Consider the following 125,000-nt stretch of genomic DNA (forward strand, 5'->3'; position numbering starts at 1 on the left):
GATCTTCCAACAAAAAAAAATATTTTTCTGCTTCGTTTTAAACATTTGGTATAAGTGCTGGAATTCTTTCGCTGTAGCTAAAAGCAAAAATGAACTTTAAGCTAGTATGCAAACAAAAGCACTTAAAGTTTGGTTGATTTAGAAAAAAAAAGTGAACAGGTACTCAAAACTATGTCTAACCAATTAATATTAATGAAGGAAAAATTTATTAAACTTAAGAATACGTCCTAAAACATTTTCTTTTTTTTTTTGCTTATTATGTTACTTTCTGCTTTATAGATGATGAAAATTTAATAAGAAATAATTTTCAAGGCAAGCTACATAATTTTTTTACCTAGGGATAACTGATAATAATAACTGAGCAGGTATGCAAAAGTACTATCTGAAAACATGGACTTGTCCGGCATTCTTATAATCACTTCCAATTTTCTTTTGTTTGTTCAAGAGTCATAACTAACTGAAGTGACGTCAAAACAAAGATTTATGATTAGCTGAAAGTGAAAATACACCACAGGAAGCACTTATGAAATTTCTTCCCTAGACTTAGGATGGACAGTTTTGCTAAGATATCTTTCCAGTTCAATGTTAGAATAATGGCATTAAATGTTATTTTATTTCTTTTGGAGTTAATCTGAACTATTCAAAGTAATTACTAAATGCACATTTTAAACATACTATTTTTTGCAAAAAATTTAGTTTCAAAAGCTACGGTATCTATTTTTAACTTTTTTGCATTTAGATTCTACTTTTCTCCGTTCAAAATAAAATAATAAGTTAATTTCATAACAAAACATTAGTTTCCAACTCAAGAATTTATAGGTTGAAAAAAATATGTGAATGGAACACACAATGTTATATTAATATAGCAGTTAAATCAGCTAACTAGATAATGGCTTAGTTTTCATATTTCTTGGCAATACATGTGTTCATTTTTTATTTCTGAAAAAAGTTCACTCTGAAAAAAGTATTTATAATTGAAACTGATATTTCTGATTTTTTTTTAGTTTTTGAAATATTATTTATAGGTTACATTTATAATGTTTTTGTGTTGGTTAAGTTTTAACTTAAGCACTTGCACCGCGGCAATGATGCATCCCACCCTCTGCACTTAGAGTTCTCACTGCAGCACTAAAATTGAAATAAAATGCATATTCCATGAAAATTTTATTATTTTACTTTAATAAATAATATTATATTATAATATTTAGTTGCAATCAATAACCATATTCACTAATTCAACACTGGAGCACAGCGATTATTCTCAGAAGACAAGTTATCTTGTCTGTCGCAATGAAAGAGTTAAAACTTAATGATACTATTTCTGAAAAAGGCATTTCAAAGTCTTATAATATAATTCAAGATTCCTCAAGAATATATTTATAACATATGTCTCATTAACAAATATTTTTGGTTTTAGAATGACAGTTAAAGTTATAACAAAAAGTATATTATCAGTTAACAGGTTAATAATCGAAAGCAGGGGTTTCCAACTGGCGGCACGGGGACCGCATCCGGCCCGTTTTTTGTGACCCACAAACTAAAATATATTAGTTGTCATTTTTTTGCGGACAATTATCGTAAAAATTTATATGAGTTTAAATTACTTTTCTCGATAATAGAAACCTAATTTCTTCGTTTCTGCAAAATTTAACATACCAACGGTGCAAAAAAATTTCTTTCTCGGGTTTTGCATCCAAGAAAATATTTAATCAAATACCAAAATAATCCTGTATGTTGCTCTTTTTTATTTCATTCTTTTGTATTTTGTGAATATATTTCAATGTGTGTATCATAAATTTTAGAAACCACTAATTTTGGATGAAAATATTTACACTCATATTTGTAAATTTTAAATGTAAATATCTATTCTCTGGTGGTGACAGCAGACAAACCTCAATTTTCTCATGGAACATTTTGTGTGGTACTATGTAAATTTTAATATCAACCTTTTTAAAGTTTTATATCTTAACAATTAGATATCTGTTGCACATTAATTGTTTAATACATAGGTGCACATTAATGTTATTGTAGCCCGAATTTTTATTATTTATTTAATATTTTTAAAAATATTATTAGTAACAATTAAGTATTTTTAAAAATCTACTTCTTATTTTAATTTGTAATTTAATACTTTCTACTAATGTTCCTTCAAACATAAAAGAGTCCTACATAAAATTTTGATAAAGTTGCGGCCTGCCATTTGATTTGTGTTTATAATTGTGACCTCCGGCCTCATGTAAGTTGGAAACCCCTGACCTAAAGGATAATGAAATAATCTTTACAGTACTAAGACATTAAAATACCTCTTCACTCAAATCTATTTCTTTATTTTCAACAGTTGGACCTCCATCTAATACATTTGTATCGAGACATCCTTTTCGAATATTTCTTCTTCAATTTGTATGGGCTCCTCATTTCTAGATAAAAGCATAACATTAATTTTGAGATGTAATTATTATTGAATTTGAGTGATATTAATTAAGATTTGAACTATAATATTCAAAATATTTTTGGTAGAAAAAGTTCCATTTCAAAATATTTAGTCTTATTAAAAGATACTTTTATTAAATTTCTAATAAGTGTGGATTTCTTTCTTTCACATAAAAAAACTACTATGAGTTCTATCAGTTCAATTCTTTGATTTAATTGGACTTAAAATAAAAAAGAAATACATAAAAAACACTCAATTATGGATTACAGGTCCATATGTAGATAATTAAATCGTGGTGACATTGTTACAGAACAATACGGAGTTCTTGCAAAAAGATTTTTCCGTTAGGAAGTAAATAATTTTGGTTTTCTTCTCAGCAGAAATTTTCATTCTATTATTTTTTTTATTTCGCTATTAATTTTGATTTCACATAGTTTTTAAACTCCTATATTATTAATTTGATATTATTTATTGTAGCAACTGAATCTCGAAATGAAAACAGGCATTTAGTAATCCTTTTTCGAAGAAACCGATTCACTTGATTTCGCCTTCAATCTTTTTTTCCTGATAGTTACTGCTATGGATTTCACAACTTTTTTATTATTTTCATTCAATGTGATGATGATTAACAAAATTTCTTAAAAGGAAATTATTAGTGTATTTTTCACAGACAAAATGCGAGAATATCTGCCATAATATTAGATTTTAAAAAAAAAAAAATTTTTAGTTGACATTTCAGTTACTAACAAGTATATTTTTTATATTTAAAAGAATCCTGCAGAAAGATACTTGTACTAGAGAGGCATGTCGCAGAAAGCCCGAAAAAAATTCTGCCACAGGTTTTTTTTTCCACCTAAATTAAAATCATTATAAAAGAATAATTAAAATTTTTGCTGTTTTATAAGACGAAACAAAAGCAGTGATGGAGCAAATTTTAAGATACTAAAAAATTTAGATCTCAAACATTTTTCAAATGAAAAAAACTGTGGATTATTTTCAGAAAGAAATTTTGTGCCACCGGAACTAAGATGAACAAAACTTAAAAGTTTTGAATAGCTTTTGCAAACCGACAATTAAAAAAATACCATATTATTTGCAAATGTAATTTCATACAATGAAAGGACTTTTGAAAAATAGCCTAAAACAGGATCTAAGATTACCTTAACCATGTAATTTGATTTACTTACATAAAAAGTTAATTAAGGACTGCCAACTAATATTAGCAAAATACTTAGATCAATAGTAAACAAGGCCAAAAGGCCATCTAGTATTGACTCCCAGTAGGAATGTTATAAACTATTTCTTTAATTGTAAATGCATTACTTGATACTTTAAATTTCTTTGTCAAGATCAGACTTACTTCAATGAAGTTGCGTTTAAATTTTTACAATTATCATTCGAACTGCACTAATACTTTGAATAACTAACTATATTAGAAGCAAAAAGGCTAACTTTTAGGAATTTTTCCCTTTTTATATACAATTGAACCTGTTTATCTCGAATCTCACGGGAGAAGCGAAAAAGTTGAGGTAAAGAGGTTTCGAGTTATACAGGTACATTAAAAACTTAAATTTAATTAAGAAATTCTATTAAAAGTGCTTTAATTGCTTTCAGTAGAAAAAAATAGGCATTTGTTTAAATTAATTGTACCACATACATCTATTTACATAAAAAAAAAAATTTAACATACATTTAACACTGAAAATGACTTTTCAAACATTTTTGATGTATAACCTTATTTGTTTTGATTATTCTTTTAAGGTTAGAAAGAGTGCAAATTCCTCATAGCCAACATTTTCCTGTGATTCAAGGAAAGTTTAAAAGAATTCTACCTCTTTTGCATTCACTTTTGGTTCATCAATATGATCTTCAGCTTCTTCCTCTTCATCTGATATTCCTTTGACATTATCTATGATTTCCACATTTGTCAATATTCCGCATGTTACCAGGCAGTTGTCCACTTGTGAAAATCTTCAAAATCAATGTCAACATTAAATTCAGATTTTATAGCATTCCATTCTGGCAAATCTGGCATTGCATTTTCTGTGTCAACAGTTTCTTCTTCTTTACTGATGCCTTCGCCCTTTTGTTCATCATCTTCAAAGCTATTCTTAGAACCAGCTTTTTTAAAATCATTTTGGATAGTTTTTAGACACATTTCTCCGGGCAAACGAGTAATTCTGATAGCATCTAACATCTTTATTTTTGGAAGAGAACTTTTTTCATTGATGGCATCTACAAGTAAGCATACCAACTATTTTCTATAGTTCACTTTAAAACTCTTAACTATCCTTTGATCCATTCCATTGGTTACAATTTTAAGGTGAAAATGAATTTCTATTTTTAGCTTTCTTATCTATATTGAAAAGCTAACCGCCGGTGGTCACAACTCATTAACCCCTCACTTACTGCCAGAATCATTGTATTCCTTTCTAGTGAAGGAAGTGCAGGGAAAGTGAATGAAATTCCAAGAAACACCCCCAACGTGTTCATCCCTACTTCCTGCGGGTTCATTTTTGTGGGAATTTTAGAAATTTTGAGATATAGAGGTTTTCGAGATAAAGAGGTTCGAGATAAACAGGTTCAACTGTATATATTTTTCTTCGTTTTTAGTAGAAAAACTAAATTTTAAATTTATTTTTATCTTCTTTTTTACTTTTAGTCAGTATTATTTTAATATATCATTCAATCATAAAATTAAAACTTATCTGCAATGTCCAGCAACACTGAAATGAAATGACAATTGCAGTTAACAAAACAATCAAATCAAAAGTAGAAGAATATGTTTTGAAATGATAAGTATCAATAACTGACTATAGATAAAATTTGAATATGAAATGCTCAGCTATGATAGATTTTAAGCAATTAACAGAAGAAGTTCAAAATAAATCCTTAATACACATTTTATGCATAAAAAATTGATAGTATTAATTTCTTCACAACTTACAACAATAAAAATAAATCTAGCATAAAACATTGTCATTTTTTTTTAAAAATTACATTATTATAATTAAAATTGTATTTACCTACTGAGCCTTTGATCTTTTCTTCTGAAACAAATAAAAGAATCATTCATGCACGTAATGCTACATATACAATTTTAAATACGTTGAGCAGCTATCAACTAAGACAGATCTAATAACTCATGAAAATATTAAGTGAGTTACATACCCTTTTAATATGTTGGAAAATTTTAGAACTGATTATGGAAGCACGTTACGGCAAGGGGAGATTGTTTTGAAGTTCATTAAAAGGGTATAAAATTGACTTAATATTTTTAGGATCAAGTCATTAAAATAAATAGCTGCACCTTGTAATAAAATTTTATTAATGGATAAAATAAATTTTACTGAATTTCATATTAAAATGGAAACAAAATGCTTCTTTTCATTGCAAAAACAGCATTTTTAACCATAAAATTAGATAAGTTTCACAGGTTACAAGATTCGGTTAAAAAAATGCTATTGCATCATAAAATAGAAGTCAACTGATTTCTTTCTAATTAGTGTTTTTTTTTTTATCAACCACATTAATAATAACATATTTTACAATTCCTCTTAGTTTAAGTTGTGTTTTTCTGCTTGTCTTTTTCACAATATCAAGTAAAAGATCTGCCATATTAGAGTTGTTTAAGCTATGAAAACGACAGTGTGAAATCACTTGTTTAAGCTGCAGGGTAGTCACTCAAATAAGGAAAAAAATTCCCTGCTTTCCCTGTACATGTTATACACAATATATTAACAACAATTACTGTGGTCTTGTGTGAGGTATATTTATTAGTTTTAATTGCTGGAAAAACAGCTGAACATACTTAAATAATGCTATAGTGAATGAAATAGTTTAGTATAGCTGAAATATCAAGGCTAAATATCCCACAGATTACGCTTTGAGTGGTCATCATTTTTTAAAAGACAAAAATAAGAAACAAATTTCCCTGTGTTTTCCCAGTTATTTTAGGTGATTTTTAAATTCCCTGTATTTTCCAGGTTTTCCCTGTGGAGTGGCAACCCTGAATTAATAAGGAATAAAATAAAAAAAATTTGTAAGAAATCAGCTCTGAAGAAACCAATTCCATAATTGTGTGCAAAAACTTTTCCATTCACATAAGAAATTCTCAAAACACTCCAAACTGAGCAAAAAGTAAAATTAACATTAAAAGTTCCAAATCAATAAATTTTCACCCCGGATGCCCCCGCTAGTGGGCGGGACGGGGCTGAGCTTTGAATTAAAAGTTCCAAAATTTTAACTGCTTTCCTGACCATTATTCCCAGATAACAACTAGCCCCAATATTTTGAGGGCAAAGTAAAAATTTGCCAAAAAAAGGTAAGTTTATTCAGAGAAAGTATGTGTGGTCTGGTTTTGTAACTAAAAAATCATCTACATTAATTAATTAACATATCTGATGTCACTTCCTTGAACAATTAACAGTTTGGAGTTGACTGTCACATACACAAGCAGAAATGAAACCCTCTCATTTTCCAGCCGACACACTGGCATGCACTTTCTCGTTAACTCCCGACCATCCCATATTTGTGACAGTGCTTTGGAATGTTTTGAAAACTATAATTTTAGGCACAGAATAGAATTGCATCTTCATAGGATTTGAAATACAAGTAGATTTAAACTTCTCCCATTGGGAAAAGATTGAGTTTTAGTATGTGAAAATCCAATCATTACATCTAAAGTAATTTAGAATGTTTCATTTATTTTTTGTCATTAGTTTTGAACACAAATAAGCTCACTATATTTGATAAATAATTTCAAGAAAACTATAGCAAAAAATACTTTTAAAAACAATATTTTCATTTTCTTTATTATTGAAATCGATAAAAAGTCAACATACTCAGAACAATTCAACATATTTATTCTGAAGACAAAAATACTTTTTAATAAAATTATTATTTGAAATTCTCTTAAGCAACATTTTACGTAATTTCAATCCATATAATTATTATGTCAAAATTTTTGAAAGTTAATCAAATAGTAATTAAAGAATAACAATTTAAAAATGTATTATTTTAAATTAAAATGATTATTTATATTACCCAAATCTTTTAAAAAAGCTGGACTTGCCCTCCCTCAGCACTACTTTCTTTTGTGTCAAACACCTGTAACATTTTAATTTGGTGCACAATCAGATGTCAATATTTTAAAACTAACATTCATACTAACATTCTAAAACTAACATTTATGATTATACTTTTTTTAGCTTGGCCACTTTTAGGAGCCTTGAACCTGCATAGATTAAGGGGGCTTGCTTGAATAATTAAAAAAAAAATAGTTCTGAATAGTTTTTAAAAAGTGTTTTACTACAATAATAACTACAAATATATTACAATATTTTTGTTTGGTTTTTATAAATGAATAACTTTAAAACATTTACAAAATTTTAATATTTTTTAAAAACAAATTGTATTTTTTTTAAAATTGCATCAAAATTTTAATTAAGATCCTTCTTTTTAACTCCCTGAATAAAATTGAGTTTCACCAAACATAAAATTGTACTTTTAAGCTTCTTTTGTTCCAATTTTTTAAATATAGTGTACATAAATCAATGTTATTTTAGAATTTAGATGTCAAAAGTCTACTATTTTTAATTCATCATTGATAAATAAAATTACAAAATTGAAGTTTTTATGCATAAAGTTAAAATTTAAAATAAAATTTACACGAAGATGACAGTTCTATAATTTTGTATTCACTCTTTAAAAAGTCATTTATTGTTTTTTGTTTAAGAGAAATTCATCCTTCATATTTTTTAATACGTATTTTATAATGATTTGCTATACATTTAAGAACATGGTCTAAAACTTTTTTTACAAAAGGAAGTACTAGTTTAAATGTCAATAAAACCAAAATAAGAATACTTTGTTTTTAATATTTACTACTATAGTTAAAAACCAATTATCTGGAAATTCCAAGATTGTGTCTATGCTAGACTTCTAAATAAAGCAGTGCTAATTGACTGTTTATAAAACCTCAAAGCAATCAGGTTGAGTGATCCATTTATAGCTCACTATTAGATTTGAAGGTAACTTTAAAACTATATAGACCTAAATTTAAATGAAAATTAGCTCAATCCATATTTTTCTTTTACCAAAAATTATTTAAAAATTTCCTTTCTTCATAAAGATTTGTTTTGAATGCTTTAGTACTAAAAATAAAAGCACACTAGCTTATTTTTCAGTAAATGTGGCATGGAATGAAAAAAAAAATTTAAATAATGAAACGAAAAATCTGTTTTATAATTTAAAAAAATAAAAATAGGTTCCCAAATAAAAAAAAATACATGCAATTCACAAGAATGAGGTCATACACGTTGATTACTTCCTTAGCTTACTACATTCCCCCCTTTTTTTATGATTTCTGCATGTTAAGAATAACAACAGCTTGGTCATTTTTATAATATTACTATATTAGGTACAATATTATTTTACAATATTACTGCACTAAGTCATAATCTATTTTGGAGAATTTAGTTCTTCCCTTCCCTTCTAAGTTTTCTAAAATAATATCGTCATGTAATATTTAGTGAATGTATACATTATTTCTTTTAACTTCATTTTTTTCATCTTAAAAGGAAATATTTGTCCCCTTCTTTCATTTCCCTACAAATATACAACTTTTAGGAATTCAGGTGTCAATACTTTTAGAAATAAAATTTCAATACTTTCATTTTTAAGGGCAACTTCCTTCATTATTTGCATCATAGAGCAAATTAATAAGAAATAACCAGTATGATACATTTAAGCAACATTATATAAAACTTTTTTTTTACCTCATCAATGAAAAATGAGCTTAAAAAATAAACATTTTCAAAAAAGCTTACGCCTCCTGTCTCATAGGATTATGATGTATGCAGTTTAAAATAAAAGGTTAAAATTCATTCTAAAAATAAATTTAAAAATGATATATAAATACTAAAAAAATGGATTTTTTTTAAGAAAAAACAGTAACATATAATGCTTATCAAACTTAAAAAGTAACATAATATGTTAACTAAATGTTGATCACATGAAAAACAGTTGATCAGTAGTTGAAAAAGTAGTTAGTGCTTACAAAACCAGATTTCCTGCAACAATAAATAAAGTTATTTAGGTTACCCTTTAAAAATTAATAACCCAACAATAGAAAATTTTTACAAAAAGGCTATATCAGTAAAAATTTTACATCTACTTTTATGAAGTTTAATCTTTCTTTTTAAAAAATGAGTAACAAACAATTTTTTAAAAAAATAATTTGTGGTTAAAATTAGTACTTTCACATTATTTATTTAAATTTTTACCTGAAAAATTTATGTATATGAATAATGATAAGTCTAAAAGCTACTTAAAGATCACAGTACAGAAAATGAATACAATTTTCAACACACCAAAATCATAAATCCATTTGTTTAAAAGAGAAATATTAAGAATACATACTTTACAACCAAAAGTTAAATCAATCCAGTGATGAAGTGGCTCAGATACATGAGAACTTTCTAAAGCATTTCTATGCTTTGCCACAAAATCTTCTGGACTATCACACCACCATGCAAAGATTATTTAAGTCTGAGTGAATAGAATTAAAAATCAGTGGAACTGAAAAAAATTCCAGAACACATTCACCTGGTGTCCATTCCTGTGAAAGAATAAAAAGTTTGAATGAAAAAATTTATTGCAGTGGAAAGTTAACAGTGACTATAAACATGTAATGACTATAATCATATAATTTTTCTTTAATCCCATAATCCAGAAGATTAATTCTTAATGATACATTTAGTTAGAGTGTCTACCAAGAGGTCAGTAAGTCAACATTTAAAATTTCCTAAACTGTAATAAGCATCAAGGGTTTATTCACTCATAAAATAATCTAAATATATAACTGAACACATATTTATTACATCATAACTATCAATATATGTGTTTTTATCTCAGTTTTCTGGCACAATGTTTTTTATTAATTTTTGTACCTTGTATCTAAATGAGAAAAAAGGGTGTCCACAATAAAAAACAAAAGAAAAGGTTCTTTAAAAGGTCATTTTTAGACAGAAATAAAAATTCACTTTCTTCTACTGCCTTTTCTTTATCAATGATTACTACATTCAAAGGGTTTCGACTACCCACTTATCATTATTTTGTCTTATCTTCCAACCTGATTTAAGTAATTAAATAAAAAACAGAATTCACAGTATTGTTGCTTCATAATTATTACAAAATGAGAAAAACACAGGAGGGTGCTATTTTAAAAATTACTAAAAAAAGAGAGGTTGATTCTATAAAACAGAGTAATTCGATGCTGTAAATCTGATTATCAAAAAATTATTTTATAAAACATATTTTAAAGTAAAAAAAATCATTGAAAAAAGTGGATTATTTGTTTTTAGAATTTTACTTTTTCTTTATAAAATTTATATAACTTCAAAATCTTTATTTCTTTAAAAACATTATNATTTTGTGTTTTATACAGCATTTGCTATTTAATCTTCATAAAAATGGTTTCGATATTTTATTTTGCTGGGTTCCAAGTCACGTTGGAATCCCTGGCAATGATTTAGCCGATACAGCAGCGCGATCTGCTACTACTACTTTAAATTTATCTATACCATTCTCAGATGTAAAAATACATATTAAAAAGTATATAAAATCTTTATGGCAGCAGCAGTGGGATAACCAAGTGAATAATAAGTTGCACGCTCATAAGTCAAATTTGGAACCCTTCCCTGTGTTGCGACTACGTAGTGCAGATGTTAAGCTTACCCGTCTGCGAATCGGACACACCAGACTGACCCATCTACATTTGTTGTTTGGTGAACCACCTCCTCAATGCAACACTTGTGATGTTTTACTTTCGATTCACCATATTTTAATTACATGCCCGTATTTTAACAGACATCGTCTTGCCTTTTTTGGCAGTTCCATTTTATCTATGGGAGATTTGTTAGGTGACTCTCATCATCCGAACATTTTTGCATTTTTACGTGCTATGGGCATTTTAAATTGTATATAAGTTTATTCTGTTCATGAATTTATTCATTTTTAGAAGGATATTCTTACCTTTATACTATTTTACTGTGTTTTAACTTTGACGTGATTTTATTCCAATACTACCGTTGATTGTTTGTATATGATTTTATCAATTTTTAATTATATTTAGGAAAATAAGTATGCACTTCAATTTTGACATGTATAAACATATTGTTTGGCGCAGCATGTCCACATTTGGATTTTGTGCCATTAAACTCTACATTCAATCAATCTATGACCTATAAACAACATTCCCTCTCATTTTCATCTAGCAACATGGATAATATTTCATTGGGAGCGAGCAAATAAAAATAAGCTAGCAATTTGCGTTTAAAAAACAAATGACAAAAGTTCCTTCAATTAAAATTTAAAATATTTAACTTAAATTATGGTTACACATAAATAAAATTTGTCACCCAGTTTTATTCATTTTTTTCTTCATTTATTTAATAAAGTTGAGATATCAAACAAAAACTCAAAGTTTGATGCACCATTGTTTAAATTTTTAAAATAACGGCTACAAGAAAAGTAGTTTACATTTTATGTTTACTCTCAATGAAATAAATTATTGGAAAATAAATTATTGAAATAACTTTTGAGTGATAAATGATTTGTAACTAAAAACCTGAAAATGCTGTATGTTATAGAAATGTCTAAGCTATGAGGCAAAAATAGATGAATTGTCCACCAATCAATTATTGGTGTTTTTAAGGTTGCTAATGGCAAGAATGTATTTCTTCCTTTAGTTCAATGAAGATCTATTGATCATTTAAAAGGTCTATAGCCTGATTTAAATTTTATGAAACTACAGACTTTTAGTTTAGATTAAAGTAATAATTTGATTGCTTCGGGCAATCATTTGATTAATTGAAGCAAGGTTTAAAAACAGGTAAGATGAGAAACGTTCAAGTATTGGGTTGTTCAGAAAGTAATTTTTCAATTAGTCACATTAAGAAATTTTACAGCTGAATCATTGGTTAATGAATGAAGTGACTACAAATTAATATTTTACTAGTTAAAGTTGGTTGCTTTGATTTTGTATATAAAAATTATTACAGTTAAAAAAAATCTTGATTTTCAGAATTCATAAATAAATGTAGATTATTAAAATTATGCACCCATATAATTTTAATGTTTCAATTATCTGACAGCTAACTGTACAGCTATCTGCAATAAAGAAATATATCAAACATTTGCTAAAGGGTTCTTTTGAACCATTGACATTGAAATTGTAACCACTACCTATCAGTTTTGTTTCATTGAAACAAAATTATTTTTTCATCATATTACTGCCAGCAAGTATGCATTTTTTTTAAAATAAAATTATTCTTCTTTACTTATGATTTATGACACTTAGTGTAAACTTCCAACAAAAACAATTCAATTTTAAACACTACTCCAGGTTCTAAAATGTCTATAAATACTTTTTCAATTAAACATTTAAAAGTTGCATTGACTGAATTAGGTAAAAATAAATAAATAAATAAAATGCTTGGTACAAATTGAAACAACGAAATTTTCAGATTTTTCAGCATATCTAATTAATAAGCGCATGCTTTATCATTTTCTCTTAGAAAATGAAAATGAGTAAATATATTTTGAGGGAAGAAGGCTAATGAGATAAAATCAGAAAAGATGGAGAGAAAAAAACCCGCACCTTTAGCAAATGCAAGGATCTTCTAAACTGTCTAAAAAATTTTATAGACTCAATTCAGAAAATAAATATGGCAAAATATAACATAACCAGATTAAAATTGCACATATTGACCTCAGATTAACTTAATTTTATAGCAGTTTTAATTTGTGAAAAGGTAACGTTGAAGTAAAGATAAAAGAAAAGCATTTTTTAAATTACAGAAAATGTTACATAATTTAGTTCTACACTATTTTTTATGTCTTATATTTTACTTTATTCAGTTCTCATATCTACCATGAAAATGGAATTAAATATCACTGCAATTAATTGTGCTCTTTAAAGCTAGAACTTTAATTATCAGTGACTCAAACCACTTATCATTGTTTTTCAGTGATAATCATGATTATTTTTAGTAGCTTTATAATAAATATATATTTTGACAAATCTGATACCTTCTTTAAAATATTGCTCAATGATATACACTAGAAAAAAAGACATAAAAATAGGAGTTTTAAATTTTCATTTTGTATTTAAAATAATTTGAAACGAAGATTCAGTTACCAGAACAATCTACTCAAATGACAAAGTTAGGAAAAGTACAAATAACCAATATTTCTCATTTCTTTGAACTGATAAGGCATAGATATTCTTATTGATATGAGTCTTTAAGTTTCTGACAGCATTTTCATTTGTTACATAATGAATGTTTATTCCTACATATTCTTAGAAATGAATAATATATAACCTCTATTTAATAATGTACAACAACTAATAATTACACCATTTCAATAATGTGAAATGTTTTTTTCTAAAATCAGCAAACAAATTTTAAAATAATTAAAAATTCACAAAATAAAAATAAACACAGCACAAAATTAGCAAAATAAAACACTTAAAATATACTTTTGAGTTTTTCTTCTGTAGATAGAAAATCTATTTGTGAGTTTGCAACTTAGCAAAAGGATACAACGCACAGACTACATTTGACTAAATAGCTTGAAGTAACCTGTTAATTCTTTCAAAGCGAAGGAAAGAATGGCAATAAGAATTAATGTGCTTGCATGGCTCATTTATGTTTTTTTATTGTGGAAAAGTGTATTAGAAGTGTTTTACATATTTTTCTAAATTAAGATTTCTTTTAATTAGAAGGAATAAAAAAAACTTATTATTATCATTTTTATCATTTTAAAATCATTCAGTATCAGTAAAAAAATTACAAAAATTAGTTTATAGTACGAGGTAAGATAGCATTATGGAGAATACATAGTAATTGGTCCATTATATGTAAAAAATAGAGAGGAAACAGTCACATAGTTGATCCACCAAGTATGTGAGGACTGAAATATCATTTAAAGAACAGTTGATTTGTACACATAACAGAGGAGCATAATTAGCACTACACAAAAGGCTTGAAAAAAATTAGCTAAAAAAAGTTTGTTGCAAAAAGTTGCTACAAATTTATTTTGTTTTACTTTTTTGCACTCTTCTTATACATTTATACAACTGCAGTTACGAATGTATGATGTATCATAAAAATAAATTGCATCACACAGTTGAAATAAACTATAATAACAGTTATGATCTAAAATCTGTGATACATTGGACCTTTGAAATAACAAGATTATGATGATATGAAAAAAGTCATCAAAATCATTACTACAAAAAGCAAATATGACTATATTAGTTTCATGAAAGTAAGAGCTATCAGGTATACACTCAATTTAATTTCAATGCATAAATATATTCCAGACACATTAGTAAATTAACAATACAAATAGTAAATTAATAGAGTTTAAAAATTTAATTTTGTAAGCACTTTGTAGATAAAACACGAAAATATTAACAATCAGTTCACTTAAAATTAAGATACATTACAGCTCAACAGTTTGGGAACAAAATTACAATTTTAAAAGATTAGTAATTTGTATGCAAGAAAATATTTTAAGTGTAAGAATAATTTTTAAACAATTTATTAAGAAAGTTTTGGATTTATTATCAGAGATTGCCAAGTGCGTGGCTTAAAGAAGCCCAAGGCACCATAAACAAAGAAGATTGACAAAATGTGCTTATCTACTACATAAAAAATTATATGTACACAAAAAATCTAAATGGATATTTTTCATGTACTTTTAGATAGGATTTTTGGATTTCTTCTTATAAAAAAAACTTCTTTCATAACTATACTTTCTTTACTTGTGGTTAATATACAGGGAGATTCCAAGTAGTTGCAGCTGTTAAATAAAATTCTGCTTATGGTATTTATGTCTCATTTACTTGTTCTCATCAACGTCACCTTCAAGAGAAATACAATAATTTCTATTTATCCTTTTGAAACATGCAAACCCAAGTTTCTATCTTAAGTTCCCTTAAGAAAACCTTTTAGTGGTTGACTTTTAATTATTCTCTAAAAATAAATAGTTTCATGGAAATATCAATATACTACACACTTGGACATAAGAAAGGGCTTTTTGTTTTTACCAGATGTTTTCATACTCATCATCACTGAATATATATTTATAATAGTTTCTAACAGTTCTTCTTGTCATCAAACCTACAATTTCAAAATATCTTCAAATAATTTTTTCATCGTCTGAATTAAGAGCAAGAATGCTGAAATGGCTATTGAATCTGATCCTCTAGATTAACATTACTTTTATCAATGATAATTCAAAAATTTTAAGAAATTCGACTTTCAATAATATAAAAGGAAGTATGTCCTGTTCTTGACTGATCAACAGTTAGTTAACAATAAATTGCATCATATTTGATGTAAGATAGAACAAAAAGCTGTCCCTATCAGTAGAAACTTGACTTATTATCTATTAGTTATAAGGCAATTACAGTTTCTGGCCTAACATAGCTTATTTCAATTATATTTGAAAGCATTTTAAAGTTTTCAACCCTTCATTTTATGCAGTTGTAAATTTATAACAATCTGTTCATTATATATCCTGTTTGAATCAATCCTCTTGAATTTGAAAATGTTCATCTAGTGTCCTATCTATGACCCTCGGGTCTCAATTAGGAATTTTAAATGTGAGTTTTACCTCACAAAGAATAAGAGCTGTTTCCATAGTTTTCAAGCAAATTGAATTCCACAGAATATGTTTAGCATACTCATGATGTTGTAAATGTGCAATATACTATATATTTGTTATTAAATAATAATAAAGAGTTTCTGCAATTATAGAACTATTTATTTTAAATCCTATAATTAAAATTTCAAATAAGGAATTTTCATGAAAAATTATAAATTTATAAAATGAATGGTTAAAAGTTTTTGCTAAAACTTAAATGCTTTTAAATCTCAACAATAGAGTTAAGGTCATTTCAAAAGTGGTTCATGATAAACATATTTCATAATTAAGCCATAAACATGGATGATGAACCTTTTTCTTACCAATGAAACTATGATTTTGGTTTGTTATTTTTAAGTGTCCAGTATACCACAAATTGTATTTCATTCTGAAACTCATATTTAAACCCTTACTGTGATTTTAAACTATCAAATTATGTTTTATTACTGAATTTTCTGTTTTAGGATTAACTTGTATCAGATATAAGTTGAATAAATGTTTTTGAAAATATTTCAATTTAATATTAAGATTTTTAAATTGCACTGAAGAACACCGTTGTAAGTGAAAAAAATAGTTAATGTTAAAAGTTTTTAATTTTTTATAGCATGGAAAATTAAATGCATCAATACAACAGAAAATATTATTTTAATCTGCCATTATTTTCTTTCAGTTTCTAAAAAAATTTTGTTCAATTTAAGATGCCTTCTTAATGCACCTATTACTTTTCAAATTGTGTTTATATTACATTATAAATAAATATATAATATCACATTAAAAACAAGTATTAAAATATTCAATTTCCTAAGGATTAAATTACCTGATTTTTTGTGTTCAATTCTTCAAATCTGTATTCTTAAGTTCTTCTAATGCTTTACCAAGATCATTCTGTCAGTTTCCTTTCCGAAATATCAAACCACTAAAAAAAGTTACATTTTATGATCATTCATTTCAGCAAAGGGAGATCTTAAAACAAAACTTTCATGTTTTCTAAAATTTACAAAATAGAGAAGATAGCGTTGATAATATTTCATCTGAATTTTGTAACATACAAACAGCTCTTAAAAATATTTTTCTGCCTTTAGAAGATAAATCAGCGAAACTCGCTATTCCTTTAAGGAATATATATCAAGTTTGCACTTCAGGGATCTCAAGCAATATATTTTCAGTTTAAACTTTTCTTTGCAATTCCTAATGATAGTGCTGCATATGTAAAAAAAAACATGAAATCACGCAGTGAAATTGAACCCATAAATTAATTAAATTCTTTTTTTGGTATAAAAAATCAAATTTCATCTAAAAGTTCCTCAAATTTGAGAAGAATTTGTACACAACATAAAAATGTTGTCCTATTGAGATTCTATTTCCTGTAATAACTCAGAGAACTTGTGATTTTTTAAAGCACATTCAGATATAAATATTAAGAATTCTAGTTAAAATAGGCAAAAGATCATAAAATAACTGCATGTTAACTTCTGCACACAATGGTGCTCGTTTCTGAATCTACCTTTGCTGTTGTCAGTCTTAGAGATTTTTTTAAAACGCTTTGCAGTAAATGTAAGCAAATAAAGTCATTTATAGTATGTGTGCCACTATAACATCTGAACACCTAGTGGCACGAGTACTGTAGGTTTGCCATTTTTGTTTCATAGATTATAGAATGAGAACAAGTAGTCATCACAAAAGATCATACATAAGTGATCTTGTGATGTTACATTTCAATGACTTAATTTGTAAATTTATCCACAAAATACAACCTAAATAGAGAATTATAATTTTATGAAAAAAAATATACATGGCAGTGAGATATTATTAAATTATAAAAGTTTATTAAAAAAAGGATAATTAAAAAAATAATACTTAAATTTAGTTCAATATCATAGTCTTTCATTTTCAGATATTGGGAAAAGTGGGTAAAGATCGTTTAGCTAAGATTTAAAGGGTGTTGGAGCTGATCTGCTCAACATAGAAACTTTCAGATATCCATTGTTTAGTTTTATACAAGACAACAGTCATGAAAAGTCACACATGTACAACTTTTGTTATAAATGATTTTCTTCTAGAAAAAGTCGAATCACCCAGCCTTACCCCATTAGTGGGGTAAGACCAGGAATAAATGCTAACTCTATGGGAAATTTAGAAATACTTGAATTTCAAGAAAAAAGTAGCAGACATTTCCATTTTATAAGGAAATTTAGGAAAATTATGCAAGCAATTTACATGTAATGCAGTCAGTCAAGACTGTACTCAAGGGAGGGGGACAAAACATCTGGGGGCCTGACCAAAATTCATTACGAAAACTATAGCATTTTTTTAAAAGAAAACTGCAGAGAATTTTTTATATCAAAGTATATACTACAATTCTGCTGTCTTCAAAAACTACACAAAATATGAAAATAAGGTTTTTGTACTTGGAAGAAGCAATAAACTTTGTTCCATGAAACTTTTGTTCAATCTTAAATGCAGTTATTTTCTTCCTTCAGTGTTTGGTAGCTTTAGTGGGCTCAGCGTAGACACACATCAAGGAGAAAGATTGGGTGTTATCCTGTCTAACCCCAAGAGTAGAGGTTATACTGAACAGTGATACTAATGAACCTTATTGTTTGTTATGAATCATTGGTAAACATATATTAAGCTGAACTAAAAATAATTTTATAATTGTAATAAGGCTAGATTTAAAAACAAAAGAACATTAAAGTTGATACGGAAAAACAAGCTTATCTACACAGATGCATTGAATTAATCCCCAACAATATGATAGGTGCATCTTTTTGACTAGTGAAGTGTAATTCAGAGTTCGCCCACTGAAAAATAGAATTAATTTTGACACAATCAAGTTACCTAATTTCCCCCTACTCTCCCTTTATAATATTTAAAATAATAAAAGAATTAATACCTTTGTTAACTGGATTAGAATGAACAATTATGTTGTTTTCTTTTCTTCTTTCATTTAGCTTAAACAAATGTTTCCAAAAATCACACAAAGCTTCAGAATAAGCCTGTAAAAAATTCATACTAACAATTTAATAACAATTTAGTAAAGGAATATACTAGCATAAAGACTATGGAGAATGCACGAAAAGAACACTGTGAATAATTGTTAATCTGGTGAACAGATTTTCACATACTAAGGTGCAATATTAATTGGTTTGAGAATATTGATATAGTATCAAATCAAGCATATTAGCATAAAAAAGTATCATTGCCACAAATACCATAAAACAAAGTTTAAATTGGAACATAAGATTTCGTAAAGATATTCATAAAAATTTTCCAGAAAGTTAGTTACAACTTCCTGTTGAAATTAATTTAGAACAAATTGGCATATTATTAAAACCGTTATTAATGTAACAATTTAATGATTAAAAATATTATTGAACTTTAAAGTAAAAACGACAATTTGACTATGTGTGATGTCTTACGTTAAATATTTTAACTCTAGGAAATTTTAGGTGATTTTTATTTTACTTTTTAAAATACAAACTATAATTTTTAGCAAATAATTGTGAATTCTTTCGCTTTTTATTCATCATGACATTTTTATTCATCACTCATAGTACAAAATTGTTAATCTAGAAGAAACAGTGTTGGGAGTTGTATAAAATGTGTGCATGGATCCACATATTAATGCACTTAGATAAGAAAAAAAAAAAGACTTAATACCCAAATCCTGAAAGCTAGTAGTCTGAGAAAATATCATGCAGTTTTTTAGGTAACTGAATATAAGAAAAACGTTTACAAAAAATAAATAAAAAACTGAATAACTTCAGATTTAATGATTGATTTTTCGCACACAAATAAGGAGATGGCACCGCCTGTAGATTAAAATCTTAATATCAATCAAAATTTTATTACATTATGTGGCACTGAATTTAAATGTGCTATTTAGTTTGAGGCCACTGAAAGGTTTTCTTGGTCATTCACACAAGTTTTGTGCTGGTTAACAAAAAGAAAGAGAGTGGGGGCCATTATGATGTTCTGGTGGCTTTGTGTGTGCATAATATATGAAAAATAAAATCTTTTTAATAATAATGATATGCATTATGAATATCAAAAAAAGAAAAACTAAAATTAAATAAATAAAATTAAAATGCCAAGTATAAGTTTTACAATTAAGTGTATGTTTCATAAGGATCGAAATAGAAAAATAAATTTAAGAAAAACTTAAGAAAAATAGTATATCTAATTGATTAGAAAAGAAAGGTTTCCCCTTACATACGAGAAAATTAAAGTTGTGAAAAATTGCGTCAAATATGTATAATAAAAGAAAGCTACAATATCTTTTTTATTATTTCATAATATTAAAAGGGAAAAAAACTGAAACAAACTCAGTTATATATTAAAAATGAAATGACATTATAGATCACATTAAGAAATAACTAATAAGTACTAAAAAGCTAAAATAAAGTTTTATGAAAAATACTGTTTGACTTTTAAAAAAATTTCTTAGTATTTTTTATAAAAATATACTAATTTAAACACATAAAAAATTTTATTTGAAGTAAGAAAAATATAGGTAAATAGATAAAGTAAAATAAACATTTAATTTAAAAGTTATAAATAAATTTATTAAAAATTGTGAAATAAATATTTGCGTGAAATAAATACTATTTGTTGACATATATTGAACAAATATTGTCTTCCTTTGCATACTATATTAAAAAGAAAATATAAAAAGTATTTAGGGTCTTTTCCTTTGACAATGAGATAGATTTGTTAAAATCAAATATATTTACAAAACATAAAAACTATACAAAATGTTAGAAATGTTTTATATTTAAGAGTTGATTTTAGTAATTTAATTGCTTTTGTTGTTTTACCTATAAAGATGATTTACTTCTAAAATTAACTTTTTATATTTCAAAATAAAAAAACTCCAACCTGCATATGATGTTATCATGATATAAATAGAAAAATCTCAGAACTGAACAACAATAGTTTTGGAGCAGTCTAAGGAGTTCTAATAAATAGCTGGATTTTAAAAATTTGTTTTCTTTCTCACAACATTTTAATTTCATGAGCATACTTCTTAAACAATGACTGTTTGGAAAATACATGTCAAAAATTTTAAATTATTATATCTGTAAGCCTTTTTTTCTGAAACTTGGAATATTATATTAAGGATTTTATTGTGCTACACCTTAAAATCCTTTGCTTTTAATTTTTATGATCATCAGTAATGGTACAATTTTCATAAAAGATTTTTAGCTTTTTCCTTTCTTTTCTTTTTTGAGAAAAGTATAAGGTAAAGAAAGCTATTTAAACTCTCAGAAATATCTTGTTTACACAATCTGATGTTTTCACTTATGAGAGTTGCTTAAAAAATGTGTTCGCAAACTTACATCTGGTTATATATGTCTTTTACATATTTTAGGTAAGTAAAATTATTGAAATTTATTTTGAATTTATATGGTGGATTTGCCAAAAATTTTTTAGAAATTAAGTAATTAAATGCCCAAAAATTGCTATGCTATTGCAGTTAAACATATAAAATGATTAGTGGTAGTTTAATTCTCTGTTGAGACCATTTAAGTCTCAGGGTCAAATCTGCCGACCCCATAAAAGTGTGAGACATATCTCTCTAACACACATTCTTTTATAGAAATTTTTAAAAAAAATAAACAAACTATGTTTAATTTTAGTAGCATCATCTAAGAAGTAAGTATTATTGGCATATTATATAAATAAATATAAATTAGTCATATTTCACAAAAATAAAAAAACTTCAATTATTTAACTCTGCAAACAAAACTTAAAGAATTGAAAATTTGTCTCTTACAACCAAAATAAAGTTAGCTGAATAAACTTTTATTTGCAAGAATTTTTGATTGAGAACAATTTAATCAATTACATAGCTGTTAGTAGTATACAAGATGTGACAAAACTAATGGTTTCAACTATAAAGGGTAAAAGAATTTACCAAAGCAAAAAACTTTCAGCATACAATGTGGGCTCAATAAACCAAAGGGCAAGAAAAAAGAGGGTCTTTCTTGATAAAAAGGGAAAATATAGTAAACAATTTTGTATTCTCGATTGTCAAGAAATCTTGGTTTTATATTAGTTAGGAATATTTACTGGAAAAAATTTATTTTTTCCAGGTCATTGAAAATAAAAAAGAATAAAATCGAAACAAAGTAAATGAAATGGGTGATACTAAAAATAGCCAAATAGAATTGTTTAGCAATTCGTTCCTACCTAAACATATTTGAATTTAAATAATTTACAATTTAATATAATAACAGAAAATGTAATTTTTTTATATTTCTTTTTTTAAATAACTATGTATTCAGGGGTCTGTCCAGGGCGAATTTACTACCGTTTAGCGGTACCTTCGCAAATTCAATTTTAGGTAAAACGGTAGTTTCACAAAATGCTTTTTCTTAAAATTTTATTTTTTTATCCCTTAAGAAACGATAAATCTATATTTTTAGTTTATAAATCTACGTTTTTGTATTGATTTTTTAATATAATTTTTAATTTTTTACAAATTATGTCTAAATTTTCAGAAAATAGGTATCTTACAGAAAAACCTAGACAGACTCCTGGTATTATTAAAGTTTCATACAAAATTATAAAACCTATATAATATCGAATTTAAGAGTTGGTTTGAGTACTATTCATACTTCACAGTTTTTCAATATAAAAATTACTATTCTATTTACGATATCAAAATACGATTTGTAGTAGAAAATACAATAAGCACGGTATACCACTAAAAGATTAAATTAGTTCCATGACTAATTTAAGCATTTAGTGGGTGGAAATAAAACTAACCAAGCATATAGCTTCATCAAGAGCATACTGCTTAATGTTCTTTAAAGGAATTCCCAAGAGACGAAGGATTTCTTAAATGAGGTCCATTCTTCACAGTCTATTAAAAATAGAAAATTTTAATCTCATTTATCGAAGCTCATTGAAAAAAAAAAAAAAAAAATTAAATTTTCTGCCAAATTTGTATTCTGTTTATTTTGATTACGACGTTTCTGACCTGCTATTTCTGTTACATGAGTTCTTTAATCTTACATCATATGATCAGCCTACCCTAAAGCAACTAGCTCACCCGTTGCTAAACCTCAAGGGATATTCTCACTGTTTAAGAAAAATTCGCGAATGGGAGACAGAGATTTGAAGCATAACCTGAAATATGAAATGTTTTAGCGGGAAAAACTAAAACAAGCACTTGAGTATAGTTGTAGTTCATTTACGTCGCACTAAAGCTGCAACATGGGCTTTTGACAACGGAATGGGAAACATCCCTGAGGATAATCCGAAAACATACTATCACAATTTTGATCCTCTGCAGAGGGGATGGCACCTCTGCTTCGGTAGCTCCATGACCTACACGCGAAGTCGAGCAATTTACGGTAGAACACTTTAACGAGGACCAATAACGCAAATCCTCGGTCCCTACGCAGACTAATCCAAATGGTCAAATTCCCGCACAATGACCGCAGCCAGTGATGCTTGACTTCGGTGTTCTGCTGGGAACATTGTCTTAACGATCAGTCAACAGTGGGACCACTTGGATATAGAGAAGTACTAAAAAAGTCAACGAAAATATGTATCAAAAAATTTTCAGACTTGCCATCACAGTTTGTCACAACGTGCATCTTTCTTTGTTAAAGAACGCATATTGGAATAATAATAAATAAAAAAAAAGGCAGAGTGGTGTTAGAATTTCAAAGCCGTCTAACTTCCTTTAATATTATGTTATAATTTAGAAACTCGGACCCTAAGTAGGAGACTACGGTCCAAACACGTCTATTTAAGGAAATTTTTATAGGTGAATTAGGGGGATCAGGGGGCTCTCAAAAGTCTATTGCATAGCTGACTGTGAGAGGACTTTTGAAGCGAAATTGTGGCAGGCTTCTCGTGTCCGAGTGGTATGGTGGTCAAGACACCGGACTAGTAACTGACGGCAGGGGCGAGGGGGCACAGGTACGAATCCCAACTTCAGCAACTTTTCAAAAAAATTTCTTTTTTTCTTCCCCTTATTTTGCATTATATTACTTTTTCAATGCGTTTTTCTATATTTTAGAGGGTGCTACATGGAGGAATCAATTTTTTAAATAGGGAAAATGGCGAATAATTAGTAAAAACTGGAAAAATCCAGGAAACTTGGTTTATTTCCATTGTTTTAATTTATTTTTACAACATATTCGACAGTTTATCATACGTAAGGTGTTCTATGAGTGGAAACGTGCATCTTTCTTTGTTAAAGAACGCATATTGGAATAATAATAAAAAATATAAAAAAAATGGCAGGGTGGTGTTAGAATTTCAAAGCCGTCTAACTCCCTTTAATATTAAGTTATAATTTTGAAACTCGGACGCTAAGTAGGGGACAACGGTCCAAACACGTCTATTTAAGGAAATTTTTATAGGTGAATTAGGGGGATCAGGGGGCCCTCAAAGGTCTATTGCATAGCTGACTGTGAGAGGACTTTTGAAGCGAAATTGCGGCAGGCTTCTCGTGGTTTAGTGGTATGGTGGTCAAGACACCGGACTAGTAACTGACGGCTGGGGCGAGGGGGCGTAGGTTCGAATCCCAGTTTCAGCAACTTTTCAAAAAAATTTCTTTTTTTCTTCCCCTTATTTTGCATTATATTATTTTTTCAATGCGTTTTTCTATATTTTAGAGGGTGCTACATGTAGGAATCAATTTTTTTAAATAGGGAAAATGGCGAATAATTAGTAAAAACTGGAAAAATCCAGGAAAATTGGTTTATTTCAATTGTTTTAATTTATTTTTACAATATATTCGACAGTTTAACATGCGTCAGGTGTTCTATGAGTGGAAACGTGCATCTTTCTTTGTTAAAGAACGCATATTGGAATAATAATAAAAAAATAAAATAAAATGGCAGGGTGGTGTTAGAATTTCAAAAACGTCTAACTCCCTTTAATATTAAGTTATAATTTTGAAACTCGGACCCTAAGTAGGGGACTACGGTCCAAACACGTCTATTTAAGGAATTTTTTATAGGTGAATTAGGGGGATCAGGGAGCCCTCAAAGGTCTATTGCATAGCTGACTGTGAGAGGACATTTGAAGCGAAATTGTGGCAGGCTTCTCGTGTTCGAGTGGTATGGTGGTCGAGACACCGGACTAGTAACTGACGGCTGGGGCGAGGGGGCGCAGGCTCGAATCCTAGCTTCAGCAACTTTTAAAAAAAATTTCTTTTTTTTTCTTCCGCTTATTTTGCATTACATTATTATTTCAATGCGTTTTTCTATATTTTAGAGGATCCAACATGTAGGAAATAATTTTTTTAAATTGGGAAAATGGCGAATATAAAGTAAAAACTGGAAAAATCCAGGAAAATTGGTTTATTTCCATTCTTTCAAATTATTTTTACAATATATTCGACAGTTTATCATGCGTAAGGTGTTCTATGAGTGGAAACGTGCATCTTTCTTTGTTAAAGAACGCATATTGGAATAATAATAAAAAAATAAAATAAAATAACAGGGTGGTGTTAGAATTTCAAAGTCGTCTAACTCCCTTTATTAAGTTATAATTTTGAAACTCGGACCCTAAGTAGGGGACTACGGTCCAAACACGTCTATTTAAGGAATTTTTTATAGGTGAATTAGGGGGATCAGGGAGCCCTCAAAGGTCTATTGCATAGCTGACTGTGAGAGGACATTTGAAGCGAAATTGTGGCAGGCTTCTCGTGTTCGAGTGGTATGGTGGTCAAGACTCCGGACTAGTAATTGACGTCTAGGGCGAGGGGGCCCAGGTTCGAATCCCAGTTTCAGCAACTTTTCAAAAATATTTCTTTTTTTCTTCCCCTTATTTTGCATTATATTATTTTTTCAATGCGTTTTTCTATATTTTAGAGGGTGCTACATGTAGGAATCAATTTTTTTAAAGAGGGAAAATGGCGAATAATTAGTAAAAACTGGAAAAATCCAGGAAAATTGGTTTATTTCCATTGTTTTAATTTATTTTTACAATATATTCGACAGTTTATCATGCGTAAGGTGTTCTATGAGTGGAAACGTGAATCTTTCTTTGTTAAAGAACGCATATTGGAATAATACTAAAAAAATAAAATAAAATTTCAGAGTGGTGTTAGAATTTCAAAACCGGCTAACTCCCTTTAATATTAAGTTATAATTTTGAAACTCGGACCCTAAGTAGGGGACCACGGTCCAAACACGTCTATTTAAGGAATTTTTTATAGGTGAATTAGGGGGATCAGGGAGCCCTCAAAGGTCTATTGCATAGCTGACTGTGAGAGGACATTTGAAGCGAAATTGTGGCAGGCTTCTCGTGTTCGAGTGGTATGGTGGTCAAGACACCGGACTAGTAACTGACGGCTTGGGCGAGGGGGCGCAGGTTCGAATCCGAGCTTCAGCAACTTTTCAAAAAAATTTCTTTTTTTTTCTTCCGCTTATTATGCATTATATTATTTTTTCAATGCGTTTTTCTATATTTTAGAACGTCCTACATGCAGGAAATAATTTTTTTAAATTGGAAAAATGGCGAATAATGGGTAAAAACTGGAAAAATCCAGGAAAATTGGTTTATTTCCATTGCTTCAATTTATTTTTACAATATATTCGAAAGTTTATCATGAGTAAGGTGTTCTATGAGTAGAAACGTGCATCTTTCTTTGTCGTAGAACGCATAATGGAATAATAATATAAAATGGCGGAGTGGTGTTTGAATTTCGAAGCCGTCTAACTCCCTTTAATATTAAGTTATAATTGTGGAACTTGGACCCTGAGGAGGGGTGCTGGGTTCGAATCCCAGGGACGGACGCTTTTTTCAAAAAATTTTCTTTTTTTTCTTCCATTGTTTATTTTAAATTATATTATCTTTTTCATTATTTTTTCGATATTCTGGAGTGTCCTGCATGTAGGATATAATTTTTTTTTACTGAGAAAATGGGAAAAAACTAGAATAATCCAGGAGAATCAGTTTACTTGCTCTTTTTCGACTCCTTTTGCGACATTTTGGATATTCTAGCATGCATGGGGTGTTCTGTGTGTGAAATCTAGCAAAGAAAGCGTAATGGAATAATAAGAAATTAAAATGGCACGAGTAAGGTTCAAACTTCGAGACCCCTAGCTCAGTGGCGTAGTGAGGGGTTGGCAAGGGAGGGCATCATGCCCCGGGCGCTACTCACAAAGGGGCGCCAAATGGTCCGCAAAGCAAAAAATTGCTGTATAATTTTTATTTTTATTATAATTGATTTCTGGAAAACATATTGTAAATAAAAAGGAATATTAATAGTCTAAATCAAACTGTAATAATATATTCATAATAGAAATGGCACGTCTTTCCTTCTGGCAGGGCTGACTCAACCTGTGTCTATCAGCACTTTCTTATGGCATCTACGCTGTGTAGTAACATAAATTATCTCCTTTCTTGATTTGTCTGATAAAATAATATGTAATAATAAATATTTGAAGTGTACAAAGTTCAAACATTCTTTCTTTCAGGACAATATATATTTTTATTTCCATAAACGCAATGTAGCTTACGCTTGTTAAAACGATAACAATAACATTCGAATGTACTTATATGTACAGTTTCATGTACTTATATGCACACGGAAAAAAGTAGCCGAAAAATAACAACTAAAGGATCGAAAAGAGACACACAACAAATACATCGTTTTGCCGTTTCTAGAAAAGGACACAAACGCCGTATTTGTTGTGTGCCTGAGAAATATCAGTATTAAAAAATAAACGATTCCTTTTTTGTTACCTTCCGGATACTTTTTTTCGTGATTGTACGTATCTTAGACACTTACGACAGGTTGTGGAAGTCGGCAACAAATTAGGGAAATACCCGAAATATTAACGTTTAAGTCATTTTGTTCGTGTATTTTTCAGTTTTGCATCCTTGTCATCGCGCTCTGCTGAGAATAAAAATGAAATGTTATTAAATATTATATTTTATAAGTTTAATGTTAGCATAAATTCTAATGTATATTTCACTGTGTTACTACCTTTCAAGTTCAAGGCATTCTTGGTAAGTAATAAAACAAATAATGAAGCCATGTTTAAAAACTAGCACTTCAAGTTGGTACAAAAGTAGGAAACCTATTATCTTTACTTAGACTTGTAGCTCAGTTTGATCCGCTACTAGCAAATCATCTTAAACATGCCATAGAAACTCTAAAAACTGTCTCATATTTGTCAACACAGNCTAAGTAGGGGACTACGGTCCAAACACGTCTATTTAAGGAATTTTTTATAGGTGAATTAGGGGGATCAGGGAGCCCTCAAAGGTCTATTGCATAGCTGACTGTGAGAGGACATTTGAAGCGAAATTGTGGCAGGCTTCTCGTGTTCGAGTGGTATGGTGGTCAAGACACCGGACTAGTAACTGACGGCTGGGGCTAGGGGGCGCAGGTTCGAATCCCAGTTTCAGCAACTTTTCAAAAAAAATTTCTTTTTTTCTTCCTCTTATTTTGCATTATATTATTTTTTCAATGCGTTTTTCTATATTTTAGAACTTCCTACATGCAGGAAATAAATTTTTTAAATTGGAAAAATGGCGAATAATTTGTAAAAACTGCAAAAATCCAGGAAAATTGGTTTAGTTCCATTCTTTTAATTTATTTTTACAATATATTCGACAGTTTATCATGCGTAAGGTGTTCTATGAGTGGAAACGTCCATCTTTCTTTGTTAAAAAACCCATATTGGAATAATAATATAAAATGGCGGAGTGGTGTTCGAATTTCGAAGCCGTCTAACTCCCTTTAATATTAAGTTATAATTGTGAAACTTGGACCCTGAGGAGGGGTGCTGGGTTCGAATCCCAGGGACGGACGCTTTTTTCAAAAAATTTTCTTTTTTTTCTTCCATTGTTTATTTTAAATTATATTATCTTTTTCATTATTTTTTCGATATTCTGGAGTGTCCTGCATGTAGGATATAATTTTTTTTTACTGAGAAAATGGGAGAAAACTAGAATAATCCAGGAGAATCAGCTTACTTGCTCTTTTTCGACTTCTTTTGCGACATTTTGGATATTCTAGCATGCATGGGGTGTTCTGTGTGTTAAATCTAGCAACGAAAGCGTAATGGAATAATAAGAAAATAAAATGGCACGAGTAAGGTTCAAACTTCGAGACCCCTAGCTCCCTTTAATATCAAGGTATAATTTTCAAACTCGGACCTTAAGTAGGGGTCTATGGTCCAAACATGGCTGCCGGGGGAAATTTTTGTAGGCCTATTAGGGGGTCTGAGTGGGCCCCTAAATGTATATTGCGAAGCTGAGGTGGAGAGAGCTTTTGAAGCGAAGCTGTGGCTGGCTTCACGTATCACCGTGGACTGGGTGGTAGGACCACGGACAAGTAAGTTCGCTGCTGGAGGGAGCGGTCCTGGGTTCGATTCCCAGGGACGGACGCTTTTTCAAAAAATTTTTTTTTTCTTTTTCATTACATCTTTTAATGTGTTTTTCGATATTCTGGAGGGTCCTGCATGTAGGAAATAGTTTTTTTATTGGGAAAAAACTGGAAAAATCAGTTTATTTGCTCTTTTTTTACTCGTTTTGCATTATTTTGGATATTCTAGCATGCATGGGATGTTCTGTGTGTGAAATCCATAAGCTCCAGTAGCCTAAAGCATGAAAATAATACTCGTCTAAAATTACGACAAAGGTTGCCCTAAAAAAACAAAACTTTTTCAATATAACTAAAATTTTATTAAATGACTTCATTGTAATATGCCATGATTCATTTAGTCAAGTTGACGGCCAATATGATAACTTTTAAATAAACGTTAGTGCTCTAGCTCTAAATTTTTATATATAAAAAAAAACACTCTTTCTATTAATTTTCCCTTTGGTCAATAATTGATTTAGCATATATATACACTGGTTATCATAAATTAAGGAAAAATCACAANTAAGTTTCATAAAATTCCATGTGTAATTTCTTGAGTTATCGCGATTTTTGTGAATTTTCCTTAAATTATGATAACCAGTGTATATAAATATTGAAAAAGTGATTGCTAAAATTCGAAATTCAAGCATCATAGTATCGTATAAAAAATTGGGTTTTTAAAATCATGCAGTTTCGTAGCAATAACTGTTGAAAAAGAAACAAAATAGATTCTCAATGGAATCTGTGCAAATTGAGCGCATTAAAAAGTGCTGACTCAAGTTTGCTATTCAATATTTTTTCGAAGAAAAAAAAAGAAGCTCAGAAGCTAGTGCAGGCCGCAGGTTATCAACCCAATTTATGCTAAAAAAATATTGCTAGGAGCACAGAAAAGTCTCCTTTTCCTGAAAATAGTTGTTTTTATAGCCTTTTCAGGCAAAAAAAGTAGCCATAGTTGCCTTAGGTCGAAAATAGTCGCATTTTAGTCACCTGTGGGCCCCCTGCAATAAAATCTCGACTGTCATCTAATTTAATGCAGAACCTACAGTTTGCCGATCAGCCCTCCCCTTTTCTAGGAACCTTCATCATTAAAAGGTACCTCGAAATCGAATCAAGTTAGCATGCTTTACATACTAGAGAATTGATGCTTAATAATCGTAGTGGTAGTTAAGCCACAATACTCCCCTCATAAATTTTTTAGGGATAGAATTCGATGAACGGATACCACTAGTTGCCGTATTCGCGAAAGACCGAGAGCTGTGTTAAGTTTACGTTGAGCGCTTGTGGTGAGAGCTGTATTAAGTTTACCGAGTTTTGAGCGTTTGTCGCGTGAGAGCTCACGGTTGTGTGTGTGGCCTCTCCTGTGTTGCTATTGGCAGTAGATGATGTGCAGGTTTCCCATTGTGTAAATGAGATTGAGAAGCAACAACGAAAGGACGGTGATGCAAACCCAAACAACAAGCCAACTTTTCAATGTGCAATCCATCCAAGTGGGAGTTACTTTCGATGTGGGGAATTATCACGCCCGGGTCACCAATGTGGCAGTTTGTTATCAACTATGCCAACCTTCTGATATCAAAAGGTACCTCGAGATTGATCTGATCTTGTTTTATAAGCTGGGTGCCAGGGTCACACAACAGCCCCTATCCCATCCATCTTGTATTATTTATCGTTGTGTTCATTTACGTTGATGTTGTAGTTCATTGACGTCGCACTAGAGCTGCACAATGGGCTATTGGCGACGGTCTGGGAAACAACCCTGACGATCTACCCCGCTTCGGTAGCCCAACGACCTGCACGCGAAGTTCAGCACTTTACGGTAGAACAGTTTAATAAGGACCAATAACGCACACCCTCGGTCCCTATGCAGAAAGATCCAAGTGGTCACCCACCCGCGCACTTACAGCAGCCAGTGATGCTTAACTTCCGTGATCTTCTGGGAACCGTGTCTTAACGATAAGTCCACTGCGGAACGTGTAAGTTCTTTGAGATCAGTAGACTATGTGTTAGCTGTCAACGTGATTCAAGTACTTTGCTTGAATATCGAGATTTGAATCGATTTTGAGAGACTTATATACTAGTCTAATTGATGATTAATAATCGTAGTGGTAGTTACGCCACAACTTGATCATAATTTACAAAAATATATGTATCGAAAAAAAATTCAATAAAACAAGATATGTTTTTGACACTAACATTTTATTACAAAATCATGTACAGCAGCAGATTTGTGCTTTGTGCAACTTGCATTACAGTTATACACTGAGTTTAATACTAGAAACAAATGGTATAATTAATATGTACATATTTTGCAGAATAAAAATCACTCACAATCAGACACACTCAACACTTGCTAAAAAGATTATTACATGACCACTTAATGATAATGTACGTACACAACTGCTATAAATAAATGAAAATACATTCACTCGTCATTAAATACGCTTTTCAAGGACTGGAAACAACACAATTTTAATTAGAATACACACAAAAGAAACATTTTATTGTTATCACTTCCTTAAAAATTATGTTCTCCATTATAACAAAAACTGATAAATGCTAACTCCATTTTTTTCACTCATTGTGATTGCATTTATACGAATTTTTAGCCGACATTAAATAGATATTACATTTATAGTTTGTCTATGGTAAGAACTCCCCTCGCCACAATGTCTGAGGATGTCTGCTGCCTCGGAAACAAAAATAGTGCATTTCAAGGAGAGCAGCTTCGCTCCACACTAGGGCTAGACAGAAGAAAAAGATTCCTTTTCACTCGCCAACTCGAGTCACCGCCACGGGCGCAGACAAATGGCTAGGGGAGTTCTTACATTAGACATACTATACTATAAGTCATAATTAGTGTAAACAATGTTACAAATGTATTTTAGATAATTTTTCCTTGATTTCCTTTTAAATAAACAATTTTCTACTCCTGGTGAAAAAAAAGCATTTATTAATGATGAACTAAAAAATCATTTTTCAATCCTGGTATAAACAATATCGTCATTAAACAAATTTTTTTTTAAAATTTCTGATGAAAACAATGATTTAATGAACTCTCTTCTTATTTCCTGTAGAGAACAATGTCTTTAACAATGACCAACACAAAAAGTGGATTTTATTCCTGATAAAGACTATATCTTTATTTACCTGATATTACTTTTTTCCTGATGAAAATATTCTTTATCAATAATGAATGTAAAAATAACTCGTATTCTTGATGAAAACAATGTCTTTATTAACTTTAAATTTATTTTTTCGATTCCCCGGTTAAATTAGTCTTCATTAGATAATTTTTAAAAAAAATTATAATTACATTTTTTAATTAAGTCTGTAATTAAAATTCGTTTCGCAATCTTATGAAAACAATGTCTTTATCTAAGAATTTTAAAATAAAATGACTGGCACATGGTAAAAAACAAAAATATTTCATTCATTATTAATTTACATTTTAACAAGGTATCTGCTACATTTTAGATTTTCAAATCAATGACTTTTCAGACTTTCCATCCAAGAATTTTTCATGCCTTTACATGAAGTTACTTTTGTCTCCACAAAAACACAACAATAAATTTAAAAAAGCATTATAATAACATTAATTGAAATGAGAGGTATAACCAAAACTGTTATAATCTGCATCTTCACATTTACTTATTTTAAACTTAAAAAATTGAGTAAAGAAAGAGTTGAAGCAATAAAATAGCTGAAAGAAAATACAAAAGCAAATAACTATATACAGTCAAGATATATGTAGTTATTTAAAGCTGTTTTATTTCTTCTTTAAAGTAAGTGTAATATAAAAAGCCTAAACTAGAATTTTAAATTGATAAAAAAAATAAAATGAAATCGCAGAAGTTTAAAAGATAATTTGCTCTAGAAATGATGTTCTTTCTTTCATTTTTTGAAAGAAAACCATAATTTTTACAGAACAATGATAAAAACATTTTATATTTCAATAAAATAAGACTGTGAGAGGGGATTTTGTTAGAAGTTCAGATATTCGGAACACCATGAAATTTGGAGGGGGGGGGGTAAATTCTATTTAAAAAATTAGATTTCTCGACGACCTAAATCCATGCCTTTCAAGGATTTTTTTTTTTTAAAAAAAGTTAAAATCATGACAAAATTTGTTCAATACTGAAATCCACGACTTCCAGATGCGCAGATACCATGTTTTAATCACAAAAGATAGAAACTAATGTAAACTCCAGAGGCGATTAACAGTATTTCTTCCCTAGCAGATGACATATCCAGTGAAAAGAATATCACACCAGTCCATTTAGTGCACATTCATCACCATATATTCACATTAAAATAAATATCTCTCATACAAATAAATAAATATTTACATATGCCATGCTACAAAAGGAATGATAAATTATATCGCATCATAAAGGGTAAAATGCAGCTAAATAAAAATTTATTATCTCAATTAAAGGGGATATACACAAAAGAAAAAATAAAGTTTAGAAAAAAAAATATTCTAAACATATAACATCTGAATAATATATTTTTAAATTTTAAAAGCAAATTATTTTCCTTAATGCATTTATGAGTTAGATAAGCACATATTGTAAAAGCTGAAGTACAGCCGGACGATAAATCACGACAGATTGACATTTTTTAAAATCATGGTAACGACATTTTACAAAGTATTCTAATGATAGAGGCACCAACTTTCCAAACTAGTGCAATTTTATGTTGTATATACTACTTAATTCTAAGTATATATACATAATGTTAACAAAGTTACGCTGGAATTTACTTTTAAATAAACATTTAAATAAAGGTACTAAATTAAAAATTTTATAATACTGAAAGTTCATTAAAAAATTGAAGTAATTACTATTAGTAAATGTTTTTGGTTTGGAATTGAACCGCTAAAAAATTTTTGCTCACATTTCTTTCAATTACAAAAGTTTTTTTTTTTCAATGGCAAAAACTATTCATCAAATTTTTATTTTTTTTTTAAATACAGTCAAACCTTGATCTATTCTTCCTGTACGTATAGTCTTGTTCTACCATTCCTGCCACAAATGCAATTCTTACAGTGACTATTTGAATTGTTATTGAAACTAAAAAATGTCTGCATCTATTGTTCTCATGTTTATGCATCAGTTGTATGACTGGTGTTGTGAAAAGGGTTGCAGCAACTGAAGCAGATAAAGACAATAAAACAGAACAACAACTGTCAATTTTGAAATAATGTGATAATTTTCTGTATTGACACAAAATTACAGTAAATAACAACAATTTCTAACAAATCTCAAAAATACAATGTTAAAACCAAAATTTCTTTACATTTGAAATGAATAAATGCGTTTAAATCAACCTTTCGTATTGTAAATATTTTTGCAGCAAGCATGTAATTTTTTCCAATTTAAGTTTTTATACTTATTTTAAATTAGTTAATTTTTAAGTCCATTACCACGTAATTATTTTTTGTACTTTTTTAAGTCAATAGATATTTCATGTTTTTGAGCATTCATTGTTCCTTCTTTGGTTTCATGAGAAACAATCCAGGTTTTACTGTAATTATACTTTTATGCGTCAAGACATAAATAAAAAATTCTTCATTTCTCAATTCAGCTAAATATCAACTTTTTGCTCTTAATGTTGGCAAAATTAAGAGGAAAAAAAAAAGCCCATTTTTGCTTAAAGACAAGAAACAAAACAGTTCAGCTGTTGGGTGGAAGGCTTTTTGCTCATAAAATTATAAAAATAAATACTATTTAAAGAAAAGGTTTGAGAGAAACGTAACTCGAGTTTCACAGGGTAATGATGTTGTCTAAATCCTAGATGCAGAAAGATATTTTACTTGTAACTTTATACTTGTAACTTTACTTGTAACTTTATACTTTGAGAATTTATACTTGTAACTTTAAGAATATATTCTTCAGATGTTGGGCTTTTAAAGTTGGAGAAAAAAATTAAACTTTAATGCTCTTAAAAATGGAAACTATTGTTATGCAGTTCTTTATAGTAATTTACACGTTTTTTGCATTATCTAAGACACACTCGGTATAAATTTATAAAAAAATGAGTCTCCTTCTGAAAAAATTAAAATGTGTCCTTCAGCATGATTATTTCAATTAAAGAAAGTTTTATGTACAACATATTTTTTATAGTATGCAGTTAAACTATTCCAGTGCAGCTAATATAAACTAAATTTTATATTTGTTTGGTAAATTTTTCAATAGCATCAATTTATTTCATGCTTTTCAGTAAATTTCCTATAAAGTTATATCAATTACTGCAATATCTTATCAATGAACTTCCCATACAGTAATACAATTTAAAATCATTTTTCATTTAATTTGATTTTCACAGAATCATTGTTTAATACAATTTGTACCCAAAAAGATTATTTTACACTTGCAGCTTTCAACGTCTTCAACACTACACTAAAATAAATATGAAAAGCTCTACAAGTAAAAATGAGTATATGCTACACTACAATAATCGAAGAGACTTTGTTTTTGACATTTCTCTTAAATTTCTCAAAAAATATATAAAGGACTATTTTGTACCTTTTTCATGCAATTCTTCATATTTAGCAACATAATTTAAAGCTTTCAGAGAGACCTACTATAACTTATGAAAGAAAACAAGTATTTTTGAACTTCCTAGGACAGAAAATCAAGCAATAAGCTTGTATCAATTACTTTTGTTATTTTTAATATCTGCATAAAATTCTATCTGCATTAAATTTTCATAAAACTAGAGTAAATATTTATGGAGATGTGGACATTTTTATAAAAAATTAATTTTTTCACTATAACTTTATAGATCTTCAATGGAATTAAACGAAATATAAGGAGTAAAATTTATTCTTAATAGAAATGTCAAATATATCCATAAATATTTACTCTAGTTTTACGAAATTTAATGCAGTTATTTCACTGGGTGTATAGCCAAATTATTCAACAAAAAATAAGCACCTTTTAAGCACTCAAAAAATATTTTTAAGCTTTTAAAAAAATATCATAATTGAGCAGGGTTGGAAAGTTTTTGACAATTGACGGTTTTATCTTGTTTTAACCGTCGTGTCAAAATAAAAATAAAAAAAGTTTTGGCATTGTTTTTGACAATTGTCAAAAATCATGTAAAACAAATGGCGTTTTCATACGCTACGGACTGACAATATGCTGAAATAGATTGGGGTTGAATTATGAAAACGTTGAATAGAACAATGCGAACTGTGTCTTTTTGCATAATTTGTAGCAAAAATCAACACGGTAAAGGAAAAATCTCATTTTGAAAAAGGGAAAATAAAGCACTTTTAAAAAACACCCAATGAAAAAAGCACTTTTAAGGGCTTTTAAAAAACAAAAATAAGCACCTTTGAGAACTTTTTAAAAATGCTACGCATCCTGTTCCAATGAACAACTAAAGTCATCAATACAAGTTGCAAGTTTATTGTTTGATTTTCTGCCATAGGGTGTAAAATACTTGTTTTTATTTTCGTAATTTGTTGTTGGTATCTCAAACATCTGAAAGCTTTAAATCTTATTGCTAAGTATATGAAAAATCGCACGAACATCTTTATAAATATAAAATAATCATTTAAGTATTTTTTGAGAAATTAAAAAAAAAATGTCAAAAACTAAAGTGTCTCTTCCATTATTGTAGGGCAGTGTGTGTATATATATATACATAGTCTCAAATTAAAGCTATTATATCTAAGTTTTTATTTGGATAATATGTACATGCAATTACAAAAAAACAGCATTTTAACAACCTCTGCATCAATTGAAAAAATAAATCTTGAGTCATTAAATTCTTAAAGAAATTGGATTATCTTTTTTAAAGAGTACAATACTAACAAAATGCTTAAAGTGAAAAAAATTGCTAGAAACATGGATAAAAGATTACTGCAGATCATTTAGCATACTTAAAATAAGTTTGCAACTCCATGATTAACTCCTTCAGGACTGGCCGAAGTAGAGAGGTTCCCTAGGATACTAATACCAAAGTACCGTTCATATGATCTTGGGTCGCTAGAGCCAGACAGGCTCGAAGCCGTCGCCCGTGAAGGAAAGACTCCTGAAGGTGTTAATAGTAACCAGATGCTTAATCATGTTTGGTTTGAAAACAGCAATGGAGATTTTAAAATATGAACAGTAATTCTTCATTTACTTAAAAGTAAAATTTTTTATTTTTCAGAAATCTTCAAATGTGGTTTGTCGACATACAATTTGAGCATGAATATGATACACCAAACTAAATATAAGATCCTATTTAGAAATTAATTTTTCTAATTATAAAATTAGTTTTTCTATTGGATCAATTCAGGAAAAGAAATATAATTTGTCTAAATAGGCTGCATCAGTCAGCAGTTACAAAAAATTCCACGGTGGTTGGCAACATTACATAAAAAGTCACGATTAAAAACTTTTGAAGGCAAATTCTTTGATAATTTAAACAAGCCATATATGGATATCTAAAAATAGATAGAAGCTGCTATCTAAAAAATAATTCCCATTTAATAAATTAGTTCACTAAAGGCTCACTCAGCGAGGAAAATGGATTTAAACTAAAAATTTAGATAGTTATCGCTAAGTTGGGTATTTGAGTACCCGGCTCAAAAACTTACATAATAGAGGATACATTTCTTCTAAATATACGTTCTAAGTACTATGTTGTTTCAAAATTCATTATAGAGTTCACTTTTGAAATGAAATAAATTAGCTGGTTAAAGGAAACATCTCTCACAGTTTGTTTTCCACAAAATATTGGAATCTTCACAACAAAAAAAAAATAAAGTTAGAAATCCAGAAGAATTAATTTTTTTCATGTTGCATGGTATGCATATACAGATCGGTTGTTGGTGAGTATTTCCAGTCTTTTCTGCACAGCATCTCGATCTGCAGAAAGAAGAGAAAAAAACTTATTAAGTTAGACAAAATGAAAGCAATTTTTATAACAATAACCAGAAAATATTATTTTATCAGGCTGCATAGCCAGATTTTTCAACAAAAAACAAGCACTTTTTAAGCTCACAAAAATATTTTTAATCATTTCTCCCCAAGAAAAAAAAAATTATAATAAGGATCTGTGCAGCAATAAAAATGAATTTTTTCTATAGTGTAAAATTCTTAGTTTATAAACAGTGTATCCGCACGGATTTGTAGCGCCACCTAGTATAATTTGTAACACAGAGAGAGAAAGAGTGTGTGTGGAAGGAGAGCTGTAACGAGCTACAAAAAAGCTCTCTTCCAAATAATAATAAATAAATATTGTGAATTTACAGTCCGCTTATTTTCTGTTTATTGAGCGAGTTCATATTTACCTGAGCGTCGACAAACAGATTTATTAGATTATATTTTTTAAGTCAGATTTATCAACAAAAAATAAGCACCTTTCAAGTGCTTTACACAAAAAATATTTTTAATCACTTTCCAAAAAAAAAATCATGATAAAGATCTGTGCAGTGATAAAAAAGAATTTTTTTTATTGTTTAAAGTTCTCATTTTATTAACATAAAATTAATAAAATTCAAAAAGATTTAAAAAAACTTTGCATAATCATGACAAAACAACTGGTTTCTGATAAATATTTCAGAGAAAACTGCAAAAATCATGCTTTTATTTGTAATTTAAAATGGCAATCGATACGGCAAAGAAAAAAATTTCTTTTTAATTATAATAAGGAAATAATCTCTTTTAATCATAATCAATCTCTTTAATCATAATAAGGAAAAAAAATCACAATAAAGATTTATGCAGTGATAAAAAAGAATTTTTTTTTATTGTTTAAAGTTCTTATTTTATTAACATAAAATCAACAAAATTAAAAAAGATTTTAGAAAACTTAATCTAATCGTGATAAAAACAACTGGTTTTTGATAAATATTGCAGAGAAAATTGTGAAACTCATGCTTTTATTGTAATTTAAAATGACATCCGGTACGGCAAGAAAAAAAAATCTCTTTTTAAAAGATAGAAAATTAAGCACTTTTTACAAACAGCAAACAAAAAAAGCACCTTTAAGAGCTTTTAAAAAACGTAAATAAAAAATAAGCATGTTTAAGCACTTTTTAAAAACGCTATGCACCCTGTTGATGTTGACTCACTAAAATATTTTTGCAACAGAAAATGTTACTTAAATTTAGATAAGGCAAACTCTTTAAAACCAGCAAATTATTTGCATAAGAGCTTTTTAAAAATAAATCTTTTTTCTTATATTTTTCAATACAATGCGAAAATACAATTTAATAAAAAAAATCTTGAGTATTATGTTCAACACAGCTCCTTTTAAACAGTAATTAGGTAACACCTAAATTAAATTTTAATGAAAATCCCTTAAATCAACAATATCTATATTCAACAATAATGTATATAAAAATCAAAAATAATGTATATCTATATATATAATATACATTCTCGATATCTCAAAGGTGAAGGGACATAAATAAGCTCAGAATTAAATATATTCTAAAAAGTCGAAAAGTATATTTTAAAACATTATTCTTAAAAGTAGAGTCATGAATCATAAGAATAACTACTAATAAATTTGTATGTAATGATAGTTGACAGTACGTTTAGGTACAACAATGATAATTTTATTTCAAAAGCAAGATAAAAATAATTATGCATTAAATAGAAAATAATTGGTTTACAATAAACTCATATTGTGGTGCTTCCCAAAAAAAGTCATTTTCTGTTTTGAAAAAAAATTTGGCATAACAAGGTCTTGAGAACAATTTTGCCATAAGAATTCAAATTAACATTAAGAGGATATATAATGACAGGAGGAAAAAGATTTTTTGAGACATAACAAGATTTTCCAGATATCGAGAGTATATATAAGTTATTGTGAATGACCGAAATTGCAGTGTTTTAAACAAAAAATTAACACAAGTGGTAAATTTATAAAAGAACGAAAAACAAATGAAAAAGAAATAAAAAGATGGAGGAAAAAAATTAAACTCCCATTCTGACAATGTCAACTTGCAAACTCAAGAGCTCACAAGGTAGATTAGGTCGGTTAAAGATACGCTCGTTTTATAAGAATGATTTATTTAATCTTGAGTGCATGACATTAATAAGAGTTCAAAATAATCATAATTTAATTATGCTAGAATGAATTTTTAAACTGAAGTGTAGAATTACAATTTATTTTTTTCGCTCATTTTAGCTTACAATAAAATACTTACATTTATGTAGAAGTTCTTTATCACTGAGATCATTAACTTGTTGTCCTAAACTGTGAAGTAAAATTTGTGCCGTCTGATAGCGATGGAAGCTCTGTCAAAATAAATAAATAAATGAAATAAAAAAAACATTTATATTGTGAAAATAAATTGCTTTACAAACTCATGTTTTCATGGTTAAATTTTAAGCAAAAAAATGGATTAAATAAAATTTATAATTTACAAGACAAGTAATTGGGAAGACAAGACAAGTAACTTCAAGAAGACCTTATATCCACACATGTGACCTATGATGTCAGCGCCAGCTAATCTTTATCAGCAAAATGGCGTATTAAAATTGAGCTAAGTTTCCCTACATAAGTTAGAATATTAATTAACGATAAGTTAATTAAATACAGAGGAATATCGTACATCAGTGCTTCCCAAAGTGTGGTACGCGTATCCTCAGGGGTACGGGAGCAGTTTAGTGGGGTACATGTTCTTATGCGAAATATCTTGCAACAAACGAAAATTTCCAAAAATTTTAAAAACAAAGCTAGCCATGAAAATTTACGATTACGTATATTTCTATTTGCTATTTTTTGCAGAGTTAACAGTTAATAATTAGTGGTGTCAACAGCCAGTTGTTATTTTTAACTTTTGTGCAATTTTTTCATAGTAAAAAATGTATTCATTTTTTAATTAGTGGTAGACAGCGTTACGAAAAAATTTAGAAATGGTACACAAAAGTCATAAGTTGGGAAACACTGTCTTACATCAAATCAGGTGAAATGTAATTCTTTCTCTTCTACTTCTTTTATTTAACTTTGACATATTATTTATCTCAGTATTTTATTAAAACCGTGACATTTTTTTGTTTTGTGTACTTCAATGCATAATTAGTTTATGTACCACATGGCTTCCTGTCTTTGCATTAAGTCTCTGTGTAAATACATAGTGAAAGAACTGAAATCTTTGTGAAAGAATTTAGAGTGTGTCACTTAGCATCCCCTTGCCATGGCAACTAACTGTGGGAGGCTTTCTTCTCCATGTAAGTTAGTTCCATGAAAAAGTTCTCCAGGAAGGCAAATTTTGCCCAATACTTCATCCAGGAGTTCCCTTGTCTCTTGGATTGGGCATGAAATGACAAGGCTATGGAGTTGAAAATTAAAAGTCGTTAACCCAGAATTGGGTCGGCTGTTCAACGACGAAAAAAATTACACACGAAAAACTTTTTTTCGATCAACTAGTGAAGAGTTAAGAATAGCATTCTAGATTAATTTGACTTCTTTCAGTAGTCAACATATAAGATCATACAAGGTGGTCAGGTTTTGTTATATGAGATAAATTAGGTTCATAATAATAGATGTTGTGAGGAGAGGAGTATTCGACATTGTCAACCTTTATCTATGAAAAGGTACCCCAACATAGAATTGAGTTAACATGTCTTAGATATTAATGAATTGGAATTGTATTTTTGTAGTGGTAGATACACTACAGTATTCCCCCACTAGAATTTTCTCTGTGATAGAATTCAATGAATGAATACCAGTAGTTGATTCATTGCAGTTTTGTGACAAGCCGGGAGAGCTTTATTAAGATCACCATACTTTTTGTGTGCTGATCACGAGAGCTGTATTAAGTTCACGGTCATGATCGCTCCTGTGTTGCCTTTAGCAGTCAAGTGTACACAGGCCGATGTTGTGTGTGATCGAGATTGAGTAGCAACAGAGCAAGGAAGTGGTCACAGTTACAAGTAGCAAATCAACTGTTCAATGGGGACTATCCATTGAAGTAGGCGTGTTCACATTTCATCCGAAGGTCAGAAATGTGTGGATAGTAGTTATCAACAATGTAAAACTTAATCTATGAAAAGGTACCCCAACATAGAATCGAATTAACATGTTTTAAATACAGGGTATCTGCTACTTTTTAGATTTTCAAATTCATGACTTGCTATGACTAATTCCAAGAATTTTTCACGACTTAACGAAGTTACTATTTTCTCCGACAAAAACAATGAATTTAAAAAAGCATTATAATAACATTAATTGCAATGAGAGGTATAACCAAAACTGTTACACTCTGCATCTTCATATTTATAGATTTTAAATTTAAAAAACAGAGTAAAGAAAGAGTTGAAGCAATAAAATAGCTGAAAAAAATACAAAAGCAAATAATTGTTTTTTTTTTTTTACTTCAGAATTATATTCGAAACATGCTTTTCTTGTTCATTAGAAGGGAAAGAAATACTCCTGATTTTCTTGTTCTCATTTTGGAATAAAAAAAATTCCCCCATGACTAGCTTGCTTCAGCTAGAATTTGAAATGGATAAAATTCTAAAAAATAAATAAAAAATGATAAAAATTCTGAAATCGCAGAAGTTTAAAAGATATATCGCTCTATATATGCTTTTTCTTTTATTTTTTGAAAGAACACCATTATTTTTAAAGAACATGATAAAACATTTTATATTTTAATAAAATATGACTGTGAGTAGGGATTTTGTTACTTAGATATTCGGGACACCATGAAAATGGGGTAGGAGAGGGTAAATTCCCTCCTAAAAATTAGATTTTACGACAACATAAAGCCATGACTTTCCATGATCTTTTAATAAAAAAATAGTTAAGATCATGACAAATTTTATTCAATACCAAAATTCATGACTTTCCAGTTGCACAGATGTTCTGTTCATAATAATAGAGGTCAACTTTAGACATGTTGCACCATAAATATTTTTTTTATTAAAAACTGTTAAGAACAAATTTGAAACGATTAAGGGTTTACCTCTTTAGGCTCTCCAAAAAGCTCTTCCAAGGCAGCAGATTGACACTGTAATTAAAATAATAAGAAAAATTTATAATTATGTGCATGCATCCACATACACGCATAATACATCAAAAAAAAAAAAAAAGCCTTCATTTATTTTTAAGTAATTGTTGGCAATAAGTAGAAAGTAAATATAGTTTTTTATTTTATGTTTTACAAAAATCACAAAAAATGAGGGAAAAACAGGAAGAATTTTTTTTTAGCTATCTGCGACAAAACTCTCTAGTACTAATATCTTTCTGCAAGATACTTTTTTAAAAATAACTTACTAATTTAAAAAAGCAAAAACGCTGTGTAACAAAACAAAAAAAAAAAAAACTATAATTTTTTTAAAAATTGAACATGTCATAATTTTTTATTCTAATATTATGGGTGATATTCTCACATTCTGTTGGGGGTTGGCGGAGCTCACAAGTTATTTTCTTCTTTACATTTTGTAAATTGTTCGAGCAATTGCCAAAAAAAAGACAGATGAAATCGCGCGAATCGGACTTCACATGTTTCGTTTGGACAATAAGTTGTTGTAATAAAAAATATTGTACAAAAATATCAGATTCAAAAACTAGAAATCGATAGCAATAACTGCTAAAAATTCGATAGAATTATTGCCTTAAAAAGTAAATACTCAAATGCATTATTCGATTTTTCAACATTGTTTGAAATATATAGGGAAAATATAAAATCCACATGAAAATCAATAAATGACGAAAATACAATCGAAATATTACATCGATTTACGATACTATCTGAGTAAATTGAGCACGTCACAGTGATAATCTAAATGCATGATTCAAATATTAAGTGTAACTTTCCAAAGAAAAGAAATATTTTTTTCTTTTTTTAAAAAAAACTTTTTGAAAGAAAAATTTTTTTGCAAGAACTCTAACTTTCTGTGACAATGTAGTTGCGATTCTGCAACGAGGGTAGGTAGATATCTTATTTATATTGCACTAGAGCTGCACAATGGGCTATTGGTGACAGTCTGGGAAACATCCCTGAGAATGATCCGAAGATATGCAATTGCAATTTTAATCCTCTGCTGAGGGGGTAGCTCCCCTGCTTTGGTAGCTGACGACATGAGTGCAAAGTAGAGCACTTTACTGTCAAACAGTTTTAAAGAGGACCGATACCACACACTCTCGGTTTCTACACAAGCTGATCAAAGTGGTCACCCCACCCGTTTACTGACCGCAGGCAGTGATGACTTTGGTGTTCTATAGGGAACCGTGTCCTTACGATCAGTCCACTGCGGGACGAGGGAGAAATAGAAAACCAATTAAATTGAAAATGGTATTACTTTACTTTTAAAAGAAGGGTAAATTCAAGATAATAAATAAATAAATTTTATGGATAAAATCATTTAAAAACCAAAATATAACAGTAACCATATTCAAGCACAATTAAGTTACACAAATATTTAGGGGATTTTTTACAATCAATTCAATGAAACAAATCAGTATGTATTGTAGATATAGATTGTCTGTGTGATTTATTTGTGACAGTAAATTCATAAATTTAAACATGATACTATGAATACAGCTGTTTACTAAGCATATACACTTTTTTTATTCTTCTTCTTAAAAAAACAAGCCATATGATTGCTATAACTTTCTCTTAGAAAATAAAAGAATAAATGCATAACTCATTTACCAAAATCAGAATGCTTATTTTTAAAATTTTTTACAGTTAGCATGGAAGCTGTCATAAAATCTGACTATTTTCCCGAATAATAAACTGATTTCTTTCCATATGATTTGATGATAAAATACTATATGGCAGGAAAAGTCTTATCAGAAATTTACAAGAACAGCTGGATAGTTAAAGAAACATTACATACATAAAGAAATGTAAATACTTTTAAATCAATAGGGATACCTTAACAATGTGACGGCTGTGCATAACAATAAATATCGTGGATAAGATAATTATCAACAATGATAATATCGTCCTGATTATACAAAAATATAGTTATCTGTAGCATTATTGAAATCAATTTTTTTAACAATATAAATCAAACATGAAAATATCAGTGTTAATTTAACTATTAACTACAATAAATAAATGCATTAATTATCGACCCGGATACCATTTATATCGTGAAATTTAATTTTCCAAGAAATCTATTATTGTTTGTTAAAATTTCAAAATTACTAAGAGATTTTTTTAAAGTTATGATGATTGTTAAACACAATTAAAAGATAAAAATTATTGAAAAATAAGAGATAAATATAAATCTGAAAAAAAAAAATTAAGATTTCCCCACTTTATTTACTAAATGCTTTATAGAATGAGAACCTTAAAATATAAATTAGTCATTGAGTTTCCTAAAAACATTAATCTAAAATCAAATGAGATATTCTCTCTCTTTTATTGAAATTAAAGGGCTTCGCAAACTGAATAAAATTTTGTACATCTGAGCTCGAAAAAGATGCATTCACCATTTGAATGAAAAACTTTTAATTTCACAAATATATTTTAAATACAATTTTTTAAAACTGAATTTAAAGAAGGGCCACTCACCATTTGAATAGCATACTTGTAAAGTATTTGGTCTGCCGTGATGCTAGAGGCAGCTGGATCAACACCCACAGATTGCAAGAGGCCAGGAGTATTTAAACTCTTGCACATACTCAAGCAGAAATGGTAATTTTCTTTCATCAAATGCAAAACTAAAAAAAGAGAAAAAAACCTCAATCATGTAGTCTAAAAAAAAAACTAAGCCAAAAAAGTAATTTTAAAATGAACAAACTTTACCATTTCGTACTGAGGTAGAAGGCTGTAATTTTCCACTTTTCACTTCTTGCTGTGAGAGTTGAAAAGCTGAAGAAATTAATTGCAAAGCTTTCATGTACAGCAACAGCTGAACAGCCTTTCTACATCCTTCGCTCATCGCTTGATCCGTATCCTGCTGGGGAAAAAGCATATGATAAAGCCAAGTTCAGACAGCATTTCATACATGGTATAGGGATGCACCAACTGCAAGGAATCCTCGAGGGAAAGATTTTTATTTTATTTTATAACTGCCGTTGAACAGCAGTTCCAATTCTTTGGTTTTACGAATACTAATGTTCAACTCCATAGCTTTGTAATTTTGAACCCATTGCAGAAGAGAAGGAAACTTCTGGATCAAGTATTGGGCAAAATTTGCCTTCGTGGAGGACTTTTTGATGGAACTAACTTACATGGAGAGGAAAACCTCACATGGTTAGCCTGAGAGTAAGGGGACTCAACTCATGATCCCTCTACCACAGAGGATATAGTGGATAAGCATAAAATTAAAAATAGAGTTTGGAGCTATTTAAAAACCCTATCATTATTACTATAAAATCATTTTGCCCCACGAACAGAAAAATATTGAATATGCGCTGCAGACCATGAAAAAAAATAACAAATAAAATAAATGAATAAAAAAAAACATCCGGCAATAAAGTTAAACATTTTAATGGTCTTGTATTACAGTAGATTTTATTTGTTTAAAATAACTCATATACCAAAAATTAACCAAAAATTACCCTTTACTAAAAATTGTACTGGTCATTTTTAGTTTCCTCCAAAATAAACAAATTTCTTCAGAAAGAAATCTTTACTTGGCATGCGCATAAAACTGGAAAATGCATAAAAGAGAGAGTCTAATCGCCCTAAAAGTTTTAATTAAAATAAATTGAATCATTGGTTTATTTTAATTTAAATTAGTTGTATGAGATGGATAAGCAGTTTCAGGAGTTGTTCAATGCATAAATGAAACATTCTAGTAATCGAAGCAATTATCTTCATTATCACAGTTGACCAGACAGCCCAATGTGGGCCAATGCCTTCCTCTGAAGATTTCTCCATAGCAGGGGTCTATTTAGAAGTCCCTTCACAAAATATCTCTTCATAAAAATGGACCCTTCACAAATTTGTTTATGGTCATTATTGTTCTGTTAATCGAGTAAACTTTTCTCAGGGGGGGAGGGGGAGAAAGACAGTTTGAGACAAATTAAGTTTCCTTAAGTCTAAATTCCCCCAAAAAATATTTCTACTTTTACAAACATCGTGTGCGCATTCTTATTAATATTTAATCATAATTTTTATTTTTGTAAATAAATAATTTATCAATTTATATTTATTCATAAAACTAATTAATTGAATATTGTGTAACTAAAAATTAATTTCTGGCAATTTTTTAAATAAAATATTATAAATTTAAGAATTGCTTAAGTTTATTTAATGCGTAACACGTTAAAAGTGATACATTATTAAGTTGGGTTATTTAAAATATATATGTCAAATTTAAATTATTAAAAATGTGAGTTTTGTTTCCATTATTCGTCAGAAATGAATATTCTGTGTTGTGCAGTATAGGCTAAATACCCAATATTTGTATGTTGCATCTCTTATTTAGTAGCAGCGATTGTTGAGCAGAATCTTGTATCTATTTACAATTTAAAAGCTTCTTGAAAAGGTTTTAAGAAATTTTTGCAATAACAAAACCCTATTTGCACAAATTCACAAAAGCAGCACTTTGGTTGAGAGAATGTGACTTAACGCTAATTTTATACCCACAAATTATGAATAGTTTTTTCACAATTTTACAAAAATAGGACCTCTCACAAAATGTGTGGACAGACTCCTGCGTAATGACTTTCGATTTATCTTTCATCTCCAGATCTTTACATTAATTGCAAGAAAATCAGACTCCACCGAGTCAGCCCATCTCAACATTGGTCTTCCCCGCTTTCTTGTTCCAGTGGGTTTAAAAAGCAGCCTGTTTTATTGTATTGTCATCACTCATTCGAATCGCGTGGATCATCCAATTCATTCTATTTATTCTTATCTATTTAATAATATTGGGTTGTTTATAAATCTTGTACAGTTCAAAGTTCAATCTCCTTTTCCAGTTATTGTTTTCATTTACACCAATAACTGCCGCAAAATCTTTCTCTCAAATATTGCGATACAATTTTCCTCCAATTTTTTTATTGTTCAAGCTACAGATGCCAAGACTGGCCTGATAGGAGTTTTGTAGATTGAGAACTTTGTTTTTCTAGAAAGAAGATGATTTAATAAATCTTCTCAGCCCATAGACAGTCCTATTTAAAATAAAAATAAATAAAAATAAAAACGACTCTATCTTAGAGTCGTTTTTATTTTCAGGACTCATTCTGTTGTTAATAGTAATAATTGATCCTAAGTTAGTAAAACTCCTTACTGTTTCAAATCTATAAGAATCTATTTTAACATAGGGGTCTGGGACTCTGTTTCTTGAGAATAACATATATTTCATTTTCTCTACATTTATGACTAAGCCCATTTGTCTTGCAACCACCTCAATCAAAACAATTATATGGTTTACATAAAACAATACATAGTACACAAGCAACTGTATCCAATGTCAACTAATTTCAATACTTACATCTGTTCTTGCAATTGAACTGGATAAAGCAGAAGATAAAGGTGAGCTTCTAGTTTTGGCTAATTCTAATATGCACTTTACTAATGCTGATACAAAATTAAGTTTGGCCAAAGTGTCATTGTGTTCTTTCTATAAAAAAATCATTTAATATAAATTATGTCTTCGAAAAATTATGTAATAAAACAAACAAAATATATTAAATAATAAGAGAGAAATATTAGTTTTAGCAAAATTTAAGCATTTCATAAAAGCAGGAAAAAGTTTAAAGACGAAATTGTATTACATTCTTTCCCCACAAAAAAATTAAAGTTAAACATGAAAATCATTATTTTATTAAAGATACGACGACGTCACTTTTCTCTGAAATTTGTTTCTTGCAAAGCTTATCAAAACTTAAATAATAACAAAAGATATTAGATAAATTGGCTATTTATCTATTTATTATTATTTTTTTAATAGTAAAGGCAGGGTATCTGCTACATTTTAGATCTTCAAACCCATGACTTAAGGAATTTATTATTTCCCCCGACAAAAACACAACAATAAATTTAAAAAGTATTATAATAACATTAATCACATTAAATTTAAAAAACAGAGTAAAGAAAAAGTTGAAGCAATAAAATAGCTGAAAAAAATACAAAAGGAAAATAATTAATTTTTCTTTTTTTTCTGCAGAATTATATTCTAAAGATACTTTTCTTGTTCATCGGAGAGGAAAGAAATACTCCTGATTTATCTGTTCTCATTTCGGAATAAAAAAANAAATAATAATAAAAATTTTGAAATCACAGACGTTTAAAAGATAATTCGCTCTAGAAATGATATTTTTTCTTTAATTTTTTTTAAAGAACATCATAATTTTTAAATAACAGGATAAAAACATTTAATATTTTAATAAAATATGACTGTGAGTGGGGATTTCGTTAGAAATTAAAATATTCGGAACACCATGAAATTGGATGCGTGTGTGTGGGGGGGAGTACATTTCATTTTAAAAATTAGATTTTTCGGCAACCTAAATCCATGACTTTCCTTGATTTTTTTTAAAAAATAAAAATTAATTAAAATCATGACATTTCATGACAAATTTTGTTCAACACTGAAATTCATGACTTTCCATGNAAAATACAAAAGTTCGAAAAAAAAAACGCTTTCTAAATTAAAATACAATATGAACCAAACTTGTTCTTTAACGAATAGTAGTAAAAACAGTAGTAAAGTGTTCATATGGCTAGTATGGCTCTTTTCCAAAATGCATTTTTTATTAAAAGAAAAATGTTGTTCTGAACCTATCCAAAATATAAAGTGATTTAACATTTTAACTTACTAGAACGTTAAAACTATGAGAACCCTGAGTCTGTTTCTTTGCAATGAGACGGTTCCATCTGGGGTTAATCGGAGACAATGATACATTACAAACATTAAAAAATTTATGTCACTACCTTCGGGGAGCCTATTTTTTTTTAAATAAATAAAATTTTAATGTAGCACAGATATTTTTAATTAGGGGTATAAACCAAGGGATTTAAATTCAGTTTCAGTGAAATGGGCAGCCCAGTATCATTTGATCCACAGACCAGTACCGGTCCGAGGATCGGGGGTTGGGGAACACTGCTGTAAAGGATTGATGAACTTTAACCCAGGGATTGTAAACGTTTCAAATAATGGAGTTGCTTCTGCTTAGGCGCCTAAACAAATAAAAACTGTGGAGTTTATTGCAGGATTGCCACTCAAATCTGTAAAACAAATTCCCTGTGTTTTCCCTGTACGTATTATACACAATATATTAAGAGGAAAAACACAATCACTGTGATCTTGTGTGAACTGTATTGGGTAAACTATATCAGTTGTAATTGCTGAAAAAACTTAAGAGAACAAATAATATTTAAAAAAAATTAATAAAGTCACTTTCTACTTAGGTCAATAAAGAGAATTTTTATTTTAGTTACTTTTCAATGAATAAAAAAAAATTTTTCTCCTATATAAAACTAAAATTAATGAATTAAAATTTAATGAACGAATTAATCGAAAAAACTGCATTAACGTCATCCACTCGAAGTTTAAAAAAATGTATTTGAAGCTGAGTGGATGAATAAAAAGTATTTTAATAACGGTTTGAACAAGATATAGGGAGAGTGTGAATTGAAAAAAAGAACACACTTAAATTAAATAATGAGACAGCAAATGAAACAGATTAGCATAGCTGAAATATCATCCTTAAAAATCCCTCCCATATATCGCATATAGAGTGGTCACCATTTTTTAAAAGACAAAATTATGAAACAAAATTCTCTGTTATTTTAGGTGACTCTTAAATTTCTGTGAATTATCCTCTGGAGCGGCAACCCTGTCTAAACAACTTGTTTTCTAAAGATATACAAAAAATATTTTGTGTACCTCAAGCAGAGTCTCTTCAGGTAGTTCTGGTATGAAGAGGCCTTCCAAGCTTGAAGGAGAAACACTGTGGGGAAAGTAGTGGCACGTAGGAGACGAATCACTGTACGCGCCTGTGTAGGAATTGCGTCGAATTCTTCCGGGGGAGCTCTGGCCTCCACAACAACAATGGTGTTGGCAGCTGGGAGTATATTTCTGCTGCTGAACATTAAATGCCAGCAAAGATGGAAGTGGAGGGCTAGGAGAAGCTAAAGAAAGAATTCAAACAATAAAAAACTTGGAGGAAAATTTATGCTATTTTGTGGTGACAGATGAAAACAGGTTAACAAAGATTATATTAATTAAATAGTTTTATAGTGAAGCTCTCTAAAGGGAATCTACACAAAACAAGAATGCATTGCTTTTTTACAGTAGAGATTATTTTCTATGACTTTATTTTATTTAATAACCTTCGTTAAACAGTCGACCCAATTTTGAGTTCACGGCTACCGATGCTAAACGTCCTTGTAATTTTGAATCCAATCCAGAAGACAAGGGACCTTCTGAACCAAGTATTGGGAGGAAGTTGCTTTAGTGGCGGACTTTTCTATGGAACTAATCTGCATTTGAGTTACATGGGGAGGAAAACCACGAAAACCTCACACGGTAAGCCTGGCGGCAAGGGAACTCTAACCCATGATATCTCCACCACTGAGAATATTTCACGTCGGCACAGTAGTTGGTGTGAGCCAGGTGCAAAATTCCTATTGACTAGCCATCGCTGGAATTTGATCCTGGTTCACCTCATTGGAAGGCAAATGCTCTATCCGATTTGATGTTTTTATGATTAATAAATAATATTATTCATAGTTTAAATATTGATTAAAGGCTAAGTTGTACAGAAAGGGCATCTAATCAACTCGAAAGTAGACTAGAACTATAAATCTATTACTACTATTATATTTATTAAGATTGAATATTTTAATGAGTAAATACTTTTCTTAAGCGAAATATATTATGCAACATAATATGATTTTTTCAAAATATAGTATTATTTTTACGCAAATGTAATAATGAAGTTGCAGGTCATTAAAACAATTTTTACAGATAAATTTTTTTTCTCCAGATATATTCATATATAAGCGAATTTAAAATATATACTTTAAATTTTAATGAATCAATCTTATGCTTTCTTTAAATATATATAAGGTTTGTTCCTTCATTAACCCTCCTGGCGTTTCCCCTCTCTCTTAGTTTCTTACTACAAGCGGCAGACACATTTTAGAAAGATGCCACGAAAAGTGTCGAGGGTCGGACAAAAGGTATACTTTCCCCTTNTATAACGGGCTTGACGCCAGGAGGGTTAATTGCACTATATCTAATAGAGCCCACATTTAGTAGAGAATCTATTCGATGTATCGAATAGAACATAAAACAGAGGAGTTTGTTTCAAACATCTTTGCACACCACTGATTAAATGAAACATGAAATGAGTATTTGTCAAAAATATTTTCTTACTTTTAACACTATCAAGGACGGTGGAACCGAGGGGGGGGGGCTAGGGGACTTAAGCCCCCTCATATTTTATAGATTATAAGATACAGCTCCTTCTAAGATGACAATTTTTCGCTCAATATTTGTGTAAATAAATTTACATGAATGAAGTTTAGATAATGAAGTTCAAAATCTAAAGAAAACATGGAAAAATTACAGAATAATGAAAAAAAAAGAAAGAAATATATAATTCTTCATCAGCTCACACGATTATACCCGCAAAAAGGAGAGCTTTCTAATATTATATCAATATAACCAAAGCAAAATATATCAATACAACAGTGTGAGGAGCACTCAAAAAATACATATATTTCCCCCCTCTTTTTTCATTATTCTGTCATTTTTCTCTCTCCATGTTTTCTCTACATTTTGAGCTTATTTTCTGAGTTCTATAAACTTGCAGCTTGTGCACAGTAAATAAAACTTATTGATTTTTTTCGTTTTTCTCTTTTTGTATTTGTTGTGCTATACATATACACACACGAATACAGGGTGGGAGAGAGCCCCACACTCATGAGGTGCTTTCACCATCACTGAATACTTCTTTGGGTAGGCAATGATATAGAATCTTTCATTATCAGTTAGAATGAACAGAGTAAGATATTATATTTAAATTAAGTATAACAGCTTACTACCTCATTAAGAGTTTTTTAAAAAAATTCTTTCCTTCACATGAAGTTTGTGAATATCGATTTGAATTGATTGAAGGCACTTAAGGGGAGAAAAAACTTGCAAATTCACTTATTTTTAAAAAGTATAATTTATTAAGAAAACAGTTAAAGGCACAACATTTTGAAATTATCCAATACTCAAAACATCAAATGTCTTTCCCCCCGGAAAATTAAAGACCAAAAATCAACTAGTTTTCACACTACAATTAATAACTTTTAAAGTTTGATAGAAACCTTTTCAGAATAAAAATCTGATAAATTAATCTAGAGAAAAAAAATTTGTTAAAAGCATAGAATATTTTTTTAGTATTTAATGGAAGTATCAGTTTTTAAAAAGAAAACAAAAAAAAAACTGATACTTTTATTAAATGCAGTCACACTTTCTTTTATAAGGAAAAAAAAACATACCTCCATTACTACTTAAGGCAAAATGACCCATGAAAAGACTAGTATCACTTAGAAGATTAGTATCAGAATAAAAATATGACAAAATAAATTAAGAGAAAAAAAGTTTTAACTTGTTCAAAGCATAAATTATTTTTTTAGTATTTAATGGAAGTATCAGTTTTTTTCATTTTTATTAAAGGCAGTGACGCTTTCTTTTATATGGAAGAAAAAACCCTACCTCCATTACCACTTAAGGCAAAATGACCCATAAGAAGATTAGTATCACTTAGTCTGCCTGAACTACCCGACCTCTGGATGAAATTTAAGCCTTCAGCTTCAGGTATTCTTCCACCTGCAATAATTCATTTGTATTTTATTACAGTATTATATTACATTTTAAGATGCTTTTATAATAACTGTCAATATTGAGAAATGATGTCGGAATGAATAATAACAGGACTAAAATAGTGTGCACATTGTTAGTCTTTAATCGCTTCCCTAACCGATTTTTTTAAATTACATTAATAAATACAAGGAACTAACATAAAACATAACACACAAGTTCTAAGTTGAAATTTAAATTTTTTATGTATAAAAAACATTTAACATCAGTTTATTATCCTGATTTATCTCAAGCAAATGAAAAAAGTTTAACTTCTGTCCGAGTAAAAACATGATAAAATGAAGCATACTAACAAATTCTGCTACGCCGAGTTTTCTCAGGGCAATAAATATCTGCAATTTATACATATCTGAATTAACTCGGGATAATCAACATTTCACTCATATCAATATTTATTTTAACCCACTGACGGTTCTGCACGTAAAAAGTCGCATTTTAACCTGCAGTCTTCTCTGCATAGCAAAACCGGTTTTCCCATGTTAACTGATAGGGGAACTGTGTGTAGGGGAGAAACATTCTCCCAATTTTGACCATTTCCTTAACCGCCAGTGGGTTAAATCAGGGTGCGTAGCCAAATTTTATAACAAAAAATAAGCACCTTTAAGTTCTTTTTAAGCACTAATTTAGCATTTTTAAGCACTATATACATCAACAAAATAATTTCTAAAGACTTTACGTGATCATGATAAAATAACTAGTTTCTGACAAAGAACTCTTTTCTTGATTATATTAGTCATTATAAAAAGATAAGAGGTTTTTCGGTTCGAAATCAGAGGGAATTTGCAGCAGAGTTACACATGAGAGTGCAATAATCTCACCGAACTCAATTCAATTGACACACATAGGGACTAAATGTTTCATCAAGCATGTAATAGGATTGGTGCTTTCATACGCTACGGACCAACCAAAGGTAAGCCTAAATGCATTGTGTTTCAATGAATTGTGAAAACTTTGAATAAAACAATGTGAAAACCACTCTTTTGCATAGTACGTGGCAAAAATCGACATGGTAAAGAAAAAGAAAAAAATCTCTTTTTCGAAAAGTGAAAATTAAGCATTTTTAAAAACACCCAATGAAAAAAGCACTTTTAAGGGCTTTTAAATTACGAAAGTTGAAAATAAGCACCTTTAAGCACTTTTTAAAAACGCTACGCACCCTGTAAATTTTAAACATGAAATTGCTTGCAAATTCGGAAACAGATACATTTCAGCAGGGCAGTGAGTGCTGCTGATTTTTTTCCCTTTTGAAAAAAAAAAAAAAAAAAAAAAAAAAAAAAGAAATAGAAAAAATTATTGAGAGGCAAAACAAGAAAATAACTTTTGATTCCTATACAATTACTCATTTTGCTCCAGATCATTAACGTTAGTAACAAACTTTGTTTGTAAAATCTGCAGATAAGTAAGTTTAAAAAATTTGATTTTTAAAAATTCTAAAAAAAAATTTTTTTAATGGAAATTTTGAAACAAGAATAATTTAAAAAATAATGATCAATTTACAAAAACTCTAGTTAACTGTTTGTAGGGTATTTATACTGTTCCTTAACCGCTTCCCTGATTGTCCAGAGTTAACTCTGGTATACATAAATTACAAATATTTACTATCCCGAAAGCAGAATTTGTAAGCACGTTTTGTTTAATCACATTTTTACTTGACTGGAAGCAAAAAACGATTTTTCAGATTATGAAGATGTGAACATATACAAAGACTAATATTTTAACTTTTTTCTTCGCCCGAGATGACTCAGGATAGTAACTGATGGTAAATTAAATGCCTTATACACATAAAAAAATTTAAATTTCAACTTAAAACTGGTGTATTATGTTACGGTTTAGTTCCTTGTATTTATTAATGAAATAAAAAAAAAATATGATTTTTTTCCAAAAATAATTGCTAAAGGGAGCGATTAAATTCTCATTATTCCATTAATTTAAAAGTGTATAAAACTGTTAATTAAAAAAAATTAATCAATTTATATAATTTTGTTAGCATTATATGTGAAAATTTTGCTGTACACAATGTTATGTTAAGTTTAAATTTACAATAATAACCATTGCTTGACAGTGCTTAAGTTTCAGACATAAGAGGATTTATGAAGTTTGTGCTGCAGATTGATTTGACAAGTTCTGCAACCAAGCTTGCAAGCACTGCTCCCCAAATAAAACACCTGGAGATGTAACAGTATATACTGGACCGTAACAGTTCAAATACAGTGAAACCTCTCGGGAGCGATCACTCTCCGCTCCACAGTTGATCGTTCTCATAGGTTACCTAAATTGACTTCAAAACTTTTATTGAAGGTTGATGATTTTTTGTAAACGATTTTAATTGCAGTCAGTGAAATTTTCTTGAGACGGAAATACCACTTCTGTTGGAGTAGTGAAAAGACGAATCGATGAACTAAATTTAGCATCCATAAAAATGATCCCAACTGATAAAATTATGTGTAGAAACAAATTTACCAAATATGAATGATAAAGCTATTTAAAAGAGACAATTATGTTTTTTGTCTAAGCTTGCATTTCATTTCATATCATAAAAATCAGTAAGCTTTAAAAGATGAGAAGAGGTGTGTTTGTTTGCGATGCTTGTTTTATCTAAAATAACTTTCAACTCTAAAAGTTAAACCATTAATAACATTGTCTATAGAGCACTCTGACTGTAGCATGAAGTTTTATTGTGAAAGAGAGCTCGCTAAATAAGAGTCTCATGCAAACAGTTTGAATTTACTTTAATCCACTTATTTGTTTTGTTAAATTTTCTGTTTTGCTATTTTTTAGTGTTTCCTTATTTAACCTTTTTCGTATTTGGTACAGAGGTTTGCCCAGTCGCTGGGAGAGGTTTTAATGGCCTCTTTTAAAGGTTTTCTTGAATCTACGGTAGAATTGAATTTTGAATCTATTATCTATATATTTCTTGAATCTATCACAAAATCTATGGAAAAAGTTCAGTGCCTCCCAAAAGTGGTCGTAAATAGATAAGGCCGATACATAGAGGTGGTCTTTCCGGGAGGTTTCACTGTAGTTGCATAAAACAGGCTTTAGCATGCAAAAAGGAAGAAAAAATAAATAAAATATTGAAAATAATTTACAACACATTGAAATTAGCTATTTTAAATACATTATTCAAGAAACGCAATGGAATGAAGATAATAGAATGTTGATAAACAAAGTTTAAATTAAATAAGATTATATAACCACACAGAAGTAATACTATTGATTTAAACATGAAGGACTCACATAGCAAAATTAACTATAGTTTGATGATAATAGAATGTTGGAATGAAGATAATAGAATGTTGATAAACAAAGTTTAAATTAAATAAGATTATATAACCACACAGAAGTAATACTATTGATTTAAACATGAAGGACTCACATAGCAAAATTAACTATAGTTTGATGGACACAACTATAACTTTATTAAATTTGATTGGTAAATATCCTCCTTAAAACCACATTGAAAAATTTTATTTGTGAGCAACTGATCTCAATTTTAATCAATCCATGATTTTAAAGTTTTTTTCAGCAGTCAGAAAAATTACTACATAGAAAATGTAGTTAACTACAATTACTTTTTTTTTTTTAAAAAAATGCAGTGATTATGAACTACTTTTGAAATGAAGTAACTACTTAACTACATAATGGAGATGAATTTTTTTTGGAGGATTCAATTTATACACATGTTCAAAATGATAAAAAAAAGCTTATATTGAAAGAAAAGAATTAGTAAAAATTGATTTAGAATAATAAATGAGCTAATTCATTCTTTACAGACGTTTTCTTTTGACTTTTTATATCACTCTTGACAATGAATATTTTTATTTCAAGTTTATGTGAATTTGTTGTCTATTTAAATCTTTATTTAAGTAAAAAAAAAAGTAATAAATAATGTGGATATTCTCTTTGCAACCATTAATGGACTTTATTTGAAATATTTGCTCCTAACTAAAGTTTTTTTACTTTTAATTTTTTATTTTGTTACATCATTCAGTACACTACTTTTTCAAAAAGTAGAGAATTCCACAACCAACATATGAAAAAGAAATTAGAGTCTACAGCTACTGGTAGAGCATTACTCCCATCTCTGGCTTTTTTTTCTATTAATTTTTATACAATATCTAAAAGTTTATAATAGAAAATTCATGATAGAGTTTCTATTCCACAACAGCAGTAAAATATAACAAAAAATAAGGTCTAAAAACAATTAAAAAAAGAAAGCAATGAAAAAATAGGAATATCATGGACTTGAGATAAAATTATAATAACTTAAACTATAACTAAGCTGAAGTTATAAAAACCTAAATTATCAGTGTAATAAATCAATATTTAAATAAGAAAAAATTTTGTTAACAAAAAAAAAAAAAGAATTTTTTTTTGTTTAAACAAAATATGAATGAAGTGAATCTTTTACATGAGAGGGATTAATATCGGAAACCAATTTATTTGTAGGACAAAAATTAGATGACTTTAAATAGGTTTCCATGATTTTATTTCTGTCCAGAATTCAAAATAAATAAATAAAAATTAATAATGTAATCATGAAACATTTGTAATTATAAATGTAATTATGAAGATAGTTAACAATAAAGTATGATAGAAAGTGAGTAAAAACTTCCAATTCTGATTAAAAATGAAATGTTTTAAAATAGGTAGATAAATTATATCAGGCAGCTATATTTTTACTTGAAAACAGTACATTTTCATATTTTTTAAAGCATGAAGTTGATAAATAATAATTGTACAAGAAGGCAAAAAGTAGTAGTAAATGTAAGTAGTAGGTTACAGTAAATAGAGAAATTATAAAAGACATTCCATTTTAACTTCAAAATAGGTTACTTTGACAGTTTTTAATGTATAAAGTTGACTCTCTAGAATTATTGTAAATTAATCATTAAGAACAATTTAAATTGAATAATCGTTCATTTTTTCTCGCTACTCTCTTATTTATAGTGACTTGTCCTTGAATTTATTGTCAAAGTCAGTGTAGTCTGGTGGAGTTCTCTCGATAATAGAATAGTACCGAAATAAAGAGTCGTGCCTACCCCAAAAGCGGCTCTAGGAGATATGTTTCTGGGATATTAACATCAACTGGCAAGGTACCAATTTCAGCAATTTTCATATCTAACAATTGACCAATCCTGATCAAATTCAAAGTGACCTTCTTTTTACACATATAACACTCAATGTGAGAGTATGGTGGAGTTTTCTTGATAGGAAGACAGTACTAATTTTAAGATGAGTTATGTTGACACAGTCATTTCCAAATTTATCTCTAGATATATAGTGATAAGTATTCAACCAGGAGATACTAGTTTAGAATTTAAATATCAGCTAACAGCAGAGCCAATTCTGCAATTTTATGTAACGAGTAATTTGGTGCAAAAACTTATGGATGACATAATATAGTTGGCCAATTATGTCTTATTAAAATAAAATAAATATATTCAGTTAATACATAAACGGAATGTTAATTGACACAAGAGAGAATGTAAATACTTGATCTCATTTCTCAAATAAATAAAAAAAAATTAGTAGAATGATGTTGGGGAAAAAAAAACTCATTGCATGTTTGGCCACACACTTTCTTGTATTAAATTTAAGAGTCCAAACTCAGACGGCGCCGAAAGTTGGCTTAATTCTTTTTCAAATGTACACAGCATTACTGAGTTCTGATTTTTTGTAAATTTCACATTTAAGAAGAAATTTTTTAGAAAAATGAGTAAAAGAATTATTCTTCCTTCATCAAGTTGTAATGAATATATTTCTAAGTATGTCTCTCTGCACTTCTGATTTTTTTTAAGTTTTTAAATTTTAAGACGTTAAAATCTTTTTCCAAGTAATATGCCATTCCGAAATGGATTCTTGGAAAATTTGGACTGGATTTATTGGAAAATTTATGAATAAATACAACACTGAAAATAAAAAAGATATATTTTTTATCTGCTTCGAAATATTTGATTTTGATCTCTTTTTTTTCCTTCTTTATTTTCCACATTCATCATTCAATTTTACATTTTCCTTTCATAATATTCCTAACAGTTTGATGAGTGAAGGCTCTCTTTTTTTTCAGATATGAGTAACTCTCGTTTTTGCTCAATGCTGTTTTGAAAAGTTTTAATAAATGTTAACATAGCTGCCAACTCTACTGGATTTTCCAGAAGACTACTGGATTTTGCCAATTTCTCCTGGTCTTACAGGTTTAATTAAAATTCTTCTGGTTTTAGTACATTTTAGAAATTTCCCTAAAATTAGTAAGTTTCCTAAAAAACTCCCTATTGAAATAGAAGTTTTGCACAGATTATTGCTTGCTTGCACGAATATTTAAATAAGTATTACTAATACAGTCACTGAATGTATTAGTAATACTAAATAAGTATCACTAATACATTCAAAACTTTTTTTGTTCTAAAAAGTTCAGTTTACTTTTATTCAAAACTCTCTTTTTAATTAAAAAAAATTCTTTAACTATCCTAGAAGAATTAAATGCCTATTAATATTCAAAATTATGAGTAAACATAATACAAAACGTTTTAAGTATGCTTAATGTCAAACATAACTGGAAAAAATTGTAATTTCTCTATTTTGATGACTATAAAAATCCCTAAAATTCCCTTTGTTTAAAATATTTAGTACATTATGCAACAATTATCACGGAATTCATGTTATTTTGTAAAATCTACTGGATTTATTCCTATCCATGTTAGCAGCTATGTGTTAATAATTTAAAGGTATTTGGCCCAATATGATATATTCAAATAAAAAATATTAGTTAAGAAATGTATATCAGATACATTAATGAAACATTAATAAAAATAACATAATCCACTTAAGTGCATTACTCAAATTAAAAAAAAAAATGTGTTGGAATGGTGTTGAAAAATATTGCATACTTGGCCAAACATCTCTTGTACTGAATTCAGGAAGAGTCATGGCTCTGCCCACTCCTGATATATTCCTGAAATCTAAACATCGGTTAGCAGAATGCTCAATTCTGCGATTTTCGCATCTCCTCATGTCCCTGCAGCTAACTGGTGAAACAGAAGTTGGGTAGGGGTTGCAATAATTGGTAGGAGGTGTTGACCCTGGAGATATGAATAGTGTAGTCAAAAGAATTTAAAAATTATAAATAAAATCATAAAAAAAAACAACAAAAGAAAAAAATACAAATAACGAGTAAAAATTAATCAGAATTCAACATTGTATTCTTTGTTTCTCAAAGGACTAAAAAAATAAAAAAACTGCTTTAATAAAAATAATAAAAAAAGGTGTTTCGATATAAGTGATACAGTATGAAGAAGTGAATATTTGAAATAAGTGAACAAAAGGGAAAAAAAATACAAGTAACGAGTAAAACTTAATCATGTGTTGGCATAGATAGATTGAAGCCCGCATTTCAGCTCTCTGAGATAAAAATTAACACGGTTGCCACTCAAATCTGGAAAAAAAATTCCATGTGTTCTCACTGTATATAATATATGCAATATAATAAGAGGAAAAACACAATCACCATGCTCTTCTGTGAGCTAACTTTATTTATTAGTTTTAATTGCTGGAAAAATAGCTGAACATACTTAAATAATGCTATAGTAAATGAAGTAGATTAGTAAAGCTGAAATATCATTCTTAAATATCTCATAGATTATGCTTTGAGCGGTCACAATTTTTTAAATAACAAAAATAAGAAACAACATTCCCTGTATTTTCACAGTTTGTAAAGAATAAAAGTCAAAATTCCCTGTTATTTTAGGTGACTTTTAAGTTCCCTGTATTTTCCCGTGGAGTGGAAACCCTGATTAACCATGTGAAATTTTCTGTGTGACTGTCTTCCAGATTGCGTTGGGGAACCCTGTGGCGTCGTTGCCGTATCGTTCATTATTTCTCGTTAATCGAACTGAAGTGGTCCCGATCTTCACAGTATAAATTCTGTGACGTGGAATTGATATTTACTTTTTACGTAATCTTCTTCAAACAGCTGTATTTAAAGAGAACAAGCTGGGGGTGTGGAATCTGTTGTGTTTGGTGTAAATAAATGTTCTCTTTGGATATGTAAACGAGTCTTATTTCCTGAAACCAGGATAATTCTAGAATTTGTGTCTAGATGAAACTACATGATACATGTTTCAACATTACATATTTGGAATGCATATCAGTTACTAAAATCCAAATATTTAAAAAAATGCCTTCTAACTTCTGTCTTCATTATATGCTATGCAACATGGTGTATAACAAAATTTATGTGTATTTTTTGTAATTTGAAAATATTTTTTTAAATAAAGTATTTACATTTTATTTATTATTTATTCATACCATTTCAACAAAAATTTAGAAAATCAAATATTTCTGTACATTTATATAAATTTTTAAAATTTAAAGAAATTAAAGGAATTTGTGGCCAACTTCGAGCTCTAAATGTACTAACAGATTAATTGAATCCAAAGTGAAAAGAATTCGTGAAAAATTCTGTGGTAAATTTGAGTGGTATTAACTTACATCTCTATATTTGTATTACACAATAAGCTAACCATAAAAACCTTTCAAAGAAGACTCATGGAAAATTGAAACATAACTTATGATTCATCAGCACAGAGAAAAATTCTCTTTAGGTAAATTGTTTCCAGCTGTGGTGAATTTGAGGGAAATCAGTAATACACTTACATGAGGAGTTATAATACATGAGGAGCAAACCACAAAACCTTTGAAGGGCGACTAATGGAACATAATTTACGAATTATCAGCACTGTATATATAGTAAAAAGTACTATGACCAATGAAAGAAAATGAAATCAACAACTCCGAGCTTATTTTTAAAAAACGAAAGAATATGAACTTACCAGATCTTCGAAGAGGTGATGTTGAATAATTCTGTGGCGCTGCAGCTTGATGACGCCAACTTGTGGGCGTTTGCCTGCCTGAACCAGCGGGAGGAGGGGTGCTGCCGCTAAAGCTTCGAAGTCTACCTCCAGTTGGGGGCGTCCCAATCGTAAATTGAACTGTAAAATAAAAAACTGCATCTTACTTCTGCAACAATTTAATACTATTGGTAAATATTTCTGTAGATATAAAAATATATGCTTAGTAATTAAGTACTCGAACAATGATTCTATTGTTTTGAACAATAAGTAAAGAATGTCACTGAAAAATGTATATGAAGACTTTCATTCGCAACAGAATTTAGAGGGGTTGTGGATGCACGAAGAATATGTTAAGTATGCTTCTAATCATATTGCTCAGTTCACATAAGTAATTTAATGATTGATATTTGCCCTACAGAACGTAAAATGTAAGGCTGTCATCCAAGCAGAAGAGGAGAGATATAGAAAAACTGTTCCATAATTTTTAAAAACTTTTTTTCTACTAATAATAAGATAATGTAATTTTGCAATCCGCATTTCAAATATATGACTTAATATTATTACTTAAGAGATTGGGCAGCTCCAAGGAGCACTGCAAATCGACCTGAGGTCTATTGCACCCTAACCCTATATCATGATTAATAACAAAGCTTTATAGCAGAAATGAAGTTCAATGAACATCTTGCAGTTCCCAGGCCTTAATGCAATGGCGCCCTAAATGCTCAAATCTTTGAGTGGAATAGACCTCGCAATCACAAAGTATATGTCAGGAAGTCTCCTCCTGAAGATGACAATCTCGACAAAGAGAATCAGATTCAATACCCATTCTTCTGATAGTGTAGTATTCAGTGAGAAGACCAATGATCTTCTCAAACTGTTCTTGTTTAACTTAAGAAGCTCTTTCTGTCGTACACTAGGACAGTCACGATACAGCTCTTTAGTTTGTCTCTGACCATTCGAGTTGCGCCCTTGCTCATGGGCAATTTTGCCATAGAGCTTGAATAATGTGGGAGATATTCTGTGCTGCTTCGTCAGCTAACTGATTTCCAAGAATGCTCACATGTTCAGGTATCCAATGTAAATATACCTTGTTATGAGTAGAGAGGTCACAGAGGCCGAGAAACACTCCCACACGAGTGAATTTACACCTCAATAGTGATTAGAGAGAGCAGTCTGACTGTCAGAGCATGCAAATAAGCATCGCAATACTTCTGACGCAGTTCCAAATATTCAAAATGGCAAAAATCTGTTAAACCAAAAGAATCAAACTTGCAAAAAAATCACATATGAAGTAATTCTTCACGTGAACGTCTCGTTAACGGGATTTAGAAAAAGCTTAAAAATTTTGTTCGATTTTAAGTTTTTGATTCACAGCAATGGTCTTGAGATAAGTAGAATTTTGTGATATTTGTGCAAAAATTGCATGCTTCTATTTTAAGACCTGGAAAACTGATACAAAAAACCCGGAATACAATAACCCCTGATTCACAAAGAAAACTTCATAGTGGAGTACCTGAAGGTGGAGTCATTGAGCTTAAGTCTGTTATTCGGAAAGGATCACTTCCAGAAGAGTTAGTTGAGTCTTTTCTATTCCTTTCAGTGTAAAGAGGGACAGAATCCTGAAATTAATAGCAAATTTTATTATAATTTCATAACATAATAATATTATTTGATAATTGGTACTTAAATACAAAATAAAAGAGTATTATTAAAAACTAATAATTTTTAAATTAAAAAGTACTTTTAAATTTTAATTTCTTTAAGCTGTTTTAAAAACTGTATTTTAGGCTGCCTTTAAAAGTTGAATCAAGTCTTTAACACAATTTTATCATGATGTCCTAGTAATTCCCCCTCAAATATTAGACCTTACAAAAATTAAATTATAAAAATTTGTAGCATTGTCTCACAAAAGTGTTAAATAATATATTTGCTTATGATAAAGTATAAAATATCAGATTTATAAATTTTTTTTAATAAGTGATGGAGGATTGAAAAAAGTTAAACATTTATGCTTTCTTGATAAAATCAAAACTGCCTAAACCCTTTGAGAAAATCAGCATTGTTTCAACAATTTTGAGTACAGATAACAGCCAGCTTGAAATACTTTTTTATGCATGAAAAATCATAAATAATGATAGTGTCATCTATAATAGTAATAAAAATATAATAGCATGTGGTAAAAAAACAAATAAAAAAACAATAGCACCTTGTAAAAAAAATATTTAAGACATTTAAAAGTCTTTGAATTCAATTTGTAAAGATTTCGAAAAACAAGAAAAATGGCTACTTTTTTTTTAATCTAAAAAATATCCTTTTTCATCATTTTATTTCTGAAGTTCAAAACACAATTAAATTCTATCATAGTTATTTAGTTTTGTCACTTTTCTGTTCTTACCCGTAAGCATTCTTAGTAATGGAAGTTTGACTTTCAATGCGTGGTAAAAGATGCAAGCATTTATTTAGTTATTCTTTTTTACAAATTCTGTTTCTTTTTAATATATTTTTTTATATGGCATATAGAACAATGTATAAGATTTTCTACAAGCAAAACTAAAGCTTTTTTCAATTCAAAACAAATGAAAATTATAATTACTATATCTATACACAGCAAACAGTAGTAAATATTATTGATAATATTTATGAAATTTAAATTGAAAAAAATTAAGTGAATAGCAAAAATATAAATTAATAAAATCAGGGGGGATTGTGAGGCCAACTCAAAAATCCTGAAAATTTCTTGAGTAACATCATTAATGAGGCATTTCAAAAAACTAATGTCTTTATTAATTTAAATCATTGATATTTTCACAACAAGAAATTCCAAATAAATAATATGAACCATAACTTAAATTGATAATTATCGAACCATAACTTTAATTGATAATTTAAATTGATAATTATTCACTTTTATCTCTGATCACATCTATTATTCTACCAGAAAAAATATTTACAAATGAAAGAGATTCCAAGTATAAATTCTAGTTCTAATATTTTTTAACAAAATATACAAGAATTTTTATACATAAATGCAATGTTCTTGAAATTTCTGGACCTTGGATTTCCGGAAATTTCCTTAATGCGGTTAGAGAAAAATCCGGAAATCTAGAACACAATCATCTCTGTATATACAACAAACAAGAGTAAATATTAATGAAATTTAAATTAAAAAAAATAAGTGAATATCAAAAATAATTAATTAAAAATTAACTTGAAAGTTAATATTAATTCAGTAAATATTAATTTTCAAGTTAACATATAGTATTATAAAGAAATTTTTTCTCTAAAAATGTTAACTTAAGATGTTTTACAGACAAAGTAAGTTATGCAGTTTTGACTTTTTTTTAAAAGAAAACAATCTTTATTCAAAATGTTTCCCATTAAATATTAATTTCAAGTTAACATATAGTACTATTAAGATATTTTTTCTTTAAAATTGTTAACTTTAGATGTTTTACAGACAAAATAAGTTATGTTGTTTTGATTTTTTTAAAATTTTTTTATTCAAAATGTCTCCTTACTCATTGTAAAAAAAATTTCTAAGATCAAAGAAACCACTACTTTCCCCTCCTCTCTTAGACATTTCAGAAAAATCCAAACCTTCAAAGTAGGAGATGTCCCAGGAGAAAGCATTGTCTTTGAAAATTCATATCCATCGAGTGGGGAGGATCCTGCTGTGTTCCGGAGGCTCTCTTTGTATGCATTCTTCTGAGTCGGAACAGGAACAGCATCCGCTAAATGGCTGTCCCCAATATTCTCTGAGATCTGCATATTGGAGGATGCTTGAGCAGCATCACTCTCCGATGATACCTGCATCATTTGATACTTAACGGCTTTAGCTGCCAGATTGATATTAGTTCCGTGCATAGCTTTCTTGAATGCTTTGTTGGTGACAGGAATTTTTGAAGGTGAACTAAAAACAAGTAATATAAAAATAGTGAATACCAGATTAGGTTAACAAAGAATTTTTTTTATTTTAGTTACTTTTTATTCAGTAATTAAAATTTTTTCTCCCATATAAAACTAAAATTAATTAATTAAATTTAATCAATGAATTAATAAAAAGTATTTCATTAATGATTTAAAATTTGAACAAGTTACATAAATATATATAGGGAGAGTGTGAATTAATAGTAGGAATTGAAAAGATAAAAGGCACGTGGTATCAGATAACTGTAAAAGTATAAATTTGGTGAAATGGACCACACGTGCTACCATGAAATCTTCTTTATTGAATTTATCTGACACAGAGAATAAAAAATTATTAAATAGTTAAATGTGCGCAATAAACAAATTTTTTGGTTCAGATAGAGCTATATGTTAGAAATCATCACTGATGTTATTTTTTAAATATGTGAAAAACTGAATTGCTTAAAGTAAAATTTAAAACAATGACTAATGTTTAACCAATCAGAAAATTGCATTTCGTTCTTCGCTCATCCCTATTTAATGAATGAATTAATGTTTGAAAAAACTGTATTTACATCAAGTGTCACCCACTACAAATTCAAAAAAGTGTATTTGTACTTGAGTGGACAAATAAAAAGTATTTTATTAACGATTGAAAATTAGAAACAAGATATAGGAAGAGTGTGAACTAAAAGTAGGGATTGAAAAAAAGAAAAAAAAGAGATAAATATTAATTACCATTTATTGGTTTAAATAAAACACAGCAATTTACAAATAATGTCGTATACAGTGTCTTTAATGTTCTCTTATGAACACTAAGTGTGACTTTTAATGTAATTATTTTAGCCACAAATTTAAATATGTTTCTGAAATTTAAATATAGTTTTGGGTAAATTGTTTCGGAAAATGTAGATCATTCGAGGATCAACCACCCCTTTCAATGACTGATTTTTCTCGTAACAGAGAGCGGTTGCACCTAATAAGTTTCACTGTAGTTAGCCATTTCATATTTTTGAATAAATTTCTTTTATTTTGTAAGCTTATTAAAGTAGCGATTACTTAATTTAGATTCATTAAACTTAAAACATATTAAAATCACATTTATTCTGATGCATTCTAGAGTAAGATTTTTCTATTTTAGTAATTTGTAAGTTTTTTTTTAACTCATTTCGAAATATTGCTCATCAATAAAACGTGTGCAATTAAATATAAAGTTAAACATCCTGCAATTAAAAAACAGTTTTGCAAAAAAAAAAGTAGTTTTACGAATTGATAAAATCCATAACGAAATATTCTACAATCATATAAAACTTTGGGTAATTTTCAATAATTTAGAACTCTATAGTGAGTTATTTCTAATTCCAAAACTAGTCAGACTTATTAAGGTTGTGTAGTTTCCAGATAAAAAAATCTTTGCTTTACTTTTAGTTAAGTTACTTTTACTTACTACGTCAGTTTTTTAAAACAAATGTCGCACATGCAGTTAGACATTAGTTAATATCCGTTTACTTTGGCACAACAAAGTGAAGAGTCATGATAAATTATGATCAAATTCGTATAGAATGTTATTTTACGGACAGTCACTGTGGAGTTGCCTTTTCAATAGATTTGTAAGCAGTCAACTTAAAAATAAAGCCAAAACAAATAATATTGTTTTTGTTATCACAAATTTTTTTTTAAAAAAAATGCATACTTTCTGAAAAATAACTTTTTTACTCGATTGTCAAGACATATAATTATTTTAATTGTATTTCAAAAAAATTTATATTAAGTAATTGAATTTAAATGCATCTATGAAGTAAAAACATTATACATGAGGAAAAACTGAAAAAAAATTGTCAAATTATTTCATCAAAAAAGTAACAATTACTCTGTTACTTATTAAATTAATTTATTCCATTAAAATGATTATTTTGTCAAAAAAGTAAAAGTTATTGAAAAAACCATTAAATTCCATTATTTCATTTAAACCATAAAACTATTTTGCCAAGAAAAATTTAAAATAACTTACACATTTGGATCACTAAGTTGGTGTTTGAGATGGCTATTTTTATTTTCACCTAAAATAATTATGAGAAATTAATCATCACTTTCATTAAATACGTATTAAGAATTAATAAAAACTTTCACTAGGAAATGCTTAAGATATATGCAAAGAGTCAAAAAAAGTTTGAGATATTTTAACTTATTATAAAAAGTTTAAAAGGACATTTAGTTTCAGAAATTTCAATTATTCATTTTATAATGCCATTAATCCATTTTTCTTCAACCTCTTAATTTAAAAGCTCAAGATAACTCAGCCCAAGATAATTAACATAATCAAAAAATTTCAACTGATAATTTTATTGAAACAAGAAAAAATTATTTATTAAATATAAATTAATAGTCAAATTTTTTTGCAGCAATAAATTCATATTCTTTTTTTTTTTGTTCTAATATATATGAAGTGACATTTTTTATAAAATATTCTTATTTCCATAAATCTTTTGTAAAACATGTCAAATTGCAATATGAATCAATCAAAAATTCCTTAAAGCTATTCAAAAAATTAAATTTTCAATAACACAAAAATTTAAACTTTATTCAAAGGAAATCTAATTTTTTTAATGTTCTTTTTAACAATAAAAATTGAAAAGATATGATAAAAAGTAAACAATGACACTTTTTTAAAATATGATATATTTACAATTAAAATAATTATTTTAAGGGGTCACAGTACCCAAGAAATGATCAAAATATCCACATTTTTCTTACTGCTTATAATAAAACTTCAAACTATTTCAAATGCACTGAAAAAAAAATCATTTTAAAAAAAGTTATGAATGATTTTAGATTGTCCTAAAACAGAAACTTGAACAGCAGACAAACTTTAAAGTGTCTTTTCGCATAGATAATAATTTTGTGTTTTAATCTTAATTAAATCCCTAAGGAATTTTTTCTATTAAAGATAAAGCTTTAAAGTAAACTTTTTTATCTTAAGTATAATACAGTTATTTAAAATATGCATGGAATAAGCATTGTATGACGTGTTACAATTTTTACAACATGTTATATATACCTAACAGGAATTTTTAACCTTTTTTTTCTACTTTTTTACTAAATAATCTGTAAAAATGTTCTTATTGATATATCAACAAATGAATGCACAAAATTGTTAAGATGAATACTGTAAGCATTATTTTGAAAATATGTTAAAATAAAAAAGTCTTAGNCAAACTTTAAAGTGTCTTTTCTCATAGATAATAATTTTGTGTTTTAAATTTAATTAAATCCCTAAGGAATTTTTTCTATTTAAGATAAAGCTTTGAAGTAAACTTTTTTATCTTAAGTATAATACAGTTATTTAAAATGTGCATGGAATAAGCATTGTATGACGTGTTACAATTTTTACAATGTGTTATACATACCTAACAGGAATTTTTAACCTTTTTTTTCTACCTTTTTTACTAAATAATCTGTAAAAATGTTCTAATTGATATATCAACAAATGAATGGACAAAATTGTTAAGATGAATACTGTAAGCACTATTTTGAAAATATGTTAAAATAAAAAAGTCTTAGAGATTTAAAAAAATTTATTTTTTCAATTTCTTTTTAAATTTTTAAAAGTTAATAATTTAACTATTTTTTGAAGATAAATTATTGATTATAAGCTAAATGAGCATGTACAGCATCCAAAATATGAATGATTATACCTTTATTTAAAAAAAAAAAATGTTGCAAGGGTACTGTGATCCCTTAATACGCTAGTTTTAGGATTTAATATGTAATGCTATAAATAAATTTAAAATGTTTTAATGATAGAAAACTTTTAACATTAACTTTGGAAAAGACCAGAGTTTGTATCTTGTCAGTGGCAACAGCAATGCCTGAATTTCATTATAAAAGGTGGGACATTTTGTAATGGAAAGAAAATAATCAAGGAAATAAAACATTGAAAGCTTACTGGGCAATGGAGGAAAAAAAAATTCTTTCTGTAAGAACATTGATTTTTAAACTATGAAAGCTAATTTTTTAAAGCAAATATCATGGTAATTTTACGAAAAATTTCTTTTTACTAATACAATTATGCAATTTAGTTATTGCTACAAAACAAAACCTACCTAATTTTGATTCATCAGGAATATTTGAAGGTACAACAACAAAATCCTAAAATAAGATTATAATATTATAAAGATATAATTGTAAATATAAGTAGTAACATAATATTAACACAAATATTTGTTTATTAAAACAATATCACCACAGATAAAAATTTGCTTGTCACAATATATTTAAATTAAGTTTGGTGTTTTTGTCATAAAAAACTGCTGTAGTTGGACAATCCTATACTTATTATTGTTCATGGATCTTCAAATCTTAGGGGCCTAGTTCACCGGAACCTAAAAAATTATAGCTGAATATTCTTCTTTATTTCTGTTTTAATTTAATTAATCTGTTTCTCATAAATTTTAAAAAAATTTGAATGTTTTTGAAAAAAGTATTTATTTATTTATCTTTTTTTACTTAAAATCTGACTAGAATAATTTTAAAAACTATTTTCTCACTAATGTGAATACTTTGAATCAGAAAATCCTGATAGTATTTGTCTTAATGGAATTACTTAAAAAAGAATGTTTGAATACTATCCAGGCTTTTAATATGATTTTAGCTTGTATGCAATTGTCTATACATTAAATTTGTTCCCCATTTAACTCGACTACTTTATAAGATAATGTTTAGTTAATAATCTACTTATCACTCAATAACATTCTGAATTTCAATAACTTTGTAGATCCTTGCCGAGTACTAAATTTATAATACCATTAAAGTTAAATATATTTTCTTAGAAATTAAATTTTTTTTGTAATAATAACACAAATAGTTTCTTTCAAATAAAGATAATAAAGATAGTTTGCAAAAACATTTATTATTTTTCTTTGTGTTTCAAATTTTAACAAATTTTGCAACTTATAGTGTAAGTAAACCTCAATGAGAATAGTAAAACACTAAGCTGAATAATTGTTGAATGTTGTATAAATATTTACTGAAATAAGTGAGATGAAAAAATATGTTTTTAGATTGTTGAACAACCGATTTCTACTTATAAGATAATGTTTAGTTAATAATCTACTTATTACTAAATAACGTTCTGAATTTCAATAATTTTGAAGACCCTTGCCTATATTTCATTAAAATTTAAATTTTTCTTGTAACAGTAACACAAATAGTTTTTTTAATTTTTTTTTCAATATACATTTTAATAAAGATGAGTAGCAAAAAAATTTATTAATTTACTATGTGTTTCAAATTTCAACACATTTTTCTACTTTTTCAACTTATAGATTAAGCAGACCCTAAAATGAGGATAGTAAAACATTAAGTTGAATATTTGTTGAATGTTGTATAATGCCAAAATAATTGAGAAGATGCAACCAAAAAAAAAAAAATGCTTTTAGATTGTTGAACAACCGATTTCTAGATCTCTGAATCCACGGAAGATAGCTCATAAAATTAAAATTTTTTTCAATATATTTGATTAGTTCAAGTCAGGGTTTTGCCAAAAGGAGGTCAATCATATTAAGGTTTCATAACCAGAAAATTTGGAAAACCGCTGATCTACTGCGGACCTAGCTTTTAACTAGGCAGAGTAATTTTTTCTGGCTCCAGAAAATTTCTTCTACTATGAGCTCTGAACTAAACCATAGTAAAAAATCATGGAAAAACCCTGGTTTGATTTTAATATAATTTTTGGAAAATAGTATTACCTGTTCAATGGCCATGGGTGGGGAATATCTCTGTTCTTCTGAGTTATTGAGTGAGGGTGAGAGGGAGGAGTTACTCTGGGCCATATCTTCACCACCCACCTCCCTTTCCCAGCTGTGAGTAGCAGAAGAACTATAAGGAGAAGTAGGGGTACAAGGAGACACTGATCGCCTTATAGGAACAGGTACTGGAGAACCTGATCAAAAAGAAAATACAAAATTATAGACATAAATTTTTATTTCGAAAAAACCTGATATAATGTAAAAGTTCTAACATAAAGTAATGCATTATACAGAACAACTACGAATGTTTTGTATGTCTACAGCAAGGAATAAGAGGATTTATTTACTTAGATTGTAAAGATAACAGTGGGGTAGATATGTCATGTTTCAAGAAAAATTCTTAACTTTACAGGATTGTATAAAAAAATTTCAAAATAATAATAACATTAAAACTATAATAATGTTATTAAGTACAAAAAGGACAAAAAATAAATTTTAATAAAATATTAGAATAAAATAAAAATTTTTAAAAATCGTTTTTAACAGCATTTATTAAAGGAGGTTAAAAAATAAACATCGGCCTCAGAAAGTTGATTTAAAAAAATTGGATTAATATAATTTTGACACAGAATTCTATTATAAGCCATAAATACTTACTACTGCGAGGAAGTGCTTTCAGAAATGGATGGTTGTACAACTCCTCTGAAAAAGATTTTTAAAAAATCAGCATCAGATCACATTTTTTAAAACATTAAAAAACTATTCCTATTAAAAGAATAGTACATTTAGAACAAACATACGGAACTGCTTCAAAAATCAGCTTAATCAACTTTTGATTTTTAACATGTTTGGAAATTTGGATATGTCACAAAAATACATACAAGCTCAGTTTAATAGTTGGTATTTGTGCAAATTGTCCTCTTCTTACAGCATGTAAAATATTTTACATCTGACATTTGGAAAAATCACAATAGTAAGTAAATAAAAAACTTGTTTTAATAGTATGTATGCATTGCAAGTTGCCCTCACTGTATATTACGTAAAATTTTCAGATATAAGACATTTCTAATAGTCACAAACACATGGATAAACTTCTTTAAATTTTTAAGACAATTTGATATTGCTTGTATTAATACATAAATTAATTAAAACTAAATTACATTCAATTAATTATAACTAATTAATTAAACTTTATAAAATTTAAGTAATAAAAAATTGAACTGTAACCAAATGATATAAATACTGAATTTATTGTGACACACAAATGTAAAGAAGAAAAATAAATGAATTCTCTCCAAAAAAGGAAGTACAGCCCAGATAAGACGGATGGCTTTAATTAAGTGCAAAAAAAGGAATTTAAAAAAGAAAAATATCTTCAAAAATTATCAAAACAATAGAGAGTAATTATAAAATCCCTACCAACATCCATTCTGTCTTTGGCATCTCTTTTCATTAAATGCAACAGTAAGTCTGTTAATTCAGGTGATGTTCCATTTGGTATGCTACAAATACAATACATCTTTTTTATAAATGCCTAAAAATTTCTATGTAAAGTTTTTGTTAAAAAAAAAAGAGTAAATATTGTAACTTTCAAAAAATATTATGTAAAATAAATGTTGAACTAAATTGTACTTTGAATGGTCATTAAATAATGAGCTAGAAAACTAAAACAATGGTTAAGTTAACTGATTTTCAAAATATAAAGAAATTTTTTATTCTTAAATGTAAAAACAAATAAATAAAATTATAAATTTGCTGGTAAAATTGGGTTAAAATACTATTTTAAATGTAGGTTAACAGTTAAATAAATAGAAAGGTATATTGATAAGGTGAAATATTAATTAAAAAACTCGTGTGAAAGCACTCATATTAGAGTAAGTCATATAAAAATTGCAGCTTGAAAGTAGTTTAAGAACCATTTAATATTTGTTTTTGTCAGTTAAAGAGTAGAACATAAAAGTATCCATAAAATCAGCTATTGATTTTTTTTTAAAACTTTAATGAGCTGGAAAACTGAAAAAAAAGAAAAAAAAAAAAACAATGGTTAAGTTAACTGATTATCAAAATATGAAGAAAATTTTTATTCTTAAATGTAAAAACAAATAAATAAAGTTATAAATTTGCTGTTAAATTTGGGTTAAAATACTATTTTAAATGTAGGTCGACCATTAAATAAATTGAAAGGTATATTGATAATTTGAAATATTAATTAAAAAAATTGTGTCAAAGCACTCATATTAGAGTAAGTCATATAAAAATTGTAGCTTGAAAGTAGTTTAAGAAGCATTTAACATTTGTTTCTGTCAGTTAAAGAGTAGAAAATAAAAGTATACATAAAAACAGCAATTGATTTTTTTTAAAACTTTGAAATTGGACTTTTAAACTAGAAATGGAGTTATAACACCAAGCTCATGAACTAACGTGGTACAGATATTGGTAACATGACGCGTGAATAATAATAGTATATTCAACTACATTGGAATTTTTTTTAACTTTAACCTTTAATGCTGAATGAGAAAAGTTTTAGGTTATTGTTAAATAAATATGCCAGAAGCTTAACCCCTTTCTAATCAAAGCCAAACTCATACTAAGTGGGAAAAAAAACAATATTTTATGATGCTAGATAACCCCAAAAAATTATTTTCATAAATGTAAAGAAAATTTAATAAATATTAAGTTTATTTGAAGTTATTATGCTTGTACTAAGCAACTTATATTGATTCAAATTGATCTAACATTTTTGAACCGAAATCTAAGTAATACTTCACAAATCTAAAATTGATGGGGCGACAATGTTTTAAAAAACCTTTTGCTGTCCCAGAATTTTTTATCATACATTTATACGTATATATATACAATAACCATGGTTAAATATGCTAAATAATTTAAGCCATCTTACATTTGAACAAAGATTTTTTAACCAAGGTTTAAAAAGTGTTATTAAAAATAGTTTTAGAATAGTTCACATACCTTGGAGCTAAGTTAGCATTTTTCTCATAATAGTGTTTTAGTTGTTGAGGATTAGGAGCCTAAAAAAAAGAGATAAATTAGAACAAAATATAAGAAACAATTGAATTATAAAAAATAAAATCTATTGGAAAATTGAAATTGTCAGACAATTCAGAAGTAGATGAACATTAAATTTTGAAGGAAATTACTCTTATTAAGAAAACATTTGGTAGATTTTTTTAAAAATTTATTTATTCAATATATCATCCGTTTTATCAGACCAGATTGGATAAAAACCGGATGTTAATATACTTACAAAAAAATAATTATAACACTCTCCAAAATGTATGTATTTTTTAATTTAATAATAAGTATCTTTTAAACTAAAAAGTTAAACTATCATTCAAATAAAAATTTAAGCTTTTTCATTCCAGTTGCTTATGGGGAAAATAAGGAGAAAACATAAGGACTAGGTTTTGACCAGATAATGTCTGCAAGAGTTGATTTTGAATGCAAAATTGTAATTTCTCAAATCCTACGGAGAAAATATTTCATGTGTATTAAAAAAGAACACGCTTGATCACCCTTAATAATATGTTATTTAATGATATAAAATAAACATATTTTCATCATATTTTAAAGTAAACTACCAGAATAAAAGCAATGGATAATCATGTTTTTATAATGAATTGATGTAATTTCTTAACTATATGCAACACTTCAAAAGATTAAAATGTAAGCAAAGTTTAGAAATGTTTACTATAAGATATCAAAGGTGAAAAATGAGAATTCTATTTTAAATATTCTGCAAGAGTCATGGCTGTTACTTATCTAGAATGAAAGAAAACATTTGTGACATATACATGCTATTAACAATTAAAATTTTTGATCATTGTATAAAATTTCACATGTGAAATATGTAACCAATATGCATGATATGTATATTCAAGAGAGAAAAAAAATTGGTACTATTTGTTTCTCCAAATGAAAAAGAAAAGAAATAAACAATCAAACAGTTTTTTTGGGGGGAGGGAGAGGGGTTAAGTAACAGTCCTGTTGAGTAATTTTTAATATGATTTAGCTTCATTATCAATGAAAATTATGACAAACTATACATTCAAAAGGTTTGAAAGAATACATACTGCAATTTTTCTATTTATTTCATTCAAGTTTCATTTCCCTAAATTTACAGGATATAGCATTAAGTTTTATAAAATACATATCAGTTTTTTAACTTAATGATTGAGACATCTTGATCATTGCTAACCCTGATATTTTAATAAAAATAATTTTGTAAAAAAAAAGACTCTTATTACATAGAAATTTATAAGTTATATGCAAAATCATATCATACAACCAAAAATCATTCATTTTAATTTGCTTACTATACTTTACGTGTTCTGCAGAAAATCAAAAAGAGGAATTAAATAGGTAAGTCTTGTCGTTTGATATTAAAATAAATTAAGACTGAGCAATATAAAGAAAAACAATCAATTACAAGATAATCATGAGAGAATTGGCTTCCTTAGAATAAGAATGATCTTCTTTGGAGAGCAAAACTGTTGCAAAAAGAATTTGAAGCAAAACTATTGCGTTTCTATTTTATTCTATACAGAAGTGAAGAAACAAATGATTGTATGAAATTGTAAAAAAAAATTCTTTAACAGATTTTAGAATTCTACAAAAGTATTGAATAAACTTTTTTCCACTGCTATATTCATTAAAACAGATTAATAGAAGGAATGGAATAATTTATAACAATTTTTTTGCTAACTAAATAATTAATGTTATAAAACCAAATATAAACATTTATAAATATAAAATTAATTTAAATATCAGAAGCAATAGAAGCATCAAAGAGTGGATCTAAGCTTTTACCAGGTACCCAATCGTATTAGCTATACCCAGATGCAAAGGAAGATATATTGGTTCATTAGTATATTATTAGTTGCTGCAATGAGAAAAAACAAATGGAATGGTTTAAAAAATTTAAACCATATCCTTAGAGAAAACCTTGTTATAAATGCAAAATAAATGTGAGAAAATGAGTCCAGAATACCATTTGATTTTTACAAAGAAACAAAAGGAATAACTGAACGGAATTCATTAAAAAAATTAGATAAAATTTCCTCAAAGAGTTTCTTCGAAGAGAACCTTGCACATGCTATTACCACGGATGAGAAAATCTGGTTGAAATGCAGTTAGTTAAACTGATGAAATTTTTTACATTACCTGTTAGAAATTCTTTTAAAAGATGCATCTAATTCCAAAAAATTAGGTGAACGAAAAACTGAACACACTTATAGAACAGGGTAGGGTGCGTAGCCAGATTTTACAACGAAAAAATAAGTACCTTTTAAGTACTTCTTAAGCACTCAAAAAATATTTTTAATCACTCACCAAAAAAAAAAAANTGCTTCCGTCTAAAAAAAAAAAAAAAAAAAAATCATATTTAGGATCTATGCAGTATTAAAAATTATTATTCTTATTATTTAACGTTCTTAATTTATAAACATAAAATCAATTAAATTCAAAAACATTTTTAAAAACTTTATATAATCGTGATAAAATAACTAGTTTCTGATAAATATAGCAGAAAAAATTGTGAAAAATCAAGCATTTTTTTGTAATTTAGAGCAATCAGCATGGGAAAAAAAATCTCTATTCAAAGAAAATTAAGCACATTTTACAAACCCCGCAAAAAAGCACCTTTAAGGGCTTTTAAAAAAAGCACCTTTAAGCACTTTTTAAAAATGCTATGTACCCTATAGAAGTAATTAGCAATCACTATTTTATTTTGGTACATTCATGAAACCCGATTCACAGTGAGAGGATAACTTCTATTAACTTGTATGATAAAAGGGAAGCACATGTGCAATAAGTAAATAATCATCTAAGAAATTTTATTTTCATTCTAATTTTTTTTAAAGAACTGTTGTTCTTTTGTTCAACCTTTGATTTCTCACTTTCTACTTATATTTAAAATAAAAAATTGCATGGAATATTTCAAATTTTAAAAAGTGTTCAATTCAAAGAATGCTTTGAGCGTAGAAAGAAATATTAAGCTACAATCCAAAATATTTTGAAAAATATTAAATACATGATAAACGACAAGAGTTCTAAAAGTACAGTATGCTGAAGATAAGGATAACAAAGAAAATACTTATAAGAAGTCTAAATGAATTAAAATAATGAAGACAATATAGATGGAGAAAAATGTAGATAAATTAAGATAAGATAACAATAGGTAAGATAAAAAGAGACAATGAAGATCAGAACAATGCAAAGAAAATAAGACAATAACAAGAATGATCCAATGAGAGAGAAATGCATTTGTAAGAAAAAATGATGATAAACATAATTTCTAAATTACAATAAAGATCATGAGGATAAAAGAAACAATGAACTATAATGATGTATAAGAGACCAAGACCCATTAATAAGAATAATGAAGATAAAATAAAACCAAGATAATTTTTTTTTAGATAAATCAAGTGTATGAAGATAAGAACAATGTAGATAAATGAAGAGGATGAAGATAAAAACAATGTAGATAAATCAAGAAGATTAAGAAAAGAACAATGTAGATAAATCAAGAGGAAGAGGATAATAACAATGTAGATAAATCAAGTGTATGAAGATAAGAACAATGTAGATAAATCAAGAGGATGAAGATTAGAACAACATAGATAAAATAAGAGAATGAAAAATGATACTTAGACAATTGCATAAGAACAAATGAAACAAAAAATGGTTCAACAAGGTGCGTAGCCAAATCTTTCAACAAGAAATAAGCACTTTTTAAGCACTCAGAAAATATTTTTAAGCACTACATACATTAATAAAATACAAAATAATTTTCAAAGACTTTACACCATCATGATAAAATAACTAGTTTCTGTCAAAGAACTCATTTCTTGATTATATTAGCCACCATAAAAAGATCGAGAGATTTTTTTGGTTCGATAATGGGTGGAAAATGAAGCCCCAAACTGAGAATATCTAGCAAAATGCAACAGAGTTGCACAAGAGAGTGCTAAAATCTCACGGAACTCAGCTCAGTCATGCAGATTTGCAACTATTTCATCAAACATTTAAAATGATTGCCGCTTTCATACGCTACGGATCGACAATAGGGCAAAATGGATTGTGGTTGAATAAATTATGAAAACGTTGAATAGAACAACGTGAAAAACAAGCTTTTGCATAATATCAGCCGAAAATCGACATGTTAAAGGAAAAAAAATCTTATTTTTGAAAAATCAAGCAATTTTTAAACAACACCCAAAGATAAAAGCACCTTTAAGCGCTTTTAAAAAACGAAAATCAAAAATAAGCACCTTTTAAAAACGCTACGCACCATGTTTAATGAGAGAGAAGAATTTGGGATAAAATGGTTAACGACAAAACTTACCATGGTAAACCTACATAAATACTTATACAAGCTAGTTACCATAAAGGGGGCTTTCCCAGTGAGGCATTGATATACAACAGTTCCAATGCTCCATAAATCTGCTTTGGCATCATATTTTAATGACATTATTACTTCAGGAGCCTAGAAGAGATACATCAGAATTAAAAACATTTCATAACAAAAAAAAGGACATAATATAGCAATTATTTTTGAAATAGAAATGTTTGACTAAAGCTTTCAAAAAATGAATCAATGGTCAACTGAAAATGAACAATAATAAGGCTTCCTAAAACTGGAATTTATAAAACTTCCTACGTATCACTCCGCTTATGTTTCGCTTACAAGGGGATGTGTGAAAAGGCTTTATATTCTAATAAGTTTTATTATCATGATTTGTGTTAAAATTTACAATTCATGATAGTTAATATCACAACATAAATAAAGTGTAAGGTTTGTCTTGTTTTGAGTATCATCCCTTATTTGGATAGATATGTGTTCACTGTTTGTAATTTCTTGGGTAGCATGTTGCAGGACATAGCAATATTGCGGCGTCTTCGGAATTTAATTTGCTGTTAATTTGGTTGAAATTTAAATTGAAAAAAATGTGTTATATTGTAAACACAGCAAGTATCATATTAATGGCCGGAATAGCCTGGTTGGTAGGGCACTGGGCCCATGCCCAAGAGGACCTGGGTTCGATCCCTGAGGGCCAAAGACTCCCTGTGACTGGGTAAATGGTGACTGACGCACGTTAAATCTGTCGAAACACAAAGTCCTCTATGATCCCATAACAAATCATACCTCTGGGGGTGCTGATTCAGGAGTTTCCTTGTCTTCTGGATTGGTTCAAAATTACAAGGCCCCGAAGTTGAACATTAGTAGTCGTAAATCCAAGATTGGGTCGGTTATAATATAAAATAAAAAGCATAAAAATATTGGATGACACACTTTCTCAAGCTTAGTTATAAAAATCAATCGGAAGCATGAACCCGGAAGCCTTACGATAAATTTTAACTACTAATGCCACCTGTGCTTAGCTTTACACGATCAACCACTTATGTTTAAATATGAAGGAATATAAAAAATCAAATTACATGAAAGCAAATAGGAGGAATTTAATTTTACAATATATAGAAATACAGTAGAGTCTCGAAAATCCGAGGTAATTGGGGCTGACACTACCTCGGATTACTGAAAACTCGGATTTTCCGAAAAAGTAGAAAATTTTTAATAACTACAAATGAAATTAAATAAAATGATCATATTACCTTAAAATCCTTTATTCTTTAGTATAATGACATAAAAGATTCTTTACAATTTAAAAAAAATTGTCAATTTTTTGTTGCTTCAGTATATTACTTCTCTTTGTTGATGCGATAGTCAGCCAACGCTTCAAAAGCAAAACATCTGCAGGGGTGGCTTCAGTTTGTTGTTCTACATGTTTTAAGGGATGAGATGGAGCGTTATCTAAAAACAAAATTGCTTTGCAAGGCAAATTTTTTTTTCTCAATGCCTTCCGTGTTTCTGGAACAAAATGTTCTGAAAACCATTGTTTGAAAATGTCTCGATTCATCCATGCTGGTAACTAATGTACTGGTAAGGCTTCTTTAGTGATGTTTTTTAAGGCTCTAGGTTTGGCAGATTTCCCAATCACAGTCAGTTTCATTTTATGATTTCCAGATGCATTGACGCATGCTAAAATGGTTAATCATTCCTTCCGTTTTTTGTGACCTGGAGCTGAATTTTCCTCTTTTGAAGCAAGGGATTTTGAGGATAACATCTTAAAGTTCAAACCTGTTTCGTCACAGTTATATAACTGGTCAGGTGTGAGCTTTTCCGTCAATATAATGTCTTCAATCCGTTTTTGAAATGCCTGCACAGCTGACGTATCTGCCGAGAGTATTTCACTGCAAATATTTAGTTGACGTACATCATATAATTTTTTTTCCCAACGGTCTAACCAACCAACGCTTGCTGCGAAATCTTCTTCTCCTTCTTTGAACTGATTTCTGAAAACACAGCTTTTTCCTGAAGAATAGGGCTACTTATAGGAGTACCTTTGCTACGCTTTTGGTTGCTAGGGGGAAAATTTGGCACCTCGAATTAAGCGGAACCTCGGACTTCTGAGACTCGAACTTTCGAGACTCTACTGTATATCAAAATGTTGAACTTTATTTTGAACTCCAGAACTTTATTTTGAAGAGAGTTTAAAATTATCAGTCATAATAGTAAGAGTATGCAAAAACTTCGTAAGTATGCAAAAACTTACAGCACCATAAGCTTACATTTTTGGAAAAACTTCTGTATAGTTCAGTTTGCAACATATAATTATTATTTTTACTGTAAGCGGTCATATTTTATTAAAAAAATCTCTTCAGAGTTATGCATTGTTGCTTAGACATGAAAACTAACCTTACTGTTCCGTAATTTTTGACTTCCAACCAAAACTTGCCTGACAATGAGTAATGTTTTTTTGTTAAAGTTTTCTTCCTTCTCCTTTTAATCCTTTAAATATCATAAAAATTGTAAAAGGAAAAAACTTCATAAAAAATTAAATTATTTTAGAATAGAATAAAAACTTATATAACTGACGTGATATAAGCAGACTACTTAGAAGTGGGCTAAAAATTACTCAAGTTATAACTTTACTTATCGAAGGAATCACCTTTATCAAGGATGTCCGCTGAGCCGGAAGAACCTATTGTTTAAGAATTGATTTTAAAGAATTTTTCTTAAAAAATATCACTCATTCTTGCCAACTATAGCGATCAATACCTATAAAATATCTTGTTCGATGATCGCTGAAAGTTTATCCAAAGAGATAACACAGCAATGCATTAAAAGTTTTTTTCTAGGAATATAGTGCGACTATCAGAACTACTCCAGACACCAGTCGCACGCCGTGGCAGGTACTATGGTTACGAGAAAAGTCGCTTCAAATAGGGGGTGAATAGTTTTGTTTGATCTTGGCATAGGTCAGCATGAGTAAACCAATTGACACCTTCATTCCTCCAGTGCACTCCCATTAGAAATGTGCTCAATTCGTTACTATAGCAGCAGGCAGCTCCAGACTTTTAGTCTGGAGTTCTCCTCAAAGCTGCACAACACAATAATGTAATTTTAAAACAAATAAAATCTCTTACCATGTACATTGGGGATCCACATAGAGTAGCTGCCATGACTCCTTCGTTAAGAAATCTAGCGAATCCAAAATCAGCTATTTTTAGGGTGATTTCTTCAGGGGGTGGATTAGGCTTTCCAGAGTGGCACAGAAGAATATTTTGGGGTTTGAGATCTCTATGAACCACTTCCATTTCTTTCAAGAGAACCATAGCTTCAGCTTTAAAACAAAAAGGTATTTAATATGTACTGAAATAAATATTCACATAAAAAATCTAAACAAAACATATATTCTTTGTTGGATAACCCATTTTCTGGGGGGATTGTGAGCTCAATTCAAAAAAATCCTGAAAATTTCCTGAGTAAAATCATTTATGATGCATTTCAAAAAATTTATGTCTTTATAAATTTAAATCATTGATATTTTCAAAACATAAAATTCTAAATAAATTATATGCAGCATAATTTAAATGAATAATTATATTTAAGCTTACTTTTATCTCTCATTACATTTATTATTCTAGCAGAAAAAAAATATTTACAAATGAAAGAGATGCCAAGTATAAGTTCTAATATTATACAAATTTTTTATACTTTATGTGATTTTTATACTGGACCTTAGATTTTGCGAAATTTAGAGAAAAATCGGGAAATCCAGATTTTTTCCAGAGCACAATCATCTCTGTTTATCAGACACTCTTACAGACTCACAATAAAAGCCTACACAATATGTATCATTATTATTACAGCTGTTGTGAAACTACTGTTGTGACGAGGATTCTAAAATTTCACTGCTTTATAACTACAACTATTTTTTTAGCAATTTAATTCATGGTTATTGTTCATGCACATGGGTGCAACTCTAAAAAAATTTCAAGACCGAACTTATTTTTGAATTAATTATCGTGGCCTCTATATTAAATCAATAATTTGTTTATTTCTTAAAATAAATAAATATTTTTCTCTATAGCAATTGCAACAATAAGATCTAACCTTGTATATCTCTTTTGCACTAATCACCAAGTAAAATTACTGATATAAATCAATAACTTTTAAAAAAAAAAAACTATTTTTCATTTCACCATTAATTTTATCTTAACTCCATAAATTTCTTTAAAAAAATTTATTTGTAATTTAGCATTTCAGAAGATCAGAGGAAAGTGTAAACTAAATCAGATTTTATATTCAACAATAGTACACAATTTTGTTTACACAAGCAAACATTGAAGTTTAATCTATCATATTCTTTCATTGAGGCGTGACAATATTATTTGATCCTTTAGCAATAAACATAAAATTACACAATTTATATGTTTTTAATATAAAATATTTGTTACATTCTTAAAGAAGAATAAAGAAAATTTAATTTAAAAAAAATTCAGATGGATGGAATTCAGTCCACTGAGTTTTTTTTCTCAAGACTGATTTCAGTCCCCTGGACTGAAAAGTGGCACCCATGTTCAAGCATTTGAAAAATCAATTGTGATAGTCCCCTGATGAGGCGAAAATTTTGATTTTTCTACATAATCCTATTCCCTAATATTCGAGGTTCAACTGTATACTGTAAATCAATGTTTCTCAATGTGTTTAATATTTCTGCTTACCAAATGGGATGATAGATTTTAAATACTATTTCTGCATTCATCACTTTGTGCATAAAGCTGAGAGCTAAGTTCTAAATATCAATTACAGAATCTCATTAACCTTAGTTCATAATAGTATTATTTATGTAATTTGCACCAAAAAACAATAATTGTAAAACGGTTAATAAGATCAGACACAGATTTAAATAACTTTATCTTAAAATGAAACATAGAATTACGTTGCTCTAAAACTACTGATACAGGGATGAGAGTAGTCAGAAAGAAAAAAAGAGGAAATCCAAGAATATATATATAAAAATCGCACTTTTTTTGTCAAATTTTTGTTTAAACTTGTAATCCATGTGATTATAAGTCCCGATATGAGGCTTTTAAATCACGTGAATATGAAACTCTACATCGAATTTAAAAAATGCGAAAATACAAATCATGATGCGTAATTTTTAGATCAAGATGCATAATTTTAAAATCGCGCGATATTACAACCGCAAAAACGAATCACGACATTGGATTTTAAGCTCGCGTAGCTACATAGGGTTTTAAAAGCTCGTAAATACAAATCGCGATATTGGTTTTTTAAATCTCGTAAATAAGAATCGCAATGTACAATATTTAAATGGCCTGAATAAGAATCGCAACGTTCAACTTTTAAATCAGGTAAATACGAAAATCGATGTTTGATAATAAAATCGCGATTTTAAAAATGCAAAAATACAAAACACGATATTAGATTTTTAAATCTCGTAAATACGAGTCATAATGTACGATATTTAAAAAGCGTAAATAAGAATTGCAATGCGCAACTTTTAAATCAGGTAAATACGAAAATCGATGATTGATATTAAAATCGCGTGAATAAAAATCGAGATATTTGCAGAGTCTGGACTTGGGATTTCTAAAAGGCTTGTTTGAATTGTTTTTTGTTTACACAATAAATAAAAATTTACAAGATTAATTGAATGAGCAAATAAATATTTTCACCACAAATCCACCTCTATTTTTTTTCGCTTTTTTGTTTGCTTTCTCTCCAGAATACAAGAAGCAGTGACGTCTAAATTACGAAAATACGAGCTATCCCGCCGATGGATAAAAAATACGGAAAATCTTATTTTCTGTCCGTGAAATCGGAGAAAATAGCTAATACTATAAGTAAACATGCGGAAGGATTAGCAGCTAGGACGTAGTTTGAATTTCCTGTTTTTCTTTGAAAATCGTAAATAAGTATAATAATTTGACTTCGACTGAATTTTTTTTTTAAAAAAAGCGGGATATTTATAAATGAATAAAAAAAAACCCTAACTTTTAGAGAATCTGAGTTCTTGATAAAAAGGCTGAAATTCGAGAGACAAAAGCGAAAAAAATCTCATCCCTGTATAAAGGTCAACCAGTTTTATCCCAAGGAAATGATTTTTAGAGAAACTTCAGAGGGAGGAATGAGGACTTCAATAATTTCGCTCAGCGGAAAATTAAATTCCTCATAAAATATTTTAACTTGTGCAAAAAAAAATTTCAGCTGAAATTAGCGGAAAAAATGAAAAAATCTGAGAAAAAGCGGAAATCCGCGAATCCGCGGAAGAATCTCATTCCTGTACTGATAAAAAAATACAATCCTCTTAAACTCTTCATTTAGAAAACAAACAAAATCAAAAACGTAATAATAATCCTTAAACTAGGGATATAAAAATATTTATAGGAAACCAAAAGGAAAATTAATGTGGGAAAACTGGATCCTACCCTATGATTTTCCAGCCAATAAAAATGTATTGAGAACAATGGAAAACTACGACAACATCATTATATTTTAATATATAATAAGATACTTACCTATTTGTCTCAGGAATAGTCTAATAGTATCTTCACTAAGACTACCCTTAACTGGAAAATATGAAGAAAAAAAAAGATAGTCAGTCACATATATACATGATATAAAACAACTAAAGTCAAAGATAAATAGTTTACTCACTATTTAGGTACTCAGCCAAATCACCTCCATTACAATACTAGAAAAAAAAAGAAAGAAAATGTTTAGTAAGTCATTATTTAAATTTAAAAGAATTATAAACTTTCACAAAATCCTATCGTTAGGCAACAGAGAAAAGTTTCATAAAATTGTAACATGCTCTCAGTGGATACCAAATTTTACATTTGTGAAGATAAACTTCATGTACATGCAATGATACTACAGAGTGGTCACTTGGATAATTTCTGATTTGCTTATCCCATTTTTTTAAAAATTTAAATTTTATAAGCATTGTTCATACCTCTCCTTTGCCTTAATCAGCAAAAATAAGCAAGTTCAGCTAGTTATCGATTAGAATGTTTGCTAAGGATACATGAAAAACCAATATTTCTGATCGGATCAAGGTTGCAAATGATTCGTGCAGATGATTCAGGTTTTTCCCCAGTTGTTTAAAGGGTAGCACTATTGATGTTAGCTAGCTTACAGCCCTAATTAATCAAAAATGAGTTGCTTAGAGGGTTTATTATCTTTTTTTTTAGCAGCAGGTACTGAACTTTCGTTCTGCACCTCGAAAGATGCCAGGAGTGTTGCTCATTTAACGCTACCCAGTGGCAGTGGGCACCTGTGACCTTAAGCTGGAGTGACTGTGAGCCCAACTAAAAAATCCTGAAAACTTCTTGAGTAAAATCATTAATGACGCATTTCAAAAAATTATGTCTTCATAAATTTAAATCATTGATATTTTCAAAACATGAAATTCTAAATAAATTATATATATAAAGACAGCATAATTTAAATGAATAATTATGTAAAAGTTTACTTACATCTCTAATCACATTTATTTTTCTTCCAGAAAAAATATTTACAAACGAAAGAGATGCAAGTATAAATTCTAGTTCTAATATTTTTAAATAAAATAAACAAGAATTTTTATATATAAATGTGATCGATGATTTCTTGAAACTTCTGGACCTTGGATTTCATCGCTATTAGATCGCATCGATTTGATCGCTATTAGGGAAAAATCCGGAATTTTTCCAGGGCACAATCAGCTCTGCTCTAAGTCACATAGGTGAGAAACCCATGCCACAGATATAGGTTTTATCTAATTATGTTCATAGGGTGGGCCACATTGACACATCACACAACAGACATCCATGCTCTGACTGGAATCAAACCCACAGCCATTGGCTTTGCAGTCAGGCATGCTAACCGTTCGGCCACCAGGCCGGCCAATGAGTTAATTGCAAGTTTTTCATCAACTGTAAGTAACATAAGCTTAAGTAAAATGAAAGTGGGTCACAGAATATGTATTTTTAAAGCTACATGAAACCATGTGATTATTTTATTAGCCTCCAGTGAGATGACCTGAGTTCGAATCTCAGTGATGACTGGTCGATACAAACTTTGCTCCCGACTAGCACCGACCACTGCACTGACGTTAAATATCCTCAGTGGTAGACGGATCATGGGTGAGAATCATCTTTGATATCAGGCTAACAGTGCAGGTTTTTCTCTTCATATAATGCATATACGGGTTACTTCCTTCAAAAAGTTCTTTCTTCACAAAGGCTAGTTTGTTCTATTACTTGATTCAAAAGTTCACTTGTCTTCGGTGCTCGATTCAAAACAATGAGGTTACGAAATTAAACATCCTTAGTCGTGAAGAAATTTATTGGGTTGGATGTTCAAAGCTGGTTATAAAATAAAATATAAACCTAAATGATGTTTAATCAGTGTTAACTGAAATATGAAAAAATTAAGTTAAACTAAAGTGCAAATTTATAAAAACTGCTCAATTATAGTAAATTTTTGTCTATTATGATTTGTTCATGATAACTGAGTATAGTTAATCGTTATTTTAAAGAGTTAAACTTTGAAACAGATTTTGTTAAAAAAACTTCAAAACAACTTTTAATAAAGCGCACGGGCCTGTGTAGGGGGCAGGGAATTATCCTTGCATCAGAAAGGTTCTGGGTTCGAATCAAAGGCAAGGCATGGATGTTCTTTCCTTCTCTGATAGTGCCCCTGAAAGAGAGGCCAACAAAATCGCCCTGTATATGCCTGAATTGACGGATGTTAACACAGGTGGGCATTGGAAGAAGAAAAAAAACTTTTAATAAAGCAAATAACGTAAAGTCATTTGCAAATAAAGGGCAACACAAATAATAATACAAATCTAAATAAATGTTTTTTAATTGTGTCAGTATATTCCTTTCAGTTTTGTGCATGATTGCATGTTGTTAATTAAAACAGATTTATTGATTATATTTTTTAAACCCTACTGAAGAATGGATATTCAATTATTCTTTTTATATATAAAAAAAATCTTCAAGCTAAATTAAGGTAGGGATTAAGAGGGTGTGGGCTAGTGGGACTGTAGCTCCTGGGTCGCAAATTTTTTTGGGCCCCACAAGGGACTTCTAAAGTTGATGAAGTAAAGGTAAAATTGATTTCTATAGTTTTCTAAAAATGCATCTAATATGTTTAAGCGTTTTTTTTTTTTAAATTTTCCGTTAAAATTAATAAAAATTTATTATGTGGTTTAAGTGCAAAATTCATAAAAAAAAAAAAGGATATTTGGCCATGTTATTTCCTTCACTACCTCCCATACCCAATTGCCTAATTTTATTAATTAATTTTCGTAATCGTCTAGAAAATATGTAAAATTTCCTGGCAGTGTTTGATTGGCAAAACTTTTCTATGTTTAGTAAAAACGGAAAATTCCTTCTTTTCCCCTTTTCTTTTAGGATTTTTAAAATTTGTAAATTCGATGGTTCATACAAAGTTCTAACTAATACTTGATATTAGAATTTCATGCAGGATTTTTTTTTTTGCTGACATATACACTTAATGGTATTTTAAAGAAATTTTTGAATAAATTTTTTTAAACAAAGCTTTTTTTCTTTACATAATTTTGTAAAACACACTTTAACTCGAATATCATAAAAGTTTTAATATTAATGAATATAGGTAAAGCTTATCCAATTTGTTAAATTAGGGTGCCAAGTTATACTTAAGCCTCCCACGGTACCTTAATCCAACCCCGGTCACATTTTTAATTTTTTTAATAAATTTCTTACTAGCCATTTCCCTACCGAATATTAATAATAAAAAATATATTAAAAACTGCAATACGGGCATTAACCGATTAATGCTCAATAAATAAATCAATACGACATTAAAGAAGTTGAGAAGTTTTTCGTTTGCTCAGACGATACAATGCAGAATTACCGATTGAGAACAAAGAAATGAGTTTAAAATTTCGCAACGAAAATGACGTTCTAGTAAAAAGACAGGAAGATACTGTGCACGTGATATGCGAAAAGTCGTAGGTCGTTCGTTCGCCAATCTTAAAATAAATATCTCAGTTGACGACAAGGAGTCTGCTAAAACCAAACCAGGAACGAGTGACAATCAAGGTTGGAAGAAGCATTAGAAAAACACGTGTTTCTGTTTGTATACATAGAGGGAAGAATAATAATGCAATTTTACGTAACACTTTACTTTCGAAGGACAGTTAGTGGAAGAACTTTATTGTTATGCGTCGAACATGCTCGAATATTTTATGGCATTATATTACTGAAAAAAGAAATAAAAATCCAAGGATGTTTTTTTTTTTTTTTTTTTTAAAAAATTAAGAGCGCAGAATAACCTTAACCGAACAGAATAGAATGCAATCTTCTCATTGCATCGAAGGGATTTTGTAATTTCTCAAGAGGGCATCGCTTCCTGTCCGCTATCGCTCACTTACCCACGAAAATTCTGACCCCTGTGGCAGAATCGCGGCGACATAGCGACTTTGTCGCAGAACGTTACAGAGTTCTTGCAGAACCCTTAAATTATCACTTATTGTGGCGTTCAATTTACGCCAATAGTATCGGATATCCATGAAGAGTTTCGATTGTATTTTCGGCAGTTATTGATTTTCACGCGATTTTTAATTATCCCGATATATTTCAGACGATATGGGAAATTCGAATCGTGCATTCGAGTATTTACTTTTGAAGGCTTCTTTTGGAAATTATTGCTTTTGATTTCCATATAGTTTTTAAAATCCGATATTATTTATTACAATTATCAAATCTTGAAACGAAACATGCATTTGAGTAACCACTTTTTCAATAATCCGCTTCGCGTGATTTCGACTTCGATCTGTTTTTCGGCAATTACTGTATCGGATTTCATTATTTTTAATTTTTTTTCTTTAATGCGTTAATGATTTATAAAATACGGGAAAGGAAGTAACTAGTGAGTTCCCCCCCNCCCCAACAAAATGATAGAATAGCGCCCATAATAATCAAAAAATATTATATATTCAATTAAAAAAATATATTGTTTTATAAACACACCGTTTTTGTTACCTTCAATTAGTTACATACATCTTTGTTATTACTGAAAGTATCTTGCAAAAAGATTGCTAGAGTTTTGCGGCAGAAAGTCCGAAAATATTGTGCCACATGGATTCTGACGCAGTTTTTTCCCAGCGAACTTCTAATTTTTTTTCTTCATAGTTTTATTTAATGCCCCAATTTTTATACATTGATATTTTAATTACATAAAAAGATTAAATACATACACATTACGTAAAAAGGCTTCTATTTATTGCTCTCGTTTCTTCCGAACTTTAAATTTCTAGTTTATTTGGATTAATTAAATAGTAAAAATTATTTTTTTTAAAAAATGAGACGCATCTATTATAATTTAATTTGTGTTTTTTTTAAATCGAAATTTGCCGAATAGTGAACATTTCTGGGAGGTCACAGGGACCTCCCACCATAGAGTTGAAATACAAATAGAGTTGAAATACAACTCTATGCCTCCCACCCCGGCTCCTCTAGTGAAATATTTCATCATTTCTGAAAATATACTTTAGGAGGAGATGTGACTCAGGGGATAGAGCCCTCGCCTTCCAATAAGGTGAACTGGTTTCGAATCCCAGCGATGGCTGGTTGATACGAATTCCACATCCTCAGTGGTAGACGGATCAGAGTCATCTTGCCGTCAGGCTAACCGAGGGAGGATCTCGTGGTCCTCCTTTCCATGTAACGCAAATGAGGGTTGGTTCAATCAAATAGTCCTCTAAGAAAACAAAATTTCTCCCTATACTTGTTCCAAGAGTTTCCTTGTCTTGGGTCAAAATTACAAGACTACGGAGTTAAACATTAGTAGTCGTAAACCCAAATTTGGGTCGGCTGTTCAACGAAGGTTATAATGTAATATAGAAGAAGCTGAATAATTTTTTAAAAAAAAATTTAAAATGTTTACAAATTAATATTTAAAAATTAATTAATTTAATGGAAACAAATTAATATTTTTAAAAAAAATCTAGTAAATAAAAAAAAAATCTACATTTGAACAAATGTTTAGTTACATAAAATTTGCGAATTGGTCATTACATAGACATAAATTTTAAAACGATCACATCACCGCTTCGTTTATCAGCTTTGGATAGTAATCTATGTCTTTTTAATATATTTTTTTTATTAATTCTTCTTCCCAAGTAAATTTCGTCACCTAAAAATAATGGTTAACAGAATATTTCTAACGGTAAATCTAATAAATCAGATATAGCAAAAAAAATAAAGAGTTTATTGAGAGAATGTTAAAATAAGAGATTTACATGTATTTTTGGTGTTGGTTGAAATGTGGTGTTGTGACAGATAAATTAAGGGAGGATATCCTTACCAGTTTTAGGGGGGAATGTGCATCGCAGTCGCCCTTAATATGTATTTTTGAATACAAGCAAAAAAAATAAATAAATAAATAAATAAATAAACCAAAAAAATAAAAGTCAAAAAGTACTAAAAAAGTAGTGGACATGAGGTAATTTAATTAATGACCATGTCAACCTTCAAGAATACATGTCACGTTAACATGTCTTATATACTAGTGAATTGGTATTCAATATTTATAGTGGTAGTTATGCCACATTATTCCCCTTCCAGAATTTTATCTGTGATTTTGTTTCCCTTCATTTTTTGTATTTATAGCATTTCGTTAATAATATTTTGTTTTCTTAATTTTTTTTATTCAGTGGGAGGCTTTATTTACTACACAAATTTTTTTTAATTTTCTTTCTGTGAGCAGTATATTTTTAAGCAAATCAACTGTTTAATGTAGATCATCCATCAATATTGGCAAGTTCTTATCACGTCCGGATCACCAATGAGGGGATTTAATTAATGACCACGTCCTCCATCAAAAGGTACCTCAAGAAAGATTCACGTTAACATGTCTTATATACTAGTGAATTGGTATTCAATATTTATAGTGGTAGTTACGCCATAGACATTAGAGGTCATAAGCAGAAAAAAAAGAAGAAAAAAATCGAATCAATCATTAATATGGAAAACGAAATTAAAGATAAACATCTATTTCTTTTTTGGTGGGGGGCAGAGAGGTCGAAAAGCTGTTATTAGAAACACCGTGTAACTTTGCAAGGCCATAAAATTGATTTTGTTTGAATTTTTAATCACGACTTGTTCATTGGCAATAAATAAATCGAACTTCGATATTTTATCATTTATCCGCAAGTAAATGTTTATTTGTGATCATCCCTCATATACGTACATAGTTCAGAATTCAATCTTATATGTAACAAGACTTTATCAGTATTTGACTCATCACGATTGAAAGGGTATGATTCATCACATCCCCCCCACTCACAAGCTTACATTGAATTAAAATCGTAGTACTTTTTATGTGCATTTTTCTATTAAAAATAACACTAGTAACTAGTAAAACAGTTTTGAAATTATTATAACAATGTGCAACTCCAAAAAAAAAAATTGCAGACAGATATGCAATGTCTGACAAAGGAAGGATTGGAGCGTCTCCTGCAGTTTTGTGGGGGCGTCACCTTTTGGCTTTGTCATTTATTTAGTTTAATCGATTTTGAGGGGGGGGAAATTGAATTGTATAACTGGTGGGCGGTGAACACAAATGAAATTACACAAAGCAAAAGCATAACGGAAATGCTGGTGATAAAGATGTATTAAGGGGGGGGACATCAGAGTGATCAGGGGCGTAAATAAGGGGAGCAAAGCATTGGGGTTCAGGTAAAATAGGAGACCCTTAAAAATTTGCTGAACTTTTTTTTTCTCTCTTTAAGAAAGAATAAATGATTTTATGATATTTATTTCTTTCACAGGGTTGTCATTCAAAACTGGAAAGAAAAAAAATTCCCTGTACATATGATACACAATATATTAAGAGGAAATAACAATTACTCTGCTCTTGTGTGAGCTTTATTGGGCTAACTATATTAATCAGTTTTAATTGCTGGAAAAACAGTTGAACATACTTAAATAATGCTATAGTAAATGAAATAGTTTAGTATAGCTGAAATATCATGGTTAAATATCCCATAGATTACGCTTTGAGTGGTCACAATTTTTTATAAGACAGAAATAAGAAACAAAATTTTGTGTATTTTCCCAGTTTGAAAAGAAAAAAAATCAAAATTCCCTGTTATTTTAGGTGATTGTTAAATTCCCTGTATTTTTCCTGTTCTCCCCGTGGAGTGGTAACCCTGTTCTGGACTTAGAGCGTCCTGATGCACAGATTAATATGATGTTGTTCCCCCTTTTTGCATCGATGACAGTCTGCACAAGTCCGGGAAGACTTTTTGTTTTAAATAATTCCTTGAAAATATATTTACAGTAGAGTCCCGATCATCCGAGTTAATGTGGACCACGACTAACTCGGATAACCGAAAGACTCGGTTATAGCGAAGAGTATAAAAAAGGAAAGAAAAAGAGCAGGTATATACATGTAACATATTTAAAAAATACAAAACTTATACCAGTACACCACATACAATTCATATTATTATTAAAAAGCAAAAATACTTAAAGAGCGTACTTTACGAGAATTAAAAGAGTTTTTACTTAAAAAAAATCCTCGTTTTTTGTTTTAAATTACTTAGGCGCTTTTCTGCAGCAATGTTTCGCCATTTTTTTCAAGGATAACAGCAATGCTGGTGTTGCCTGTCCTTGTTGTTCTATATATTCAATAGCACTTTCGATAGCTTTTAGTTCATCGTTATGATAGATTTTTATATGTTGTTTGTGTCATCTTCACTGTCTACATCAACTTCGGTAGATTCATTTTCATTATTGACGATATTAACGATAATTTCATCGGTAATCTCGGGTTGTTCGTCAGCTCGATTTCCTGAGAGCTTGGAAGATAAAATTCAGAATTTTTTTCGGCGGTAGTTTTAAAAATAAAAAATAAACTAGAANACTTTTTTTTTCTCTCTTTAAGAAAGAATAAATGATTTTATGATATTTATTTCTTTCACAGGGTTGTCATTCAAAACTGGAAAGAAAAAAAATTCCCTGTACATATGATACACAATATATTAAGAGGAAACAACAATTACTGTGCTCTTGTGTGAGCTATATTGGGCTAACTATATTAATCAGTTTTAATTGCTGGAAAAACAGTTGAACATACTTAAATAATGCTATAGTAAATGAAATAGTTTAGTATAGCTGAAATATCATGGTTAAATATCCCATAGATTACGCTTTGAGTGGTCACCATTTTTCATAAGACAAAAATAAGAAACAAAATTCTCTGTATTTTTCCAGTTTTAAAAAGGAAAAAAAATCAAAATTCCCTGTTATTTTACGTGATTGTTAAATTCCCTGTATTTTCCAGGTTTTTCCTGTTCTGGACTTAGAGCGTCCTGATGCATATGATGTTGTTCCCCCTTTTTGCATCGATGACAGTCTGATGCACACGTCCGGGAAGACTTTTTGTTTTAAAGAATTCCTTGAAAATATATATAGTTTAAACGACGTAGAACAATTTTAAAAAAAATAAATGCATTTGTTTTTTTTTTTTCATTATTATCAGATGAAGATGAATAAATAATTTTTTTAAGGCAGTCGTCCTTTGTTAGCAATTGTCGAAAATAAATCGTTTAAATCCTCGATACTAAAGTACAGGTACTACTACCCATCGGGCCAACAAACAGGTCTTCTGGAACTAGAATTTCATTTACATGTCCTTGAGTCCAAACATTAAACTCACAGTAATTGTTGAAGACTCTCAAGGTCAAATGAACTCACACCCAACAAATATGCAATTATCTCTAAAGAAAGCTTTTTTTTCTTTCTCCTATGTTCTATGTTATCGACACTTTAACGGAACACCCCTTTTTTTTGTACAGAAAAAAACAATTGCTTCCTTTTAAATACACCAACCAAGGCAAACGATAATTTTTATAAACTTGCATTTTCAGAATTTAATATTACATTGACAAGTAAAAAGGGAAATAGCATTAGAACGTTCGAGGAAAATGTTGGTGAATTGCAACCAGTGGTGTACACACACTTGGACGCGCCCCCCTGTAAAATTTATAAATGCGGCCTATTTTAGACTCGGCACGATTTTTTTTTTTAAAAATTTTAAGTCAAAAACACTAGAAAGAGATATCGGAATATATAAAAGATCGGTATGTTAAGAAACGCTTGGAAATCTGTCAATAAAGATACGATCGAAAAATCACAAGTACAATTACTTAAATTCGAAATTCACGCATCATAATTTGGTCGTAGTATTAAAAATATTGGAATTTTGAAAACTTAGGAACTTCGTAACCATAACCACCGAAAAAAAACGATCGAAAAGCTAGATAAATTTAGATTTGGAGCGTCAAAAACTTAAATGCGCAATTCAAAATTTTCATTTTCTTTTATTTAAAAAAAAATAAAAAATATTATAAATTATATATATTATTATTATGTGCAGATGGCTACCGCGGGCCGCACATCAAGAGCTGTATCATTTTATTGATACCTCGTGCGTCCCTCATGCCGCAGGGGTTTTTATTTATGCTACGGATTGCGTCTTTTAATTCGAGCCCCCATAGAGACTTTAAAACTAATGGACGTTTGAAGCTTTGAGCGAGCAATATAAACCACATTTTAAAATTGCTTACCAGAAAGGTTTTGGTGAAAAGCACCACAATTTCTACAAAGACATTAAATGTGTTTTTGTGTATGCTGCTATTAAGTGGTAGTTTAAAAAACGTATAGAGTACCTATATGGAAACAATACTAAACAATATGATAATGAATTTCTTTTTTTTTTCAAAAGAAAAAAAAGAAATGTGCCTTTTTACTACATTTTACCAAACACTTCAACAATATACATAGCTACCAACATGTATTGGAAAAAATCCAGTAGATTTTACGAAATAATATGAATGTCATGATAACTGTTGCATAATGTACTAAATGTTTTTACAAATAGAGAATTTTAGGGATTATTGTAGTCATCAAAATAGAAAAAACAGCAATATTTTCCAGTTATGATTGACATTTAACATGTTATGATTATGATTAACATAAACAGAAAGTGGCAAAATCCAGTAGAATTGGCAACTATAAATATATACACAAGCTAATATTTTTGCTGCATGGAATGTTTACTACTACAAACAAATAAAATTTCAACTTACTTCTATTGTAATAGACAAAAACTTAGGAGAGTCCTAAAAAACAATAACAATTTATTAGAATAATAAATTAACATATTATTTAATGGTTGTTATTGCATGCACAAAGTTTACTAATTAGAAGTTTCTGATTGTTTGTTATGGTTTACTTAAGTTAAGACAATCACATTTAAAAGAAAATAAACCATTCATACTAGCTTAAGTGAAAATAGTAGGGACTAATACGAACAAGAGAAAATAGTATGAACACAAACAATCATACAAAGAGTAAATAGTATTAAGACACACGTAATATAGTATTAACACCAATAAACCGAAGATAGAACTATTTCAAACAATCACTGGGGTAAGCTATTACTCTCCATCCATTCAAACTAAAATAATAATTTAAGAATTAAGGCATTAATGGTTGATAGTTGCACAATATTCACCTCAAAAGCAACAGCAAATCAAAGAAGAATTTAGATTAAGTTTTATTCTAATAATACTTTTTTTTAAATAAACTAGGGGACCCATGTTCTCACCATCCCCGATGATTGCTTCGCAACAATCGTTTTTCTTGGCATAAAACAGGTGAAATTATTCAACTAAAAATAACACTGGTGCCTCCATTTCCCACAAGTCCGAATATTTCCCTTATGATAACTGTGAACATAAATCCCTTTTCTAAGTAATCATTTTTTGAAATAACATTTAAAATTAAAAGTATATTGTTATAAACAAAGTTCACAACTGTCATTTAATATTTTTGCTCACCAAACGATATACTATTTTAAATACAATTTGTACATTCATCATTTGGCTGCAGAATTGGCTAAAATATATGATTGGTTTTCGAATCGCAATTTGAAGTTAGTGAAACTACCAATATAATTAAGTTTAGGAAACCGTTTATAGAAATTTCATTCTTTAAAAATATCAACTATCCTAATATGAGACGAGCAAAAAAAGATAATGATTATGTAAAAGCCCAATCGATAGAATCAGATAAATAGAGCTGCCATTTTTGTCCACAGAAATTTTATTTCAATTTCGCTATTCAAATTCAGCTTTAATCCACCATTTTTTGCGATTGTTTATTACGTAGAATTTACTAACAAATGATAATTGACGGATATTAAATTAAAGCGCGTTATCAATGGCTTTATATTTCTCTATTTTTAGTAATAATACCTATTTTTATCACGCTCTCAAAAAATTGTGACGAAAGATTTTTTAATCGTGTTTGCAATCTTAACCTGTTGTTCAAACGAGATAGGAGGAAGGTGCACCTGATTTATTGCCTTCTTGCGTAGTTCACAACGTTGTTGACGGATTCTCGTTAAAAAAGTCCTTTGTTATTATTTTTTTTTTTTGACGTTCTTTTTGGGTTAATGCTTTCAGCGAAATCTAAGCTTGACATTTTCCGTTTTTTTTTCAGTTCTCAAGAAAACAGCTGCCAATAAATAGAGAAGATCTTTTGAAATTAATAAAATTTTTCACATGTTTTTGTTTCAAAGTTGGATTAACTGAGGCCAACGCTTGTTCAGATCAGCGAAAATTAGGAAATAGTGCAGAAACTGGTATGCCTTGACAAACATACATTACAATAGTGAGCATAATTCATGTTTCCCCCCTTACTCAAAATCAAACTCATGGCCATACGATTACCGAAAAGAGATAAATATAAGAAAGAGGGCACTTCAAAAATGATTAAGAGGCAAAACTGGTCATTCGAATCACACATTTGGAACTCTTTCTACTTTTTCCCTAAGCAATTTGTATCTAATTCTGTAATAGCGTTAACGTTCATAATATTATATTATTTGTTCTTTGATTTAACAATTACAGATCATTCTTTTAAATATCTCCACCTTAAACACCATGTTCCGTAAGCCATTGTTCCATTTTTCACCAAAAATCTATTTTTTATGATTCTCCTTAATCAACGGTTCCCAATATTTTTCGACTACGGAACCCTAAATAATTAACCTTCTTTCGGCGGAACCCCTGACTTTACAAACAACGGTTCATAAGGTAACAGTTAATTCCCATTTCTTGCGCTATATTTAGACTAATAAGAATTCGTTTTTAGTATATAGGTTGAAAATAAATAAGTTGAAATAAATAAGATAAATAAGTTAAAAATAAGAAGAATTAGGGTTTACTTCGAAATGAAAATTTAGAAAACTGCTAACAACGTTGAAAATAGTTATTGAAGAAACATATTTCTTTATTAAAGATTATTTTGATCGGAAAAGCTTAGTCAGAAATAATAATGCAAAATTTTATGAATGCCTGTCTTCTTCATAATTTACTCATTATATTGTTATTAGAAATATAACATTTTCTTTTAAAAAATGCCACTTCTATTTTATTGGCATTTTCTTAGAGTTAATTTCATAAAGGCAACCGAAATATTAAATAAATTATAGATTGTATCTAAATACAATCTGAGGTTTTGAAACACATCATTGACTATAAAAAGAACTCGCGGAACCCTTTAACTCTTAACGGAACCCTAAGATTCCGGGTGAACACCATTTGGAAACCTCTCGACGATTAACTACTCTTACTCTACTAGTTTATTTTTGAGTACATAGCTTATTTCTTTTACTTAAATATGCATACACTACCAAGGGTCTGCTTAGAAGAAATTAGGGTCCGTTAACGGACCCTTTACAAAATATCATTTCATAAAAACGGACCCTTCACAAAATATTTTAACTTAAAAACGGACTCTTCACAAAATGATTTTTTTTCTAATCGGACCCTTCACAAATTTGTTTATCTTCGTTATTGTTTTGTTAATCGAATAAACCCTAGCTTCCCAGTGGGGAAAAAAATAAAGATGGATGTTTGTCTAAGGCAAACGCTTCTTCCTATATTCGTCCGAAATGAATATTCTGCGTTCAGCAGTATAGGCTAAATACCAAATATTTGTATGTTGCATCTCTAATTTAGAAGCAGCAATTGCTGTTTATTTTCGAAAATTAAATTTTTTTAAATTATAGTTTTACAGTGTTGAGCATAATCTTGTATCTATTTACAATTTAAAAACTCATTTAAAAAGTTTTTTGTAATAACAGGATCCCTTTTGCACGAATTCATAAAAGCAGGACCCTGGCTGAAAGAATGTGACTTTAAAGTTTATTTTATATTCACAAATTACGAGTCATTTTTTCACAATTTTACAAAAACAGACCTTTCACAAAACGTCTGGACAGACCCCTGACTACCTAAATTAAGTATTATTGGCGTCAATAATAGTACGGCGAGTTTTTACGTTCCTTCTAAACGAATTAGTACCACTTTTCCACAAATGTTGCCTTTAAATTCATAATTAATTATTTTTTTCACTTCAATTACTGTGATTTTAAATTATTTACTTTTATATAGAAACACGTTTTAAAAGAATTACTATAAACAAAACAAACACGTGGTATCAAATAACTTAAGAAATACTAATGTAGTGGCGTAGTCCAGGCATGCTGCCACGCTAATGTTGCTCATTGAAGTATTAAAGTATTTAAGTACGAGCAATAAATTTTTTTGGGATCAAACAGAGATATAAGCTTGCAAATAGCATCTTTAAAATATTTGAAAAATTGAATCGTCTACAGTTAAATTTACTGCTTAACCAATCAGAAGATTTCCTTTCGTTTTTCCCTCATCCCGCTGTAACGTATTATATATACAGTTTTATTATGTCACTGAAATTAAAAAAGAACTTAAGCTTTATACAAATTCTAAAACGTTAAAAAAATAAAGATATTTACATATTTTTTAAATAAAAAAATTAAAAAGGATTCTTTTAGCATTTATTTTGGAGAACAGATTTCTTGATAAATATTTATTATTACTAATTAACCTTGCACTTTGAACTCAATATTTTAGCACTAAATTAATTTTGAATACATTATAGAGCTAGTTCAAAATATTTTTACATCGTAGCAAAAAAAAAAAAAAACTATGCGCTATTATTTTTTTTACAAATTAGAAAGGTTAAAAAAAAAAAAGAAAAAGAAATTCCGGTGTCTTATGAACATTTTAAAAGCGATGTGCGACTGGGGGGGGGGGAAGAAACGCTTTTGTTTCACTCTACTAGTGATGCATAACACTGATTGCCACAATATATTTAAAACCATTTCGTCCCTGTGAGAACCTTTTTTAATTCTTTTGCGTTTCGTGGAGTAAAGGTTTCAAGCGAGTGAGGGAAAGTAACATCTTTTAATGAAGCAAAGCGATGGCCTTTGCGCAATTCAACACCTTGTTCTGGATGAAAGAATTTTGAGAAATCACTGCGGAAGTTTAAAAAAGACAGACATAATAGCGTTTAGGCGGTCACTCATTTACGCGGTAAACTAGTTTTGCAGCTTTATATAAACTAGGCCGGCTTTAAAATAACGGTATAATAATAGATCGCCATTATCTGGTTTGTCTTTTTTCTTTTTTTTAATTTTTTTTTTTAGAAAAAATAATAATTGGTTACAGAATGATTATGGATTGACAAAATAGCCCACGGTTGTAGAGTCGGAAGCAAAATTTCAAGACTTCAGAAATCGCAAAATAGAGAAATTCGTAATATGAAAGCTCGTTAAATAGAAAGCTGACTGCATCTTTTTTCTCTCGGAGACTTTAATGTCTTATGTAAGCGTTACTTATATCCCTGGTCACAAAAAATAAGCAACTCAGAATACCGGCTGGGAGTTTGCTTTGAGCGGCCTATTTTCAATCTATGAATTGTGTGGTGGCAGAGCTTGAATAAAAAGAATGCGAAAGAAAGAAATATTAAACCTTGAAAGAAAATTTAATTGAAATATTCAAAATATGTAAATAAATAAATATCTATTTTTAAATTTTTACACTACAAGACCACTTACAGAAGAGAATGAAGTTAAATAAGAACGGAACCGTTTTATACTTAGCTACTGTTAGGGTAAAAAGATAAATGAATCAGTACTTACGACACATTCCAAAAGCGCCACAATATTTTTGTGTTTCAATTTCGTCAGTTCCTGAAAATTAAATAAACACATAAATAAAAAGAAAACGCGTACAGTAAGAAAAATAATTGAGAAACTCAATCGATGCTTTTAAGAATTTCCAAACATTAAAAAGAAATGAACAATGACGTAACTGCAAAATCAAGTTACGTCATTGTTTCACCAAATGAGCGATACATAGAACACTATATTTCCGTTAAAATATCGAAAGAGATGTTAAAAATTTTTTTTAAAAAAATCAATAAATAAAAAAAAATATTTTACTTAAATCAATAAATAAATAAAAATATTTTACTTAAATCAATAAATAAATAAAAAATTAATCCGAATAAATCCTTTCTTTGCCATTGGTCGCTGTTTTTCATAGGAAAACTGATATTTTTTATATCGCTTATTTGGTGAAACAATGACGTAACTTGATTTTGCAGTTACGTCATTGTTTCGCCAAATGAGCGATATGTATAGCATTATTTCGGAAGGGATTCGTCCAAAAAACATGCTACAGGATCTCAAAACTTATGTTTTTTCAAATATCTCTGAACTATATACTCGAATTAAACAGTCTTTGTGTACTTATCGATTACAGGGACCATGAAATCTAAGTTTGTAAACACGTAGGAACAATGCCAGATTCTAATTTACATAGATGTGACAAATACGACACTATCAGGGTCATTATTTATAACTATTATTACCGAATACTATAATACCACGATCTTTATCGATAACTTATCAAAAAGATAACATTGCAAACATAATATACAGGGTGTCCCAAAACGACCGCATAAACTCTGCACAGCTAGATTCCTCGTTGGGAGTACATAAAAACTGTCTAAAGAAGCGTTCCTGTACGATCCATAGTTTACGGGAAAAAGACGAAAAACAAAGTATGACGTCACTGCCGGTGCAAGAAAAAAACACTTTATTGGACATATGCACGGTAGACACTTTGAACATCTGTTTTAAATTGTTCATAACTGCTGTTGATATGTTCAATAAAGGGTTTTTTTCTTGCACCGGCAGTGACGTCATACTTTGTTTTTCGTCTTTTTCCCGTAAACTATGGATCGTACGGGAACGCTTCTTTAGACAGTTTTTATGTACTCTCAACGAGGAATCTAGAGCTGTGCAGAGTTTATGCGGTCGTTTTGGGACACCCTGTATAACCATAGTTAATGAACACAATTTTGTGAATGTTGATATATTTTATACGAGTTTAAGAAAATATTGACCCATGTCAAAATAATGTAACTTTCTAATGCAGTAGAAATCTCGCGATACAGCTTTATTTTTAAGCAACACACCACAATATTAAAATCCGGCATTTATCCGAGACCGTTTTCAGTGTTGGTGACAACAACACTAGGTCTCTATAACCGATAACAACCGATCTTTGAGCTCTAACCGCACAATAATAGTTTTCAATAATATTTTTTAATTCCTACTCTTAATTCACACTCTTCCTACGTATATATCTTGTTCAAATTTTGAATCGTTAATAAAATACTTTTTAATTCATACACTCAAGTTCAAATAAATTTTTTTTAAAAACTTATAGTGGACGGCCTTTGATGTTAATACAGTTTTTTTCAAACATTAAATACTAATTTTAGTTCTATATGGGAGAAAAAAATTTTATTTAATAAAAAGTAACCAAAATAAGAAATTTCTTTGATGATCTAAGTAAGAATTTACTAAGTAAGAACTTTTTTTTTCATATTACTTATTTTATTCATTTCATTCACGAACAAAGGGGAAAAAATAACCATTTGAATTGTAAGGTCAACAAATATTTACTTCTTTTTAATTGCAATTTGAAATGGCAAAATCTAAAATTTTTAAACATGTAAAAAAAAAGCGACCAAGAAATATTTAAAAATACCGATTTTGGAAAGAAAAAAAAAAGCATTAAGCAACTTTTAAAAATCGTCATTATTAAAGTCTGAAAATGTTCTTACTTGGAGTATTTTGATTTCCTTGCCGAGCAGTGGCTGTGACTTGCCGAGTTTTCCTTTAGGTATACGCTTTATAGCCACTGCGAGATTGTGATTCTGAAAGAAAGAAAAAAGAATATTCTTAAATTCATTCGAAACCATTAAAAATTTTATACACAAAACACCATATTCAGCTTTAACAAATATACAGTCGATAAAATGTATGTATTACTAATTAAATGCAAACACAGCACATTATCATAGCTGCCAACAAAGATGGGAAACAATCCAATAGGTTTAACGAAATATAAATTCCATGATAATTGTTGCATAATGTATAAATATTTTACACATAGGGAATTTTAGGGATTTTTATAGTCATCAGAAAAGAAAAACTGCAATATTTTCCAGTCATGAGCGGCATTAAATATGCTTGAAATGTTGTGTATTATGTTTACTTAAAATTTTGAATAGTAGTAGGCATTTAATTCATAAAAGATAGTTAAAAAATTTTTTTAAATTTATTTAAAAAAAAGGAGTTCTGAATAAAAATAAACTAACATTTTAGAACAAAAAAAAAAGTTTTAAATTGATTTCTATAACTGAGGCTCTTCATTTATATATTAGTAATGCTTATTAAAATATTCAAGAAAGCAAGCAATTATCTGTACAAAAATTCTATTTTGATAAGAATTTTTTTTTAGGAAACTTGCACAATTTTAGGGAGTTTTCTAAAATGTACAAAAACCAGGAGAATTTTCATTAAATCAGCAGACCAGGAGAAACTAGTGAAATCCAGTAGTCTACTGGAAAATACAGTAGAGTTGGCAATGCTCACCATTATCAAATCAAAAATAAAATCTTAGCTGGAACAACAATAACTTTTCTGCAGGGTTGCAGAAAATTCCCAGTATCTAATATTTCCCCAGAGCATTGCTTTTTTGATTGGGAAAAAAAATCAAAATTCAGAAAGCTTTGACCTCCACTGGCCTGTAGTGCTGATGAAGAAGGAAAAATGTGTTAAAATAATATCTAACTACATATAAAAATCTAATGATGGTATAGCAGTTTTCCATTGTTGCCGGTGCATTTTTATTGGCCGGAAAATCACAAAGTAGGATCCAGTTTTCCCACATTAATTTTTATTGAAGTTATACTTCTTATGCGACTTCCAGCACGGTTGCGTTAAACGTTTAACGCTACATTTTTATTGGCCGGGAAATCACGTGGTAGGATTCACTTTTCCCTCATTCATTTCCATATTGTTTTGATTCTCACTAGCATAAAAATAATAAAAGTCACAGAAGTATTGTTTTTCGATAAATATTTTTTTAGTTTGATTTGATACACATATAATTTAATAGGATAGTATTTTTTATTTTCAAATTTAGTGGATAACAATTGTAAAAAATGAGTGAAAACAATCCCACCGACAATGCGTTATTAAGGTTATGCCAAGGCACGTCTCTTGTGAATATCAATTGATTGTTAGGTTTTCTTCTCTGAAATTACATTATGACGCATTCGCATACATTATTAATACCAATACATTTTCCATGACGAGACGATGAGGCAACCACAAGCACTTCCACTGGTTCAAGAGATCCACGAGGGAAAAGTGCACAATATTACCGTTGTTACAGAGCACGGAAGCGAGCGTAGCAGGAAAAAGAGTCGTTGAATCGAACTAGCGATCCTTCTGCGACTGCTGATTCTTCTACAATTAACGTCGCAGGTTACGAAGTTTAACTTCTTCCAAGTGGAGGGACTCCACGCACTATTTTTTTTTTTGTTGGTTTGTTTGTCATCAGCAAAAAATTGATCATAAAGTTAATGTTCTCCTATAAATATTTTTGCATCACTAATTTAAAGGTATTTTTCCTGTACCGTTTTTAATTTCGTTTCTTTTCTAAATTAATGGTTTAAGAGGACTGTTTTTATTAGAGTATTAGAATAACGCCATTGTACGTTACATTTTAAGATAAATTTATTTAAATCGGCGTCTGTTGCAAACTACATTAATATACTACTATTATGGATTACGGTTAAATGAACGTAACTTTCAGCTTCATGCCAAAAAATCATGAATGGGAGAATTGTATTTAAAATATACATCCGTTTGCTTGGTGGGCAAAAATATTAAATGACAGTAGTGAACTCACCAAATTTGTTATAATAATATACTTTAAATGTTCTTTCAAAAAAATGATTTATACATCTTAATAGGAAAATATTTGGATGTGGGAAGTGGAGGCGTAAACAAACAGAATTTTTTTGGAGTACATGTATGCTAGGTGAATAATTTTAACTTTATTAGAAAATCAGTTTTCTGCCAAGAAACAACAATTATCGCGAAGCAATCATCGGGGTCGGCGGGGCTTAGACCCCTAGTGAAATTTTTGAATTCCAAAACCAAATTTATTTAGCTTATAATAGCACTTAGCTTAATCTATATTATATAAAACGCTAATACGTATGTATGTAACAATGAAACCGATGATATTTCTTTTCTCGCGTTGGCAACAGTTTTCATTTTTAATTGATAGACTTCGGCGGGCAAGAGCACGTAGTGAGCATCATATGGCTAATCGGGTGAATTCTTACCGAATTATTAAAAAAAATTCTCGCAAAATTATCTTCACCGAAGCCGATGCTTTACATCCGGCGTTCAGTACTATTTCATATTGCTTTACAACACATGGTTTTAGCCCTCTGGTGGGAAAGACTTTAAACCAAAACTTACAACAGTTACTTTTCTCAACAACTGAAATTTAGAATAGTGTGATTAAGAAAAATATGCGAACTGTTTTCAATTACAAATTAATATTGAAATGCACAGGTTTAGAATTTTCTACGGTGAAAAGTTTTCGGAACTTCAGTGTTCAAAAAAGTATACAAAAGCTAGACGTTAAGAACGTATCCAATGAGCGAGCAAAGCGAGCATCGGATTGCGAAGCAATCCGAAATGAACTGCGAAAGCAGTTCCGGGGGTTGGCGAGCGCCAGCGAGCAGGGGGCGAAGCCTCCTAGTTGTTTCATAATTCATAAATGTTCACTGTACAATTTCTTTGTCAGGTTTATATTACGTGTGAGTGAGCGGTCACTATGACAACCTGCCAATTTAAGCTCTATCCAAGAACCAAGTGGTAGTGAACTATTTATAAAAACTCAGGCAAAAATATTTTAATATTTAACCAGTGTATATAAAACACACCATCGCACGATATCATGCATTTATATATTATGTTTAAGTTATTCACATGTAGTGGCGGTTAAAATTGTTACCAATTAAATTTATATATCAATGAATGAAATATCATTTACATATAAGGACTAATTCTTCAAGAAAATCAGCAACTGTGATGTCTAACTTTTTTTTTTTTATGTCGGTTTTTCCCAATTTCAATACTTTGTACAAATATATTATTTCAACTGTTATCTTATGCCTTTACTCTCGTTCACCTTTTTGTGTTACTCTGATCGTAAATAAAAAAATACTAACATATAATTTGAAATTAACATTTACTGAGTACTAATAATATTTTATAACCGTCGTTGAACAGCCGACCCAATTGTTTGGGTTTACAACTACTAATGTTCAACTCCGTAGCCTTGTCATTTTGAACTCAATCCCAAAGACAAGAGAACTCCTGGATCAAGTATTGGGAGAAATTTCGCCTTCGTGAAAGGCTTTTTGATGGAATTAACCCGAATTTGCGTTACAGGGAGAGGAAAAGCAAGAAAACTTCCCATTCTTAGCATGGTGGCAAGCGCATTCTTACGCATCATCCGTCTACCACTAAGAATATTTTACATCAGCACTGTGGTAGCTGGGAATCGAACCCGGTTCATCTCATTGTAAGGCGAACGCTCTACCCCCTGAGCCATCGCGGATCTAGTAATAATATTTTATTTAATAACCGTTGTTGAACAGCCGACCTAATTTTGGGTTTACGACTACTAATGTTCAACTCCGTAGATTTGTAATTTTGAACCAATTCAGAAGATATGGAAACTCCTGGATTAGTACCCCCAGAGGTATGATTTGTAATGGGAACTTGGAGAACTTTGTGACTCGACAGATTTAACGTGCACCAGTGACCATTTACTACACGGGGAATCTTCGGCCGGTGGGGATTGAGCCCACGTCCTCTGGGACATGGGCCCAGCGCTCTGAAAACCAGGCTATCCCCTAGTAATACAGGGGCATTTATATTTGTCATTTCCTGGAATTTGGAAGAAATTTCAATTGAGTAGAAGTCGGAGTAGAGCATTTCAACTGAGTACTCCTAAACAATCCGCGCAGCTAGGAGTTGTTTTCCTGGTCGTTTTTTTCTTCTTTTTTTTTCGAAAACACAGGAAAAATAGAAGTTTCTTTAACTTTCATTCTATCGTTTTCCTTTTGCCAATATAACTCTAATGACATTCGAATACACAATATACTGCTTATTTTCGGAAATGACAATACTGGCTGTAAGGTCATCTGAAGGTAATTTACCGGACGAATGACTACGCGCGGCAAGCATTTAACGATAAACTTCAAAATTAAATGACTCTATAATAAAATCCATGCCAAAAATAATATTCAGTTCGAAAAACATCTGACATAAATAACTTCGCTGTTCTAACTATTCTCAAATGCAAAATAATAAGAAATTAATATTAATAACCATTCTTCTAATCATTAGCTTAAAAAAAAAATCTATCTTTCTAAGCGATTACAGACACACAGCACAGGGAAATTAGTCATTATCTCATGCTAAAAAAAATCATTCAATTCGTAAACCTACCGCCAGATAGCAGGACCAACGCTGTTCAATCATGTATAAATATTAAATAACAAACTAAAATTTAATAATAATAAAAGTAATCTGAATAAGTCTGATGCGTAGAATCGGAAAGGAAGAATAAATATTTTATCTAATACACCAAATTGTAAACAGCCCTCATCATATGTTTAGAGCAGGAGCACGAAGATATACTTCTAAACAGATTATGCAATGGTTCTTCTAATTTAGATCTCGTCCTTTATTTAGAATCGCGCTCAAGAGTTGGAACAAAGGTTAAAGCGACGCGTTTTGATTCAACAGTTATCTCTTTCCTTTACACTCCAAGTGAAGGCGAAAGCAATTTTGTCGATTAACTAGGAAGTATGCGGAATATTTCTTTTTAAAGTTCGATTTCGACAATTAATAAAAATTAATTCAAACTTAAAATTGTTGCCATTTAAATGTTAAAATTCAATAGAAAAAATGTGAATAAAACAAAATGTGCTAAATAAGATAATTCTAATAAATTTCTTTAGGAAATACTATTAACAGAGAACATCCATTAGAATACTATTTAAAGTTTTTTTGGAATAATCTCTTGTCTTACTTAATACGAAAAGAAAAAATATAAGTTGAAAAAAAGAAAAGAAAACGATTTTGTTTATGAATGTAGAATAATTTCCTCCATAAAAAAAGTATTTTTTGTTAAAAATATATAAATTAGAAATCAAATTTTGTAAATTTAATCGGTACTGCCATGGAACAATTTGTTACTCAAGGCTTGATATGGCTTATTCTATTGAAAAATAGAAATTTAATCAGCCATTTATTAAATCGTATGCTCTATAACACTATGTACTTGTTTTACAATTTAGTATATTATTTTCAAATAAAGTTAGGCATAAATTTTTTTTCACATATGTAATTAGTGTTAGCTACAGAATTTTGGCGATTAGGCGATTTGAATTAGGGCGATTTGAACTGCAATATAAAAATTTACAAACATATTCATTAAAAACTTAAAATAAAGAAAATTGTTCATTTCTTCAACCTGAATTTACTCATTGTTTTTGCACTTTCAAGACATTAAAAAATAAATAATTAAGAACTTCAATAAATGTTTAATAAATTCAGTATTATGTTTTATAAAAAGTTTAAGTATGAACTGATTTTAAAAGAAAAATGTTTATTTAATATAGAAAAAAGGAAAAAAAAAACAAAGTTATTAAATAGAATTATTTAATACAATAGCACTAATAATAAGAAAAATAAAAGAAAACACTGTTGTATAAGTTCTTATAAGCTAATGGTTAATAAGAAAAATGTAATAAATAATTTATTAAAAGTTACTTAGTGTTAAATTGACACATTGTAAATTGCTAATACTCCAAAAATTCCCAAATTAGGCTAAATTTCCCTGAAAATTCAAGAGAGGTGCAAACTTAATAATTGTAAATGCAGTGAAAACAATAAGTGAAGAATAATAAATGTAATAGAAAAGTAAATGTAAATAAGACGCTCAATTACAGTTAAAAAGAAAAAGTCATACGTAATCAACGGAATAATACGTAATTATTGTACGTGCAATTTATAACGCAGAATATGCGACACCAACGACGGGAAAAAATACCAATTAAGTGCAAATCTTGCGTGTTGTGTGCAGCACACACAAAAAAATAGGAGCTTTGTTTTCTTATTCAAATTAGAATAGCAATTCAATTCGCATTGCTTGCTAAAGTGGGGAAGGGGGTTGTAAATTATATATTTATATAATTTACATCCCCACAATTAATAGTCTATAATTTGCATAGCATTCAATAATGCATGCAATCTTAATTAAAAAACTACTCATAATTTGTGAATATAAAATAAGCGTTAAGCCACATTCTTTCAACCAGGTTCCTGCTTTTGTGAATTTGTGCAAATAGGGTCCTGTTATTGCAAAAATTACTAAAAACTTTTTCAAGAAGTTTTTTAATTGCAAATAGATACAAGATTCTGCTCAACAATTGCTGCTACTAAATTAGAGATGCTACATACAAATATTTGGTATATAGCTTATACTGCTCAACACGGAATATTAATTTCGGACGAATAATGGAAACAAAATCACTAACATTTTTAATAATTTCAATTGAGATATTTTAACTAACACAACTTAGTTATGTATCACTTTTAATGTGTTACGCATTAAGTAAATTTAAACAATTCTTAAATTTATAATANTTTTTTTACTTTCTTTTAATTTATTAAAAACTTTTTGGATGAAACTTCTAATAATTTAATGAGTTTTTATTACTGATTTTAAATTTATAAATCTTGTTGTTTTTACTTTTAGAAATAAAATTAAAACAAAATTTATTTTTGTCAATTGGATTTGGACATAAGTCAATCAGCTTTTTTTATACAAAAAAATTTGAAAGGTTTGCGTATTTTATTCATTTTTTTAAATCATTTGGCACTTCGTTTTATTAGAGAGTATAATATTTTTTTTTAAATATTCTTTTCATATTATTTGTTAATTAGCTAAATATATTATCGAATATCACAATTTTTTTATTTTTAAGAAATTAAATCTTACTTTGTTTTTCGTTCATAATTCGGTCATTATTTAATTTAATTTAATTATTTATCTGAAATGATAAGGTTCCGCAGTGGACTGATCGTTAAGACTCGATTTCCTGCAGATCACCGAAGTCAAGCGTCACTGGCTGCGGTCAGTGTGTGGGTGAAAGACCACTTGGATCAGCCTGCGTAGGGACCGAGGGTGTGCGGTATTGGTCCTCGTTAAACTGTTCTACCGTAAAGTGCTCGACTTCGCATGCAGGTCGTCGGGCTACCGAAGCGGGGTGCCATCCCATCTACAGAGGATCAAAATTGTGATGGTATGTCTTCGGATCATCCTCAGGGATGTTTCCCAGACTGTCGCCAATAGCCCATTGTGCAGCTCTAGTGTGACGTGAATGTACTATAATAACTGAAATGATAATAATAATAAATAGTGTTTTAAAAACGTTTTTTTTTTCCTAAAATTTATTTAGCACTTTGTTTTAAACATACAAATAATTTTTAACGTTTCATTTAGAAATTGAACATTACGATCGAACTTAATAATTATGTAATTATTTATGCATAGTACAAGAAAATATTAATTTATAAAAAATGTGTTTTACGCGTATTATGAATTTCTAAACAAACATTTCAATGAATATTTTAAGTAAGATTTGTACATTGTAGTCAATTTATTTAATATCTTTCTTAAGCAAAACATATATATCTTCAAATTTATAAATTGATTTAAATCAATCTGAGTACGAAATTTTGATAGAAATCTGACTTTTTGTGCCTTACAAGTAAATGAAATTAAAAAGGACTATATCGCGATACATCGCTATATCGCGATGCAAAACTGACGATGCATCACGATATATAATTTCTAATATCGTCCAGTCCTAGTGAAGAGTTCGTTAACGGACCCAAATTTCTTCTAAACAGATCCCTGAAGAAGGACAGAAAAGCGAATGCAAGAATTAGTTTTTGGCAACAAAAAAAAAAAAGTGTTTAAATAAGTTTTTTTTAATGTTTTTCTTATCCCTCTTATCTTTATCAAAATAAGAATTGAAAGTAACATTTTTCATTTGCTATTTGTGTTGTTCTTTCTTAACCGCAAGCTAAAAAGTTATTTAAAAACACTACAGCTGTGCATTTTGGGAATATTCCCAACTCACAATTGCGTTAAACACTTTAGCATGCCATGTCACACAAAATAGTAGACACCATGACTTCCGCATACGCCAGAGTAACCCGAGGCTGATAGTTATATTAATTAAGAATAGTCTGCGGTTAAGTTCCTTGTAATTACTTTTTATTCTAATGTTTAACTACAGACTAAATTCGCGTTTTAAAAGAAACAGATTGAAGTTGGCTTTCAATTTTTGAAATTAAAAGAAAAAGAAGAGAGGTATATACTGCAACTTTATTTTAAGAACGTGCCTGGATCTATGTGCAATTTTACAAACACCCCTTAACAAATTGAACATTGATGAAATTAATTTTATAAAGTTCTTTAAAATTTTTTCTACCCATGTTCCATCATCCGACGAACATTTTCTGGATTGCGGCTGCCCGAACAGAACCTATATTTTGAAGAATAAACTGTCTCGAGCCCTTTCTAAGAGTGGAATTCATTGATATTCAAGCGTAATTTGTTAACGATCCCTATTCATATAACGTAATAAAACTTGTACTTATTACGATAACTTGTTTTAATTAGTTAATTTTGCAGGAAAATTTTTTTTTACCTCACAGTTTTTGAAAGCTTTTATGGATTTTCCAAAAATTTCAACGACTTAAAATCATAAATTTTTTCCAGAGAAATTATAGGAAATATTTTCCACGCAGAAACAAAATGCAGATGTATAACAATAAATAAATGATTTATCTCGTAATGGGAAAATGAACTCTTGTCATTTCACATTTTACCGCAAACACTCCGCGATAGACCACCAGATGTTGTCTGGAACATTGATAAAATTTAGCAAACTCAGAAAAACAATTAAAAATTTAGTAATCCACATAAAATTTAATAATAAAAACAGATATTAAACACGTGAAACGCAGACGATAGTTAAAAATTCTAACAAATAATAGCGATTGCTAAAAATCTGGTAATCAATCGAGAATTTAAACAAAATTTAAAAAAAAAATTAACCTAGTTAATAATAAAAACAAATATTAAACACGATATCACGTGAAAAGCAGACGATAGTTAAAAATTCTAATAAATAATAGCGATTGCAAAGAATCTGGCATCAATCAAGAAACGGTATATATCGAATGTAAATAAAAACAACTATTTCAAGTCAGGATGATGCAAGTGAAGGAGGAAGTGGAGGCGGGAGAATGACATTACGGGCACGGTGCCAAGACTGCTGAGGTGAATGTTTTGAAGTCATCCTCTTCCAACATCACAATGGAAGGATGTGACGATTCGAATTTATGTAACATAAAATGATTATTTAAGTTACACAGAGCAGTGGGATTCGAATGATAGCTTTGAGATAAATATTAAGACAGCTGACAAGATTTTTCATGTTTTGAAAATGAACTAGATTAATTTAAACATTTTTATTTATTTAAAATATGCACAAAATTCAAGTGAAGCCCTCGAACCATTAAGATCACAGCCTAATACGTGATAATCCGATCATTAAATTGCAAGTTTTTTCTTTCCCCCCTGGTACTGTACGTCACAGACTTACGCACAAATCTTTATAACAAAAATTATTCTTAAAATGGGAAAATGAAAGATGGGGGAAGGAATCATTTTTAGGAAGAGGATTCGAAAAATATTTTTAAAAAATAGTATTTTAAATCAATCAGAGACTCAAATTATCTGAGGCTGTTGCAATTTATTTTTTTAGTTGTAGTGTATTAAAGCAAAATTTTTTAAAACAAACAGACCTTTTAAAAAAAATTAGAACTAGAGAACTTTCGCTATATGAGCATACATAATAAATATATTTTAATATATAAATACATATTATACCCCCGCCCCAAGAATAAACACATGCACAAAATTATTTAGTCACAAAATTATAAAAGGATTAAGTTTTACTTTATTTACTAGCCAATCTCAACTGTGACATTCCAAAGCAAAAACATACGAAATTAATTGTGGAATCAAATACAGCCAAATTATTAAACGCACTCTAAGATTCCATGTAAAATCTTAATTATCAGGTAATACTATTCAGCGTTATTGTTTTAACGAGACTGAAACCGGTTTGTTCTTGTTTACGTTCGTGTATCAATTGTTTAACATTGTAATTCAATAGCTAAAAATAAATAAAAATTGGAAGCATATAAAAATCTCCTGAATAAAACCCCATTACATGTATGTTTAAATATAAAAGTATTGCATATAAACTCGTGTAAAAACATGTCATTATTAAAAAACTACAGCGTGTCTAATAATTTGATCTAACTATTATATTATTTTTCCTATATATTTTATATCCGTCGTTGAACAGCCGACCCAATTTTGGGTTTACGACTACTAATGTTCAACTCCGTAGCCTTGCCATTTTGAACCTAATCCAGAAGACAAGGAAACTCCTGGATCAGTACCCCCAGAGGTTTTGATTTGTTATGGGAACATGGAGGACTTCGCGATTCGACAGATTTAACGCGCATCAGTCATCATTTACTACACGGGGAAGTCTTCGGCCGGCAGGGATCAAATACACGAACTCTTGGACATAGACCCAGTGCCCTACCAACCAGGCTATCCCGGCATAATTATTACATTACATTATAATAATACCTGATATAATAAATATTCTATATTTATATAATATAGCGTCTAATATATCCAATCGTCGAATTTATATTACATATCGTCTAATTTAACCAATTGATACAAGAACGTAAACAAGTGCAAACCGGTTTCAGTGGCGTTAAAACAATAAAGCTGTATAGTATCACCTGATAATTAAGATTTTTAATTAGAATCTTATAATTTGGTTAGGGGCTGTAAATATTATCATTTCCTTAAATTTAAAAGTTAACTACAGCACATTTAGGCAATTTCAAGGATCTATAAATTAATACGCAAGTTAAAAGAGTAAACATTTCGAACAATTTTATGAAAAAATCAGTACTATCAGTTGCAGGGCACTCCTTCATTCTAATAATGAGTAATTAACTTTCATGTAGACAAGGCCGTTCTAAATGACAACCGGTTAGAGAGGGAGGAAAAGAAAGGAGTTACCCGAATATAATAATAAAAGCAGCTGCAATTTCAATTCGAACAAAAGAGCCGTTTAATTTTCATATTACGTAACATTTGAGAAGGGAAGAAAAGAAAAAAAAATAAGATCAGCTAATTCATTCCTGATGCTAATCTCTCCCCGCAAAACGAAAATCATCGCAGACGAGAGAATATTATTTAAAATCAAGCTAATTTATGACCAACAATCATCAAATAAGCTCAAATGACTTAAACTTTATTCATATCACATATTTTTGTTTCTTTTTTTACTTTCGGACATGAGATATTAAAAAAGAATAAACAGAAGAGAATCAACAAGGGGAGGGGGAGGAACAGCATACTATTGAAATAATTCTGCGTACAGTAAATTTAATAACGAATGAGATTTTGTTTCAATTTTGCTTTTCAACGTGAAAATTTTCAAATTTATCAGGGTGCGTAGCCAAATCTTTCAACATAAAATAAGCACCTTTTAAGCACTCAAAAAATATTTTTAAGCACTATATACAGTAACAAAACGCAAAATAATTTTCAAAGACTTTACATCAGGGGTGTCAAACTCGCGGCCCGAGATGACCATTTTTGCTGCCCAGTACGCAAAGTAAAAATAAAATAGAAATGTTAATTAGAAGGGAAACTAGCATATAAAATTATAATATACTTTATTTATAAACTATACGGATCATTTTAACTGTACGCGCGAAAATGTAAAATTCTAATTGACTTGCGGCACCTGCCATTCCATGGATACTGCATCGTATCAAAAATACGCAGAAAAAATTTCAAATCTTAGAACAGAATTTGAAACAAGGTTTAAAGATTTTAATTCTTTGGATGTCAAATTTTGTTTGTTTTCTTCGATTTTCTCAATAAATATAGACTCAGTACCCAGTTATATGCAAATGGAAGTGATTGAGATTCAGTGCGACTCAAATTTAAAGGCAAAATTCATTGAAGTGAGAGTGCCTGAATTTTACAAATATTTACCTGCTAGGTTTGAAAATACTCGAAAATTCGCATATGAAATTATTTCCATGTTTGGAAGTACTTATCAGTGCAAGCAATTATTTTCTGTTATGAATGGAAATAAATTTCCTGTCCGAAACCGTATTAATAACGCTCACGTTGGGTCAACTTTGAAAGTAGTCTCGGCAAATAAAATTTCTCCCGAAATAGGAAAGATAGTAGCAGAGATGTCAAATATCAAACAATAATTTTACTTTATATATGTTTATTACAATATACTATTCAAAATAAAAATATTTGTTTTTATGAACACTGATATTTATTTATTTATTATTTTTTTTGCGGCCCACCTAAAGTTAAGCATTGTTTATTTGGCCCAAGTTAGCTTTTGAGTTTGACACCCCTGCTTTACATGATCTTGATAAAATAACTAGTTTCTGACAAAGAACTATTTTTCTTGATTGTATTAGCCGTAATAAAATGATCAAGAAATTTTTCGGTTCGATATCAGAGAATAATTGCATCAAAAATTTTCCTAGGGCTGCCTGAATTATGTGTGGTCGGACATACTTTGCCCTCCTGCATTATCATTTCGACTCACAAGATTATATACTGATATTTTTCTAAAAAGTACTGGAATCTCTTTATGATACAATATGCTATAACAGTATGCGTAGCCAGATTTTTCAACAAAAAAATAAGCACCTTTTAAGCACTCAAAAAAAATTTTTAAGCACTTCAAAAAATTAGGCAAGGTTTGCAAATCTTGACAATTGACGGTTTTATCTGGTTTTAACCATCATGTAAAAAAAAAAAAAAAAAAAAAAAAAAAAAAAAAAANAAAAAACAACCTTTTGACATAGTTTTTTAAAATTGTCAAAAACCCAAAATTTTGGCCTAAGGATAATTATTAGCTATTATAAATATGAATTAATTTTAAATTAACATATGTTAAATTACAAGCGTTCCATCAATTAAGTTCTTGAATTGTTTTAACATAAATCTCTTCCTATTTCGAAAATTACTGTCAAAAACTCAAATTTTGGTGCAGAAAACATTAAATAATTATAAATAAAAATGTGTCAAATTGCAATTTATCCCTTAATTTGTTTAATTATTGAAAATAAAAATACAAAAACAATTATCATATAAAAAAAACACTTAACAATCATCTTATTCTTTATACGTAGAAACAGTTTTCATTTACTTAAATTTTAACTTCTCTTATTCCCACAGTAAGTGATTACAAAAAAAAAAATAGTTTTGTAGCCCTCTCATATCCAAGTTCCATTTTTAAGTTTGCATAATTCGTGGCGAAAATCAACATGGGAAAGAAAAAAATCTAATTTTGGAAAAGGGAGCATAAAGCACTTTCTGAAAACATCGAATGAAAAAGCACCTTTAAAGGTTTTTAAGAAACAAAAATCGAAAATAAGCAAATTAAAGCACTTTTTAAAAACGCTGCGCAATGTGACTCAAAACATGAAATCGAAAATTAAAAACGTCAAAAATAGTATACCATCTCATTACTGCGATTGCTGGCTTTTGGTGGACAACAAATTAATAATTATTTTATGGTGGTTCAAGTAAAATTCAGGTGGTCTCAGAAAAACGAAACACCGTCAATTTTGAACCCTACAAACTGTCCTTCTGGTGCAATACTTTTTGGCAATCTTTCCGGTAGTGGCATAATTCCCAGTGGCGTGAATAACATCCCTACGATCCAGAAATAATACACTACATGATTCGCCCAACCTGCGAATTCGAATTTTAGTAATCAGCTTCAAAGCTCTTTATTTCTTAGTTAATCCAAGTAGCTTTTTGATTAAGTTTTTTCAGAGGTTATTATCTTCCACGTATTTCTTAAAATCCCGATCTTTTTAAGATATTATAACGACTTTCGAATGGTGCAGATATTACATCACCTTTGACGTGCTTTGTGTCAATTTTATAGTAAATCCAAGCTATTTTTCTACTGCGCAGGGTATCTGCTACATTTTAGATTTTCAAACTCATGACTTTTCAAGACTTGACGAAGTTACTACTCCGACAAAAACACAACAATAAACTTAAAACAGCATTATAACAACATGAATTAAAATGATAGGTATAACCAAAAACCGTTATATTCTGCACAGGGGTCTGTCCAGACATTTTGCAAAAGGTCCTGTTTTTGTAAAATTGTGAAAAAAACTATTCATAATTTGTGAATATAAAATAAGTATTAAGTGACATTCTTTCAATCAGGGTCCTGCTTTTGTGAATTTGTGCAAAGTCCTGTTATTGCAAAAATTGCTAAAAACGTTTTCAAGAAGTTTTAAAACTGTAAATAGATACAAGATTCTGCTCAACAATTGCTGCTACTAAATTACAGATGCAACATAAAATTATTTGGTATTTAGCCTATACTGCTCCACGCAGAATATTCATTTCGGACGAATAATGGAAACAAAATGACTCACATTTCTAATAATTTCAATTGACATATTTAAAATAACACAACTTAATAATGTTTCACTTTTAATGTGTTACGCATTAAGTTAACTTAAGCAATTCTTAAATTTATAATATTTCATTTAAAAAATTGCCAGAAATTAATTTTTATTTACATAATATTCTATTAATTAATTTTATGAATAAATATAAATTGATCAATTATTTATTTACAAAAAAATTCTGATTGAATATTAATAAGAATGTGCATACAATGTTTGTAAAAGTAGAAATATTTTCTTAGAATACTACATTTGGAATTTAAACTTAGGGAAACTTAGTTCGTCTCGAACCGTCTTTCTCCCCCCCCCCAANCCCACCCTGTGGGAAGGGTTTATTCGATTAACAAAGCAATAATGAAGATAAACAAATTTGTGAAGGGTCCGATTAAAAGATAAATTATTTTTTGTGAACACTCCGTTTTTATGAAAAGGTATTTTGTCAAATTTCTTCTTAACAAACCTCTGCTGCATCTTCATATTTATAGATTTTAAATTTAGAAAACAAAGTAAAGAAAAAGTTGAAGCAATAAAATAGCTGAAAAAAATATAAAAGCAAATATTTTTCTGAAGATACTTTTCTTGTTCATCGAAAAGGAAAGAAATACTCCTGATCCTTCTGTTCTCATTTCGGAATTAAAAAAAAATATTCGCCAATGATTGGCTTACTTCAGCTAGAACTTTAAATTGATAAAATAAAAAAATAAATAAAAATAATAACAAAAATTCTGAAATCACAGAAGTTATAAGATAATTCGCTCTAGAAATGATTTTTCTTTCATTTTTTGAAAAACACCATAATTTTTAAACATGATAAAAGCATTTTAATAAAATATGACTGTGAGTGGGGATTTTGTTACAAATTCAAATATTCCGAACACCATGAAATTGGGGGAAGGGGTAAATTCCATGACTTTTCATGATTTTGTTTTAAAAAAATAGTTAAAATCACGACACTTCATGACTTTCCAGCCTCGCAGATATGTGCCAATTTCATCGTAAATCGACGAGATTTTTTTTTTTTTAAATTTCTTTAATTAAAATATTTAATTTGCAGTTATGTAGCTCAATAAAATATTTAATAATTTTGACCTTCATTCAAGAGCATTACAGTTAGTTTGTTTCAAAATACACATTAGTGTTACTTCCCCCATTTTCGTATTTTTCGATAATTTTTTTTTCTCTTTTTGTTGATAAAAAGGAAATATTTGAATTTTGATAAGTATCAGTTTGGGTTTCTTCAGCTTTTACCGTTAATGTTTAAAATAATTTATTTTTATGCAAATATGTTACTAAGTTAACAGATAAAAAGAGTAGAAAAATTAAAAGAATTAAGAGAATACAAAGAATCAATATTATTTCAAAAATAATTTTATTTAATGCCATATCACTAATTTTTCCGATGAAAACAATTGAGTCTAAAAACATCTAAAACTATCATAATTGCTGTCAACATATGTAAATACTTGGGCAGGTAGCCCTAAATTCAAAAGAGGCTGTGCACCCTATGCTACATGAATTTTAATAAAATATTTTTTTATATTTATAAGATATTTTTCTTTTAGTTCACTTTAAGAATAAAAATAGTACTTAACTGAACCTCGAATATAGTTATTGTAAGATAGTGAGTTATTTTGTCAAAATTTCATTTCAATGCTGTTACTTACAGTTATTTTTTTTAATTTAATATTTTTCAGGGTTTATTGATTTAAATCAGCTAGATTTAAATCACAATTTAAATCAAATGATTTTTTTAAAAAAAATCATTGATTTAAATCAACTGATTTATATATATATATATTGATTTAAAAAGTTAAAAAACAGTGTTTTGAATTATCGTTATATTTACTATTTGTTTTCTTAGTTTTAAAATTTATTATTGCTGCATTAATTAATTTTAGCTAATGAAATTATTTTCTTTCTTGGTATGTGTTAAATTCCAACACATTTGTTTTTTCTCATAATATGTTTACAATATCTTTGACATTATCAGAATTTTTATAAATAAATTTTGTGAAAAAAAATTCAATGAGTAGGGTGACCCGGGGTAATTCACGATCACTCTGTTTCTGGGGTAAATAATGATCACCAAAGTTTTATTTTTTTAAAAATTATTTTTTTTTAATTTGAGACATGGACAAAAAAAGCTTGTACACTTTAGGTACTAAAGTATAACTACATTTACTTTATAATAGTTTTTTGTTTAATTTAACAAAATCTTTTAAAATGCTTTTTGCATTTTCCATTTCAAAGATGGGTTTCAAATTGTGCACATTTCTGCAAAGATCCCCCTCCTTCTCTTAATAATAAATATTTTGAGTTACTTTCTTTTTCTTTGATATAAAAATAGTGTAAGCTTTTGTTTAATTGTTTCACATCTACTGTAAACATTATAATTGATTATAGGAAACTATATCAAATGTTGCCCCCTACAGATGGGGTAATTATTGATCACTGGGGTAATTCCTGATCATTTTCATTTCTTCTTATAGTATAAAAAATAGCTAATAAATAGTTAATTGTCTTTTCTTATATAACAGTTCATATTTATTAAGTGGAACAACTATAAAATATATTTTAACTATAATCACAAAATTTGTTTTTAACTGTATACAAGACAAATGTGTTCTGATATGCACCATTTCTAGCTTGTCTTACCTTTCTTCTACCTCATTTTTATGTGTGTACATTGTTAGAATAATTTTTAAGTTGATAAATTAATCTAATATAAATATGGTGAGAAATTATAAGCCTAAAAAGGATACTAAGCTTCTAGAAAGCAAAAATAGTAAATTTCTTTTAAAGATTGAAAATGAAAATTTCAGTGCGAGAGCTGCTGCCAGAGCTGAGGGGTTAATCTTTATTCCGGCTTTTAAATAAAATGTTTTAATAGCTGCTTAAAAATATCTTGTTGGTTTATTTGTTTGATCTTAATGTCTTATTTCTTAATTACCATTGTATAATTATCTTTAAACAGCCCATTTACTATAAAAACTGGTGATCAGTAATTACCCCAGAAAAGATCAAGAGAAGGAGTAATTCCTAAGCACTAAAAATTTAAAATCTTTTAAATTCTAATTAGATTTTCAAGCAAAAGAAGGTAGCATAGGACTCATCCCATATAGTCTCAAATTTCCAGTAAATATTAAAATTATATCTTGAATAGTTTTTTCACAAAATAGATATTTGCATTTTTTGATCAGGAATTACCCCAGGTCACCCTACATGGATTTTTGTAAAATGTTTTTTAGCTTAACTTATCTATTTTGATATAGGATTAAAAATAAATATTTTAATATAAAAATAAATAGATTAAATAATTTATTTTTTAATGAATGACTACATTTATAAACACAATCTGTAACATTTGTTTTGTCATTTTAAAAATCGAAAGAAAAAAAATCACAATTTTAAATTAAAATTAAAATTATGGTTTGGTAATTGAAACTTTGTTTTAATCGTTCAAGTATTCTTTAAATTCTCTATTTCATCTAGTCTTTATATTTCAATCATGCATTTGTTTCCAAATGATTGCTATGCATTCAAAGTTATGTATTATAATGAAAAATTGTTTTGGGTAGTTAGAACTTCCAAAATATTATTATAATATAGCTTTAATATTATTTTAATTTTCATTAAACATTTATATAGTTTTTTCAGTCATAAATCAAAGTTCTTACAGTGTATTTGAATAAAAAAAAAATCATGAACAGTGTATTTTTTCTAAATTCCGATTTTTCATGAAATCGGAATAATGAAAAATTGAATGAAGAATTGAATGAAAAATGAATGAATGAAGAATTGAATGAAAAATTGAATACCATGGCCGGTCAAATGACTGGACTTTATGTTTCTTAATGTAGGAAATGTTAGGAAGGAAATAAACTATAAAAACTTTATTATAATTAAACAAAATTGCATATTGCCAATTCTTATGTATTACAGTACAGAACCCGTTATCCGGAAATCAGAAAACCGGAAAACCAAAAAACCGGAACGAAATTCGATAAATTTTCCCGCTATTTTTAAAAAAAAAATTTTTTTTTTCCTCATAAGATTTTAGGATTTTTCTTTCTTTTTTGAAAGATGTTTACCCTAGCATCATTTTGGAAATAATCATTAGTGTATTACTTCGTTTTTTCAAGATTATTTCCAAATATTTTTTTTTTTAGTTGGGTTTAACAATAAAAAAAACGACTTTTTGTAGCGATTCAGAAAACCGGAAAAATCAGTTATCCGGAATAGCGATGGTCCCGATCGTTCCGGATAATCGGTTCCCTACTGTACAAACAAAAAGAATACGAATTTTTAATCCATTGCTCAACGCATTTTTTACATATACAGGGTGTTTCCATTGTACATTTTCTGCAAACATATAACTCCTAAGTATTATTATTTCTAGGATTATTCCTATAATTATAAGAATATATAAGAATTGTATTCTTATAATTAATATTATTTCTTCTAAAAACTTTTGCTGTCTTGATTGTTTCGAAATTTCTCTGGGTAAAATCTAACAGTTACTTAGAAATGAAGTAAAAGCTATCAAAATAAAATATAAGCTACTCACCAAAACATTTAGATTTTGTCATTTTTTCTTACATAAAAATGCCAATCTAGAATTTTAAGTACTTTCTTGAAATTTGAATTCCCAGTTATTCTAATTAAACCAACTATGCAACAGTCTTTGAAGAAATGTGCAACTCATCGAATGCAATACGTTGAACACGCATTACATCAGAACTTCTGATCCAATTACTTTATAAAGCAATAAATTGTTCTCTCGGTCAAATGACCAGCTGTGGTAGAAATAGGTATACGACAAATATTATTCGAAAAAAATAAATAATAATAATAGATTATTAACTGTATATAATTGTTAAAAAAAGTCATGAAGTCAAATGTGTAAAAAGTATAAGATGATAAGTCCCTCAACGGTCATTTGACCAGTTACGGTATTTTTAGTGTTAAAAATTAAAATCAGATTTAGATAAACAGAAAACTTTCTACAAACACAAAACTCTCAATCAAAAAACTTTCTGAAATCAATTGATTAACTCCTGTAAACTAGTTTTAATCCGTTAGTAGCTACTTGATTTTTAAAAAAATTGTTAGAAAAATCACGGATTTAAAAAAAAAAAAAAAATACTTTTAGAAAATTTTAATTGATTTATACTATAGGGATAAGTTCAGTGATATGATAAAATAAAATTTTAATGTTAATTTTTACTATATTATGAACCAATGAGCTATGATATGAAACTAATCGCATGATTTTAAAATTGGGTGAATTTGAACCCTGAGGTTTGGTTTTAAAAACAGATGAATGCGAACAGGGGTCTGTCCAGACATTTTGTGAGAGGTCCGGTTTTTGTGAAATTGCGAAAAAATTACTCACATTCTTTTAATCAGGGTTCTGCTTTTATGAACTTGTGCAAATAGGGTCCGATTATTGCAAAAAGCTTTTTTTAAGGAGTTTTAAAATTGTAAAAAGATACAAGCTCAGCACTGTAAAATTATAATTAAAAAAATTAAATTTTCAAAAATAAGCAGCAAGTGCTGATTCTAAATTAGAGATGCAACATACAAATATTTGGTATTTAGCCTATACTGCTGAACGCAGAGTATTCATTTCGGACGAATAATGGAAGAATCGTGTGCCGAAGACAAAACTTAATTCGTTTACATCCATCATTCTTGTTTTCTGCCCTGGGAAGGATTTATTCAATTAACAAAACAATAATGAAGCTAAACAATTTTGTGAAGGGTCCGATTAAAAGAAAAATAATTTTGTGACTGGACCGTTTTTAAGTTAA

At 29.0% G+C, this 125,000-nt stretch overlaps 1 protein-coding gene and 1 long non-coding RNA gene across 13 annotated transcripts; both read right to left on the reverse strand.

The window, feature by feature from the left end:
* Window positions 1-2,273: 2,273 nt before the first annotated feature.
* LOC107441825 (uncharacterized) lies at window positions 2,274-23,153 on the reverse strand. 8 transcript variants are annotated; one of them, XR_011637714.1, is made up of 7 exons: window positions 22,922-23,153; window positions 19,044-19,146; window positions 16,968-17,066; window positions 9,854-10,052; window positions 7,478-7,540; window positions 5,458-5,481; window positions 2,274-2,417 (listed from the first exon to the last, which is right to left on the reverse strand). It is a non-coding gene; the product is annotated as an uncharacterized lncRNA (long non-coding RNA). The 8 variants fall into 8 exon arrangements; XR_011637709.1 differs by lacking the exon at window positions 22,922-23,153 and adding an exon at window positions 21,029-21,122 and having other exon boundaries at window positions 2,276-2,417; window positions 5,458-5,478; XR_011637708.1 differs by lacking the exon at window positions 22,922-23,153 and adding an exon at window positions 21,029-21,122 and having other exon boundaries at window positions 2,276-2,417.
* A 14,009-nt stretch (window positions 23,154-37,162) lies between these two features.
* LOC107451173 (serine/threonine-protein kinase unc-51-like protein Atg1) lies at window positions 37,163-104,350 on the reverse strand. 5 transcript variants are annotated; one of them, XM_071185372.1, is made up of 25 exons: window positions 104,211-104,350; window positions 102,214-102,264; window positions 97,271-97,303; window positions 86,797-86,833; window positions 86,658-86,708; window positions 83,256-83,452; window positions 80,152-80,253; window positions 75,720-75,778; window positions 74,169-74,251; window positions 73,407-73,451; window positions 72,750-72,943; window positions 71,106-71,151; window positions 69,014-69,062; window positions 66,694-67,006; window positions 64,610-64,715; window positions 63,076-63,234; window positions 61,135-61,326; window positions 54,080-54,193; window positions 51,254-51,498; window positions 48,857-48,985; window positions 46,216-46,366; window positions 45,982-46,130; window positions 43,420-43,464; window positions 40,654-40,744; window positions 37,163-38,362 (listed from the first exon to the last, which is right to left on the reverse strand). In XM_071185372.1, exons 1-25 carry the CDS (start codon window positions 104,346-104,348, stop codon window positions 38,289-38,291), a joined length of 2,853 nt encoding a protein of 950 aa, XP_071041473.1. In that variant the 5' UTR covers window positions 104,349-104,350; the 3' UTR covers window positions 37,163-38,288. The 5 variants fall into 5 exon arrangements, with proteins under 5 accessions (XP_071041473.1, XP_071041472.1, XP_071041471.1 ...); XM_071185371.1 differs by having other exon boundaries at window positions 46,216-46,369; XM_071185370.1 differs by having other exon boundaries at window positions 80,113-80,253.
* Between the last annotated feature and the right edge of the window lie 20,650 nt (window positions 104,351-125,000).

The sequence above is a fragment of the Parasteatoda tepidariorum genome, chromosome 9 (assembly GCF_043381705.1).
Source record: "Parasteatoda tepidariorum isolate YZ-2023 chromosome 9, CAS_Ptep_4.0, whole genome shotgun sequence".
NCBI classification, from domain to species: Eukaryota; Metazoa; Arthropoda; class Arachnida; order Araneae; family Theridiidae; genus Parasteatoda; species Parasteatoda tepidariorum.

Coding starts and splice junctions, on each gene's coding strand:
- LOC107451173 (XM_071185370.1), bottom strand. CDS start 104,348: ATGGTTTCGAATGAATTTAAGAATATTCTTTTTTCTTTCTTTCAGAAT. Junction 102,265..104,210: donor AGGAAATCAAAATACTCCAA/GTAAGAACATTT, acceptor TTTAATTTTCAG/GAACTGACGAAATTGAAACA. Junction 43,465..45,981: donor ACAAGTATGCTATTCAAATG/GTGAGTGGCCCT, acceptor TTTTAATTACAG/TGTCAATCTGCTGCCTTGGA.